The following is a 144,179-nucleotide window of genomic DNA, read 5'->3' on the forward strand; positions in this document are numbered from 1 at the left end:
CACTCACTCACTTTGAGTAGCATACACACGCCACGTATTCATCTAAGGTTTTTCCAATAAACCTTGTAAACCGCAGTCCTGCCCTGGTTGTCGCCTCCTTCCCTTCTCTGAGATACAACAGTACGTTCTGGCCAACAACATGTCAGAACCAGGCGACAGCAGCAAGCCCCAGGCCCAGATAGCCATATCTTCCGACCTAGCTATCCTTAGCTCCGTCGTTAGCGAACACCAGGTTCGGTTTACTGCCCTTGAGGATCATCTTGAGAGAGCTTTTACCAGACTGTATTCCAAGCTGGACAACATGTGCCCCGGGGCCAGTTCTGGACCGGTGGTACCTCCACGTGCTTCTCCAGTTCTTGGACCCGAACACAGCATTTTGGAACGAGAGCCCAGGATTGCCAGCCCTAAACCCTTTGAAGGGGACTTTGAACTTTGTAGAGGGTTCCTGGTACAATGTGACCTCATTTTTCGGCACCAGCCCTCCCGTTATTCCTCAGACGGCGCCAAGATTGCATTTATTTTTTCCTTACTTTCCGGCCCGGCTCTCAAATGGGCTACAGCTGCAGTTGACAGGACCATTGGGCTCAACTCCGACTATTCTGCATTCCGTGCAGAATTTCGGGCTGTCTTTGATCACCCCAAGGATGGGGGGGACGCGGCCGGACGTCTGCACTCCATCTCGCAGGGTTCACGTTCCGTGGCAGCCTACACCTTAGAGTTCCGGACTTTGGCGGCAGACAGCGGTTGGGATGACCGGGCGCTCCAAAGCGCATTCCGTCGCGGCCTTTCCGATGAAATTAAGGACGGTCTACTGAGGGACAGACCCACGTCCTGCAAATACCTCATTGAACTGGCCCTCCAATTTGACATTCGACTTTGTGAACGAGCAGCAGAGCGAGGTCAGAGAGGTGCCTCTAGGAACCAGACTTGGCCTACCTTCAAGACAGAGGTGGACCCATACCGGCCTACAACTACTACAATGGCAGCCCCGGAGCCCATGCAGTTGGGTAGGACACGGTTACCCATTGAGGAAAGGGAGAGGAGGTACAGGCAGCGTCTCTGCCTCTACTGCGGTCTAGCAGGACACGTCCGATATAATTGTCCAGCGAGACCAAAAGATCAGGCTCACCAGCAGAGGGGATCCTGGTGAGCCATACTTTATTTCCCCGTAAAGAGGAAAACCCTGACATTCTGCTACCCGCTACTTTGGCCTGGGACAAGAGGAGCATTCAAGTGAAGGCATTTGTGGACTCGGGAGCTGATGAGAGTTTGTTGGACTACACGTTCGCCCGGGAGATGGGCATTCCCCTGATATCCTTGGACAAGACGCTGCCTGCACAGGCTCTAGATGGACGACCATTGGGCCCCATCAAGTACCGCACGGAGCCCCTTTCCATGACCATTTCTGGAAATCACAGAGAAACCATTAGTTTATGGGTGCTAGAAGCTCCGGTAGCCCCACTGGTACTTGGAAGATCTTGGCTTCGTCACCACAACCCCCATATATCTTGGTCTTCTGGCAGAATTCTGGCTTGGAGTACACCCTGCATGGCCAACTGTCTTGGGTCAGCATCTCATCCGGTCTACCACTCCACTACCATGACTCCCCATGCCGATCTATCTCTGGTTCCAGCTTGCTACCATGACTTAGCCGAGGTCTTCAGCAAGGTACGTGCCCTGGGATTACCCCCTCATAGACCTTATGATTGTGCCATCGAGTTACTCCCTAACGCTACCTTGCCGTCTAGTCGCCTATACAACTTGTCTCTTCCAGAGAAGGAAGCTATGAGGAACTACATCACCGAGGGCCTTGCCTCGGGCATCATAACACCATCCAAGTCTCCGCTGGCGGCGGGATTCTTTTTCGTGGCCAAGAAGGACGGATCCCTTCGTCCCTGCATTGACTACCGTCACCTTAACAACGTCACCATTAAGAATAAGTACCCTCTTCCTCTACTCAACTCATCTTTTGAACCTTTGGCACCTGCTACCATATTTACCAAACTGGATCTCCGTAACGCCTATCACTTGGTCCGGATCAAAGAGGGAGACGAGTGGAAGACTGCTTTCAACACTCATATGGGGCATTATGAGTACCGAGTGATGCCTTTTTGACTCACCAACGCACCTGCAGTTTTCCAAACTCTTGTCAACGACATTCTTCGGGACATGCTGGACCAATTTGTGGTAGTATACCTAGATGATATTCTCATTTTCTCCCGTAACCTCTCTGATCACCAAAGACATGTTCGACTTGTCCTGCAACGGCTTTTGGAAAACTGTCTATTTGTTAAGGCAGAAAAGTGCTGTTTCCACTCCTCTTCGGTGGAGTTCCTCGGTTTCGTGGTGGAAAGGGGTCACATAAGGCCAGACCCGAAGAAGGTGGAGGCCGTGGTGAAGTGGCCGCAACCTACTACTAGGACGGAACTTCGGAGGTTCCTCGGCTTCGCTGGCTTCTACCGTCGCTTCATTCAAGACTTCAGTAGAGTTGCGGCACCACTACATTCGCTTACGTCTACTAACGTTCCTTTTGTGTGGACTCTTTTGGCGAGGAAGGCCTTCGAGGAGTTAAAGGAGCGTTTTGTTTCTTCCCCCATTCTAGTCCATCCCGACTTAGGAACTGCTTTTTTGGTGGAGGTTGACGCCTCAGACTCTGGGATTGGGGCTATTCTCTCTCAACGGTCCAAAAGTGACAATTTGGTTCACCCTGTTGCTTTTTTCTCCAGGCGCCTCACCCCGGCCGAACAGAATTATGATGCTGGGAATAGAGAATTACTGGCAGTCCATGAGGCCCTGGTGGAATGGAGACACTGGTTGGAAGGAGCTAGACACCAGTTTCAGATCCTAACCGACCACAGTAACCTTCTACACATCCGTGCTGCCAAGAGGATCAACAACCGCCAGGCAAGGTGGCAGCAGTTTTTCTCTCGCTTCAATTACGTGCTTTCTTTCAGACCTGGGTCCAAGAACACTAAGGCTGACGCACTGTCCCGGTTATTTCTGAAAAAACCTACCGGTCCGGCAGTGGCAGAACCCATCCTTCCTTCCACTCGTATCATTGGGATGGTCACTTGGAAAGTGGAGGACCTAGTTAAGGCTGCACTGCGTTCCAATCCAGGACCGGGAGGTGGACCTCCCAACAAACTGTTCGTCCATCGGGAGTTACGACCCAGGGTCCTGGATTGGGGGCACTCTAGCCTGTTCTCATGCCATCCTGGCTTTCAACGAACCCTATCACTGCTGCGAAGACGTTTTTGGTGGCCATCAATGGCCAAGGACACTCGTGAGTTCATCGCTGCTTGTTTAACTTGTGCCCGTAGTAAGATGTCACACAGGCCTCCTGCTGGTCTTCTTCACCCTCTCTCCATTCCTGCCCGTCCTTGGTCACACATCGCCCTGGATTTTGTCACAGGATTTCCAGCCTCCAGAGGTAACACCACTGACCTTACTATTGTAGACCGTTTCTCCAAAGCAGCCCATTTTGTTCCACTGCGAAAGTTACCTTCTGCCTCAGAGACTTCTGACCTCCTCACACTTCACGTCGTCAAACAACATGGTATTCCGATGGATATCGTTTCTGACCGAGGCCCTCAGTTTACATCGCAAGTATGGAGAGCCTTCTGCAAGGGTATCGGGGCCTCGGTCAGCCTCACATCGGGATACCATCCCCAGAGCAACGGGCAGGCTGAAAGAACTAATCAAAGCTTGGAGACCATGCTCCGATGTGTCGCCAGTCATCAACCCACGTCCTGGAGCAAGTTTTTGCCATGGGTGGAGTTTTCTTATAACTCCTTGAAGAGCTCCGCTACCGGTATGTCCCCATTTGAGTGCTCATTAGGTTATCAACCCCCTTTATTTCCCCAACAGGAACTGGAAATCGCTGTTCCCTCTACTAGAGCTCATATTAGACGGTGTCAGAGGGTGTGGAGAGCCGCTCATGCAGCTTTGGAAAGAGCATCTGAGAAAATGTGTCGCAACGCCAACCGTCATCGTATTCCAGCCCCGTCCTATAAACCAGGACAACAAGTGATGCTTCTCACTAAGGATGTCAGTCTCCAGGTACCATCTAGAAAATTGGCTCCCCGTTATGTTGGTCCGTTCTCCATCATTTCTATCATAAACCCTGTATCTGTTAAATTGGCTCTCCCACCCTCGGTCAAGCGGCATCCTGTTGTCCATGTTTCCCAGATTAAACCGGTAGCGGAGAGTGCTCTGTCCCCTCCTGTCCCTGCCCCCCCACCCTCTAGGTTTTTGCCTAATGGAGATCAGGTTTGGACGGTCAAGGAGATCCTCAGGGTCCGTCGACAAGGTAGGGGGCTTGTTTATCTGGTCGACTGGGAGGGATATGGACCTGAAGACAGATCATGGGTGCCAGCCTCCTACCTTGCCGATCCCTCACTTCTAGGGGACTTCTACCGTGCCAATCCTGATGCTCCTCAGCGCTCGTCGGGGGCCTCGCATAAGGGGGGGGGGGGGGGGGGGGGGGGGTACTGTCATGACGCGGAGTCGATCCCAGGTTTCCACTGCACCTGGAGCTGCAGGCACCTCTGCTAACCCCTCTGCTGGCAGGACGCTCAAACACACCTCTGCTCACACTGAGCACAACACGCCCACACAGCAACAAGTCTGCAAGCAATCACTGATCAGCACACCTGGACTTGACGAGGGGGAGCGGCATAAAGACCAGCGGACCCAAGGAACCTTTGCCAGAACGTCGCTAACCTTCCAGTAAGCATCACGTCTGGCATTCCTTTTCCCAGTGATTTCCTCGTCCTTGTTTTGCTCTATTTCTCCGTGTTTCCCCCTGGTTCATGCCCTTTTGTATTTCCACAGTGACTCTCCTGACCTCCGTGATCGTGCCTTGTCACTCAACACCCATCCGGATTCCTAACTGCCCACCTCGATCCACGACCTCCCTGCTCGGACCCAGACCACGCTGCCCTGCTCTTGTCCACGACCACTTGCCTGTCCATGAACTGCCTCTTCGCCTTTGCCCCCTTGGATACGACGAAAGATACAACCAACATTTACAGACAACAACCCTTGGTAACATTTACATTATAATTTTACACATAGTCAACACTCACTCACTTTGAGTAGCATACACACGCCATGTATTCATTTAAGGTTTTTCCAATAAACCTTGTAAACCGCAGTCCTGCCCTGGTTGTCGCCTCCTTCCCTTCTCTGAGATACAACATATGGTATTTCTTTTAATACTTTCGAGATACTTCATGACAAACACTGTCCATTGAAACAACTTAGTAAGAAGCAAAAGAAAAATAATCAACCATGGATGACAAAAGGACTGAAAAATGCTTGCAAAAAGACGAATACATTATGTAGAACATTTATAACACAGAAATCTACAGAAGCAGAAAATAAGTACAAAACGTGTAAGAACAAGCTAACTGGCATACTACTAAAGTGTAGAAAAGAATATTACAGTCAATTATTGGACCAGAACAAAAACAATATGAGCGCAACATGAGGGCATCCTAAATAGTATTATTAAAAACGGTGCTAAAAAGGACTATCCTAAATACTTCTTAGATGGAAGTGTAAAAAATGACAATATGAACAAAGTAGTTGAAAGCTTCAATAAGTACTTTGTGAAGATTGGACCAAAGATTCCAGATCTCGAGTCAGTTGAGGACTTCAATGACACCATAGATAGAAACCCCAACTCTATGTTCCTAGGAGGAGTGACAAAAGAGGAAATAATCAATATTGTGGAAAAAAAGTAAATCCAAGACCTCAACTGAAATTGATATGAAAACGATAAAAAAGGTTGTTAATGAGATTTCAGAACGTTAAACATATATCAGCAACCTATCATTTCAAACAGGCAGATAATTTTAAAAATGGCAAAAGTCGTACCAATTTATAACAGCAGTTTACAAACTACAGACATGTTTTTCTACTTCCACAATTTTCTAAAATTACTGAAAAACTGTTAAATTCTTAAATAAAAACGAAACACTCACAGACAACCAATACCTGTCAATACCTGCAGAGCTACTTAGCTCTCTGTGATCACGGCGCTGATAAAATAGTTTGTCTTTTAATAACAATATCCCTAACACTTGGTTAATATTCAGGTCAGGAAATGTTAAACAGTACTGTATATCAAACAAACATACCAAGGGGTGATGGATCAACTTTTTATGTAATAACAAAGACTAAACAAAAACAACTAAACTGACGTCCCTCTTTTGCAGCCGCCGTGCTGACACACCTACACACTGTCACTAGCGCTGTGGTGCATTCACAGTTTGAAATCACAAAACTCCCTAACTTTGACAGCCAGGTCATTACAACAATTTGGCATTAAAAAAAAAAAAAGAAAACACCGTACCTTGTTGGTTAATGTTCTTGGCGTGCAGAGGTAGAGAGGCGTCAACAATGCTGTGGATATGTTTCAAACCACACATAGCTTGTCCATTGCGGTCTGTGGGTTCATATTACTCTAACAAATCTGGGAAAATGATGTAAAGAAATTAACAACTAACACAGTAGCTATTAACATCACTGCTGTGCTCACTAAATGAGCACTGTAGATCGATCTGCTGCTGGGCACAAAATGGGTGGATGAAACATTGGTACACTGAGACAAGGTGAGTGGTGAACTGGTGAAAAATAAGTATTTCCTAAGAACGCCAGGCATCGCAAACACTAGCACAAACAATGGAACCGGTGCTACGGGCGAACCATGACATTCAACTTTCAGTGAGAAGATGGAACTAGTTCAGTGGTTCTTAACCTTGTTGGAGGTACCGAACCCCACCAGTTTCATATGCGCATTCACCGAACCCTTCTTTAGTGAAAAACAAAAATGTTGTTTTTTTTCAAATTCAAGACAAAGTTATATGTTTTGGTAACACTTTAGTATGAGGAACATATTGTAAGTAACAAAAACTTAATTTAGAGTTATTTGGTTAGGGTTAGGGTTAAGGTTAGAGGGTTATTCCGGTTCCGGTGACCATGGATGAGGTGCTGGCTGTCCAGAGTTGGGACCCGGGGTGGACCGCTCGCCTGTGTATCGGTTGGGGACGTCTCTGCACTACTGACCTGTCTCCGCTCGGGATGGTCTCCTGCTGGCCCCACTATGGACTGGACTCTCACTGTTATGTGGATCCACTAGGGACTGTACTTAGAGGGGGGGTTACCCACATATGCGGTCCTCTCCAAGGTTTCTCATAGTCATTCACATCGACGTCCCTTGTGTGGGCTCTGTGCCGAGGATGTCGTTGTGGCTTGTGCAGCCCTTTGAGGCTTTTGTGATTTAGGGCTATATAAATAAACATTGATTGATTGATTGATTGATATAATAAGGCCATGCCGAATAAGGCATTAATAAGTACTTAATAATGACTAGTTAAGAGCCAATATGTTACTAATTTGCATGTTAATAAGCAACTAATTAATGGTGAATATGTTCCCCATACTAAAGTGTTACCATGTTTTTTTACTGGTGCACAAAATGAACCGTACATGAACATCACCTTGTTCAAACAACAAAACCAACACAGTGCATAAACACACAACAAATTACACACCTGCAAATCAGTCTGACTTCTGCTGTTGCCGTATCTGTAATACGCCAATAGGGAGAAGTTTTTATTTACACAATGAGTCGGGTGTGTCTTGACCTCCGCCGAACCCCTGAGCCCGACTCACCGAACCCCTAGGGTTCGATCGAACCCAGGTTAAGAACTACTGAACTAGATGATGATGAAGATAAAGGAAAGATGACTGAAAGTCACACTCACTATAATCATGTTTTTACCATTTAGCTCACAATTGAGACATTCTTTAGAACCCATCCAAAGCGATTCTGTCCGATGTTTACAGCGATAGTGCAGTTCACATGTGACATGAAGTAAAAGCACAGTGAAATGATGAAAGACACATTCAAATAGAAATGGGTGTATTCATGCCCACTGCATACTTTGGTGTGATTAGAAACAATTCCATTCATTGTCAAACGCGGAAGTGCAGCGTCGATGTGTTTGAGTGTCTAATTGTCTCAACACACCTTGCACGCTCACATGTTTGGAGCTAACCTTTGAAAAAAAATATATGCAAATTTATTGGCATTTTTTGTGAAAGTGTAGTCTGCACTGAGAGGCAGAGATGTGGGTGTGGCTTTGTGGCTGAGAGGCGTTTGATTGGTGGAATATTGACATCCTACAAATATTCATCTTTACACTTGGCAAGAGATTTAGCCCTCACAATTAGATTTCCATTTAAGATTTAGGTTTAGATTTAACATTTAGCGCACACATTTAGATTTAAGATTTAGATTTAACATTTAGGTTTGGATTTAACATTTAGGTTTCGATTTAAGATTTAGGTTTGGATTTAACATTTAGGTTTAGATTTAACATTTCTTCTTCCTTTCTTTCTTTAGTTTATTTCGAACATGAACACACTTACATCTTAATACATCACACAATTTCATATCATTTCATTTTACATCATGCCCGAAAAGGAGTAGGAAGAAGCAAAGCTTATTTAATCCTACCCCTTTCCCACTTCAAAGCGTTTACAATGATATAGAATCATTTACTGACCTTTTTATATAATAAAATAACATCTATGAATTAGTATATACAACAGTTTTATAATATGTAATTAATTAATTCAGTCATTATTAACATACTGAGATGAAGAATATCTTATTTTTAATAAGGTTAGAAGTATTTCTCATAATTCTTCTTCTTTGTACTTTGTAAGCACTATTATTTTGAACAACCTCTTAAACTGGATCATATCAGTACAATTTTTAACTTCTTTACTTAATCCATTCCAGAATTTGATTCCACATACTGATATGCTAAAAGTTTTAAGTGTTGTACGTGCATATAAATGTTTTAAATTATTTTTTCCTCTAAGGTTATATTTCTCCTCTTTAGTTGAGAAGAATTGTTGTACATTCTTGGGTAGCAGGTTATAGATTGCTTTGTACATCATTTTAGCTGTTTGCAATTTTACCAAATCACCAAACTTTAATATTTTTGACTTAATAAATAAACGGTTTGTATGTTCTCTATATCCAACATTATGTATTATTCTAACTGATCTTTTTTGTAACACGGTTAGCGAATGTAGCGCACATTTGTAGTTATTTCCCCATATTTCTGCTCAGATATGGTAACACTAGCGAGCAGTAGAGAATATGAAGTGATTTTTGGCCCAGGACGTGTTTTGTTTTATTCATTATTGAAATGTTTTTTGCCACCTTATGTTGTATGTTTTGTATATGAGATTTCCAGTTCATTTGATCATCTATTAATACTCCCAAAAATCTGGTTTCTTTCATTTAACGCTCACATTAAAATAAACATTTTAAGATTTAGGTTTAGATTTAAGATTTAGGTTCTAGATTTAACATATAGCGCTTTCATTTAGATATAGATATAAAATTTAGGTTTAGACTTAACATTTAGGTTTGGATTTAATATTTAGGTTTGGATTTAACATTTAGGTTTAGATTGAACATTTTGCACTCACATTAAGATTGAAATTTTAAGATTTAGGTTTAGTTTTAAGATTTAGGTTCTAGATTTAACATATAGCGCTTTCATTTAGACATAGATATAAAATTTAGGTTTAGATTCAACATTTAAGTTTGGATTTAATATTTAGGTTTGGATTTAACATTTAGGTTTAGATGTATTATTTAGGTTTAGATTTAATATGGATGGCTGTGGATATGTTTCAAACCACACATAGCTTGTCCATTGCTGTCTGTGGGCTCACAGTAGCTATTAACACAGACCTGGGCAAATTAAGGCCCTGGGGCCACATGTGGCCCGTTGAGTTTTTCAATCTGGCCCGCCAGACATTCCCAAATACTTTTTTTAGATCTTTAAGATGGAAAGTGTAGCTGTAGCTATTATGATGTGCAGTGATGTTTTCAAATGACCGAAAGTCTTGAACTATACAAAGTATTTCAATGGTTGGAATATGCGCTTTTACATGATATACTAGTTACTATGGTAATCTAATTAGTTACTATGGTCATCTAATTAGTTACTATGGTAATATAAGTCACAGCAGCTCAGACAAGGCACCAAGCAGTGTGGGTGGGGAGCATTTCCACAGAATGTCAGCCTGACGTGGAAGGAGATTTTTACAACAAAGTTCTAAAGCTTAGTGATATATCACATATATAACATTGTAGGTGGGTTTTTTTTTACCCTTCACGTTCATATTTCGCTGTTTGTTGCATTTTTGTTGCGTTTCGCTTGATTGTAAAATATGTGGATGGAGAGGGTGTGTGACGTTCATATGTTGTCAATATTCAGTGTTTTATCGTTCATAGTTAATATTGTAAATCCCACATTCTTTATATTCTTTTTTATGTATTTATTTATTTTTTTCTTCATGTACATTCTGGGTGTCTCATTCAGTAAAAATTTTTTAATTCCATTCCGGTTTTTTTAGGCGGTCTGTCATAACGATTTTAGCATTCAATCAGACATTATTGTGAGGTTTTGTATTAGTGTTCCCAAAAATAGATATACTGGCTCCCAGACACATTTTTTTCTCTAAATTTGGCCCCCGAGTCAAAATACTTGCCCAGGCCTGTACTAACATCACTGCTGTGCTCACTAAATGAGCACTGGAGATCGATCTGCTGCTGGGCACCAAATGGGTGGATGAAACATTGGTACACTGAGACAAGGTTTATACAAAAAAAGCCCCCTTTTACTTGGCTTGTGGTTTGTAAACCGAAAAGTTCACTGTAATGATTCCTACTAGGTGCAAAAATAACTTACCTCAGTCAATCCTCGAACCCATTAGCAGCCATTAATGAAGGTTGATTGATTGATTGACTGAGACTTTTATTAGTAGATTGCATAGTACAGTACATATTCCGTACAATTGACCACTAAATGGTAACACCCGAATAAGTTTTTCATCTTGTTTAAGTCGGGGTCCACGTTAATCAATTCATGGTGTGTGGTGCTGTTACATTGTGTGTTCCATATGTCATCAATCAATCAATCAATGTTTACTTATATAGCAATAAATCACGAGTGTCTCAAAGGGCTGCACAAGCCACAACGACATCCTCGGCTCAGATCCCACATCAGGGCAAGAAAAAACTCAACCCAATGGGATAACAATGAGAAACCTTGTGGTACTTCTTGTGTTTTGGTTGCATTATGACTGGATTGATGTTTGTGTTGCAAGAGTGGAGTCAGGCAGTAACTGTCAAGATTCCTACCGTACTATAGAGCACGCCCTCAAACAGGTAAAAGTATGCCTCAAACTGTTTTGTGGTTGATTCAAATCAATCAAACAGGTGAAGTGATGTGTAACGTAGCTTCGTCTAATCTAATAATTACAGGCACATTTACTGAAAATGTGTTTGGAGGAGGCGGAGTGAATCTGTGTAGGCGACGGCGTGGGTGTTTTCATCAGAGGAGCGCGGCGAGTTGCGAATTTCATGTCATGTGATTTAATCAAAGTAACAATGCGAGAGAGGTGGATGGACTTGAAGAGGACGCAAATGACATCTCTGCTAAAATCCAAACTTCTGTAAATATTCTGACAAATAGGGAGGGCACTTATTGTATTCATAGGCGCCTTGTCCCGTGGGTGCTTCGGGGCCCGAGCACCCACAGACAATGCCGGGCACCCACGTGGGATTGATGGCAACTTTCAATATTTTAAATAACTTTTAATAAATCAATCTTGTTATTGTTAATTTTGTGGCGGGTTTGATCCGTTTTACAGAATAAAAAAGTCACAAATCATTCAGTCTATAATTAACAAAGCCTAACCGTGATTTCATTGTGCCCGAATAAGAACTAATAATGCGATCATCTTGACTATGAACACACGACACACAAGCAAATGAAGCGCATACTTACTCAACAGCCATACATGTCACACTAAGGGTGGCAGTATGAACAATGCTAACACTGTCATAAACATGTGCCATATAATGAAACCACACTAAACAACAACGACAAACACATTTTGGAAGAACATTTGCACCGCAACACAACATAAACACTACAGAACAAATTCCCAGAATTCCCATCAGCACCAACTCTTCCGGGACGCTACAATATAAACAAACGCCATTGGTGGATCTACACCTAACATCCACTGTAATGATACCACGTACAATAGCGTATCTAGTCGATACTACTATGATTACATCAATATATTTTTTAACATCACAAAATCTTCTTTCGTTTAAAAAAAAAATTATATTATGTTTATAAACTCAGTAAATATGTCCCTGGACACATGAGGACTTTGAATATGACCAATGTATGATCCTGTAACGATTTGGTATCGGATTGATACCCAAATTTGTGGTATCATCCAAAACTGATGTAAAGTATTAAACAACAGAAGAATAAGTGCTCATTACATTTTAACAGAAGTGTAGATAGAACATGTTGAAACAGAAAATAACCAGATATTAATAGTAAATGAAAAAGTAGATTAATAATTCATTTTCTACTACTTGTCCTTAATGATTTTGACAAAATAATAGAACGATAAATGAAACAATATGTTACTGCATACGTCAGCAGCTAAATTAGGAGCCTTTGTTTGTTTACTTACTACTAAAAGACAAGTTGTCTTGTATGTTCACTATTTTATTAAAGGACAAAATTGCAATAAGAAACATATATTTAAAGGCCTACTGAAATGAATTTTTTTTATTTAAATGGGGATAGCAGATCCATTCTATGTGTCATACTTGATCATTTCACGATATTGCCATATTTTTGCTGAAAGGATTTAGTAGAGAACAACGACGATAAAGTTCGCAACTTTTGGTCGCTGATAAAAAAAAGCCCTGCCTATACCGGAAGTAGCGTGACGTCACAGGAGGAAGGTCTCCTCACATTTTCCCATTGTTTACACCAGCAGCGAGAGAGATTCGGACCGAGAAAGCGACGATTACCCCATTAATTTGAGCGAGGATGAAAGATTTGTGGATGAGGAAAGTGAGAGTGAAGGACTACAGTGCAGTGCAGGACGTATCTTTTTTCGCTCTGACCGTAACTTAGGTACAAGGGTTCATTGGATTCCACACTTTCTCCTTTTTCTATTGTGGATCACGGATTTGTATTTTAAACCACCTCGGATACTATATCCTCTTGAAAATGAGAGTCGAGAACGCGAAATGGACATTCACAGTGACTTTTATCTCCACGACAATACATCGGCGAAGCTCTTTAGCTACTGAGCTAACGTGATAGCATCGGGCTCAAATGCAGATAGAAACAAAATAAATAAACCCCTGACTGGAAGGATAGACAGAAGATCAACAATACTATTAAACCATGGACATATAAATACACGGTTAATAATTTCCAGCTTGGCGAAGCTTAACAATGCTGTTGCTAACGACGCCATTGAAGCTAACTTAGCTACGGGACGGTGGCGGTGGCGGGCGTTGTAGCTTTCGACGACACCCCGGCCGCCATCAGAGTCGGCAAGAAACATATATTTCCCCAAAGTTACGTATGTGACATGCACATAGCGACACGCATGTACGGGCAAGCGATCAAATGTTTGGAAGCCAAAGCTGTACTTACGGTAGCGCGTCTGCTATCCAACTCAAAGTCCTCCTGGTTGTGTTGCTGTAGTTTGCCGCTAATAGACCGATCGCACCTACAACTTTCTTCTTTGCAGTCTCCATTGTTCATTAAACAAATTGCAAAAGATTCACCAACACAGATGTCCAGAATACTGTGGAATGTTGGGATGAAAACAGAGCGTTTTGTATTGGATTCAATGGGTCTGAATACTTCCGTACCAACCATTGACGTCACGCGCATACGTCATACATAAACGTTTTCAACCGGAAGTGTGGCGGGAAATTTAAAATTGCACTTTATAAGTTAACCCGGCCGTATTGGCATGTCATGTGTTGCAATGTTAAGATTTCATCATTGATATATAAACTATCAGACTGCGTGGTCGGTAGTAGTGGGTTTCAGTAGGCCTTTAATGTACCGTAAGATGTTTTTGTTAAAATAAAGCCAATAATGAAATTTTTTGCTGTCCCCTTTATTTAGAAAAGTATCGAAATACTTTTGGTACCGGTACCAAAATATTAGTATCGGGACAACACTAATACACACACACCGAGCACCCACTGGCAGAAATGTAGATCGGCTTCTATGATTGTATTCACCTAAACTGGAACACTTCTTCATACTTTCCTTAACATTGAGGTAGACATGACTTGAGTCAGCTTGAAACACGTCTCAACCATACGATTCGTGAAGGATTCCAGAACCTTGAAATTGTCAGGTTTGTCACTGACACTGGTTATGTTTGGGTTTATTTCCTGTCAGCGCTCTTGTTTTTGGTTCCATTTCCTGCTTGTCTCCTTGAGCGCCGTTTCTCCTCACCTGCTGCTGAATGGCAGCCTGGCCACACCTGGTGTCAATCAGCTGGCTGCTATTTATTCCTGCCTCGCCCGCCAGTTAGTGCTCGAGGATTGTTTGCTTGTTTCTTGGTTCCTGGTTTCCCTGCATTTCCTTTTGACATTAAAGTCATGTTTTCCTGCAACACACCTGCCATCTCCTCATCTTGGGATTTGTCAACAGCAGTTCCTGACAGAAATGCACATAATATTTCAAGGTTCCTCATGAGGAAACCTCATACTGTATTAAATCCATAAGTAACACGCTCTTGTAATGTTAGGCTATACATATTTTTTTTTAAATTATTAATTTAACGGCAGTCTGTGATGAAAAAGAAACTCCCTTATTTTTATCCATTTTCCTGGGAGAATTCCCATATTTTGAAATGCAAATGTCGACATTCACATTCCAAAAATACAAACCCCGTTTCCATATGAGTTGGGAAATTGTGTTAAATGTAAATATAAACGGAATACAATGATTTGCAAATCCTTTTCAACCCATATTCAAATAAATGCACTACAAAGACAAGATATTTGATGTTCAAACTCATAAACTTTATTTTTTTTTGGCAAATAATAATTAACTTAGAATTTCATGGCTGCAACACGTGCCAAAGTAGTTGGGAAAGGGCATGTTCACCACTGTGTTACATGACCTTTCCTTTTAACAACACTCAGTAAACGTTTGGGAACTGAGGAGACACATTTTTTAAGCTTCTCAGGTGGAATTCTTTCCCATTCTTGCTTGATGTACAGCTTAAGTTGTTCAACAGTCCGGGGGTCTCCGTTGTGGTATTTTAGGCTTCATAATGCGCCACACATTTTCAATGGGAGACAGGTCTGGACTACAGGCAGGCCAGTCTAGTACCCGCACTCTTTTACTATGAAGCCACGTTGATGTAACACGTGGCTTGGCATTGTCTTGCTGAAATAAGCAGGGGCGTCCATGGTAACGTTGCTTGGATGGCAACATATGTTGCTCCAAAACCTGTATGTACCTTTCAGCATTAAGGGCGCCTTCACAGATGTGTAAGTTACCCATGTCTTGGGCACTAATACACCCCCATACCATCACAGATGCTGGCTTTTCAACTTTGCGCATATAACAATCCGGATGGTTCTTTTCCTCTTTGGTCCGGAGGACACGACGTCCAGTTTCCAAAAACAATTTGAAATGTGGACTCGTCAGACCACAGAACACTTTTCCACTTTGTATCAGTCCATCTTAGATGAGCTCAGGCCCAGCGAAGCCGACGGCGTTTCTGGGTGTTGTTGATAAACGGTTTTCGCCTTGCATAGGAGAGTTTTAACTTGCACTTACAGATGTAGCGACCAACTGTAGTTACTGACAGTGGGTTTCTGAAGTGTTCCTGAGTCCATGTGGTGATGTCCTTTACACACTGATGTCGCTTGTTGATGCAGTACAGCCTGAGGGATCGAAGGTCACGGGCTTAGCTGCTTACGTGCAGTGATTTCTCCAGATTCTCTGAACCCTTTGATGATATTACGGAGCGTAGATGGTGAAATCCCTAAATTCCTTGCAATAGCTGGTAGAGAAAGGTTTTTCTTAAACTGTTCAACAATTTGCTCACACATTTGTTGACAAAGTGGTGACCCTCGCCTCATCCTTGTTTGTGAATGACTGAGCATTTAATGGAATCTACTTTTATACCCAATCATGGCACCCACCTGTTCCCAATTTGCCTGTTCACCTGTGGGATGTTCCAAATAAGTGTTTGATGAGCATTCCTCAACTTTATCAGTATTTATTGCCACCTTTCCCAACTTCTTTGTCACGTGTTGCTGGCATCAAATTCTAAAGTTAATCATTATTTGCAAAAAAAATGTTTATCAGTTTGAACATCAAATATATTGTCTTTTTAGCATATTCAACTGAATATGGGTTGAAAATGATTTGCAAATCATTGTATTCTGTTTATATTTACATCTAACAGAATTTCCTAACTCATATGGAAACGGGGTTTGTATTAAGGTGCACAATTTCTATTGTGTTCTTCTTGCGTTTCTTGTGGTTTTCACGGTGGAAGAATAGAATATGATTTATTATAAGTAGTAGATCAGTCATAAAATACTGAGGAAAGCACAATTTCCACAAATCAAGGGTGTTCTTAAAAATGTATTTGGTAATTTTTTTAATTAATTTTAAAAATTGTTGTTGTTTTGTACATTATAATTAAATATATGTAGGTAAACTAATTTAATTTATTTAAACATATTATTTGTAACATATTTTTATGATATATATTTTTTTATTTTTAATCTTTTAACTTGGTAATTTTATATTCTTTTTTAATAATAATTCTGGAAGAAAAAAATTATTAATCAATTTAAACGTTCTGGAATGCCTTTTATGTATTTATTAAAACATTTGTCACGGCAGTCATTCATATTGTGGCTCACAGAGTGGATAATATTGCGTCTAGTAATGAATAGTGTAATGTAACAGTCAACTTAAGTACGGCCAACTCAATCTTTCCTCTTTTCTGGCTCACAGGTGAATGCACTTTGCTTAAATGTTTCCCGTATGTATACATCCACCTATAACCACATGACTGGCGACCACATTCCAACCCTACAGACGCAGCCACACATGCTACTCAAAACCTCAATTCTGTCTCCTACACCTCACGTTAAAAAAGACAGCTGCCATTATTTTTTATAACCTGTTTTCGTGCCACTTGTTGTGTCTCCTTTACAGTGAAGCAAACGAAGCGTGGTACCTCGCCTACATGTCATGCCCAGGAGGAAAGTGCTGGGAAATACGAGCAACAGTTTGTAGGCAGCACCTTGCCAGAAAGGATTATTGAGCAATAACTTTGTTGGCTGTAAAATCAGACGATCAAGAGTGGGTTGCACTGGAAAATGATTCAAAAAACGTTTTGGGCCGCACAAGAAATTTAAAAAAAAAAAAATATATATATATATATATATATATATATATATATATATATATTTTTGTATTAAATCAAAATAAAAAACACAATATATACATATTGTGTATGTGTATGTCAATATAGATCAATACAGTCTGCAGGGATACAGTCCGTAAGCACACATGATTGTATTTCTTTATGAAAAAATAAAACAAACCCCCCCCCCGCCCCCGGTCCGTGGGACAAATTTTCAAGCGTTGACCGGTCCCCAGCTACAAAAAGGTTGGGGACCACTGCTTTATTCAACAGCATTAAAGAATTGAAAAAGAATACATTGAAAACAGTTTAACAATTAAGGACTACACTGTAGCCACAATAATACACCTGTATGGTTGTGTATAAGAGTGTTTCAGTAGTGTGTGTGAGAGAAAAACATTTCAGTTGTTTATGTGAGAGCATTTCAGTAGTGTATGTAAGAGGTAATTCTGAAAAATGTCCCTAACGGCCCCTCATAAACCTGTGCTTATGTTTGCAGGTGACAAAACTGCCTGCACTGATAAAGAACGTTCTGGCAATCATCAGCTGAGCGCCGTTTTCATCGAAAGCAAAAGTTTACATGCAGACATTGGTCACCTTCCCACTGTAGTCATGAGGTTTTCAGATGTTTTTTTAAATGTTGTCTCTCCTTCTGTTACTGTGGTCGTCTGGCACATGCTGGGTTCCAACTAGGCTTCACAAATCCACACTGACTGAAAGTCATTTAAAGGCCCACTGAAACCCACTACTACCGACCACGCAGTCTGATAGTTTATATATCAATGATGAAATCTTAACATTGCAACACATGCCAATACGGCCGGGTTAACTTATAAAGTGCAATTTTAAATTTTCCGCTAAACTTCCGGTTGAAAACGTCTTTGGATGATGACATATGCGCGTGACGTAACCAGTGAAACAGAAGTATTGGTACCCCATTGAAAACAATACAAAATAGCTCTGTTTTCATCTCATAATTCCACAGTATTCTGGACATCTGTGTTGGTGAATCTTTTGCAATTTGTTTAATGAACAATGGAGACTGCAAAGAAGAAAGTTGTAGGTGGGATCGGTGTATTAGCGGCGGACTACAGCAACACAGCCAGGAGGACTGAGAGATGGATAGCAGACACGCTAGCCGGCGAACTCACTAACTTCCTCCGTCTGCGGGCCGCCAACCGCATCTGTGATCTGGTGAAGTCCTTCGTCGCACCGTCGATCGCTGGAACGCAGGTGAGCAAGGGTGTTGATGAGCAGATGAGGGCTGGCTGGCGTAGGTGGAGAGCTAATGTTTTTAGCATAGCTCTGTGAGGTCCGGTTGCTAAGTTAGCTTCAATGGCGTCGTTAGCAACAGCATTGTTAACCTTCGCCAGGCTGGAAAGCATTAACCGTGTAGTTACCTGTCCACGGTTTAATAGTATTGTTGATTTTCTATCTATCCTTCCAGTCAGGGATTTATTTATTTTGTTTCTATCTGCAGTTAAGCCCGATGCTATCACGTTAGCTCGTAGCTAAAGTGTTTCGCCGATGTATTGTCGTGGAGATAAAAGTCACTGTGAATGTCCATTTCGTGTTCTCGACTCTCATTTTCAAGAGGATATAGTATCCGAGGTGGTTTAAAATACAAATCCGTGATCCACAATAGAAAAAGGAGAGAGTGTGGAATCCAATGAGCCCGCTTGTACCTAAGTTACGGTCAGAGCGAAAAAAGATATGTCTTGCACTGCATTCTAATCCTTCACTCTAACGTTCCTCATTCACGAATCTTTCATCCTCGCTCAAATTAATGGGGTAATCGTCGCTTTTTCGGTCCGAATCTCTCTCGCTCCATTGTAAACAATGGGGAATTGTGAGAAGTCCTTCCTTCGGTGACGTCACGCTACTTCCGGTACAGGCAAGGCTTTTTTTTATCAGCGAGCAAAAGTTGCAACTTTATCGTCGTTGTTCTCTACTAAATCCTTTCAGCAAAAATATGGCAATATCGCGAAATGATCAAGTATGACACATAGAATGGATCTGCTATTCCCGTTTGAATAAAAAAAATTCATTTCAGTAGGCCTTTAAAGTAGTGGTAGTCCATGAGCTATAAGCCACAGGCTGTCAACTCATTGTCTAGCAGCGATCCGAAGGCGCTGAGAAGTGAGGTTTACGCAACGTACTGTCACAAGGCCACACTTGCTGGCATCTGTTACACTCACTCTCGTCACGGCACCATTGTAACGCCTGTCTAGCCCTAAAGAAATCTTCACCGGTTGAAAGCCAAGCAGTGCTAGCCAAGGAGCTGGTATCCATTACACTTCCACAACGCTATAGGTGGCGATGTGTTCCTTTTTTGATTATCAAAACAAAATTCCCGCGGTAGCAAGTATCGTTCTAACACCTTGCCTCTGTCCTGAATCAGAATCAGAATCAGAATCAGAATCAGAGGTACATTATTAATCCCAGAGGGGAAATTAAGATTTTCAGATCAATCCCATTCAAGAGCAGACAAACATTACAGGGAGACAGAACAGAATCGCTAAAGGGTCTGCCAACTTCTGGCGCCCCTTACAAAAAAGGTGAGAAACAGGTAAACGCTTGGGGGCGGGGGGTGAAAAAAAAAAAAAAATTCAGTCTAAGCCTGGGCCCCTGGAGAGAGGGTCCAGACTGAGGCCAAGAAAAAAAATCCTCATAGCCATAGCACACATAAACGTGTGTAAGAGGGAAACATCAAACATCAAAGAACTCAAATGACATTAAAGACATTAAAAGAGCAGAGCTGATGCAACCAGCCATTACTACATACAGCTACAAATGTCATGACACACGCACAGTCCGTTCCTCCCTCGTCTGCGGGAGCACTCAGCAGCTCCACTCTGAGTACGTCCAGACACGTCCCCACACGCGCTGCGCAGACCGCACCCACACGTGCTGTGCAGACCGCACCCACATGCCGCCGCAGCTGGAGACAATCATCAATCAAGACACCTGGCAGTGATTACGGACGACAGGATAAAGAGCCTCGCCGCTGACTACTCCTCGTCGGAACGTTGCTTTGCTTGCAGTAAGCTCATGTCTCTGACTTCCCACCATGGCCAGAGACAGGAGCAGACCCAACAAAGCAACCAAGAGAGCCGACTCCAACCTTGGCTGCCCACTAACTCTCGGCCAGTGTCCAGTCTGCATGGATGAGCAAGAGGAATACTTCCAACAGTACACTTCAATATTTACGATACTGTGTACTGTGTACACTGTACATTTTTATCGTTGCGCATTTACCCACAATGACGATCGTAAAAAACACACTACCAGTACTTCTGGCTGGCATTGTATTAATTGACTTAATTACCTGTCTCCATACAGATTGTGGAGCCACTCCTATAAGTTAATAATAGTCATTACCTCCATTACGGCAAACAAATTTCTTAGTATCTTAATTATCATTCTCAAGTGTCATCATCACTTTAGGATCAAGCTAAACATGTGCAGGGCTGCCAAGTTTCAGAAAATGACAAGAGTGAAACTTAAAGGGCATGATGCGTTCGAGTAAGTGTTAAAAGGAGATTTTAATCATACATAAAATGCATTTATAGCACAGTTTAATGGACAAATATTCATATTTATTTTATGGTTTTATTCAGGGTTTTCCCCCCATCATTTTAACTTTCTTATTAACACCGATTTGGCCTGTTTTGACATCGATTTATACCTTAAGACAGATGTACTCACCTCCAGCAGCTCTCACTGCACTGTGGCCTCCGAAAGTCTATTTATGCAGAAATTAGAAATGAAAATCATTTCCACAGTTTTCTCTGCTGGCTCTTCTGTCTCATCCTCTGCATCTGTGTTCTCAATTTGCATCTATTCTACAACTCAGTCCTCAATCTCTTCTGATCTATCTTCATCTTCCAGTGTTGCCAATTCCTCAGTAAGGAAAGTTGCTATTGGCTGTCATAGAAATTGCTAGAAGTTGCGAGAAGACATCACCGCCTCATTTGCACAATTGCTTACAATTATTATTATTTTTATTTAGCCTCTATTTAACCAGGTAAAATCCCATTGAGATCAAAGATCTCTTTTCCAAGGGAGACCTGGCCAAGAGGGCAGCAGCAAGGTTACATTAAAAACAGTAAACAACACATAAAACATCAGATTTACAACATTAAAACTTGCTCACATAACACATGTGCATACAGACAAGGTAGACTGCAATCCTTTCACAGAAGCTTTAAACTCATTTAATGTAACAAGGGTTTGAAGTTGAAGGTTCGATTGTAGGTTATTCCAAGCCTTCGGTGCTGAAAACCTAAATGCTTTCTTGCTCAGTTCAGTTCTTACTTTGGGGACGACAAATTGCAGAACATTCATTGAACGAAGATTGTGTCTTCCTTGTTTCTTTGTTAAAAGACAAGATGGATAAGATGGAGTGAAACCCAGAATGGTTTTGTAGATGAACACATACCAATGATTGAGGCGTCGAGCACATAAAGATGTCCGATTGTGACTTCCTTGTTACTTTGTTAAAAGACAAGATAGATAAGATGGAGTGAAACCCAGAATGGTTTTGTAGATGAACACATACCAATGATTGAGGCGTCGAGCACATAAAGATGTCCAGTTAACCATTGAGTATAACACACAATGGTGAGTAAGGGGAACGCAGTTGGTGATGAATCTCAGTGCTCCGTGGTACACACTATCCAGTTTGTGGAGACAACCAGCAGTAGCATTCATGTACAACACATCTCCATAGACCAGGGGTCGGCAACCCGCGGCTCCGGAGCCGCATGCGGCTCCTTGACCACTCTGATACGGCTCAGCTACATACGTGCCGACTCCCCCGGTTTTCCCAGGAGAATTATGGATCTCAGTGTCTCTCATAGATTACTCCCAGGGAAACAATAATCCTGTTTACACTCTAATTACTAAATAAAGGGCGTGCTGTAATTGCACTGCAGTAATTGTCCTCTATAGCATTTACATACAGCGTGCCAGTCCAGCCACATTTTGCATGTTGTTATTACTTGCACACACAGGAGACAGCAAAGCATACTTACTCATCAGCCACACAGCTTACACTGACGCTAGCCATATCAAACAACTTTAACATTGTTACGTTACAAATATGCGCCACACTGTGAACCCACACCAAAAAAGAATGAAAAACATATTTCTGGAGAACATCCCACCGTAACACAACATAAACACAACACAACCATTACCCAGAATCCCATGCAGCCCTAACTCTTCCGGTCTACATTATACACCCCTGCTACCACCAAATCCCCCCACACATCAACCCCCCCCCCCTCTCTGTGCGTTGGTTGAGCGGAAGAGTTAGGACTGCATGGGATTCTGGGTATTGGTACCGTCAGTGTAAGATGTGTGGCTGCTGAGGTAGTAGCCTTGCTGTCACTTACGTCAGCAAGCTGAAATTGCATTCTACGTGTGGTCGAGCAGGTACACTGTTAGGGCAGACTGTAGAGGGCGCCAAATGCAGTGTCATCACGCTCTGATATTCGGAAGTCTCCCGGGTAAAATGAGAGGGTTGGCAAGTATGACGCTATCAAGCGCCATTCATTCAAAACTCGCGGGCTGCATTAACATAAAATTTCCACATTAAAGTGCGTGCCGGTACGTGTGTCGGAGACCCCTGGTTAACATAGCACAAAGCATTAAAGCTTTGTATGCGGTGTTTTTCATTTTAAGTTTTTTTTGTGGCTCCCATTACTTTCTTTAATTTGTGAAACTTGCCAAAATGGCTCTTTGAGTGGTAAAGGTTGCCGACCCCTGCCATAGACAATAACAGGTAAAAAGGTTGTTTCCACCAATTTCTGTTTCACAGTAAAAGAAAATCAAGACTTGTTTCCATAATAAAATCCCAGTAAAAGTTTCAGTTTTTTTACAACATACTGAATGTGCTCCTTAAAACTCAAGTGGTCATCAATTAAAAATCCTAAATATTTAAAAGAAGATACTAACACAATGTGTTGCCCATTTCTTGTTAAAATGTTCTCACACAGTGCTGATCTTACAGTTTTTGATGTGGTAAAGAACATACACTTTGTTTTCTCTGCATTTAAAACCAGTTGAAGATAGCAAAGTTGTTTTTGTACTCTGTCAAATGCATGTTGTAGATATTTAAAGGCCTCAGCAGGAGTGGGTGCTGTGCAGTATATGACAGTATCATCAGCGTAGAAATGGAAAGTTGAGTTCGGAATATTCTGTCCAAGATTATTTATGTAACAATTAATGCGGTTGTAGAGAGGAATAACGTAGTGAGAGACATAAAAGGGTGAGGTAGCAGAGGTTGAAGGTCAAATCCCAACATCAAGACTGTGTTTACCAGAGGTGTGGACTCGAGTCACATGACTTGGACTCGAGTCAGACTCGAGTCATGAATTTGATGACTTTGGACTCGACTTGACAAAATGTAAAGAGACTTGCAACTCGACTTAGACTTTAACATCAATGACTTGTGACTTCACTTGGACTTGAGCCTTTTGGCTTGACATGACTTGCTACTTTCCCCAAAACCCAAAGATTAAAAAGTTATTTGGGAGCGCGCCGCTCCGTATTTTTCCTTTTCTTCGTCTGTGTCTATCAGCGTGTTGTTCCTGTCAGCTGGTGTGCTCTCAGTACAACAGCCAATCAAATTAGATCTACGCTGTTTTCATCCCACAGCTCTCATCCAATCAAATTGCAGGACAACCAATGAAGAAGAATTGTCAAACAATGCGGCAGTGAGAAACAATTATGCCAAAGTTAATTTCGTTCGGGTATTAAAACTACGACTCGGTCAACAAAAAACGAATAGCCCTATGCAAATCATGCAGTTCGAATATTATAGACGGAGACGTAACAACTTCCAACTTCGTTCGACATTTGAAGATGCACAAAGAAGGGTAAGTTTTGAATGTAAGCTAACGTTTATTGGCTAAGTAACGTGACTTTTATTTGCTGTGTAGTTAAATCAGTGAGGCTGTAAACTCACTGCTAACGTTATAACCATAGACATCTTATAAGGGTACGCAGCATCGCACGCTACTGCCTACTGGCACAGACGAGACGCGGGGCCGCCATCTTGGAGTGGTGATCCGCTCCACTAGTGCAATTCATTTGGCAGGAGCAATGAACTGTCAGCGCATTTAATTCATTTTACCTCACTGAATACCACTGATTTTCACGCGCTTTTTTGTTATATGTGTAGCTATGATAAAGGACACATGTTTTGGCGTGTTTTATTATTCATAGTTTGCTTAACAGTAATATAATATTCTTATACGCTATAAGTGACCAGACGTCCGAGATCAAAACTGGGAATATAATCCCAGAGAAAGGGGAAAAAAACGGTCAGCTATTTTTAAATTGAAGAAATAATATGATTAGGTTATATATACATGCGTATATCCTACATAAACAATGTATGAATACATTAGATATCTATATATCTTATAGGCTGTATCTCTGTTGCTGCAGCAGCAGAGAGTTTATTCTGTCTTGACACTTTGTATTGATATTTTGTATTACATTCTTCCCTTAAATGATCATGTTTACAGTCATTGTTTTATATGTATTTTTTATGTATGTCGCTTTGGATAAAAGCGTCTGCCAAATACGTCAACATAAACATATATAAACACCTGTAAGTCTTTATATCAGCTAAAACCACCAATCTGTTTCACTGGATTCAGAATAAAACCAAATTCTGTCTTACCCAACAATGTTAGTATTTGAATATTGTTACTTGAAGACTTATTCCTGGTTACAATTATACTGTTAAGAAAGTAATGTCTTATATTTTGCCTAAAATGAGAATGCATCACAATCAGTGGCGGCTGGTGAATTTTGTTTTAGGTGGGGCTGAAAGTTTGTAAACCAAACCCATGTAGGGGGGTCATCCTCCCCCAGAAGATTTCTTTGTGATTTTCACATACAAATAAGTGGTAATATTATTTTCATAAAATACAACCAATAGTACATTAATGTTAAATCTTACTTGTGAAAAGTAATCACCCGATTTCTATTTTCAACAGTCCGCTCATTTGAGTTGGGAAACGCTGAACACCATCTTTGTTTTCTACCTGTCAACTGTCAGTTTAGGCTGCTCGCCGGCTCCTCATCACCACTTCAAGATGGCGGCCAAATTGCTCGTGTCACAGCAGCCAATGCTGCGTCTACTTATAAGATGTCTATGGTTATAACGTCATTGCAAACACGGCAATATGTTGCGTCCACTGCAGTTCGCTACCTTATTCATACTTTTTGTCAAGTGATTTTTTTTAAGCAGGGTTGCATGAGGTACCTATACATAACGTTACGTTAGTTAATGTATCACACAGTAACGTAACGTTAGACGGCCATCAGCAGCACCGCGTATTTTAGCCACCTACAAAAACACAAACATAGTCAAATAAAGGTCAGTTAAAATGTATACTATATTAAGAATATGTGAACATATTGCATAGGGCCCTGACATCTAAAAAGTACAACTCTGTTCATTGTTTTGTTCATGTTTTTGTTATGTTTTTCATATGTACGCACACATCAACACACATACAGTATGAGATGAGATCAATGAGATAAGGTAAGAACAGGATAGAAACTGCTGTGGAACTACCGGTAGTTACAATGCAATGTGCCAAGGAAATACAATGTTAACACTTTTGTGCAAATAAGTACAGTTGCACTTGTTTTTTCAAATGTGTTTATTCTGTAAAGGAATGAGTTAAATGTTTAAAATGACTGGATAATAGTGCTATTATGAAGTGCAATGTCAGCACTATTTTTTTTCCTGCAATTTCAAATGCACTTGTTTTAATAAATAAATACAGCGTTTTAAAAGCATACACAATCTGTGTAAATATATTAGTCTGTGGTTAAAAGGACTTGAAAGGACTCGAAATTCAAAATGCAGGACTTGGGACTTGACTTGAGACTTTCCAGTCTTGACTTTGGACTTGACTCAGGACTTGCCTGTCTTGACTCGGGACTTGACTCGAGACTTGAGGGCAAAGACTTGAGACTTACTTGTGACTTGCAAAGCAATGACTTGGTCCCACCTCTGGTGTTTACTTCCTGGGTCGCTAAAAGTAGAAACAAACCTGACTGACTGGCTGCTGTCAAAGCACTGATATGCTGATAAGCTGACTGGTTTACAGAGAGTTGAGCTGCGGGTCACGGGGTGTGGGGATGGGCGGCGTCCTGGCCGTAGTTCCTGTTTGTCGCCTGCATGGACTGGGGGTGCGGGGGGTATGTCCGGGCCCTCTGCTCCTCCTACTTATAGCACACACACACACACACACACACACACACACACACACACACACACACACACACACACACACACACACACACACACACACACACACACACACACACACACACAGAGGTGGGTAGTAACGTGTTACATTTACTCCGTTACATCTACTTGAGTAACTTTTGGGATAAATTGTACTTCTAAGAGTAGTTTTAATGCAACATACTTTTACTTTTACTTGAGTATATTTATAGAGAAGAAACGCTACTTTTACTGCGCTACTTTTATCTACATTCAGCTCGCTACTCGCTACTGATTTTTATCGATCTGTTAATGCACGCTTTGTTTGTTTTGGTCTGTCAGACAGACCTTCAAAGGAGGATCTATCGCATGCCTGCGTTTCTACAAATACAGTCACTGGTGACGTTTCACTCCGTTCCACCAATCAAATGCAGTCACTGGTGATGTTGGACCAATCAAACAGAGCCAGGCGGTCACATGACCTGACTTAAACAAGTTGAAAAACTTATTCGGGTGTTACCATTTAGTGGTCAATTGCACGGAATATGTACTGTGCTGTGCAATCTACTATTAAAAGTTTCAATCAATCAATCAAAAGTGTGAAGGAAAAAAAACACTTTTTTATTTCAACCGTACTTTCCGTCAAAAGCCTAAAGACTGACCGCACAGTTCCTGTCTTCACAATAAAAGTGCTGCTCCATCGCGCCTGCGCTTACAAAATAAGAGTCTCCAAAAGCCAGCGCAAACAAGCTAGCAAGCTACGGAGTTTGCCGCCAATGTATTTCTTGTAAAGTGTATAAAAACGAATATGGAAGCTGGACAAATAAGATGCCAAAAACCAACCACTTTCATGTGGTATTAGACAGAAAGGAGGAACTTTTCTTCTCTTCCATTTGAAAACGTGGACGTTATCAGCACTGCTGTCTGATTCCTATCAATGCAAGTCATCAGAATCAGGTAATACACCAACTTATATTCTTGTCTTCATGAAAGAAAGGAATCTATGTTAAACATGCATGTATATTCATTAAAACACCTTTAACATGTAAACAAAAACGGCAAAATAAATAAATATAAATTATATACTGTATATATCAATGTATGTGTATATATATATATATATGATATGTGCGTGTTTTTACTTTTACTCAAGTAAATATTTGGGTGACTACTCCTTACTTTTACTTGAGTAATAAATCTTTAAAGTAACAGTACTCTTACTTGAGTACAATTTCTGGCTACTCTACCCACCTCTGCACACACACACACACACTTACTTGCTTATGGTTGTCCATCGATGCGATGATGACCATCTTCTTTTATTTGTGAGTCTGCTGATGTTTGAACAGTCCGATCCTGGATCCACAGATGCGGTTACAGACTGGGCATGTGAAGGAGGTGCTGGGGGGAGCAGGGGTGGCTTGGCGAGCATGCCTCTTCGCACGCTTTGCTGCACGGTGTTGTGTGCGCTGTTCCTCTATATAATCCACTCCCTGTGAGGAGTGGGAGCGCCAGAGGTCTCGGCAGGAAGCAAGTTCCTCCAGTGAAGAGGGGTTGATCTGGCATCTCTTCAGTGTGGTCTTCATTTGGTCTTTGAACCGCTTCTTCTGCCCACCAGCACTGCGTTGGCCAAGGTGTAACTGACCATAGAGGATTCTGCGTGGGAGTCTATGGCTGGGCATTCGGATGACATGCCCCAACCACCTGAGTTGATGTTGGGTCATGATGGACTCCACGCTGCAGCTGCCTGCCCTCTCCAGCACTTCTGTGTGCGGCACTCTGTCCTTCCATGTGATGCCAAAGATCTTCTGCAGACATCTTACATGGAAGGTCTCCAGGCTTCTCAGATGGCGGCTGTAGATAGTCCATGCCTCACATCCGTACAGTAATGCAGTGATGCATACTGCTCTGTAGACCAGCACATTGGTGTGGAGTTTGAGGTTGCTATTCTGAAAAACCCTTCTCCTTAGACGACCAAAAGATGCTGATGCTTGCTTGAGGCGGTTCTGGATCTCGTCATCCATTGAGCAGGTGTCAGACATTATGCTCCCCAGGTATTTGAAGGTGGGCACCGTGAGCAGCTGTTGCCCTGCTGCTGTGAGGGTTATTGTGGGGTATTGTGGGAGGTCAGCACTGGACTGACAGAGTGCCTCTGTCTTCTGGGTGTTGATCGTCAGTCCCATTCTGGTATATGCAGTTACAGCTGCCGAGAGGATGTTTTGCAGAGCCTGTGGTGTATGGGCAACCAGGGCACAGTCATCGGCGTATTGCAGTTCAATGATGGTTTCGGAGGTCAGCTTGGTAGTTGCCTGTAGCCTCCTGATGTTAAACAGGTTACCATCAAGCCTGAAGTCTATGGTAACTCCAGCCTGCTCCTCCATCTCCCTACGTAGCAGTGTTGTGACACAGACGAGGAAGATGTTGAAGAGAACTGGAGCCAGCACACAGCCCTGCTTCACTCCAGTTTTCACACCAAAGGGCTCTGAGCTGTGTCTTCCAACTACCACTCGGGCCATCATCCCAGAATGGAACTGTGCAAGGATGGTGAGAAACTTGGGTGGACACCCAAATCTCTTCAGGACTTGCCACAGTAGGTCCCTGTTCACTGTGTCAAATGCCTTTGAAAGGTCGACAAAGGCAATGAACAAGTCCTTGTGCTGCTCCCGGCATTTCTCTTGGAGCTGACGTGTCACAAAGATCATGTCAGCTGTCCCCCTGTCCTTCCGAAAACCACACTGCGACTCTGGGGTGACCCGTTCTGATATTGCGGGGATGAGTCTGCGGAGCATGACCTTGGTAAGGACCTTTCCAGCAATGGCCAACAGAGAGATACCCCTACTATTGGAGCAGATGGATTTGTCTCCTTTGTTCTTGTAGATGGTCACAATGTTGGCATCTTTCCACTGTTGCGGGACACACTCTCGTCTCCACACCTCTGAAATGTAGAGATACAGTGTCCGTGTACAGAGGTAGCCTCCTTCCTTGAGAAGTTCAGCCGGGATGCTGTCAGGTCCAGGGGATTTATTGTTTTTCAGGGTTTTGACTGCATGCAGGATTTCTTTGAAGGTTGGGGGGAGGTCGAGATCTGGCAAGCTAGGATGTTCAGGGAGCTCTGCAAGGACAGTTGGGTCCACTGTGGTGGGCTGGTTGAGCACGGTGTTAAAATGCTCAGCCCACCGCTCCACTATCATAGCCTGATCCTTGATTAAAGATGTTCCATCAGCAGATCTAACAGGTGCCAGGGAGCAGTTTCTGGGGCCGTAGATGGTTTTCACTGCATCATAGAAACTGTGCATATCGTTTCTATCAGCGTGAGACTGGATTTCATTGGCCTTTGAGATCCACCACTCATCTTGCAGTTTTCTGAGAGTTGTTTGGGCCTCAGAACGAAGGGCTTGCTATTGCTTTTTATGGAATTGGGATTTTGGGTTGTTCAGGGTGGCTCTGTGTGCCTTGTGCATTCTGTACAGGAGGGTGGAGATCTCTCCAGCATTCTGGTCAAACCAGTCCTGGTGTTTCTTGGTTTTAAAACCAATGGCTTGGGCTGCAGTGTCAAAGAGGATGGTGGATAGAGAGGTCCACTTCTCATCCATCCCAGACTCTGAGGTGATCAGCGGCTCAATGTCTGCCAGCTTCTCAGCTAGGGAGAGACGGAAGTTGTCACGGGTGTCGCTGCTGGAGAGTCTGGCACAGTTGAGTGTTTTCCTCTTTGGTGCACCGTGACGTGTTAGGGGCCGAACGTGCATTCTGACCTTTGTCAGAATCATGCGGTGGTCGGTCCAGCAGTCTGCCCCTCGCATAGCTCTTGTAATGAGTACGTCCTTGAGGTCAGCCCTCCTCACGATCGCATAGTCGATCAGGTGCCAGTGTTTGGACCTGGGATGCATCCAGGATGCCTTATATTTGTTCTTTTGTTGGAAGATGGTGTTTGTGATGGTAAGATCGTGTTCCGCACAGAGACTAAGGAGTCTCATGCCATTGGGGTTGACTTTTCCAATGCCGTGGGCGCCGATCACACCATTCCAGTTTTGCGTGTTCTTTCCGACTCTTGCATTGAAATCACCAAGCAACATGATTTTGTCACTCCTCGGGATGTGACTGAGGATGTCATCGAGTGCCTGGTAGAAGCAGTCCTTCTCTTCATCATTGGATGGCAGAGTTGGTGCATAGGCACTTACCAAAGTGACATGTCTGCATTTTGCAAGGGGGATGCGAAGAGTCATGAGCCTTTCACTGACACCCACTGGTGATTGTGTGAGCTTGAGCAGAAGGCTGTTCTTGATTGCAAAACCAACTCCGTGAAGGTGTGGTCCGCCCATGGGGTATCCTTTCCAAAAGAACGTATAACCCTCTCCTACTTCATTGAGTGAGCCTTCCTCGAGGAATCGGGTCTCACTGAGTGCTGCCACATCCACATTGTAGCGCTTTAGCTCGCTGGCAACAAGTGCTGTTCTGCGCTGTGGTCTGTCCGGACTGGCATCCAGGAGTGTCCTTATGTTCCATGCTGCAATTCTAAATGGTAAAATCTTTGTACTTCGACCGCGTATTGGAATGTCCCGACAGGTGCGGTTTCCTGCCCGGGTACTGTGTTGAGTGGGCAATCTTTAGGCCACCTTTTCTAGGCCTTTCCCCAATTGGGGTGAGCAGTGCGGTCCCTAAATAGGGGCTGCTCAGACGCACAGGAGTCTGCCGGAAACAGCTGCCACTCAATCCCAGCTGCTAACGACCGTTGTCCTGTGCCGCTGACGTGCAGAGTTCCAGCTAAGAGCTTCCAGCTCATTCAAACCTGCCCCCGTTACTGGACGCTCCATCGCCGTCAGACTTTTGAGGTCGGAGACTCAGGTAAAGAAGATACCTGCGCAATGATGGTTTTTAGAGTGGCATGAGGGGTGCGCTTTTCCCAACGCCACTACCTTGATTGTAAGAAGATCGTTCCAGTGGCAAGGGAGACCCTAGACGACCGGCATCTTCTTACAACTGCAGGAAGCTGCCGGAATCCAGGTTTTTGGGAAACCGCCTCAAAGCTTGCCGCCACCAGCTTGCTTTTCTGTCAGGGTGTGCTCCCTTAGCCTTCGTCCACTTTTACAGCCATTGTGGTGCTTCTCACTGCTACCATCTTCTGCCTGTTCTACCGTTGAGGTCTTCGGGATCACTCTTAGTCTGGACTCTACCCTTCGACCTGTTCGGCATGGGTAACCCTGCCAGGAGTACAAGACTCCAGCCGACATAGCTCTAGGGGTCATGGAGACGCGCAAAGTGCCCCGCCACGATAAGGTGGTGATCCCGTCGGGGCACACACACACACACACACACACACACACACACACACACACACACACACACACACACACACACACACACACACACACACACACACACACACACACACACACACACACACACACACACACACGTATAAGACTTTGGGGGATTGTCCTGCGGGGAGGCATGGCGGGGGATGAAGATGCCTCCTATGGGGCTCCAGTCCTCCTGTCTTGTCCCCTGCTCGTCCATTCCTCAATCTTAGCTGCATATTAGACACTTAGGATTTGGGGGGCTCGGCTTGGTTGGGACCCAGCATGACCTTGAAGTCCCCAATTTTGATCGGATTATTAGTCCCCACAAGCATACCTATCTCACTCACGCTACAGTACACACATCAATAGGGACTGGAGGTCGGCTGTAACGGCTGACCTCCTAATTTTAACTACACAGTAGACACTCTGGGGGCCTTGTACACATGCATGGGGGGATTGGGGTTCGGGAGTACGGCGCACCCCTCATTGCCTCTTCGGCCGGTGCGGGTTGCGGGGACTGCGGTCTGGTGGCCTGCCATTCCCAGGCAGAGACCTCGCTGAGGGTGTGAGGCTTTTATTCATTTATTATTTTTAATTTGTATTTTTATTTATTTATTTATTATTATTTTGTTTTTAAATGATTTTTTAAATGTATTTATTTATTTTTGTGTGGCGTCGTGCGGGTTTCGCTTCCTGTTGGGTGGGGTCCGTGCCCGTGTGGCCCGGCCTTGTGCTGTGGGGTCTGTGCTGTGCTGACTTGACACGGTGGCGGCGCAGTCCCCTTGTCTGGTCTAGATGCTGTGTCTCGGCTGTTTGGGTGGTGATGTGTTTGTGCGGGTTTGGGTGGGGGGGGCGGTGTCTTTTGGTGGGGGAGGTGTTATTGTCTCTTGTTTGCATGTTGGCGTTTGGGCTGACTGGCGGGCTGGCGCTGGCTGGTCTCCGTGATCCTGTTGGCGTGTGGTTGCCGGTCGCAGTTTTTTCGATCGCTTTGATTTGATCGAGTGGAGCTGGTTGTCTGGGGACATTTTAGCTGCTGTTTCTGCTGCCGTTTGTTTGTGGTGAAAGCGCCCGTGGCTGCTGGGTACGGTGCAGGGGGTGGCTGATATTGTGACTTGTGGTGGTTGTCGGGGCTGGCGAACTTGCCGGCTTCATATTCGTTTATTGTCGTGTCGGGTGTGGGCCTGGGCTGCCCTTGCGCCCTGCTGCGCCGCCCTTCACGCCGCCCTTCACGCCGCCCTTCACACCGCCCTTCACGCCGCCCTTCACGCCGCCCTTCACGCCGCCCTTCACGCCGCCCTTCACACCGCCCTTCACGCCGCCCTTCACGCCGCCCTTCACGCCGCCCTTCACGCCCGGTGTCATGATGTCGTCTGGGGCGGGCTTGTTGGGGGTTGTCCCTGGGTGGCGGAGGTGCGCGGCCGGACCTGTGGGGGTTGGGGGAGGAAATCGGCTGGTTCTCAGTGGGCAGTGGGTGCCGGGGCTTGATCGCTGTCCCACCGGCCTGTGTATGGATTTGTTGTTGTATATATATATGTGTGTGTGTGTGTGTGTGTGTGTGTGTGTGTGTGTGTGTGTGTGTGTGTGTGTGTGTGTGTGTGTGTGTGCGTGCGGGCGTGCGTGCGTGCGTGCGTGCGTGCGTGCGTGTGTGGATGGATGGATGGATGTAGGTATGTAAATGTGTGTATGTGTAACAGGGTCAATTATGTCTTGTAAGTAATGTATTTTATAATGCTTTATTATTGTTATAATTACACAAAATGTGTAAGTTACATGTAAATACCTGGATATTGTTCAACGTTTTGTCAATGTGTAACCATTGTCTCGTTGTCCCTCCTACTGCAATAATTACTGTGACACCTGTCTTTTTATATGCGTTGGACACGCCTTCCAACTTCCCTTTTGTCCACGATAACGGGAGAGGTAGGCGTGCATGCGACGACAGAAATATTGTCATGTTAAGAATTTAAGTTCACTATCTTTTTCATTATGTAGGGGCTCGACAATGGGAAAAAAGTTATTGACGACAAGTGTGTATTCTGTGTATTGTCAGTAAAGTGCAGCTGAGCAATCCATGGTGTTGGTCGTGTTCCATTAAAGCCACACAACGCAGAGGAAAAGAACACCGGTTACACTTGGTGCCGTACGACCCGTTGCATCGCCGACCAGTATGGCGTCACATTAGTACCAAAAATCCAAGCGCGTAAAAACTGTTATCGCGCGCTGATTCTCCACTTCGTACGCGCACGCAACACCCTTTTGCGCGTGCGTGATGCCTTTGTGCGCGCACGCGCACCTTCTTGCGTGTGCGCGGTGCCTTTCTGCGCACACGCTGTCTCGGTCTGTGCGCTGTCATGTTTCATTTTGGTACTTTTTGACCGCCCCTTCTTTCTGATTGGCTTTGAAAAAAAAAATGAAAAAAAAGAAAAAGAAAAATACAACTTCAAGTAGGTTGTAAAAAAAAGGCAGATAAAGTGAAACTATAGCAATGCTTTTCTTTCCACTCTCTCATGCACACCACACAGATACTCATGTTATGAGAAGTATATTGTTTCAAAAATATTAACATTAATTGTTGATATTTTAAACATCTTTCAGATTACATTGCTCGAATTCAAAAACCACTTTACTACACAAATATTAGGCCCAATGTGCAGGATTATTCTATTAGTATTAGTTATTTTTATGTTTTATCATATCTTAGCTTATTTTTATGTTTTATCATATCTTAGCCTATTTTTATATGGTCTTATTATATTTATATTTCAGTTTTTATTGTATTTTATAGTTTTTCATATTGTAGTTTATTTTTATGTTTGATTATATCTTATTTTATTTCATATTATTTTTGGACTTTTACCTGATGTGTATTTTAATTATTTTTAATCCATTTATTTGATCATCTAGTGCAGGGGTCGGCAACCCGCGGCTCCGGAGCTGCATGCGGCTCTTTGACCACTCTGATGCGGCTCAGCTGCATACTTGCCGACCCCCCCGATTATCCCAGGAGATTTATGGATCTCAGTGCCTCTCCTAGATAACTCCCAGGGAAAATATAATCCTATTTTCACTCTAATTACTAAATTAAGGGCGTGCCCTAATTGAACTGCAGTAATTGTCCTCTATGGCATTTACAAACAGCGTGCCAGCCCGGCCACATGTTGTATGTAGCTTTTACTTGCGCACGTAGGAGACAGCAAAGCATAATTACTCATCAGCCACACAGCTTACACTGACGGTAGCCGTAGCGTATAAAACAACTTTAACACTGTTACGTTACAAATATGCGCCACACTGTGAACCCACACCAAAAAAGAATGAAAAACAAATTTCTGGAGAACATCCCACCGTAACACAACATAACACAACACAACCAATACCCAGAATCCCATGCAGCCCTAACTCTTCCGGTCTAGATTATACACCCCCGCTACCACCAAACCCCCCCACACATCAACCCCCCCCCGGCCGTGCGTCGGTTGAGCGGAAGAGTTAGTGCTGCATGGGATTCTGGGTATTTGTTGTGTTGTGTTTATGTTGTGTTACAGTGCAGATGTTCTCCAGAAATGTGTTTGTCATTCTTTTTGGTGTGGGTTCAAAGTGTGGCGCATATTTGTAACGTAACAGTGTTAAAGTTGTTTTTGTACGGCTACTGTCAGTGTAAGCTGTGTGGCTGCTGAGCTAGTACGCCTTGCTGTCACTTACGTGAGCAAGCTGAAGCTACATTCTACATGTGGTCGAGCAGGTACACTGTTAGGGCAGACTGTAGAGGGTGCCAAAAGCAGTGCCATCACGCTCTGATGTTCTGGAGTCTCCCGGAAATAGTGAGAGAGTTGGCAAGTATGACGCTATCAAGCGCCATTCATTCAAAACTTGCGGGCCGCAATAACATAAAATTTCCATGTTATAGTGCGTGCCGGTGCGTGTGTCAGAGACCCCTGGTTAACATAGCAAAAAGCAATTTAAGCTTTGTATGCAGTGTTTTTCATTTTAAAATAAAAACATTTTTTTGTGGCTCCCATTATTTTCTTTAATTTGTGAAACTTGCCAAAATGGCTCTTTGAGTGGTAAAGGTTGCCGACCCCTGATCTAGTGTTTCCTCAAAGAGCCCTCTGGATCTCCACATCCAGAGGGTTCCTGTGATTGGCTATTGTCATTGTGTTGTTATTATTATTGTTGTTGTTGTTGTTTGTTTATTTTTATGTACATGTTTGACTGTCTTCATGGGGTGTGGGTGTTATTTATCATTTTGTTTTTAACTATGTAAAGCACTTTGAGCTGCATTTTAAATGTATGAAAAGTGCTTTATAAATAAAAATGTATTATTATTAGTTTTAGTAATAGTACCCTTACAATCACTCCAAACCAGTTCAATAACTTACCTCTTTTTCAGCCAACATTTTTTTATCCAGTTCTTCCAATGATCCGCCCTGCTATACTTCTGTCCTTGTGCAATGCATCTTTGGCTAACAATCAAAGACCAGGGGGCCAAAGGTCAGGCACCCGTCAGACTGGTCAACCCAGAAACCATCAAAGTTCTGTGGCAGTCACGTGTCGAGTATGTACTTCCAGTGAACATTCAACTCATGCACACTGTAAGCTCTACAGATTGTGCCTCAACTGTTTGAGACCTGGTCACATGAAGCGTGAGTGCCCACAGGCCTCACATTCCCCGGCTATACCGCCATCTTTTCCACCCAATGCTGATTTAAACTAACCCGCCTGTGTAGTGAGAGGGGTAGCATGGGCGAAGCTAGTAGCACCCTCAGTGAAAATGAAGATGTGCAATTGACCTATGTCAGGGGTCGGCAACCCGCGGCTCCGGAGCCGCATGCGGCTCCTTGACCACTCTGATACGGCTCAGCTACATACGTGCCGACTCCCCCGGTTTTCCCAGGAGAATTATGGATCTCAGTGTCTCTCATAGATTACTCCCAGGGAAACAATAATCCTGTTTACACTCTAATTACTAAATAAAGGGCGTGCTGTAATTGCACTGCAGTGATTGTCCTCTATAGCATTTACATACAGCATGCCAGTCCAGCCGCATGTTGCATGTTGTTATTACTTGCACACACAGGAGACAGCAAAGCATACTTACTCATCAGCCACACAGCTTACACTGACGGTAGCCATATCAAACAACTTTAACATTGTTACGTTACAAATATGCGCCACACTGTGAACCCACACCAAAAAAGAATGAAAAACACATTTCTGGAGAACATCCCACCGTAACACAACATAAACACAACACAACCATTACCCAGAATCCCATGCAGCCCTAACTCTTCCGGTCTACATTATACACCTCTGCTACCACCAAATCCCCCCACACATCAACCCCCCCCCCCTCTCCGTGCGTTGGTTGAGCGGAAGAGTTAGGACTGCATGGGATTCTGGGTATTGGTACCGTCAGTGTAAGATGTGTGGCTGCTGAGGTAGTAGCCTTGCTGTCACTTACGTCAGCAAGCTGAAATTGCATTCTTCGTATGGTCGAGCAGGTACACTGTTAGGGCAGACTGTAGAGGGCGCCAAATGCAGTGTCATCACGCTCTGATATTCGGAAGTCTCCCGGGTAAAATGAGAGGGTTGGCAAGTATGACGCTATCAAGCGCCATTCATTCAAAACTCGCGGGCTGCACTAACATAAAATTTCCACATTAAAGTGCGTGCCGTTACGTGTGTCGGAGACCCCTGGTTAACATAGCACAAAGCATTAAAGCTTTGTATGCGGTGTTTTTCATTTTAAATTTTTTTTGTGGCTCCCATTACTTTCTTTAATTTGTGAAACTTGCCAAAATGGCTCTTTGAGTGGTAAAGGTTGCCGACCCCTGACCTATGTGAACTGTTGTAGTAGCCTTTCTGACGACAAAACAGTGATTGTTGTGGGTTCCCATAGAGTGGAAGGAGCTAGTGAGTTGTTTTATGCTCCAGTGTCTGTGGGGGGCCAGTCTGTTTTAAGAGGGATGCTTGATTCAGGTAGCATGTCATGCACGCTAAATGTGGAGGCGGAGTCAAAGCTTAGAGCTGTTGGGCTACTCCCTAGTCCTCGGCCTGTGCCGGAGAAGGTGGTCCTTGTTGGCTGTGGTGGCCTTATGACACAACCCAGGTGCATTTATGACCTTGAAATTGAAGTTTATGGGTCTAAGTTCATTGTGCCAACTTTACTTGTTCCAGGGCAGAAAGATGAGATGATCATTGGGACCAATGTCATAAGACCCATTATACAGGCAATGGAGTCTGATAATAAGTACTGGCAGCTGGTCTGCTCCAATACTTCTGACCCCAATTGCGAACAGTTTCTTGGACTACTCAGCTGCATTACACGCTGGTTTGGTCCCGAAATGCCGGAAAAAGTTGGTACAGTCAAGCTAAGACAATCTGTCACTCTTGCACCTCAGGGAGAGTCTCTAGTTTGGGGGAAGCTGCCCAGCAGTGCTCCTGTGTCACCTGGGAGCACTGTCATTGTGGAGCCCACCTCTTCCCGTTCAACCCCTAGAGACATCATTGTTGGCCGGGTCGTGACACCCATGTGGGGTGATCGTTGGGTCCCAATGAAGATCCTGAACCCAACAAAGAGACCTGTGACACTGCGCCGTAACGCTAAGGTAGCAGATGTTTTTCCTTGTATTGCAATGGAAGACCTTCCTTTGTCACAGAGTGTGTGTATGCAGCAGACCTGTGAGGGAAGTGACCCAGCCTCCAAGTCAGGTACCACCTCTAATCCCCTTCAGCAGCTTAAAGACTGTGGCTTGGTGGATGTTGATCTTGAAGGCTGTGAAGTATCAGAGGAATGGAAACAGCGACTTGCTGAACTGGTCCTCACCTACGAAGATGTATTTTCTAAAGACAAGCTGGACTGTGGCGAGGCAAAGGATTTTGTCCACCGAATCCACCTCACTGATGATCGCCCTTTTAGACTCCCCTATCGCCGTGTCCCTCCAGCTCACTATCATAAGCTGAGAGAGGTGCTGTCTGAGATGGAGTTTAAAGGAATCATCAGCAAGCCAGTCAGTGAGTATGCCTCACCCCTTGTTCTAGTCTGGAAGAAGTCAGGGGAGTTGAGGATCTGCACGGACTTCCGCTGGCTTAACGCCAAAACCGTGAAGGATGCACACCTGCTACCCCACCAGGCTGACTGTCTTGCCGCCCTTGGTGGAAATGCCTTTTTCAGTACCATGGATCTCACATCAGGGTTTTACAACGTCCCCCTCCATGAGTCTGACAGGCGGTATACGGCCTTCACAACACCCTTAGGCCTATACGAGTACAACAGACTTCCCCAGGGCTTGTGCAACAGCCCCGCATCCTTTATGCAGATGATGATCAGCATATTTGGGGACTTGAACTTTTCCAGCCTCCTCTGCTATTTGGATGACCTGCTTGTGTTTGCTCCATCCGAAGAGGAAGCCCTGGAGTGGCTGGAGAGTGTCTTCCTGCGTCTCAGAGCCAACAACCTGAAACTGGCGCAGAGGAAGTGCTACTTCTTGCGTAGGACCGTGAAGTTTCTGGGTCATGTAGTGAACAGCGGCGGTGTTGCAGTCGACCAGGAGAAAGTCAAAGTCATCTCCGCTTTTAAAAAAAAAGATCTTATGGAGGATGACGGCTGCACCCCATCACAGCGGAAAGTCAAGTCCTTCCTGGGCATGGTGCTGTACTATCAGCATTTCATCCCTGGCTGTTCTTCTCTTGCAAAGCCACTTTACACATTGACTGCAGGACAGAAGAGGAGTGCCAAGAGCTCTTTTGGGCGGAGAAGAGCAGGCACCTTCAGAAAACTGACTCCTCAGGACTGGACTTCTGCTTGTGAGAAGGCGTTTGAGGATCTGAAGAGTGCACTTCTTAATAGTGTGGTGCTGGCACACCCAGACTTTGAAAGGCCCTTCATCCTCTGCACCGATGCATACCTTGATGGTCTGGGTGCAGTCCTGTCCCAGGTCCCTGATGGCGAAGAACGAGCGAGACCCATTGCTTTTGCAAGCAAAACTCTCAGCCGCAGCCAAGTCAACTACCCTGCTCACAGACTGGAGTTCTTAGCCCTTAAATGGGCAGTTTGTGATAAATTCAGCCACTGGCTCAAGGGTCACAGGTTTACTGTCTGGTCGGATAACAACCCCCTCACTCACATCCTGACTAAGCCAAAACTAGATGCCTGTGAGCAGCGGTGGGTCTCCAAGTTGGCTCCATATAATTTTGAGATTAAGCACATCCCTGGCAGGCAGAATGTGGTGGCAGATGCACTCAGCAGAGACCCATTTGTGACTCCTTTGAGGGAGCGGCTGCTGGGTGAGCCCTATGCTAAGCTGCTGAATCGGGTCTGTGATGTCAGTGATGGATGTGTGCAGGATGCGTTCCGCTTCACTTGCCAGCCACAATCACTGAGGTGTCATCTTCACATTGACATCATTGAAAGTTCAATGTCTGAAGAAGATGTCTCTTCAATCCTTTCTTCTTTGGATGAATGGGACAGTGCTCCTCGCCATCGTGCTACCTCACTAGCTGACCACCTCACAACATTGGAACCTCCTGGCCAAGACACTTTGCCTTCCCTATCACTTGCTGACCTTCAGTCTCACCAACAAAGAGACCCAGTCATCTTAAGAGCTACTTATTATGTTGATAGAAAACGCAGGCCCTCCAGACGCGAACGTTGTAATGAAAATCAGACAACTCTGAGAGTCTTGAAACAGTGGGATAGGCTGATACTTCTGGATGGCATCCTCTATAGAGTCACAAAGGACCCTTTGACCAAGAAAAAGAGGTACCAGTTTGTTGTGCCAGAGTCCTTGGAGGCAGACGCACTGTCTGGCGTTCATGACCAAGCTGGTCATCAAGGTCAGCCCCGCACTCTTGCTTTAGCTCGCCACCGCTTTTTCTGGTATGACATGGAGAAAGATGTCCGCAGTTACGTGAAACAGTGCCGCAGGTGTGTCCTTAGCAAGACCCCCGAGCCTTCAGCAAGGGCCTCGCTACAAAGCATCAAGACCTCTGCTCCCCTAGAGCTTGTGTGTGTTGACTTTTGGACAGCTGAAGACAGCCACAACAAATCTGTGGATGTTCTTGTAGTCACTGATCACTTTACGAAATTGGCACATGCTTTTCCTTGTCAGGACCAGACTGCAAAGAGGGTTGCTAGGAAATTATGGGACAGCTTCTTCTGCATTTACGGCTTCCACCAGCGCCTTCATTCAGACCAGGGTGCAAATTTTGAAAGTGAACTGATTGCTGAACTCTTGATGTTGTCAGGAGTTGACATGTCTCACACTTCCCCCTACCATCCTATGGGAAACGGTGGGACGGAGCGGTTTAACCGCACCTTGGGCAACATGTTGAGATCATTGCCCCCTCGCTCCAAGCAGAAATGGCCCCAAATGATCCAGACAATGACTTTTGTGTATAATTGCACTGTGCATGAGACGACTGGGTTTGCGCCTTTTTATTTGATGTTTGGGAGAACCCCGAGATTGCCGGTAGATCTCCTCTTTAAGAATGTGTTTCGGGATGAGACTGTGTGTGACTATAACATATATGTAAAGTCCCTTTTAGAGGACCTGCATTGTGCTATGACGCTTGCCCAGAAAAACTGCTCTGCTGAGCAGAAGCATCAGAGCAACCAGTACAACAGAAAGGTCAAAGGTCAGCCTCTTTCACTTGGCGACCAGGTGCTGTTGGCAAACAAAGGTGTCAAAGGGAAGCGTAAACTTTCTGACAAGTGGTTGCCTGTTATACACACTGTGGTGGCCTCAAAACCCGACCTGCACATCTACCGGATCAAGGATCCAGAGGGGAATGAACGGGTTGTTCACCGTAACCTGTTGCTCCAGGTTAACTTCCTGCCGTTAGACGTAGATTTGGAGGATGATGCTGGACCAGTGGTCATGCCTGCCACAGCAGTATTTGATGGGTGTGAGTCAGAGGTGTCTGATACCGCAGCTGCAACGGTTGGGACATCCCATGCTGGTTCTCTCTTGAATGCTGATGCTTGTGATGATGGCCGTACTGCCTCATGGGTCCATGAGCAGTCTTCCTTTGATGAGCCTCAGTGTTCAGAGTCCGCTGAAGTAGTCTCCCCTACAGACAGTGGCCATATTGCTGCTCTGGATCCCCCGATAGCTCTCCCTGCTCCCTCACTGCAATTAGTCCCAGTTGGTCCACCTCAAGCATCTGGTGCTGAGAACCAATTTGCCTCGCGGTTTGGTAGAGTCATTAAACCTGTTTACCGTTTAATAGAGTCCATGGTTCAACTTGAGTCCATACTAGGGGTCGAGCCAGGCTCCCATACTGTTATTAATGTGTGAGATATGACCAGAAAGCTGTTTTATGCTGCTCTTTGTGTGGACTCAATGTTCTGAAAAACTAATTGTTCCCTACTCACCCACAAAGTTTGGCCTGTGTATGTGTGGTGTATAAGGCACCTCACCTTGTCTATAGAGTACTATGAGTTCTTGCTAGGCGCCAAGCAAGTCTCTTGTTATCTTATCCTTTAAATAGGAAGCGTATATTGCTGTTTAATGCAAATTTGTGATTTTCATGGCCATTGTGTTTACATATGTGTACTGTTCTTGCAAACCAGACTTTTGTGTAATTCTTGGGGGGTGAGTGTAACAGGGTCAATTATGTCTTGTAAATAATGTATTTTATAATGCTTTATTATTGTTATAATTACACAAAATGTGTAAGTTACATGTAAATACCTGGATATTGTTCAATGTTTTGTCAATGTGGAACCATTGTCTCGTTGTCCCTCCTACTGCAATAATTACTGTGACACCTGTCTTTTTATATGCATTGGACACGCCTTCCAACTTCCCTTTTGTCCACGATAACGGGAGAGGTAGGCGTGCATGCGACGACAGAAATATTGTCATGTTAAGAATTTAAGTTCACTATCTTTTTCATTATTATATTTGTGTAGGGGCTCGACAATGGGAAAAAAGTTATTGACGACAAGTGTGTATTCTGTGTATTGTCAGGTATGTTTATTTCACTGTTGTACGCCCTTTTGTCCACGATAACGGGAGAGGGGCTCGACAATGGGAAAAAAGTTATTGACGACAAGTGTGTATTCTGTGTATTTTTAGTAAAGTGCAGCTGAGCAATCCATGGTGTTGGTCGTGTTCCATTAAAGCCACACAACGCAGAGGAAAATAACACCGGTTACATATGTATGTATATATGTGTGCATGTATGTACAGGGGGTATATATATATATATATATATATATATATATATATATATATATATATATATATATATATATATATATATATATATTTTTTTTTTTTTTTTTTAATTAGTTTTTTATTTTTTATTATATTTTTTTTATTGGTATTTGTATTGCTCCATTTGTAATAATGCTCATTGTCATTTCTGTATTATTATTTCTTTCACTAACTGCTTCTTTGCTATCACTTTTACCATCATATTTGTGCATATCATATTTGCTGATGTTGCTCTATTGTTGTTGTTGTTGTTGTTATTGTTATTGTTGTGTTTGCTGTTGTTGTTGTCGTCTCTCTGTCTTATCCCCCTCTAGTCCCCACAATTTCCCCCTCTGTCTTCCTTTTTTTCTCTTTCTATCCCCTCCTGCTCCGGCCCGGCTGCACCAAATGATAATATAAATACATTTAATAAAATCAAATACAAATAAGGCAACAAGAGAAGTATCCCACACTTCTCTTTCGTAAAGTAAATGTGTACAGCCGCTTTGGGCATCTACATCAACTATATGATTTGCCTGAGAAGCTGGACAGGACCAAAAAAAAAAAAAAAAACAAGAGGGTTGAGCTTGACAGGTATTTCAAGACTGCGTCCTCTAGTAGTGAATGCACCATTGTGCTTCATTGAGACCAAGCAGAGTAAAGATGACTTCAGTAGGCAACCACTCTGGTAAGTCTTTTTACTTTTTTTTTATGTCCATGCTTCTTTCATTTATACAGTCTTTGTCCCACCTATGATGCTACAGTTTCTGTGTTTGTTAACATCTTATAGTTTTATTCTAGTGGCGTAACCTTTGGAGTTTTTCAACTTTATAAAGGACCTATGATGTTTAGAATCTATATTTAACACACTTCCTTCCAGATTAGGGGTCTTCAACAGGGGGTCCACAACCCCTAGGTATTGCAGGGGGGGTCGTGACATTTTTTGTTTTTTCAAATTCCGCCTGTAATTATTTCACAAATGTAAATGTCTTTAAATACACATGAACATTGATCTAACACATTGTGGTGTGGTTTAGAAATGGCACCATACTCATTGCACCTTGCAGGTTTAAAATGAAAACATAAATATATATTTATATTGTTGCGTTTGTAAAGCGAAATTGAAAGCAAGAAACCTGGACCTTTGACACACAAACATTGGCGGTGTTTATCAAGACATGTAGTTGTAAAAATGCGATCAAAAGTCAGCTTAGAATGGAGGCTATGGGAGTCGCTCTACTCTTCCTATAAAGACCTAAAAAAAAAACTCCAAACACCTCCATTAAGGTTTTATATACATCCTGTAAGTATATATGTAATGTAGTAAGAGACATGTAATATATGCCTATCTTAATTAATTTAAGCATACGCGACACATCCATCCATCCATCCATTTCCTACCGCTTGTCCCTTTTGGGGTCGCGGGGGGTGCCGGAGCCTATCTCAGCTGCATTCGGGCATTAGTTTAAAAAATGCGTCACAACTTTTGCTTATTTATTCAACAACGTCACTGATTATTACTCACTGCAGACTTCATGAGAGCCAAAAAACATAATAAAGCATCACTTACTGTACAAAGTCGGCTGTCATTAGGATGCTGACTGATAGATTTTAGTTATATTCCGGTTTTAGATTAACCTGACTCTCGCCAGATTCTTGTAGTTCGCTGAGCTCCACACAAGGATCGGGGAGTTCTCAATAGGAGATGTATTTCAGAAAGTGGGGCCTTGTAAAAAAAATAATTGTATTTGATTGGATAAACCACTTGTCCGTTATCTTGAATGACGTGATACTTCAACCACTCACATCGAAATCAGCCCGTGACGCTGATGAGAGCGACGCTGCGAAATCCAAAACAGAACAGCCGACATAATGGATAATGACAGAGCGAAAAGTTGTCTGTTCATCTTTTAAATAATTAATATTCGATAGATTCGACAAAATAGTTGCAATAGCAGCGAGGGCTGCGTGCCGCCATTGTTGTTTGAATCAAACAGTCGCTCCGGCGCTACGTCACATCTATGAAACCCCTGATTGGTTCATTATTTTTTGCTATCTGGAAGGAGTTTGGAATGCCTTTGAACCCAGATCCTTGTGTGGAGCTCAGCAAACTACAAGGATCTGGCGAGAATCAGGTTAGTTTTAGATGAAGAATGACTAAAAATCCTTGCAAAGAAAAGGTGGATGGAGCCTAGAGCTGCAGCTATCGAATATTTTAGTAATCGAGTATTCTATCGAATATCCCGATCGATTAATCGAGTAATCGAATAAATCATATTTTTACAACAAAAAAAATAAAAACTTTTTTTTTTTTTTTTTGGTCCTGTCCAGCTTCTCAGGCAAATCATATAGTTGATGTATATGCCCATATCGGCTGTACACATTTACTTTATAAAAGAGAAGTGTGGGATACGTCTCTTGTTGCCTTATTTGTATTTTGACTTTATTAAATGGAATAATATTATTATTTGGTGCAGCCAGGCCGGAGCAATATTTTTGCTTAATTAATGTTTAATTAAACATGTTAAGGTGTGCCCTCAATTATTGCGTTTGGCCTAATTGTCTTTTATTTCTTAACGCCTGTTTTCATTATTGAAGTCTGATACGCACAGCTGAAATGCGTCCGTGGTTGATTGTGCCAATTTGTGTGTGTTAATAAAACCAGGTGTGCTGACAGCCTTATGTGCTGTGTGGTGTGACCGCATAAACGAAGTTCTTGTCTCTCGTGCGTTTTTGATTATTATTATATGGTGCCGTTTAATCCGCTGAGCTGTTTTCAACCTGCCAACAATACATAAACAATATAGAAAGACAAACCACTTAATAATGACGACAACAGTTTTAAATTTTAAGAATGCAATACAGTTCATTGCAACACCTAAACAGTCCGTGCGGAACGTGAGCTGCCATGTCCACACAAACACAGACATTTTCAAAAACACATATCCGGGGTTAAAACAATCTCCATTCACACACGTGTAGTTTCAAAACTGTCTATATCTACACACAAACACATACACCTGCTGTCATGCACACTTTGTCCAATCAGAAGCCTGAAAAAAAGCAGCAATATCTGTCTTGGTGGCATTACACTTCCTGTTATGTTTATTTTGATCGACTTAAGACGTACAATGCCATGTACATTATCTTTAAAACGAGCCTGCACGTACACAGAGCCCTGGGAACATTGATAAAGAGCGAAACCTGTGCTGATGAAACCCAACACTCATAGAATGATAACGTGTTCAGCAACATTGTGATGTACAAGCCCCGTTTCCATATGAGTTGGGAAAATGTGTTAGATGTAAATATAAACGGAATACAATGATTTGCAAATCCTTTTCAACCCATATTCAATTGAATGCACTACAAAGACAAGATATTTGATGTTCAAACTCATAAACTTTATTTTTTTTTGCAAATAATAATTAACTTAGAATTTCATGGCTGCAACACGTGCCAAAGTAGTAGGGGAAGGGCATGTTCACCACTTTTTAGTTGCTTGGTCGCTTTTTACGCGCGAGCACGGTCGCGCCCGGCTCTCATCTACAAAAATGGAAGCAAGGCACGAAAATTAACTTCATGATTTGTCGTTAAACAAGGACTAAAAACATAAAATAATGTTGCATCTTTCCTATGACATAGAGCAAAAAGTTTTGCTGGTCAAAGTTGTTCCATCAGGTGGAGGTTCCACAGCGATCATATCCAAAACAGCTGACTGTCATTAGCACCGGTGGGAGTTTCGCAAAACCCATTTTGATGTGTCTTTTTTATTCATGTTGAGTGAAAATAGCAGCATGTTTACCTTCAAACATACATTATAGGTTGTGAGTTCAAACCCCGGCCGAGTCATACCAAAGACTATAAAAATGGGAGCCATTACCTCCCTGCTTGGCACTCAGCATCAAGGGTTGGAATTGGGGGTTAAATCACCAAAAAATATTACTGGGCGCGGCACCACTGCTGCCCACTGCTCTCCTCACCTCCCAGGGGGTGAACAAGGGGATGGGTCAAATGCAGAGGACAAATTTCACCACACCTAGTGTGTGTGCGACTATCAGTGGTACTTTAACTTTAACTTTAACATTAAGTCCTCTTATAATGTGTTTAAAGGCAGCAAGGCAGTGTTGTTGAACTTAGAAGTGACAGCGTACAACGTGACGTCAACACAAGTCGCCGCTGAGCGGAGAGTTTTGGAACTCTACACTTTGGCCAGCGTTTGTAAAAGTTTGCGTCTTTAAAGACAAAAGTATGCTTCTGCATTTGGTCAAGAGGTCTAAACGCAGAGATAAGTATGCGTTTATTAAGTATTTGTGTTCGTGTGGACATGGCCTTAACGGGGCAAAATGCCGTAAACAATGTTTTACAGATGCCTCGAAGCAGCGATTTTTCCTCTAATATATTTTGTAATCGAATTACTCGAGTTACTCAAGTAATCGTTTCAGCTCTAGTGAAGCCAAGTGTATTTTCGTGTCGTTCTCTGCACTTCCGGGTCTAAATTGGCGTTCAAAGTGTACCAACTTGTCGGATTACATTCTCATCCTTCTACTGTCAAGGTGAAAGGCATTATTAATGATCTAGATTAAACTTTCACGAGCACCAAGGAAAAGGAGCAGCTCATCACCCGGTGATGTCAACAAAGCCACACAAACTCGTGATCACGGCACTGCTATAGATCATCTGCGTTAGCACTTATAATAACAATATCACTAATACTTGGTTAATACTCAAGTCGCAAAATGTAAATGGAGTATTGTGGGCGGTTTTGGATGTTTTTTTTATTGGGTTTTATGGGCGGAATTGAAGCTGGAGGTTGAGGTCCTACAATGCCAAAGCACTGCACAATGCAAACCAAAAAAAGAAGTAGAACCAAAATAAGAGCAAGTTGGGAAGAAATACTAAACACAGGAAAAACAACACAAAACAAAAACTGTCAAGAAGATCGTGACACAGTTGTTCATTGTTCCATTTCGGACATTTCCAGAAAGTTTCATGAAAATACGATCATAACATTTTTAGTTATGTTACTAACTAAATAACTAACAGACAAACTAACAGTACTGATCACATTGTGGAGGTATAAACACAAACATAATACAATTATTTAAAAAACAAAAAATGCATAACATTTTTTTTTATGTACATATGTGTATATGTATTTTTTTTTGTTTGTTACATAAATTCATTATTCTATATATTTTTATAGAATGTTTTTAAATTGTATTTATTGTATTATTTATGCATTTATTCATACTTTTTTAAAACAACTCATTTGTATATTGTGTTTTTTTGTTTTGTTTTGTATGTCAGTGACAATGCAGCACACAATATTACACATATTTATCACAGCCAATGCCATGATAATATGTGTTGCATATAAAGTTTGTAGCTTATATACAGTATATTGTATATATATATATATATCCTTTTTCTGTCTTTTGTCAGTCCTCCAGGAGGTGGACCTCCATAGTAAGACCAATAATGAGGAGCACCACACCAGTGAACTCCTTGGAGATCAACTGATCGTGCGGAGAGGACAGTCCTTTAAGATGACCGTGAAAGTGACGAAGCCTTTTAAGCCCGACCTTCATTCCCTCTTACTCACTGCCACAACTGGTGGGGCCCAGGGTAGGTAATCATTAGCTCTCCAACAAGCAGTTTGTTTTTTTATGCTGTGGTTATCATCATCATCCTGGCCTTGCTTCTGTGGTGGCTTTGCACAAAATAACCCAATAAAAGGGGGAATCTGTCATGTATAGGTTTTGCACCAAATATACTGTACGACTTCAGGGGTGTTGACATTGATAGAATTCATTGTGAAATCAGACAAATGTTACCTCACCAGGAGAGTACTCCTCTGAGGACCAGGGCACCTTGTCACGCTTCGGTATCCCAGACTACCCCGATCGTTCACCGACAGCAAAGGCCATTTGGACAGTCCAACTTCATTACAGCTCCTCGCTGACGTCCCTGATCCTGCTCATCACGCCCCCGACGGACACCCCCATCGGAAAGTACACCTTGACAGGAAGTCTCTGGGATGAGGAAATACAGCTGGCCACGCTCGTGGTGCTCTTTAACCCCTGGTTCTCAGGTAGGCTCGTCTACTCTCTGTCCAGCTGCAGACACACAAGTATAATTCATTCACCTACTCAGTCGTTCATTCATTTCCTCTGCAGGAGACTCTGTCTTCATGTCTGATACATTGGAGAGACAAGAATATGTGATGAATGAACAAGGAGTGATTTACAGAGGAAGTACCGATTACATCTCTGGAATGAACTGGGACTTTGGCCACGTATGTAAACATTGGGTTTAATGCTAACATTTTGCTATGGTATTCTATTATAATAAACTCCATAAACGCTTGTCTTGTATTCCCGCCCAGTTTGAAGACGACATGGTGGACATTTGCCTCATGATTTTGGACAAGAACCTCAACTACACAAACAACCCAAGCAAAGACCTCGCCTCTCGCGGCAGCCCCATCTACATCGGCCGCGTGGTCAGCGCCATGGTACGGCTTGTTTCCATGGTGACTGGATGCAGTGGCTGTTGCTTGATGACTTGTTGACGTTTGTGATGATGTCGTATGCGTAGATCAACAATATCGATGACCCTGGCGTCCTGCAGGGCAACTGGTCAGACTCGTTTGAGGGCGGAGTCTCCCCTTCCCACTGGAGCGGCAGCCATGATATTCTTTCTAAATGGATAAAAAATGACTGCCACCCTGTTAAGTTTGGTCAGTGCTGGGTGTTCGCTGGCGTGATGTGTTCAGGTAAACTCTGGACTTTTGTACTTATAATCTCGTGCTCTTATTGCATTTGACTACTCCTATATGAATGTCCTCTTTGTCAAATTATTAAAGCTCAACTGCTTCCATATTCCTCAACTAATATAAACTATATTCGACTTCAAAATGTTCCACTCATTCAGGACACAATGGCTTCAAATAGACATTCCCTCCAAAAAATGCCCAAATTTTTTTTCCACGATGTTGCGATAGCTCCAATTGACGCAAATTCAACCAAACCCCATAAATTATGCAGAGCTGTGCAACTTTGTCAAATCTCCGTTATTTCCCCACATATTTTGGTCAATTATCAACATTTTCTCCAATCGAATTTGTCCCACATAAATTATAAATACCCCAAATCAAAAGGGGATGTAATGTTGATGAATAAAGTAAGCCTTAAAGGCCTACTGAAATGAAATTTTCTTATTTAAACAAGGATAGCAGATCCATTCTATGTGTCATACTTGATCATTTTGCAATATTGCCATATTTTTGCTGAAAGGATTTAGTAGAGAACATCGACGATAAAGTTCGCAACTTTTGGTTGCTGATAAAAAAGCCTTGCCTGTACCGGAAGTAGCGTGACGTCACAGGTTGAAAGGCTCCTCACATTTCCCCGTTGTTTACACCAGCAGCGAGAGGGATTCGGACCGAGAAAGCGATGATTACCCCATTAATTCGAGCGAGGATGAAAGATTCGTGGATGAGGAACGTGAGAGTGAAGGATTACAGTGCAGTGCAGGACGTATCTTTTTTCGCTCTGACCGTAACTTAGGTACAAGGGCTCATTGGATTCCACACTCTCTCCTTTTTCTATTGTGGATCACGGATTTGTATTTTAAACCACCTCGGATACTATATCCTCTTCAAAATGAGAGTCGAGAACGCGAAATGGACTTTCACAGTGACTTTTATCTCCACGACAATACATCGGCGAAGCACTTTAGCTACGGAGCTAACGTGATAGCATCGTGCTTAACTGCATATAGAAACAGACGAAATAAGCCCCTGACTGGAAGGATAGACAGAAGATCAACAATACTACCAAACTCTGGACCTGTAACCACACGGTTAATGCTGTACCGCCTGGCGAAGCCAAGCAATGCTGTTGCTAACGACGCCATTGAAGCTAACTTAGCTACGAGACCTCGACAGAGCTATGCTAAAAACATTAGCTCTCCACCTACACCAGCTCTCATCTGCTCATCAACACCCGTGCTCACCTGCGTTCCAGCGATCGACGGCGCGACGAAGGACTTCGCGTCTGCTATCGGATAGCGCGTCTGCTATCCAAGTCAAAGTCCTCCTGGTTGTGTTGCTGCAGCCAGCCGCTAATACACCGATCCCACCTACAGCTTTCTTCTTTGCTGTCTCCATTGTTCATTAAACAAATTGCAAAAGATTCACCAACACAGATGTCCAGAATACTTTGGAATTTTGCGATGAAAACAGAGCTGTTTGTATTGGGATACAATGGTGTACCAATACTTCCGCTTCAACCATTGACGTCATGCGCAAACGTCATCATACCTAGACGTTTTCAGCCGGAAGTTTCCCCGGCAAATTTAAAATTGCACTTTATAAGTTAAACCGGCCATATTGGCATGTGTTGCAATGTTAAGATTTCATCATTGATATATAAACTATCAGACTGCGTGGTCGGTAGTAGTGGGTTTCAGTAGGCCTTTAAAACATTGCAACTTTTGCCTATAACCTTTAAAAAACGCTGCTGCAAAATCGAGCATTTAAAGGCAATCTTTCAACAACCACAAAAAGCCCGGAAATCCTGGTGGTATTGCACAATCTGCGACAATTTTCCCATTAAAAATCAACTTCCACATATCTTAACCAACTTAAACCATTCCAACATTACAATATTCAATTAAATTCAATCAAGTTTTCCAAACACAACTTACCTTTTGTTCTGAATAATTCTTCTTATTTACACATTTCTCAATCAATTCCAACATTCAGTTCATTCAAATCATCAGGGGCCGTACTTATCAAGCTTCTTAGAGTGCCATTTTACACTTAAGTCCTGAGAATTTGCGAAATTTAGTCCTACTCTCAAACTTAAGAATAAAAGCTTTTTATCAACGTTCTTAAGTCTAAGAATCACTCCTACTCTCCACGATATTTAAGAGACCTTCAGAGGTGTCTTAAGTGGTTAGGAGTTACCAGCAGGGGATGGCACTGAGGCGAGAGAGACGTGCGCGAACGTTCAGGGAACGGAACAATGTTTTGTTTTTTTTGATGACAAGCAGCTGATCAAACGGTATCGTTTAGACAGAGCGGATATTATTTTTGTCACAGATTTAATACTTTTCCATTCCTTGTTGATTTCTGCATGTGTCTGCAGTGGGCTAGTATATATAGAGCCACCCACACCAGTTTCAAATTAGTTGCCTAATTAATGAATTGGAAAGAAAATGTTATGACAGTAGCGTATGTGTGTGGCCGTGAGGTGAGTGACATCAGTGAGTGTGTGGGCGATAGAAGAGAGGGAGCGGTAGCGTGAGTGCCGGCGGGGACTAGTTTGTTTTGTATTGTTTTGTAGTTTATTGTCAAAATATACACTCCCATTGTCCACTTAAATATTTCCAAGATATTTCTTTATTCTTAGACAACGGATTCCCTTCCGTGATTGGTCATTTCTATGGACACAGAAATTACGTCACCTAAAATTCCGTTTACGGCACATAGTAATGTCGTAATTCAGCTCTGAGTGTGACACTTACGATTCAGTCCTACACTTCGCTGAAAGTGTGAGTAAGACGCTTGATAACTAACTTTTAAGTGCAGCTTTCAGCGAAGAATTTATTTACTCTTAAGTCAACTCTTAGCAGACTTCTTAGGAGTAATTCTAAGAAGCTTGATAAGTACGGCCCCTGAGATTTTACATTTTCCGGCATTGACATTTAAACAAATAGCATTTTTCAACATTTCTTAACCTATTTAAACTGCATCAAAGAATATTGAAGCTCACAATTTGCCAAATTATTTTTGGCAAATTCACATTTACACAGATTACCTTTGATTTTAAAGGGGAACTGCACTTTTTTATTTGTATTTTGCCTATCATTCACAATCCCTATGTAAGACAATAACACAAATGTTTTTGTTCTAGTTTTTTATGTATTCTAATTTTTAATATATGGTAAGCACGAGGTGGCTAACAATGAAGCTAATGGGAGTTGTCTATTGTGCTCATGAAGCCCTCTAAAATAACATCAAAATATTTGAAGCTCATTCATAATTTGTCCCCAAATAGTTATTGTTGGCTCTCATGAAGTCTTCCATTTTTTGATATTTGTTGATTATGTTCAAGAAAATAGCAAATGTTGCAAAACATCTGTCAAATTAATACGTATGTCGTGTGCCGTTTTAAAATGATCAAAATATGTAAATATTCCATTTTATTATAAATGTGCCTGTTACTGCATTACATACATACTTACATCATGTATATACAACGTTGATAGAGGTTTGTGAATGTTTTTAGAGCCCTTTATAGGCGTAATAGACGGAACCCTATTACCTCCACTGTTAGCTGCCATTTGCTAGTGTTTATTTACGAGTTGGAATGCATAAAAAAAGAAAAAATATTTGTTCTTGTCTCACAAAAGGTTTATCAATGATGGGCAAAAATCCCCCCCAAATTTTTTTATTACTTTAAAATTTCTAAACCAATTCAAACCATTCCAACAGTAAAACATTCAGCACATTCAAAATATCCACGCATTCTATTTTCAACATTCCAAAAATTCCCGCTTTTCTTCAAATTCCACTTTTTCCGGCCCAAAAATTCCCATTTAAATGAATACACATTTCTCATTTCACATTTTTTTCAAATGTATACTTTGAATTGTACCAAACAATGACATCTGAAAATATTTAAAACAGTTAAATTTATTAAGTAACCTTATTACCATTTTTTGCTATTATGACAAATATGTCAGGTCAGGCAAGCAATTTTAAAACTAAAAGCCCGATAGCAATAGCAATAGCAACAGTGGTATTTGCCTAACTTGTTTTGTATAGATTCATTCAACAAATATTGAAAGAATCGGTAAATTATATAATATTCAACAGATTATTAAAGCATGAGTTGGTAAAATATTTAAAATGACCTTTATTGGAAAGAATTAAGATTTTAGAAAAAAGCTAGCTTACCTGACATGTTGATAGTCACATGACAATTGCTCCAAATTGTTTCTTTTACATCACTTTGGAACTTGAATGTTAGCACAAAGCTATATAGGGCCCATTTCAGGACATTAATACCTCCGTCAGTAGGTTTTGTACTGCAGTGGTCCCCAACCACCAGGCCGCGGCCCGGTACCGGTCTGTGGATCGATTGGTACCGCACAAGAAATTAAAAAATTAAAAATATAATATAATATAATTTTTTTTTTTTTTTTTAAATTAAATCAACATAAAAAACACAAGATATTATATATCAATATAGATCAATACAGTCTGCAAGGATACAGTCCGTAAGCACACATGATTGTATTTTTTTATGCCAAAAAAACCCAACATTAAAATAAAAAAAAATTACCTCAGCATTCACATGCAATTTCTGCACACATTGCCTTTTATAGTTATTATAATTATTATCAGTAATATTATTAGTACAGTGATACCTTGGTTTTCGTACACTCCACTTTTTGTAAAATTCTGTTTTCAATCAACATTTTTCTAAATCCCATGTTCTCTCTTTACCATATTCCTTTGATCTTTGTTTGTCTCTTGGTACTATTGAGGCCTGACCTTTGAACTTTGACGACAAACCAATGCATTTTTCCTCCAGTCATGCGGCTGCTGGGCATCCCCACCCGTGTGATCAGCAACTTCCAGTCAGCCCACGACACTGATGCCAACCTGACCATCGACGTGTACCACCCGTTAGAAGGTGCCGAGCACATCGAGTCAAACGACAGCATCTGGTGAGCGTCAGGCCCGTCATGTCATTGTGTCCATGACTGTATTCATCAATATTCATCATTTCTCTGTAGATTCGATCCAACAGGAAATTAAAGATAATTAACGTTGTATTTTGCCCTCTGCTGTAGGAACTTCCATGTGTGGGTGGAGTCATGGATGACGCGTCCCGACCTGAATACAGACGGCAAATACGACGGCTGGCAAGTGTTGGATCCGACACCACAGGAAGTCAGCGATGGTACGTATTAATAATAATAATAATAATAATTAGATTTATTGTCTCAGAGGACAAATTTGTCTTGGACATCAAGACACAGCGTTTTACATACATACATACATACATACTGTACATACATACATACATACAGTTCATCCGAAAATACAGTGACAACAGTGAGCAGTGCGCAGGTATATCAGTTATGAGATCACACATTACACTCCCCCATCATACATTGCACACCTCCCGTATTGCACTATCCCAATATAGCACTCCTTATTCTGCATCCGGTTATTACAGTAGTTTTCCGTTGTTAAGTGCTATGATTGCCAGTGGGACAAAGGAAAATCTATACCTGTTGAGTTTGTATGTTGCTGTTCTGTACCGTTTACCATTTGGCATCAACACAATTTCACTACGAAGTATGTAGTGTGTGTCACGGGTGATTTTAAGACCCTGCGTCCTCACGGTCTTGTCGAATATTTCTTGAAGGGAACAAGGGGGCTGCATGCCAATTATTTTACCAGCCCTTTTGATAAGGTTTTATAGTTGAGTTTTGAGTTTGACAGACAGATTTACATATATATATTAGGGCTGTGAATCTTTGGGTGTCCCACGATTCGATTCAAAATTGATTTTTTTTTCAATTCAACACGATTCTCGATTCAAAAACGATTTTTTCCCGATTCAAAACGATTCTCTATTCATTCAATACATAGGATTTCAGCAGGATCTACCCCAGTCTGCTGACATGCAAGCAGATTAGTAGAATTTTGTAAAAAGCTTTTATAATTGTAAAGGACAATGTTTTATCAACTGATTGCAATAATGTAAATTTGTTTTAACTATTAAATGAACCAAAAATATGACTTATTTTATCTTTGTGAAAATTTTGGACATTGTAACTAATATTCATGCTGTTGTTGATAATATTCATTTTTGTTTCACTACTTTTTGTAACGACTTGGTCGCATCGTGGTGCGAGGTTGTTCTCCCAGGAATGCAGACGGCTTCGGACACAGCGTGCAGGTAGGAAAATGATTTATTTAAGCAAATAAATCAGACAGAAAAAACAAAAACGTGCTCATAGCACGGAAGACAAAAAAAAAAAACAAAGGGACTAGCGTGGGAGCTAGCAAGCAAAATAGCATAGCATGAAAACTAGCAGGAATCAAAGTAGTCGTTAGCTGTTGCATAAGAGCAAATTAGCAAGCCAGGCCGAGTGAGGCCCGGGCAAAGACTAAATAGCCCTCTGATAACAGGTGCGCGTCCCGAACGCTAACCAGAGGCAGGTGAGCACAATCTGCCGTCATGGCAACAGAAACAAAAACAAGGTGCTGAAAACACACGTGACACTAAAAAGTAAACAAACTGTGATCCGAGCAGCGGATCCTAACAGTACCCCCCCCCCCTAAAAGGACAGATTCCAGATGTCCCTTGAAAACAAAAAAACAACTGGAACCCAAAAAAAAACAGCAATAGTTCACGAGTCAAGGGCGGGCGGAGGGAGGACTTGGTGGTGGGTCGCCAGGCCCCGTGTCCCCGAATCCACCGGGGAAGGGTCAGGTGGCGAGGCGGGCGACCACGGAAAGGCCACATTCGTGGCCGCCGAGAAAGTGGGCGTGAGTGGCGCCAGAAGTTCAGCAGCCTCTGAGTCCTGCAACAAAGTATTGGATGTCGCTGCTGTTTGCGCCACTGGCGTCCCTTCACTGACCTCGAGGGCTGCATGCGGGGACCTGCTTTCCGCTTGCGCAGCCGGACCACTCGAGGTCGCAGAGACGACAAGGGCGAGGAAGGTGGCGGCGCCCTGGGAAGGCCCACCGGAGACGAGGAGAGAGCAGATGTCGCCGTGGCAGCAGGAAGAGTCGGCCTCGCCGTGGAAGCAGGAGGCGTCGTCGTCGTCGTTGCTGTGGCAGCCGGAGCAGGAGGTGGCGTCGTCGTCGCGGCAGCAGGAGTCGCTGTCGTGGCAGCAGGAGTCGCTGTCGTGGCAGCAGGAGTCGCTGTCGTGGCAGTCGGTGCTGGCGCGTGAACCAGACTTGGAGTTTGTGCTGGTGCAAGAACCAGTCGTGGTGCAGGTACTGGTGTGGGAACCAGCCGAGGTGCAGGTACTGGTGTGGGAACCAGCCGAGGTGCAGGTACTGGAACCTGTGGTGGAGCTGGTGCTAGCCTTAGCCTTGGCGCTAGCTTAGGTGCAGGTGGCCTAGCTGGTGGTTGCGGCTTAGCAGGCCGAAAAACCGGTGGTGGCGGCCGGGCAGGTGGTTGCGGTTTAGCACGCAGACGGACTGGTGGCGGTGGCCGAGCAGGAGGTTGCGGCTTAGCACGCCGAAAAACTGGTGGCGGTGGCCGGGCAGGAGGTTGCGGCTTAGCCCACCGAAGAACTGGTGGCGGTGGCCGGGCAGGAGGTTGCGGTTTAGCAGAGCGTCGTTGTGCCACCCCACTAGCACAGCTCCCAGCACTAGCCCCCCCTCAAGAAGCGGATACCAGACGCGCTCCTTGTGGTTTGGAACCGTCTTCAAGGGTGGGTGGAGGGAGGTCAGGAGGGGGGTATACTCCTCCCCTTTAAAATGTCCAAAATGTTTATTCTCACCCCCCACTTGAGATTGGGTGGGAGCACAAGGGGGAAAAATCTGTGCTGTGGGCGGAGTAAAAGTCACTGGGGGTGGAGATTGAGTCCTGGAGGACATTGACAAACCTGGTGAGCGGGTTTGTAAAAAAATGTCCTGATAATGTTTTATTTTAGAATTAAAGTCCTTAGGAAGCGGCTGACAAAAAGGAGTAGACGATGGAAAAAAATTATCTTGAATTTTGACGTCATCTGAAGTGGGCGGAGTTACCTCATCAGGGGGCGCAAATGGAATGACTCATTGTTGCCGCTGTCCATGTGACTGACAGCCCAGTCGGAAAAAATTTTGGCGAAGTGATCAATTGGGTTGCCCAACATCTGAGGAGGGGTAGCTTGGGCTGCATGTAGCTTGCTGTGTACCGGTGGAGGAGTCTGAGGGAGTGGCGCGTCTTGGCAGCGAAGTGAAGACCTCTTGGGCGGCTTCCGTCTTCGCTGACGCGTCCGGTACTGCGGGGGTGTGCCGATGTCCTCGGGCCAAACGGAGTTGAATGGGACCAACCTTCCGTTAGGACCCCATATCAGGTCCTGGCGCTCCGAAGGGGAATAGCGAAGCGTCTCCGCCTCCATCGCTCGCAACACCTCCCACGCACCTTCGTCCATCTCCTCCATCATGCTCGCTGCGAGAGAACTTTTTCTTGCTGGCTTGCTACTGTAACGACTTGGTCGCATCGTGGTGCGAGGTTGTTCTCCCAGGAATGCAGACGGCTTCGGACACAGCGTGCAGGTAGGAAGATTATTTATTTAAGCAAATAAATCCGACAGAAAAAACAAAAACGTGCTCATAGCACGGAAGACAAAACAACAAAGGGACTAGCGTGGGAGCTAGCAAGCAAAATAGCATAGCATGAAAACTAGCAGGAATCAAAGTAGTCGTTAGCTGTTGCGTAAGAGCAAATTAGCAAGCCAGGCCGAGTGAGGCCCGGGCAAAGACTAAATAGCCCTCCGATAACAGGTGCGCGTCCCGAACGCTAACCAGAGGCAGGTGAGCACAATCTGCCGTCATGGCAACAGAAACAAAAACAAGGTGCTGAAAACACACGTGACACTAAAAAGTAAACAAACTGTGATCCGAGCAGCGGATCCTAACACTTTTGGTTTGTTCTGTGTCGTGTTTGTGTCTCCTCTCAATTGCTCTGTTCATTGCAGTTGTGAGTGTTGCTGGGTCGGGTTTGGTTTTGGAATTGGATTGCATTGTTATGGTATTGCTGTTTATTGTTTTGTTGGATCGATTAATAAAAAATAAAAAAAAATTAAAATAAAATCGATTTTTTTAAAATGAGAACCGATTCTGAATCGCAAAACGTGAGAATCGCGATTCGAATTCGAATTGATTTTTTCCCACACCCCTAATATATATATACACATACATACATACATACATACATACACATACACACATATATACATACATATACACACATATGCATATATACATATACACATACATATACACATCTATAAACACACACATACCTATACCCATACATGCGCTCACATATACATACACATGCATACATACATTTACATACCTACATCCATCCATCCATCCACACACACACACACACACACACACGCACGCACGCACGCATGCACACACGCACGCACACACATATAAATACAACAACAAATCCATACACAGGCCGGCGGGACAGCGATCAAGTCCCGGCACCCACTGCCCACTGAGAACCAGCCGATCTCCTCCCCCGTCACCCAGGGACAACTCCCGACAAGCCCTCCCCAGACGACGGCTTGACACCGGGCGCGAAGGGCGGCAGTGCGCAAGGGCACCCCAGGCCCACACCCGACAAGCCAACCAACAAGACAATAAACGAGTATGAAGCCGGCAAGTTCGTCAGCCCCGACAACCACCACGCGCGCGCTGCCACCAGTCACAACACCAGCCACCCCCCTGCACCGGACCCAGCAGCCACGGGTGCCCACATAGCAAACAAACGGCATCAGAAACAGCAGCTGCAATACCCCCAGACAGCCAGCACCACTCGATCAAATCAAAGCGATCGAAAAAACTGCGACCAGCAACCACACGCCAACAGGATCACGGAGACCAGCCAGCGCCAGCCCGCCAGTCAGCCCAAACGCCAACATGCAAACAAGAGACATTAACTCCTCCCCCACCAAAAGACCCCACCACCCCAACCCAAACCCGCACAAACACACCACCGCCCAAACAACCGAGACACAGCATCTAGACCAGACAAGGGAGCCGCGCCGCCACCGCATCAAGTCACCAACACAGACCCCACAGCGCAAGGTCGGGCCACACAGGCACGGACCCCACCCAACAGGAAGCGATAGCCGCGCGACGCCACGCAAATAAATAATACAATTTTTAAAAATAATTTTAAAAAATAATAAAAATAAAAATAATAAATATATAAAAATAATAATAAATGAATAAAAGCCTCACACCCTCAGCGAGGTCTCTGCCCGGGAATGGCAGGCTACCAGACCGCAGTCCCCGCAACCCGCGCCGGCCGAGGAGGCAATGAGGGGTGCACCGTACTCCCGAACCCCAAGCCCCCCATGCATGTGTACAAGGCCCCCAGAGTGTCTACTGTGTAGTTAAAATTAGGAGGTCAGCCGTTACAGCCGACCTCCAGTCCCTATTGATGTGTGTACTGTAGCGTGAGTGAGATAGGTATGCTTGTTGGGACTAATAATGCGATTAAAATTGGGGGACATCTAGGTCATGGTGGGTTCCAACCAAGCCGAGCCCCCCAAATCCTAAGTGTCTAATATGCAGCTAAGATTGAGGAATGGACGAGCAGGGGACAAGCATGGAGGACTGGAGCCCCATAGGAGGCATCCTCACCCCCCCGCCATACCTCCCCGCAGGACAATCCCCCAAAGTCTCATATATGTGTGAGTGTGTGTGCTATAAGTAGGAGGAGTAGAGCAGGTTTTAAGTTTCATGTGGGTCGAAGAGGAGGAGCCACAGTCCCCCTTTACTGTGTCCCTCTTGCTTGGCCCCGGTATAAACCGTTTGCTTGCCTAACAGAATTGCTATTGTGACATCCAATGGACACATTTAGAACAGCAGTTTCTTTCGTTCAAAAAGAAAAGCAGCTCATTTTTATACTTGGCAAACTCATCACGCGGATTGGATAAAACCTGTTCGCGGGTCCGATTTGGCCCGCGGGCCATACGTTTGACACCCCTGACTTAAACAGTTTCCTCTCTTGTAGGCATTTACCAGTGCGGCCCCGCCTCAGTCCTCGCCATCCATGACGGTGAAATAAATCTCCCATACGACATCCCATTTGTTTTCGCCGAGGTCAACGCCGACTGCGTGGACTGGATGGTGAGTACGCAGATCTAAGTCACATGATCTCAGAGCTAATAACGCAGATTTATTGTACTAAAGGGTACTAAAGGAGAGGGCGTAAAGTGAGAATAGCACAATTTAAATCAAATAAAACCTGTGCCTGCGCGTGTTTGTGTGTCAGGTTAAATCGGACGGGACCAAGTTTTCCATGTTTTCTGACACCAAGCGAGTTGGCAAGAAAATCTCCACCAAGGCGGTGGGTTCCAAAGAGAGAGTGAACATCACCCACCTCTACAAGCATGAAGAAGGTGAGTATTGAGATGACACCCAACCCCCGTCCCCCAACCATCCCAGCACCTCACACCTTTACGTGCGTTCACGCACCGCATCCTCCTCCCAGGCTCCGAGGAGGAAAGGGCCGTCTTCAAGTATGCCCTCGACAATGACGAAGAGAGCGACGAGGAGGAGGAAGCGTCCGGGGAGACCAATGAGGGTGATGCCGTTCCACCGCCACTGCTGGTCATGCACTTTGAGGAGGTGCGTCACACAAACAACATTACGATCGTTTCCAGAATAACACCAGCAGCTTGACTTGGACTCAGTTGCTAATTGGACGAAAAGATCTATGGCTGAAGATTTGGATGTAGTGTACTAGTTAACTGTTGTTTATTCCAGTCTTGCGCAGGTCTACAATCAAATAGCTTTTGGGTTTTGAGACTGTTTTGAGACTGGTGCCTCTTATCCTCTTACAGAGTGAGAGGTACTTTCTTAAAGGCCTACTGAAATGAATTTTTATTATTTAAACGGGGATAGCAGATCCATTCTATGTGTCATACTTGATCATTTTGCGATATTGCCATATTTTTGCTGAAAGGATTTAGTAGAGAACATTGACGATAAAGTTTGCAACTTTTGGTCGCTGATAAAAAAAAAGCCCTGCCTGTACCGGAAGTAGCGTGACGTCACAGGTTGAAAGGCTCCTCACATTTCCCCATTGTTTACACCAGCAGCGAGAGCGATTCGGACCAAGAAAGCGACGATTACCCCATTAATTTGAGCCAGGATGAAAGATTCGTGGATGAGGAACGTGAGAGTGAAGGACTAGAGTGCAGTGCAGGACGCATCTTTTTTCGCTCTGACCGTAACTTAGGTACAAGGGCTCATTGGATTCCACACTCTCTCCTTTTTCTATTGTGGATCACGGATTTGTATTTTAAACCACCTCGGATACTATATCCTTTTGAAAATGAGAGTCGAGAACGCGAAATGGACATTCACAGTGACTTTTATCTCCACGACAATACATCGGCGAAGCACTTTAGCTATGGAGCTAACGTGATAGCATCGGGCTTAACTGCAGATAGAAACAAAAGAAGTAAACCCCTGACTGGAAGGATAGACAGAAAATCAACAATACTATTAAACCATGGAGATGTAAATACACGGTTAATGCTTTCCAGCCTGGCGAAGCTTATCAATGCTGTTGCTAACGACGCCATTGAAGCTAACTTAGCAACGGGACCTCACAGAGCTATGTTAAAAACATTAGCTATCCACCTACGCCAGCCAGCCCTCATCTGCTCATCAACACGTTCCAGTGATCGACGGAGTGACGAAGGACTTCACCCGATCATAGATGCGGTTGGTGGCTAGCGTCGGATATCGCGTCTGCTATCCAAGTCAAAGTCCTCCTGCTTGTGTTGCTGTTGCCAGCCGCTAATACACCGATCCCACCTAAAGCTTTCTTCTTTGCAGTCTCCATTGTTCATTAAACAAATTGCAAAAGATTCACCAATACAGATGTCCAGAATACTGTGGAATTTTGAGATGAAAACAGAGCTTTTTGTATTGGATTCAATGGTGTCCGAATACTTCCGCTTCAACGATTGACGTCACGCGCATACGTCATCATATCTAGACGTTTTCAACCGGAAGTTTAGCGGGAAATTTAAAATTGCACTTTATAAGTTAACCCGGCCGTATTGGCATGTGTTGCAATGTTAAGATTTCATCATTGATGTATAAACTATCAGACTGCGTGGTCGGTAGTAGTGGGTTTCAGTAGGCCTTTAAAAACTGACTTTGAAACAACGTTGCAAAATAGTTGTATTTGTAAACTGAGACGACGTTGATGTCTAACGTTGGATCCACGTTGTTGGTTGGAAAATTGGCAAATTTCAATGGTCAAATCAACACCATAACCTGACATTGAATAAACGTTGTTGTAAAATATTGTTTGGAAAATGACCAAAACTCAATGGTCAAAGCAATGCCAGAACCCAACATTGATTAAACGTTGTCAAAGAGCATGTTGTTCCAACGTTAGGTTTGAGTTGCTCAACGTCAGGACCTAATTCGACAAGTTCTTAACCTTGTTTTTATGTCTTGTGCCAGCTTGGAAGTTATTTCTGTCAGTAGAATCTATATGGAAGCGCTATAAACTACAATATGGTTAACGGGGAGATTACGCAGTTGAAGTAGGCTTGGACTGGAGGAGGGCTTACGCCCATAAATAAGACCGCCAACAAAACGGCTCATTCTGAAGAGACAATCAGAAAGCGACTTTAAAACATAATCTATGCAACATTTTGACCAAAGAACCCCCATTACATGTTATGTCGATCCTAAGGAAGTGTTTTAAATGTAGAAAAAAAATCATAATATGACCCCTTTAAATGAACTTGACTCCACTCATTTGTGTTGAGTCCACAAACTAACAAAGTAGAGGCCATCTTTCTCATAGTTTTTGTTGTGCTTGGGATATAAAACGCGACTCGTGTCTCCGCAGGTGTCCAAGCCGCAGTACGGTGAGGATGTGCAGCTGAAGCTGGTGCTGAGCAGCGACAGCAGAGTGGACAGGCAGATGTCCGTTCAAATCAGCGTGGAGGGAATGAAATACAACGGCACCTTGGTCCTCGTCATTCTCACTGAGACCAAGGAGGAGACACTAAGGCCTGGCAAAGGTAACTCTTAATTTTAGGACACTGAAAACAGCTGTTTTAAGCTTTGTATGTGCCAGTTCAGGGGTGTCCAAATGTTTTATCTGTGTTGGCCCTGCGATGAGGTGGCGACTTGTCCAGGGTGTACACCGCCTTCCGCCCGATTGTAGCTGAGATGGGCTCCAGCGCCCCCCGCGACCCCGAAGGGAATAAGCGGTAGGAAATGGATGGATGGATGGATATATATATATACATATATATATATATATATATATATATATATATATATATATATATATATATATATATATATATATATATATATATATATATATATATATATATAATTCAATGTTGACCTGATTTGTTCGCGATGCCCACTAGATGGTGGCAAAGTTGTAGCAATTAGACTGGCAGATATATTTAAAATTAAGCTACTCCTTAAATAACTTTCTCCCTAAAAACTCTTACATTGTCCTTATGTTTAGTGGTTATAGCGCCACCTCTTTCCTTGGCATGTGTTTTGGAAGCCTATGGATTAGAATATTTTAGTAATCGAGGATTCTATTGAATATCTCGATCGATTAATCGAGTAATCTAATAAATCATATTTTTGCTTGATTAAGGTTTAATTATACATGTTAAGATGTGCCCTCAATTGTTGCGTTTAGCCTAATTGTCTTTTCTTTCCTAAATGCCTCTTTTTGATTTTTATTATTGGAGGCTGACTAGCACAGTTGAAATGCGTCCGTGTTTGATTGTGCTAATAAAAACAGGTGTGCTCACAGCCCTTTGTGCTGTGTTGGTGTGACCACATAAACGAAGTTCTTGTCTCTCGTGCGTTTTAGATGATTATTAGACAGTGCTGTTGAAATGTTGGTTTCTCTACGCAAATCCACTGAGCTGTTTTCAACCTGCCAACAATACATAAACAATATAAAAAGACGAACCACTTAATGGCAACATTTCCTCGCTGGATGTGGGTTTTATTTGATTGATTGATTGATGATGTACAAACCCCGTTTCCATATGAGTTGGGAAATTGTGTTAGATGTAAATATAAATGGAATACAATGATTTGCAAATCCTTTTCAACCCATATTCAATTGAATGCACTACAAAGACAAGATATTTGATGTTCAAACTCATAAACTTTTTTTTTTTTTGCAAATAATAATTAACTTAGAATTTCATGGCTGCAACACGTGCCAAAGTAGTTGGGAAAGGGCATGTTCACCACTGTGTTACATGGCCTTTCCTTTTAACAACACTCAGTAAATGTTTGGGAACTGAGGAGACACATTTTTTAAGCTTCTCAGGTGGAATTCTTTCCCATTCTTGCTTGATGTACAGCTTAAGTTGTTCAACAGTCCGGGGGTCTCCGTTGTGGTATTTTAGGCTTCATAATGCGCCACACATTTTTAATGGGAGACAGGTCTGGACTACAGGCAGGCCAGTCTAGTACCCGCACTCTTTTACTATGAAGCCACGTTGATGTAACACATGGCTTGGCATTGTCTTGCTGAAATAAGCAGGGGCGTCCATGGTAACGTTGCTTGGATGGCAACATATGTTGCTCCAAAACCTGTATGTACCTTTCAGCATTAATGGCGCCTTCACAGATGTGTAAGTTACCCATGTCTTGGGCACTAAGACACCCCCATACCATCACAGATGCTGGCTTTTCAACGTTGCGCCTATAACAATCCGGATGGTTCTTTTCCTCTTTGGTCCGGAGGACACGACGTCCACAGTTTCCAAAAACAATTTGAAATGTGGACTCGTCAGACCAAAGAACACTTTTCCACTTTGTATCAGTCCATCTTAGATGAGCTCAGGCCCAGCGAAGCTGACGGTGTTTCTGGGTGTTGTTGATGAACGGTTTTCGCCTTGCATAGGAGAGTTTTAACTTGCACTTACAGATGTAGCGACCAACTGTAGTTACTGACAGTGGGTTTCTGAAGTGTTCCTGAGCCCATGTGGTGATATCCTTTACACACTGATGTCGCTTGTTGATGCAGTACAGCCTGAGGGATCGAAGGTCACGGGCTTATCTGCTTATGTGCAGTGATTTCTCCAGATTCTCTGAACCCTTTGATGATATTAAGGACCGTAGATGGTGAAATCCCTAAATTCCTTGCAATAGCTGGTTGACAAAGGTTTTTCTTAAACTGTTCAACAATTTGCTCACGCATTTGTTGACAAAGTGGTGACCCTCGCCCCATCCTTGTTTGTGAATGACTGAGCATTTCATGGAATCTACTTTTATACCCAAGCATGGCACCCACCTGTTCCCAATTTGCCTGTTCACCTGTGGAATGTTCCAAATAAGTGTTTGATGAGCATCCCTCAACTTTATCAGTATTTATTGCCACCTTTCCCAACTTCTTTGTCACGTGTTGCTGGCATCAAATTCTAAAGTTAATGATTATTTGCACAAAAAAAAAAGTTTATCAGTTTGAACATCAAATATGTTGTCTTTGTAGCATATTCAACTGAATATGGGTTGAAAATGATTTGCAAATCATTGTATTCCGTTTATATTTACATCTAACACAATTTCCCAACTCATATGGAAACGGGGTTTGTAATTATTGCGACCGCCATTTTGAGTAGGTGCGCCGCAAAAGTAATGAATTTGCGACAGCAGTCCACTGTCCAAATGTGTGCCGCATACGTAATAAAGTGTACTGGTGGAAGTATAAAGTGTCCAGCACAGCACATTGACCGTTTTTACAGTATCGATATTGCACTGATTTTTCCATACACACTTCCAGAATGCAATCAGAAGTGTAAGTAAGGAAGTGCGCTTACTGAGATACAGCACCAGATTTAGTTTTGTTCTGCCCATGTGGACATGGACTGTTAACTAAAGACTGACGTGTCCTCTTCCTTTTCCTGCAGAGCTGTCCATCCCCATCCTGATCCCCTTCCAGACCTACTACAAGCACATGCACGTGTGTGACAGCTGGAAGGTGTCGGCCATGGTCACAGACATGCGACATCCCGATAAACCCTCCCATGCGGAGGACAACGTGTTGCTGCAGGACCTCCCCGTCCACGTGTCGGTTGGTAGACCCAAGAATACCCTCCCAAATTACAGCATAAGAGCAGAAACAACGATGACTTTGTGAGAAGAAATGCTCCCATAAAGGTTGACGGTCTGTATTCCAGGTTACCGGCTATGTCAGACAGTACCAAGAGGCGTCCGCAACAGTGTCTTTCATGAACACCACCCCTGTGGCCATGACGGGCATGACGCTGGCTCTGTCTGGAAGTGGCCTCATGAAGGAGGAGATGAACCTGAGGTCTGAACCTTTCGTCTCCCAACTTTTTTGATACAATTTGTATGTTACAAAAACTGTTTTTGGTCTATTTCTTTTGTCAGAAGTTAGACATTCAGAAAAAGCTCTTTTGGTTAATCTGATCAGAAATGTTAATCGTTTGACAATATTAGGGCTGCATCTAACAACTAATTTGATAATCGATGAATCTGACGATTATTACTTCGATTAATCGATTAATAATTGGATAAAAGAGACAAACTACATTTCTATCCTTTCCAATATTTTATTGAAAAAAAAACAGCATACTGGCACCGTACTTATTTTGATTATTGTTTCTCAGCTGTTTGTAAATGTTGAAGTTTATAAATAAAGGTTTATAAAAAAAGTAAATAAATAAAATAAATAGATAAAATAAAAAATATAAAAGTAGCCTCTGTGCATGCGCATAGCATAGATCCAACGAATCGATGACTAAATTAATCGCCAACTATTTTTATAATCGATTTTAATCAATTTAATCGATTAGTTGTTGCAGCCCTAGACAATAATGAATACATTTGACATTTTTACAGTATTTGGACAACATTGATTTAGCGCCATAACTTTATGATTGTCCCTGAGTATCATTCATAGTGAAGATATGAAGCATGGAATTATCAGCTAGAATCTTTAAATCATTACTCTCCCCCTCAGGCTTCCAGATTTGTCTCCCAACCACCGCATCCGCGTCACAGTCATCTTTGTCCCCTACCGGGCTGGAGAGAAGACGCTGGTGGCCGACATTCACTCTTCCATTTTTAAAGATTTCAAGGGCAACTGCACTTTCAAAGTTAATCGCTTTTAGATGCTTTTGTGTGTGTGTTTTTTTTGCTTTGTCTCCAAGAGAGACTTTGGACCTCATTGAGAGTTGCGTGGCTTTCCTACTAAAATAGACACAGCAGGCACAAGACATTGATACAACATTGATTATACCAGTGGTGTCCAAAGTGCGGCCCGGGGGCCATTTGCGGCCCGCAGGTAATTTTTTAACGGCCCCACGGCACATTCTAAAAATACGATTAAAAAAAAATGTAAAACATAAAAAGTGTTATAAAAGAGCAAACAGGTGAAATGTAACAAGAAAATGTTGCATTATTTACCCTAATAACACAAAGCTGCCATGCAGGCAGTTTATTTCTTTAAAAAATAATAATGAATCAAAATCAATGTCATTAGGAATTATTGACCTATTCAAAGCTCCATTTACTTCACATTAAATATTCCACTTTGAGATATTTTGGGGGGAAAATGTTGCATATTTTTTGGTTGCCATTTAAATAAAGTTTTTTAAAGAAGGGCCTAAAACGGACAAACAAAAAACATAAACAACAATAAAACTTATAATTGACGGATAGATCTGAAGTTGATCTTCAGACTATTGTGGTAAAAGTTAAAACAAATGTTGGATGTATTTTTTTAAACTTTACTGAGCAGTACCCTTTTGGATCCCCAATAATTTTAGTGGGACTTTTTTTTTTTAAGTGTCATTGCTCAAAAAAATAATGAATTAAAATCAATGTTGTTATGAGTTCTTGACCTTTTTAAGACTCCAATTATTATATAATCTCAAATATTCCACTTTAAAATTTTATTGGAGGAAAATATTGCATTTTTTTTTTTTTTCCATAAAAAAACATGGTTTTCCTTGACAAAAATGGCATACAACTTAAATCTTTAAAAGCGCTATATTGACAGATAGACCTAATGTTGATCTAGAGATTCAAACCTTGAACAATACTAATAATAATAATAATAATACTAAATAATGACACATTTTTTATATTTTTTTTGACCAAAACCCTTTGGATCAAGCCTGAGTGGAGGCCTAAATGTATCTTTTTTATACATATATTGTATTGGTTTTTAAAATAAAAAATATCAAAATGGCCCCCGCTTGCTTTGATTTTTCAGTGTGCGGCCCTCAGTGGAAAACGTTAGGACACCCCTGGATTATACATACATGTCCTCAAAAACTGAGTTAGAAACAACGTTGAAAAATAGTTGTAGTTGTAAATTGAGCCAATTTTAATGTCTAACGTTGGATTCACGTTGATTGGGAAATGACCAAATTTCAATGGTCAAATCAACGTCAGAACCCAACATTGATTAAATGTCGTCAAAAAGCATGTTGTTTCAACGTTGTATGTGTTGTAAAATATTACTTGGGAAATAACCAAATTTCAATGGTCAAATCAACGTCAGAACCCGGCATTGATTAAATGTGGTCAAAAAGCATGTTGTTTCAACATTAGGTTTGAGTTGCTCAACGTCAGGACCTAATTCAGCAAGTTTTCATCATTGTTTTAATGTCTTGTGCCAGGTGGGGACGTACGCTCAAATCCTGTAAACTACGTACACAAGTAAAAATGTGGATGTGTGCGCACATTTATATTTTACTTCTCATCCATCCATCCATTTCTACCGCTTGTCCCTTTCGGGGTCGCGGGGGGTGCTGGAGCCTATCTCAGCTGCATTCGGGCGGAAGGCGGTTTACACCCTGGACAAGTCGCCAGCTCATCGCAGGGCCAACACAGATAGACAGACAACATTCCCACTCACATTCACACACTCTGGCCAATTTAGTGTTGCCAATCAACCTATCCTCAATCAACTTGAAATTGGTCTCAGATGTCGGCGTGGCTTAGCATGCCCAGACTAAAGTTAAAGTTAAAGTTAAAGTACCACTGATAGTCACATACACACTCGGTGTGGTAAAGTCACCCTCTGCATTTGACCCATCCCCTTGTTCCACCCCCTGGGAGGTGAGGGGAGGAGTGAGCAACAGCTTTGGCCGTGCTCGGGAATCATTTTTGGTTATTTAACCCCCAATTCCAACCCTTGATGCTGAGTGCCAAGCAGGGAGGTAATGGGTTCCATTTTTATAGTCTTTGGTATGACTTGGCCGGGGTTGGAAATCACAACCTACCAATGTCAGGGCGGACACTCTAACCCCAAGGCCACTGAGACATACACAAATCATATTGGAAAGTCAGGGGCAGCCCGGTGGGATCTTTCTGTGTGGAGTTTGCATGTTCTCCCCGTGACTGCGTGGGTTCCCTTCGGGTACTCCGGCTTCCGCCCACCTCCAAAAACATGCACTTGGGGATAGGTTGATTGGCAACACTAAATATGCCCTAGTGTGTGAATGTGAGTGTGAATGTTTTCTGTCTATCTGTGTTGGCCCTGCGATGAGGTGGCGACTTGTCCAGGGTGTGCAACAACACATCATCAGTAGGGTAAAACGAACCTGTCTCACGATGGTCTAAACCAGGGGTCACCAACCTTTTTGAAACCAAGAGCTACTTCTTGGGTACTGATTAATGCGAAGGTCTACCAGTTAGATACACACTTAAATAAATTGCCAGAAATAGCCAATTTGCTCAATCTACCTTTAACTCTATGTTATTATTAATAATTAATGATATTTATCCTTGTGGAAACACTGATCATCTTAATGATTTCTCACAATAAATATATATAGAAACAGATAAATATCAATATGCAACCCTTTATTTTTATATTTTCTCTAAGTGCACATTTTTCAAATTGAACATTTTCGAATGATCACTTCTAAGACAGTCTTGTGAAATCACAATATCCCATTTTAACTAGCTAGCCACTAACATTTTTTAACAAATCATGAATTACTTTGCACCATGTTTGTACAAATAATAACTCATGTAAAATACAAAAGTCAACTCTGAAATGTTTAAATAAATCATGTCACACTTTGAACTGGACACCAAATCTGTTATCTGTTTCTTTGTCAGTTAGTGAAGTCCAGGGGCCGTACTTATCAAGCTTCTTAGAATTACTCCTAAGAAATCTGCTAAGAGTTGACTTAAGAGTAAATAAATTCTTCGCTGAAAGCTGCACTTAAAAGTTAGTTATCAAGCGTCTTACTCACACTTTCAGCGAAGTGTAGGACTGAATCGTAAGTGTCACACTCAGAGCTGAATTACGACATTACTATGTGCCGTAAACGGAATTTTAGGTGACGTCATTTCTGTGTCCATAGAAATGACCAATCACGGAAGGGAATCCGTTGTCTAAGAATAAAGAAATATCTTGGAAATATTTAAGTGGACAATGGGAGTGTATATTTTGACAATAAACTGCAAAATAATACAAAACAAACTAGTCCCCGCCGGCACTCACGCTACCGCTCCCTCTCTTCTATCGCCCACACACTCACTGACGTCACTCACCTCACGGCCACACACATACGCTACTGTCATAACATTTTCTTTCCAATTCATTAATTAGGCAACTAATTTGAAACTGGTGTGGGTGGCTCTATATATACTAGCCCACTGCAGACACATGCAGAAATCAACAAGGAATGGAAAAGTATTAAATCTGTGACAAAAATAATATCCGCTCTGTCTAAACGATACCGTTTGATCAGCTGCTCGTCATCAAAAAAAAAAAAACATTGTTCCGTTCCCTGAACGTTCGCACACGTCTCTCTCGCCTCAGTGCCGTCCCCTGCTGGCAACTCCTAACCACTTAAGACACCTCTGAAGGTCTCTTAAATATCGTGGAGAGTAGGAGTGATTCTTAGACTTAAGAACGTTGATAAAAAGCTTTTATTCTTAAGTTTGAGAGTAGGACTAAATTTCGCAAATTCTCAGGACTTAAGTGTAAAATGGCACTCTAAAAAGCTTGATAAGTACGACCCCAAGTCTTTAAAATATTTTCTTGGATTTTCAAATTCTATTTGAGTTTTGTCTCTCTTAGAATTAAAAATGTTGAGCAAAGCAAGACCAGCTTGCTAGTAAATAAATACAATTTAAAAAATAGAGGCAGCTCACTGGTAAGTGCTGCTATTTGAGCTATTTTTAGAACAGGCCAGCGGGCTACTCATCTGGTCCTTACGGGCTACCTGGTGCCCGCGGGCACCGCGTTGGTGACCCCTGGTCTAAACCCAGCTCACGTTCCTTATTAGTGGTTGAACAATCCAATGCTTAGTGAATTTGGAGTTCATAGTGACGTCGCTTTTTGATCCTCCGATGGCTCTTCCTATCAAGTGTAACTGGTATAGGGAACAGCACCCCCACAACCCCGAAAGAGACAAGCGGTAGAAAAAGGATGGATGGATATTGAAAGTCAGTCAGTCAGTCTTGATACATCCCATTTTTGCCGTGAAAAAGGGCATTGGCCAGGTTTTTTAGCGTCCGCCTGACATGGCCAAGGAGTCACAGGAACACGTTTTGACAGCAATAGGTAGTAGCCATGTGCGATCTCTTGTTTGATTACAAAATGTACTAATACAACACAGAAGAGCCCCTGGGACCCCCGGGGCCTCATGTAACAAGCTTGCTTATGCACACAGACCTGGCGTTTGCCCTTTTTCATAGCAAAAATGAGATGTGCTGTGGATACCAGTGGCGGGCCGTGCATTTCCCACCTAGGCTCTCAAAATACCATAATTGATGTCACCACATGACCATTGGGGGAGAAATACTATACAGAAACACATTTACGCACTACTGAGCATTGAAACACCTCAACAGTGTACAAAACGGGTTATTTTCTGGCGCATTAAATTAAAACGCATCAGCAATTAAAACATGTCTTATGTGGTACTGTTAAAATTAAAATTGCAAAAAACATATTAAAAGTGAAACAATTAAATAGTTGAACTCACAATTTTTAGCACCCATTCGACGCCATATAAGCCAGTGGTACCCTTCGTCGTCGGCTTATTCAAGTGGAAATGGTGAGCATTTCCCCATTTCATCACCGGAACAGCTGAGTTAGCTTCCGGAGTTGGCCGACATCGTCTCACAAGATGTGGTTGCTCTTTAAATATCCTTCTTGAAAATGGCCTTGCAAATATATATCTGCCACCTAACCAACGTTTTGTTGTCCTTTTCTGCTATGGCGCAACACTTCCTGATTCCTGCTAAATTGTAACTTGTGGTTGGATACTCACTTTGGAATGACAAGTAAGTATCCAATCACAGTCTTGTTAACATCCAGCTACCTAGATAGGCTACTGTCAACAACTTAGGATCTCATTGGCTATCGCAACTGTCTCTCAACTCTTATGTGTTCTCAAATTAATCCGCTATCGGTCCCAGTGAGTATCCAAGGCCATCTAGAAGGCCTTGCTGACAACAACTCGTGATCTGATTGGCTATCGCAACTGTCTATCAACTGTATGTGCCCGTTCACTTACAGTGCACGGACGCCCGCATTGTTGATTCTGAAGGCCCCGGGCAGATTTTGTAAACCATGGCAACATAAGCTAGCTGAATTCTGGTTGGATACAAACTAAAACTAAACAACAACAGCACTGGAAGGGGCATAATATGACATGAAGAGAATATGAATACTTTTAGATATTTAGGGAAAGTAAATAAAAACATGATTTTATCTTTAATTATTATCATGATTTCTGGTTATGTTAGGCCAGCAGAGAAGGCCTTGCTGGCCCTGACGGCACACTACTGGTGGATACTTTGGCGACATGTAAAGGTGGTCGTTCGGGTTTTGCCAACATTTCAGTTTAACAATGTTAAAAACATCGAGGCACAGGCACAAAATAAACTTTCTCGCCAATGCATTTAATGCTTCATATTTATAATAATATTTGTGATATTTTACCTAAGCAATTATTTTGACACCTATAGTCAAAACATGTTCCTGTAACTCCTTGGCCATATGAGGCGGACAGCACAATGGCACGTAGACGGCTGCTACAGCAAGAACCGTCCCTGCGTTCTAATTAAAAACGGAGTAATCAAGCAAGAACCAAAGTCTTTTTTGTATCCTTTATGATATGCTGGCATGTTTACATCTAAAAGATTGTGAGATTACATAATTTCGTCTGCTGGCAACCGAGCGCTTTTGTGGATTTGAACGTACGTCTGTTACTCGTAGGCACGTCACGCAACTACTTGCATGAGGCCCCTGGTTGCCTTAAACGTTTAAGCAACTGTTCATTTTTTTTTGTTGACACCTGCATACGCAGAGAGGCTTGCACTAATAAAATATTTGCTACAAGTCTGTTTGTTGTTTCAACACTTATTCATGCAGCCACTGTTTGTCCTCATCCGGGTCATGGATGAGCTGGAGCCTATACCAGCTGACTTAAAGGGGAACTGCACTTTTTGTGAGTGACTGCTCGCTGTTGCGAAAAAGCTAAGTATCGTTCTATCTGTGTGCTTCTAATTGTTTCACAGCTTTCTTTACTACTTCCCAAACATACTTAGTAGTCTTATTTAACTTGCAAATCACCCGATCTCTGTCTCACCACCCCTCTCTCAGCTAGCTAGCTAGCTGCTAAGCTAACGAAGCTAGCGCGGAGAAGGCGACATCGGTCTGAAGGAATCTGCTCCCACACGTCGCGACCACTTCCCTGAAGACAGCAAGAACTTGACTCGGTGAAAGAAATACCGTGAGTATGGCTCCCTGCTCTTCGTTCTCATGGATAGGTTGCGCTCTGCTATAGGGCCGTGTCCGCCAGTTAGAGCAGATTAATCTTGTAACTTTAGACGTTGCGGACACATCTGCTAGCGTTAGCTGTAGCGAGCTAACTAGCCCAGCTTATGGAAGCCCTAAGCGGCCTATAAGCAACGGTGAATCGGTTGAGACGAATAATAGATTTAGCCCTTTAGCTAGTCCTACACCCCAGTCTACTGGGCACCACACTTTAGTCATAGGGGACTCCATCACCCGAAACATAAAGCTTAGCAAACCAGCCACAATTAAATGTATTCCCGGGGCCAGAGCACCTGACATTGAAGCTAATCTTAGGAAGCTAACTCGCAACAGGCCTAGTAAACACGTACGACAGGCTAATCGCACCACTAGCTATGCGAACATAGTTGTACACGTTGGCTCCAATGACACTAAAATGAGACAGCCAGAGATTACAAAGAGGAACATAGCTAGGACTTGTAATCTCGCTAGAAAGATGTCCAGGCATCAGGCCCGGCCCTAACCAATCTGGCGCCCTAGGCAAGATTTTAGGTGGCGCCCCCCCACATCGGCAGTGAAGTGTATATACTCACAAGAAACCGAATAGCTTTGTCTTTGACCTTTTTTTTTACTTAAAGAAAGCAAATTAACAATCAGAATAGTCAACAAGATTAAAAAAAATATGAATAAATAAATGAATATAAAAAATGAATATCTAACAATTTATTGTCATCATTACAGTGAAATGCTGATTAGCAGAATGCAAAGTAACAGTATAATATATTATATGAGAATGTTATGTTATGATTATCTTTAACCGAATCACAGCAGTGCTCAAATTAAAAAACAGCATTCCCTCTCATGTGATATTGCTTAATTAACATTAATGATGTGCACTTTAACAACTAGGCTTACAACTATACCTAATATATAAAGGGGTGGAAAAGTGACTATTACCTGCAGGGCAAACATTAGCTAACCAGAAGGCAATAACAATGTAAACAAAAAACACCTGCTTAAAAGATCTAATACAAATGTCTCTGAGGAATGTAAGGTGGGACCGTGGGAGTACTGTAATTACCTAACGTTACATTATTATTTTCCATAACAATTCACCCCCCTCCACAATATTAACCCTATTTATTGATTAGCAATTGCCGAATCATGTAACATTAGCTTAATGCTAAAAAGCCAGGTTACTATCACCAGTGTTGGGTTAATTACTGAAAACCAGTAACTAGTTACAGTTACTAGTTACTTCATTTTAAAAGTAAGTCAGTTACTAACTCAGTTACTTACACCAAAAAGTAATGCGTTACTGTGAAAAGTAACTATTTAGTTACTTCTTTTTTTTTTTTAAAGCTCCCATTAATGCCCTTTTAGCCTTCATTTCGGTACTGTTATTGCACTGGAGAATAATACAATCTGTTGATCAACTTGACATGCATTTGCATCACTGAACTCTGCTAGGCAATGTGCTCTACATACAACACACAAAGACAAAGATATGTTTCAAAGGGCCAATTTGTTTTTGGCCGGAACAAATTGACAAAACTATTTTAAATAGCTGCAACATAACATACATAAGTAACAAACAGCATAATAACAGCTTAGCTGTAAAGCAAGAAAGGCACACACTACATACACAAAGCCTAACCATGCATTTTTTCCTCAAGGAATTCTGACACAAAATCATGTCTGAAGCCCAGAACACTCTACACATTTCCCCAGTTTTAGTTTACAGATAAGGAAAGATTGGCCTGGCCCTCTAGCATCCCTCTTTATGTTTGTGAACTTTATAGTCTATACATTTAGAGTGATGTGATAATCAAACACTCTAGAAGTCTAGAATGAAAGAGTATATAAGAGAATTGACAGCAATGTTCCCTCTAAGGTGCGCGGCTGTGCAATTGCGCACTGCTCAAGCGTCCTCTGCGCACGGCAAATCTATGCCACGCACAAAATCAAATAAAAAAATAAGTGCATAACAATTTTCGACACACGGACACGACAGAGAAAACAGTTTTCGTCATCATTGTTCAAATATTGTAACGTCTGTCGAGACGCTTTGAGGACTTGAATTCCATCCATCACTTTACTGAGCAAAACTCTTTATTGTCGGCCATAAACACATCACCAAAACATTAGTAAAAAAATGATATCTAGCAAAAGTGGTCATTTTCTGCAGTACAAACCAGACCAAAAGCAACTTTGTTATATCAAAAGCAGCCGCTCGCTCTTTCTCACTTGCGCCAACACATGCACATATGGCACTTAGCCAGTGATGCGTTTACAGCCACACAAAAAGTCGGACAACTCCAACACCACACATAAAGTGTCATTCCAGGTCGTTACACTATGATTTACCAATCAAATGTGTGCTTATTCTAGTGTCATTTATTAGGAATCTTAATTTATAATTATTAATCATTAAATGCTGTTAGTATATTAAATAAATACTAATAAAAATATATTAAGTTGCAGGAATGTACACATGATCCCCTGCTTGCATCTCATTGTGCAACATGTGAATGTTTTAATGGGAACTAAATGCAATGTCTGAAAGGGGTACAAATTATTTCCAAAGCAGGACCTCCACCCAGACAAACAATACAAGTACACAGTTCATGAAAAACAATATTTGTTGTTATTGTCATTGTAAGTGGGCCTAAACACTTATATTAGAAATGGAAATGACTGCTGTAATTTGATTATAATAATAAGAGAATGTTGTCTGTCTATCTGTGTTGGCCCTGCGATGGGTGGGGACTTGTCCAGGGTGTACCCCGCCTTCCGCCTGAATGCAGCTGAGATAGGCTCCAGCGACCCCGAAAGGGACAAGCGGTAAAAAATGGATGGATGGATGGAGATTAAAGTTTTTATTTAGTCAGGTTTGGGACAGGTGTGCTGCTGGTGTAGCCACAGTGTGCACGTCTGATGTTGCTCACATGGGCTCCACTGAATGCTCAGGAACTTTTTGCGTTTGCTCACACATGAACACTTACAGGGAACATTGATTGACAGAGTGTGTACCTTCAGTGCTGCATGATGAGCAGAGGCAGAGTTAATCCTTAAGTGGTGGTGGTGGAGGGAAAGTAGCATTGGAGTCTCTGTCTCTCTTTACTAGCTTCGTCGAAGCATGTTGCTTATGTAGCTTGTTTCAGCACATTTGAATTGCTGTTTTGGGCAGTAGATGGGATCTTTGATCCAAAGCACAATTTACATTTAACTAAAATGTTATTTTCTTTGCGCTCGACAAAAGAAAAGTAGTGAAAATATCTCCAACAAACTCGACTGCAGCTCCGCCATGATCAGACACGCCCCCCTCCCTCCTCTCTCTCTTCCCTCCCCACACTCACACTCACACACACGCACACAAAGAGCGCACGTCTCTCTGGGTGGGGGGGGGCGTAATGTTGTAACAAATAATATTTCTATTAAATAGGCTTTACTTTGCATTTTAATTAACGTGGGATTATTTTTTGTATTTAAAAATAATAGTACCAACTTTCTTTTTTTTTTTTCTCCAACATTTGTGGCACTGGCGTGGCGCCCCCTGATGGACGGCGCCCTTAGCATTTGCCTATACGGCCTATGCCACGGGCCGGCCCTGCCAGGCATCAAGTACTTGTCTCTGGCCCCCTACCTGCGAGAGGCAATGATGAGAGGTATAGCAGATTAGTCTCGCTTAACAAGTGGCTGACTAGTTTTTGTAGACAACAGGGACTAATGTTTATTGATAATTGGCCCTCTTTCTGGGGCAAACCAGGCTTGTTGATGAGGGATGGCCTTCACCCTTACCAGGAAGGCGCCATCATCCTGCCTAGGAACATAGATTATTGTTTGAGTCACACTTGACTAACTACACTAGAGCAAGCCTGGTCACAGGCAATTACAGGGTCTGTTAGTCCGGGTGAGGAGTCAGTTAAGCTAGAACTAACCAACGCCAGGCTGGAAAATCCCTGCACACATAGCATTTCTCCTAGAATAATACACAACTCACTTAATGTTTTTTTCTGCAGTGACTGTGCCAGAGGTGGACATGCATTCTACTGAGGTGGCAAATTATGACGCGTTCAGTGTATCGCAGCCCCAAGCAAACAATCTGAAGATTCCCGTCATATCAATTCCAAGATATGGTCGACATTTTTTAAAATAAACGCAACATTATTAATAGTACTACTACGGATAACTTTAACAAAAATTACTCAAAACAGCCAACTACCTATAATATGGGCTTTTTAAACATAAGATCATTGTCTCCCAAAACGTTATTAGTTAATGAGGTCATTAGAGACAACAACCTTAACGTCATTGGTCTCAGCGAAACCTGGCTCGAACCAGACAATTTTTTTGCGCTGAACGAGGCATCTCCTCCTAACTATACGAATGCGCATATTGCCCGTCCCCTTAAAATGGGTGGGGTGCTCACACTAATATACAATGAAAACCTTAACCTTACCCCTAACCTAAGTAATAAATATAAATCATTTGAGGTGCTTACTATGAGGTCTGTCGCACCGTTGCCTCGTTACCTGGCTGTTATCTACCGCCCCCCTGAGCCCTATTCAGACTTTATCAGTGAATTCTCAGAGTTTGTCGCTGATTTAGTGACGCACGCCAACAATATAATTATAATGAGGAACTTTAATATCCATACTAATACCCCATCAGACCCTCCGTGCGTGACGCTCCAGACTATAATTGAAAGCTGTGGTCTTACACAAATAATAAATGAACTTACGCATCACAACGGTAATACGATAGATCTAGTGCTTGTCAGGGGTGTCACCACCTCCAAGGTTATGATATTCCCGTATACTAAAGTAATGTCCGATCATTACCTTATGAAATTCGAAGTTCTGACTCATTGTCAACAAGCTAATAATAACTGGTTATGCAGCCGCAACATTAATGCTGTCACAACGATGATTCTTGCTGGCCTACTGCCTTCGGTAATGGCGCCATTCCCAAATTATGTGGGCTCTATTGATAACCTCACTAACAACTTTAACGACGCCCTGCGCGACACCATTGATAGTATAGCACCGCTAAAGCTAAAAAAGGCCCCTAAAAGGCGTACATTATGGTTTATAGAAGAAACTAGAGCTCTTAAACTATGATGTAGAAAGCTGGAACGCAAATGGCGCGCGACTAAACTTGAGGTTTTCCATCAAGCATGGAGTGATAGTTTAATAACTTATAAATGCATGCTTACCTTAGCTTAAAGCTAATTACTACTCAAATCTCATCCAAATCAACAAAAATGATCCTAAATATTTGTTCAGTACAGTAGCATCGCTAACCCAACAAGGGACTCCTCCCAGTAGCTCCACCCACTCGACAGATGACTTTATGAATTTATTTAATAGAAAAATTTAACTCATTAGAAAGGAGATTAAAGACAACGCATCACAGCTACAACTGGGTTTTATTAACACAGACACAAATGTATATAAGACGGATATTGCCCTCCAAAATAGTCTCTCTCTTTTTGATGATATAACATTAGAGGAACTCCTACGGCGTGTAAATGGGATAAAACAAACAACATGTTTACTTGACCCACTTCCTGGGAAACTTATCAACGAACTGTTTGTAATATTAGGACCATTAGTGCTAAATATTACAAACTTATCACTTTCGTCTGGCACTGTTCCCCTAGCATTCAAAAAAGCGGTTATTCATCCTCTGCTCAAAACACCTAACCTCGATCCTGACCTCATGGTAAACTACCAGCCGGTGTCCCACCTTCCGTTTATTTCAAAAATCCTTGAAAAAAATTGTTGCACAGCAGCTAAATGAACACTTAGCTCTCTGTGAACCCTTTCAAGCCGGTTTCAGGGCAAATCACTCTACAGAGACAGCCCTCAAAAAAAAAGACTAATGATCTATTGCTAACGATGGATGCTGATGCGTCATTCATGTTGCTGCTTCTTGATCTTAGCGCTGCTTTCGATACCGTCGATCATAATATTTTATTAGAGCGTATCAAAACACGTGTTGGTATGTCAGACTTAGCCTTGTCTTGGTTTAACTCTTATCTTACTGACAGGATGCAGTGCGTCTCCCATAACAATGTGACCTCGGAGTATGTTAAGGTAACGTGTGGAGTTCCACAGGGTTCCGTTCTTGGCTCTGCACTCTTTAGTATCTACATGCTGCCGCTAGGTGACATCATACGCAAATACGGTGTTAGCTTTCACTGTTATGCTGATGACACCCAACTCTACATGCCCCTAAAGCTGACCAACACGCCGGATTGTGGTCAGCTGGAGGCGTGTCTTAATGAAATTAAACAATGGTTGTCCGCTAACTTTTTGCAACTCAACGCTAAGAAAACGGAAATGCTGATTATCGGTCCTGCTAGACACCAACATCTATTTAATAATACCACCTTAACATTTGACAACCAAACAATTACACAAGGCTACTCTGTAAAGAATCTGGGTATCATCTTCGACCCAACTCTCTCGTTTGAGTCACACATTAAGAGTGTTACTAAAACGGCCTTCTTTCATCTCCGGAATATCGCTAAAATTTGCTCCATTTTGTCCACTAGCGACGCTGAGATCATTATTCATGCGTTCATTACGTCTCGTCTCAATTACTGTAACGTATTATTTTCGGGTCTCCCTATGTCTAGCATTAAAAGATTACAGTTGGTACAAAATGCGGCTGCTAGACTTTTGACAAGAACAAGAAAGTTTGATCATTTTCGCCTATACTGGCTCACCTGCACGCAGGCCTGGCCCTAACCAACCTGGCGCCATAAGCAAGATTTTAGGTGGCGCCCCCCCACATCGGCTAGTGAAGTGTATATACTCACAAGAAACCGAATAACTTTGTCTTTGACCTTTTTTTTTACTTAAAGAAAGCAAATCAACATATTATATGAGAATGTTATGTTATGATTGTCTTTAACCGAATCACAGCAGTGCTCAAATTAAAAAACAGCATTCCCTCTCATGTGATATTGCTTAATTAACATCAATGATGTGCACTTAATGTTGTAACAAATAATATTTCTATTAAATAGGCTTTACTTTGCATTTTCATTAACGTGGGATTATTTTTTGTATTTAGAAATAATAGTACCAACTTTTTTTTTTTTTTTTTTTTTTTTTTTCTCCAACATTTGTGGCTCTGGCGTGGCGCCCCCTGATGGACGGCGCCCTTAGCATTTGCCTATATGGCCTATGCCACGGGCCGGCCCTGCCTGCACGTGTCCTAGTAAAGCCAACAGAGGAGCCAAGAAGCTAACCACAAACACATTAACAAACATGCTGAAGTAAAAAATATAGCTGATAAAGCAGGCCAAGTTGCTGGAGACAACTGTTTTTTTTTCCGGAAGAACCTGAACGCAACATGCCTGGTGACTAGCCTCTTCCGGTATGTTCTTAATTTACGAAACAAAACGCAACCAGCGGTGGGAAAGCTACTCGGAAAATGTAGTAAACTAAACTATTAGTTACTATGGATTAAATGTAGCTAAAATGCAGAAGAAGCTATCCCCAGAGAACTAGCAAACTACACGACAAAAGGAGCTTGCTATATCTCCAAAAAGGAATGCACTGCACAGGAATTATTTTGTGGTTGTTTACTCAATGTCTTGTAGCACACACCTGCAAAGCTTGGTACACTTCTTCTTCTAATGCCATGTGACATTGATTGATTGATTGATTGATTGATTGATTGATTGATTGATTGATTGATTGATTGATTGATTGATTGATTGATTGAGACTTTTATTAGTAGATTGCACAGTACAGTACATATTCGTACAATTGACCACTAAATGGTAACACCCGAATAAGTTTTTCAACTTGTTTAAGTCGGGGTCCACGTTAATCAATTCATGGTAAATATATAGACAGGAGCCAACCTTACAACGAGTGCGCCGTCTAGTGGCCTATCTAATACAAGTGTTATTATCTCTCAAGGGAGCCAACATAACTGTATACATACATAAGTAGGTTAATAAAAGATTATCTACGATACCACATAAAGTAACTTAGTTCCACGCATCCCCATTTGATAAGATACGCCTGGGGCCCCATAAGAGAAGAGTTACAGGTATTACCGCTCTCGCAGATTATAATCACTCATTTTGATTTCGGGGACCCCCTGTTTGACATGCATTAAGATACAGACTAGGGCTGCACGATTTTGAGAAAAAACATAATTGCAAATTTTCTCTCCAAAAATGCGATTGCGATTCGATTTTGCGATTTTAGTATTTTATACAGAAATGTTTTATGGTGGATCAAGGTAATGGGTGAGATGCAACTGCATTGCTGCAGTCGTGCAATATTGCCCCCTTGTGGTGGAAAACTATAACAGCCATAACTTCCTTCTGCATGCTCCGATCATACTAGCCAACCCCTCTGAATTTTCCGGGAGAATCCCGAATTTCAGAGCCTCTCCCGAAAACCTCCCGGGACAAATATTCTCCCGAAAATCTCCCGATTTCCAGCCGGAGCTGGAGGCCACGCCCCCTCCAGCTCCATGCGGACCTGAGTGACGAGTTGACAGCCTGTTTTTACGTCCGCTTTCCCACGATATAAACAGCGTGCCTGCCCAATCACGTTATAACATCTACGGCTTTTAGAGAGTGCACAACTGCGCACACAACAAGAAGACGAAGCAGAAGAACGAGGAAGATACAGCTTGTAAGTTCCAAAACGAATGGAAACAAGAATTTCAGTTTATCCAGGACAGTTCGAAGGGGAAGGGGTATGCTGCCTGTAAATTTTGTAGAACAGACTTCTCCATTGAACACGGTGGCCGCAGCGCAGCACCGGTCACAGCCCAGTATTATGGGCCACCTCGCTAAATGGAGACCCGAGGGTGTAACTTATGCCGAGACAAAGATGGCTACGCTGATAGCTGGAAGCAACATCCCGTTCTCATTTGCGGATGTCTTCAACAAATCCGTGAAGGATATGTTCCCGTATTCCGAGATCGTTCGCCAGCACGCAAATGGCAGAACAAAGGCTACTCAAATAGTGAAAGGTAAGTGTTGTTTGTTTTTTTAGTAAGCAGCAAGCTGTGCTTCTGGCTGCAAAGCATTGCACTTTCAAGTACAACAATGAGTAGATGAGTGTTGTGTGTGTATGTGTAAATAAATGAACACTGAAATTCAAGTATTTCTTTTATTTATATATATATATATATATATATATGTATATATATAATAAAATAAATATATATACTGTATATAGCTAGAATTAACTGAAAGTCAAGTATTTCTTATATAGATATATATGTATATGTATATATATGAAATACTTGACTTTTGGTGAATTCTAGCTGTAAATATACTCCTCCCCTCTTAACCACGCCCCCAGCCACGCTACCCGCCCCCAGGGACCCCCCCATCTCCCGAATTCGGAGGTCTCAAGGTTTGCAAGTATGGCTCCGATCTTCCTGAAATTGTTGATGGTGGATCGGAGTACTGAGTGGGATGCAACAGCATTACTGTACTGGTACCATTATGGTGGACATTTCAGATTTTCCTGAGATTCTTGATAGTGGGTCGGAGTGTTGGGTGGGACGTAACTGAATGACTACTTTGGCGCCATTATCAAATCTTGTGGTGGGAAATGATTAAGTTAGATACACACGCTTCGATCTTCCCAAATTTTTGACTGTTAGTCAGGGCATCGGGAATGACGTGACCGCCGGTGTCATGGGTGCTGGCTGACTGGCGTGAACACCGCATTGCAACAGGTAAGAGGGCACGTTTAGCGCTGCTCGCAGCTTTAATTTTAGTTTGCCTTTTCTTTGCCTCACCCCTATGTTATGTATTTTCTTTGCCTTACTGTAAATAAAAACAGCGATTTTCTATATCTTGCCAAAAAAGTAAAATGACTTGTGTGTTTGGGAACAGTTGATAGATTTATGCGCAGTAAACATTTTCATGAACTCACTTCACCTTAATATGTCTTCTTAAATGTGTGTTGGACGTCTTACAGTAGATGTCGAGAGCAGTTTGGATGTTGGTTTACGGAGTAAACAATTCAAAACAAATGTTTTGGCCGTTTTTCAGGTCATGAATGTGTCTATGGCCAAGATATTGAAGGCTTCCTTGACAATGTCATCACTAGCTGAAAAATGTGCACAAAGAATCCCTCTGTCATTTTCATGTTGTTGTTTTTTTGAGTCGTCAGCTTGAAGCTTTCCTCTGTCTCCGACTCCCTCGTTGTCATGCACTGTGTGCGTGTGTCTGTACAGTGTCGCCAACTCCTCAGTAAGGAAAGTAGCTATAGGCGATCTTAAAAGTTGCTAGAAGTCACAAGGTGGTGTCATCACCTCATTTGCATAATTTATTGCAATAAATACAAAAGTGAGTTGTAAAAAAATGCTAAGTATGATTGGAATACAGTTCTGATCATTAATTAACTTTCTTGAAGATTATTTTTTATATATTAATTTTGTTCTGCATTGTAAATGTCAAAAATAATGGAGGGTTGTGATCTTTATTAACGAACCAAATTTAATACCTGGATCATTAACATGAACAATGGAATTGGGACGTTGCAGTGATTTATAATAGCTTGATTTGACAATGAAGAAATATTTACAAGCTAGCGAGCTAGATGCTCAACTTTTGTCAGAGACACATACGAGTTGAGTACCGTATTTTTCGGACTATAAGTTGCAGTTTTTTTCACAGTTTGGCCGGGGGTGCGAATTATACTCAGGAGCGACTTATGTGTGAAATTATTAACACATTACCGTAAAATATCAAATAATATTATTTAGCTCATTCACGTAAGAGACTAGATGTATAAGATTTCATTGGATTTAGCGATTAGGAGTGACAGATTGTTTGGTAAACGTATAGCATGTTCTATATGTTATAGTTATTTGAATGACTCTTACCATATTATGTTACGTTAACATACCAGGCACGTTCTCAGTTGGTTATTTATGCGTCATATAACGTACACTTATTCAGCCTGTTGTTCACTATTCTTTATTTATTTTAAATTGCCTTTCAAATGTCTATTCTTGCTGTTGGGTTTTATCAAATAAATTTCCCCCAAAATGCGACTTATACTCCAGTGCGACTTATATGTTTTTTTCCTTCCTTATTATGCATTTTCGGCCGGTGCGACTTATACTCCAAAAAAATACGGTAAGAGACTCAAATTCAGTTATTTATTTAGGTGTGACAGTTAAGAAACATTTACATTCAAATTTTCAGTTGAAACTTACGGCTAGGAACTTGGAAAGTCCGACTTTCCAGTATAAATGGAATGCACCATAGAAGTCCTGACTGCAAATGATTTGTGCATCTGGGAAGCCGCTGCGATTCCCGCCATGTGAGGGTCTCCGATCTGCCCAGGCAGCAGACCGCCTGTGAGTGCTTTGAGATCACAGGATCACGGCATCACCCATCGCTGCTCGTTAAGGACAGTAACTGCAGGGTGCTTTCACCACAGTGTCCTAGACACCGGAAAGTCTCTCGATTTGTTGCTAGCTGTTAAAAAAATAGGTCACCAAGAGAATTGGAAAGTTGCCAGATTTAGCGACAAATTAGCAACCTTGCAATGATTTTGCCTTTTTTTCGATGACCCACCCCATCTTGCCTCTGAATGGCCAGTCTGTAATGTTTCACCCTAACCTTAACCAATTGTGACTCATCATTCGTAAACCATCATTCGTAATCTCTTTCTATGCCACATCAATGTGGAATGCGCTCCCAACAGGTATAAAAGAAAGGGCATCTCTATCCTCCTTCAAAACCGCAATAAAAGTTCACCTCCAGGCAGCTACAACCCTAAACTAACACCCTCCCCGGATTGCTAATAATCAAATGTAAACAATCAAATGCAGATACTTTTTCTTATGCCTTCTGATCTCTCTCTCTCTCTCTCTCTCTCTCTCTCTCTCTCTCTCTCTCTCTCTGTCTCTCTCTCTGTCTGTCTCTCTGTCTCTCTCTCTGTCTCTCTCTCTGTCTCTCTCTGTCTCTCTCTCTGTCTGTCTCTCTGTCTGTCTCTCTCTCTGTCTCTCTCTCTGTCTCTCTCTCTCTCTCTCTCTCTCTCTCTCTCTCTCTGTCTCTCTCTCTCTCTGTCTGTGTCTCTATGTCTCTGTGTCTCTGTCTCTCTGTCTCTCTGTCTCTCTGTGTCTCTGTGTCTCTGTCTCTCTGTCTCTCTGTGTCTCTGTGTCTCTCTGTGTCTCTCTGTGTCTCTGTGTCTCTGTGTCTCTGTCTCTCTGTCTCTGTGTCTCTGTGTCTGTGTGTCTGTGTCTGTGTCTCTCTCTCTCTCTCTCTCTCTCTCTCTCTCTCTCTCTCTCTCTCTCTACTTGATGTCCATATCCTACTACGCCCTCTTGTGGTCTGTGCCATTTACACTCCCCCAGTAAACATAACACTTTTCAATTTAAAAAATGACGTATGTGCTTCAGGGTAGGTGATTGTGGTTTGTGCAGCACTTTGATGCACTTTCATAATGATTGTGAACGATAGGCAAAATTTTAAAAAAAATGTGCAGTTCCCCTTTAAGCACATCGTTCACAATCATTTATGAAAGACATGACGAAAGATGTATTTTTTTTCATACATTGTAACTCGTACATAAAATTGTGGGGGTCCATAAAACCCAATAAAAAAAATAAAAAAAACGACAACAATATTACATTTACATTATGTGACTTGAATATTAACCACATATTAGTGATGTTATTATAAGCGCTAATGTAGACACACTTTATAGAGAGCCGCTCATGAATGCAGCACTCCCGCCACCCCGCAGGGGGCAACCGCGAGTCATGAGTCACAATAAAGCAGCAGTGATAGTTTTGATGAAACCATTCAAACAAAGGTTGCTTTTACCATGAATTGATTAACGTGGACCCCGACTTAAACAAGTTGAAAAACTTTTTCTATTTAGTGGTCAATTGTACGGAATACTATTACTATTTAGTGGTCAATTGTACGGAATATGTACTGTACTGTGCAATCTACTAATAAAAGTCAATAAATCAAAAGCTCATGAATATAGTACTCCCGCCACCCCGAAGGGGGCAACAGCGAGACATATGTCCCAATGAAGCAGCAGTTAAAGGCCTACTGAAAGCCACTACTACCGACCACGCAGTCTGATAGTTTATATATCAATGATGACATCTTAACATTGCAACACATGCCAATACGGCCGGGTTAACTTATAAAGTGACATTTTAAAATTCCCGGGAAATATCCGGCTGAAACATCGCGGTATGATGACGTATGCGCGTGACGAAGTCCGAGTAACGGAAGTTATGGTACCCCGTAGAATCCTATACAAAAAGCTCTGTTTTCATTTCATAATTCCACAGTATTCTGGACATCTTTTGCAATTTTTTTAATGAACAATGAAGGCTGCAAAGAAGACAGTTGTAGGTGGGATCAGTGTATTAGCAGCGGACTACAGCAACACAACCAGGAGGACTTTGTTGGAGCGCTAGCCGCGCTAGCCGCCGACCTCACCTTGACTTCCTACGTCTCCGGGCCGCCAAACGCATCAGGTGAAGTCCTTCGTCCTTCTGCCGATCGCTGGAACGCAGGTGAGCACGGGTGTTGATCAGCAAATGAGGGCTGGCTGGTGTAGGTGGAGAGCTAATGTTTTTAGCATAGCTCTGTGCAGTCTGGTTGCTAAGTTAGCTTCAATGGCGTCGTTAGCACAGCATTGTTAACCTTCGCCAGCCTGGAAAGCATTAACCGTGTATTTACATGTCCACGGTTTAATAGTATTGTTGATTTTCTATCTATACTTCCAGTCAGGGGTTTATTTCTTCTGTTTCTATATGCAGTTAAAGCAAGATGCTATCACGTTAGCTCGTAGCTAAAGCATTTCGCCGATGTATTGTCGTGGAGATAAAAGGCACTGAATGTCCATTTCGCGTTCTCGACTCTCATTTTCAAGAGGATATAGTATCCGAGGTGGTTTAAAATACAAATCTGTGATCTACAATAGAAAAAGGAGAGTGTGGAATCCAATGAGCCAGCTTGTACCTAAGTTACGGTCAGAGCGAAAAAAGATACGTCCATCGCTGCCTCTCAAGTCATTCACTGTAACGTTCCTCATCTACGAATCTTTCATCCTCGCTCAAATTAATGGGGTAATCATCACTTTCTCGGTCCGAATCTCTCTCGCTCCATTGTAAACAACGGGGAATTGTGAGGAATCCTAGCTCCTGTGACGTCACGCTACTTCCGGTACAGGCAAGGCTTTTTTTTATCAGCGAGCAAAAGTTGCGAACTTTATCGTCGATTTTCTCTACTAAATCCTTTCAGCAAAAATATGGCAATATCGCGAAATGATCAAGTATGACACATAGAATGGATCTGCTATTCCCGTTTAAATAAAAAAAAATCATTTCAGTAGGCCTTTAAGGTGAGGAGACTACTACTCAAAATCACTATCGACCCTGAAAGAAATCAAAATAAATTGCAATAATCTGACTTTTAACGGTGACTTGACAACAAAGTTTGAATGTTCTGCCCTGAGCCACTGCTCGAGTCATTGTTTTTGTTTTGGACCTTTTAAGCGACGTTCACATTTGATCCAGACAAGCAGCAACAATGGTAGAAATCCACACCTGTAAGCTTCATCACGAAACCTGGTCAGCTCTTTATAAGTAGATATTGTGCATAAAGATATTGAGTTTGTTTTGAATCGACCTTGCTGACTTTGTGATGTCTTTAGTATTCGTGTTTGTGTTATTCGAGCAGAGCTCGTTTAATACATGTAGTGCTAAATTTGACCAATAGAGGGCGATAACGCTACAAAATGTATTTGTGTTGAGCCAGTCGTTGTGTGCAATGTTTAGTTTCTATGTGCGTGAACATTAGGTAGGAATCTTTGGCCACCTCACGATTCGATTATGATTACGATTCGACTAAAATCGAACGACTAAAAATTGATTATTGATGCACCTTTAATTTATGTATATTGATAATTTTACATTTTTCGTTTTACTAAATAAGCGTTTTTCACTAATTTTAAAAACAGTGCACTTGTCGTAAGAAATCCCCATATTTATTATGGAAATGTGTGCAAAACTGTAACATAAGGGCCCTATGATAATAACCTGCTCAGCGGCCTTGTGGTTAGAGTGTCCGCCCTGAGATCGGTAGTTCAAACCCCGGCCGAGTCATACCAAAGACTATAAAAATGGGACCCATTACCTCCCTGCTTGGCACTCAGCATCAAGGGTTGGAATCACCAAGATGATTCCCGAGCGCGGCACCGCTACTGCTCACTGCTCCCCTCACCTCCCAGGGGGGGGGGGGGGGGGGGGGGGACAAGAGGATGGGTCAAATGCAGAAGGTAATTTCACCACACCTAGTGTGTGTGCGACTATCAGTGGTACTTTAATAAAGGATCTCTGTGATTAGGCCCGCTGCAGTCGGTCAAATTGTAAAACTGTCTGAATTACTTTACAATAAATTGATTATGGACTATTGACCTTAACTAATCGATTTTACAATTGTCCATGTCCAAATTGCGATGCATCTAAAAATCGATTTCCATCACCTCTAGTAAAAATCTGTAGTTTATTGTGTTAAATGTAATAACACTAAACCTATTTTAATCTATTTTATTTATGTATAATACATAATGGATTTCATTAAGTAAAATAAAGAATGGACAGTATACGTTTGTAATGTTTATTTTGTTTACATTTTCAGTCTAACAAACCTAAATGAAGGAAGTGTAAAGAAATAAAACTGAAAATAATTTAAAAAGAACATAAATCCGCAACAAAACATCTGGAGCTTCTAATTCTTCATGCTGTTAACGATCTGTCTAGCTGCACACTCTGGAAAGTGGCGAGGGCAGAACCATTAATTTATTGACAGTGCAGTGTGGAAGCCGATGTTTACTTTGTAATTAAATAGTCTCAAAGTAATATAACTGGGATCAGAGCTGAGGATGTTGTTGTGGTTTGTGCAGCCGTTTGAGACATGTGATTAAGAGCTATATAAATCAACTTTGATTGATAACCTGTGCAGACACTTTCTGACAAAACAGCCAGATTTCAATGTCCAGCCCCTGAGCCCTGAGGCTCTTGAAATTGCGGCCCTATTAATTATGTAGTTGAATAGCCCTGTCGTAAATAATGCCTCACCTGGATAGCAGAGGTGTGGACTCGAGTCACATGACTTGGACTCGAGTCAGACTCGAGTCATGAATTTGATGACTTTAGACTCGACTTGACAAAATGTAAAGAGACTTGCAACTCGACTTAGACTTTAACATCAATGACTTGTGACTTCACTTGGACTTGAGCCTTTTGACTTGACATGACTTGCTACTTTCCCCAAAACCTAAAGCTTAAAAAGTTATTTGGGAGCGCTCCGTAGCTTTCATTTTGTACGTGTCTGTCTATCAGCGTGTGTGCTGCGTGTCAGCGTGTGTGCTCTCAGTACAACAGCCAATCAAATTAGATCTACATTGTTTTCATCACACAGCATTGATCCAATCAAATTGCAGGACAACCAATGAACAAGAGTTGTCAAACAACGCGCCAGTGAGAAAGATTTATACCAAAGTTGGTTTCGTTCGGGTATAAAAAGTACGACTTGGTCAACGAATTGCCGTATGCAAATCACGCAGTTGGAATATTACAGACGGAGACGCAACAACTTCCAACTTCGTTCGACATTTGAAGTTGCACAAAGAAGGGTAAGTTTTGAATGTAAGATAACGTTTATTGGCTAAGTAACATGACTTTTATATGCTGTGTAGTTAAATCAGTGAGGCTGTAAACTCACTGCTAACGTCATAACCATAGACATCTTATAAGGGTGCACAGCATCGAGCGCTACTGCCTACTGGCGCAGACGAGACGCGGGGCCGCCATCTTGGAGTGGTGATCCGCTCCACTCAGTGCAATTCATTTGGCAGGAGCAATGAACTGTCAACGCATTTAATTCATTTTACCTCACTGAATACCACTCATTTTCACGCGCTTTTTTGTCATACGTGTAGCTATGATAACGGACACATGTTTTATTATTCAGTTTGCTTAACAGTAATAGAATATTCTTATACGCTATAAATGACCAGACGTCCGAGATTAAAACTGGGAATATAATCCCAGAGAAGGGGAAAAACGGTCAGCTATTTTTAAATTGAAGAAACAATATGATGACGTTATATATACATGCTACATAAACAATGTATGAATACATTAGATATCTATATATCTTATAGACCGTATCTCTGTTGCTGCAGCAGCAGAGTTTATTCTGTCTTGACACTTTGTACTGTTGTATTACATTCTTCCCTTGAATGATAATGTTTACAGTGATTGTTATATATGTATTTTTTATGTATGTCGCTTTGGATAAAAGCGTCTGCCTAATACTTAAACATATATAAACACCTGAAAGTCTTTATATCAGCTAAAACCACCAATCTGTTTCACTGGATTCAGAATAAAACCAAATTCTGTTTTACCCAACAATGTTAGTATTTGAATATTGTAACTTGAAGACTTATTCCTGGTTACAATTATACTGTTAAGAAAGTATTGTCTTATATTTTGCCTAAAATGAGAATGCATTATAATCAATGGCGGCTGGTGAATTTTGTTTTAGGTGGGGCTGAAAGTTTGTAAACCAAACCCCTGTAGGGGCGTCATCCTCCCCCAGAAGATTTATTTGTGATTTTCACATACAAATATTGAAGATCTTTGCTCCTTCTCTTTTCTGTGCTAATGTTATTTTCATAAACTACAACCAATAGTACATTAATGTTAAATCTTACTTGTGAAAAGTAATCCCCCGATTCCTATTTTCAACAGTCCGCTCATTTGAGCAGGAAAACGCTGAACACCATCTTTGTTTTCTACCTGTCAACTGTCAGTTTAGGCTGCTCGCCGGCTCCTCATCACCACTTCAAGATGCAAATTGCTCGCGTCACAGCAACCAATATTGCGTCTACTTATAAGATGTTTATGGTTATAATGTCATTTCAAACACGGCAATATGTTGCGTCCACTGCAGTTTGCTACCTTATTCATACTTTTTGTCAAGTGATTTTTTAAGCAGGGTTGCATGAGGTACCTACACATAACGTTACGTTAGTCAATGTATCACACAGTAACATAACGTTAGACGGCGGTCAGCAGCACCGCGTATTTTAGCCACCTACAAAAAGACAAACATAGTCAAATAAAGGTCAGTTAAAATATATACTATATTAAGAATATGTGTACATATTGCATAGGGCCCTGACATCTAAAAAGTACAACTCTGTTCATTGTTATGTTCATGTATTTGTTATGTTTTTCATGTGTACGCACACATCAACACACATACAGTATGAGATGAGATCAATGAGATAAGGTAAGAACAGGATAGAAACTGCTGTGGAACTAGTTACAATGCAATATGCCATGGAAATACAATGTTAACACTTTTGTACAAATAAGTAGTTGCATTTGTTTTTGCAAATGTGTTTATTCTGTAAAGGAATGAGTTAAATGTTTAAATTTGTTTAAACTATTAAAATGACTGGTTAATAGTGCTATTATGAATTGCAATGTCAGTACTATTTTCTTTCCTGCTATTTCAAATGCACTTGTTTTAATAAATAAATACAGCGTTTTAAAAGCATACACAATCTGTGTAAATATATTAGTCTGTGGTCAAAAGGACTTGAAAGGACTCGAAACTCAAAATGCAGGACTTGTGACTTGACTTGAGACTTTCCAGTCTTGACTTTGGACTTGACTCGGGACTTGCCTGTCTTGACTCGGGACTTGACTCGAGACTTGAGGGCAAAGACTTGAGACTTACTTGTGACTTGCAAAGCAATGACTTGGTCCCACCTCTGCTGGATAGTACAAGCACGAGGATGTAATCCGACAAGTTGGTACACTTTGACAGGCAATTTTGACCTGGGATGGCGAGAGCACGACATGAAGACGCTTGGTTCTACCCCCCTTTTCTTCGCCAGTATTATGAGTCATTCTTCATCTAAATGGGAATCAAAGTTTATTTATTTAGCCCTAAATCACAAGTGTCTCAAAGGGCTACACATGCCACAACGACATCCTCGGCTCAGATCCCCCTCGGCTCAGATCCCACATCAGGGCAAGAAAAAAACTCAACCCAATTGGTTACAATTGTACAATATTCTATATGTACATTCTAGCAGTCAGCATCCTAATGACAGCAGACCTTGTACAGTAAGTTATGTTTTATTATGTTTGTTGGCTCTCGTAAAGTATGCAGTTAGCAATAATCAGTGATTTAGTTTTTTTTTTTTTAAAGCTAACATTGTGATGCATTTTTTAAGCTAATGCGCTGCGTATGCCTAAAATGATCAAAATATGTAAATATTAAATACAAATAAATGTGCCTATTACATTATATACTTATATACGTACCGTATTTTCCGCACTATAAGGCGCACCGGATTATAAGGTGCATCTTCAATGAATGGCATATTTCAAAACTTTGTTCATATATAAGGCGCACCGCTATGCATCCATTAGATGGAGCTGCGCTAAAGGGAATGTCAACAAAACAGTCAGATAGGTCAGTCAAACTTTATTAATAGATTACAAACCAGCGTTCTGACAACTCTGTTCACTCCCAAAATGAATAAACAGCTGTTTTATTGTTTTCCCCGAGGTAAAGTCAGTGACGTGGTGTTTTGTTTATCTTTTAACAACAGCAAGGTATAACATGTAGTGCAACATTTATATCACATAGTGGAGGGGAACTTTTCCGATTCAGTAAACACGTAAAAAACAGTGATACTGCTACGGTAAATCAAACGTTAGTGCAATCACAATATAGTAACACTCGAAATAGTGCAGAGCAGTAACAATATATCAATAACTCAACGTTGCTCAAACGTTAATGTCATACAACACAACACACAAAATAAACATGCAAAGCTCACTTTATGAAGTTATTCCTCATCCACGAATCCCTCAAATTCTTCTTCAGTGTCCGAATTAAACACCATTGATTCGTTTATGTTAAATTCTCTCGCTGCTGCTCTATTCCCGTGTTCTACTGCGTGACTGATCGTCTTAAGTTTAAACTCTGCGTCGTAAGCGTGTCTCTTAATAGGAGCCATTTTTGGGTTAGAAGCGCGTCTTCTACAGGGGAAAAATAAGTTGGCGGCTGCTTACCATAGTTGCGAGACCTAAACTTTATGAAAATGAAGTTTAGGTTTGTTGTGGCTCAATATTGGTCCATATATAAGGTGCACCGGATTATAAGGCGCAGTAAGCTTTTGAAAAAATTTGAGGTTTTTAGGTGCGCCTTATAGTGCGGAAAATACGGTATATAAAATTTTAATGAAGGGGTTTGGATGAGGGCTTTAAAGGCAGAATAGAGCGGCTCCCATAGGCTCCATTGGAAGTGGACTTTTGGACTTGTATTTAATATTTAGAATGAAAATACATCCGTTGTCATGTCTTTCATCATGATTGTGAATAGGTAAAACTCCCCCATAAAGCAAAAAGTGCAGTTCCCCTTTAAGGGCTGTATAAATACACTGAGTGTAAATGTAAATAAGTGTAAATGTAATTGTTTTTTAAAGATATAAGTCTAGTAGTTATTTAAAATATAACATTTTTGATGGTTTTAAATTCTATTTTATTGTGAAAGTCTGATTTTAGCAGCATATGGTACTTTCCAATGGGCAGTTTCCCTGTTTGGCATTTGAATCACATTAAAGATTACAAATTGAAGCCATATTTCAGGCCATCTGGTCAAAGCGTAAGTTTTATTTGGCCTTTCATTGATTTATCCATGAGCACTGGAACTCGCCAAACCATTTCAGTCAGTAAAATAATTAACTGAACTTTAATTTTCAACAAAATGCATCCTTTTCTTCATAAAACAATTGCCAATCATTGGTCCTGTCGGCAAAAGGAAAGTTCATAAACAATAAACAATGTGTTAAAGAGTTTTCAGACAAAATATTTGCTTCTGTGTGCAAATGTTAGCTGTTGTAAGGGAAGGGAAAATAATGGTGGTGTGTGTGCTACAGGTGTAATTTATACAGTGGTTACCCTCATGACCTCGTCATGGTTGGCGTGGTGAAGATTATTAGGCCTTAGCTGGTTGAGGACATAAGAAACAGAATTGCCCAAGTGTTGTTGTACAGAAGTCCTGACTTGCCGAGTCGCCTCCTGTCCGTCGTCTGCGTCTTCATCGCCGCCTTCCACCTTTCTGTTAGTGACGGCGTCAACCAAGTCTTTCTCTTTCTCGTAATTCAGAACTTTCCAGTGATGGTTGATTGTATGCCAGCGCTTTAAGATTCGGAAAACAGACGGTCCTTCATGGATTAGAAGTCCTGTGTATAAAAGGAACAAGAATGAGGATCAACCCCAATATTAGGTCATATAAACACAAATGGAAAAATGCACCCATGACTTTGAAAGTCCTAAAATGGGTACATGTATCTCACTTTCTTGTGGTCGTAAGGTGCTTCAAAGTACCGTATTTTTCGGACTATAAGTCGCAGTTTTTTTCATAGTTTGGCTGGGGGAGCGACTTATACTCAGGAGCGACTTGTGTGAAATTATTAACACATTACCGTAAAATATCCAATAATATCATTTAGCTCATTCACGTAAGAGACTAGGAGTGACAGATTGTTTGGTAAACGTATATAGCATGTTCTATATGTTAGTTATTTGAATGACTCTTACCATAATATGTTACGTTAACATACCAGACACGTTCTCAGTTGGTTATTTATGCGTCATATAACGTACACTTATTCAGCCTGTTGTTCACTATTCTTTATTTATTTTAAATTGCCTTTCAAATGTCTATTCTTGGTGTTGGGTTTTACCAAATAAATTTCCCCCAAAAATGTGACTTATACTCCAGTGCGACTTATGTTTTTTCCCTTCTTTATTAAGCATTTTCGGCCGGTGCGACTTATACTCCAGTGCGACTTATACTCCGAAAAATACGGTATACATGAGGACGAGGGCAATAAGAAATAACACACAAAAATTACAGAATGTCTGAAAATTAGTGTTGTCCCAATCTGATATTGATAATAATCGGTCTGGTATCAGCAAAAGAAACAAGTATAGGATTTTGCTTGTCGGTTTAAAAGCAAAATCTCGACTTTAAGTGATCCGATACAAGGATTATGTTTACTTGGGCAAAGCTGGACAGCCAGTTAACATCTAAATGTTCTCCAAACAGCACACAAAGTTTGTATTTTCTTCTATTTTAGTCAAGTCACTTACAAAAGGTAAACATGGTAGGCTATAGGCTACTAGCTACACAACAGCAAAGCGATAGCACACAAGCTGGACATATGTAAGACATGTGTAAAAATTGTGACAGTGTTTGTGTTGGTGATACCTGTACAAATCAAGTCCATGAAGCCGTACAAGCCATAGCATATCTGAAATACAAAGTCCTGCCGCTGCCATTTTGCTTCGATACTGACAACGGACCATATGAGCCAGGCCATGCTGGTCAGGAGGAACACAGTGCTCAGGACGATGGCTGAGATCTGCACTTTTTCTATCAAGGACAGCGAGACCGCTTGCCACTGCAGAAAAAGATAGTCACATATAAAAACTCTTCCAATTATCATGTTAACGTCATTTTATACACTTATTATTTAAAATGTGTTGCCAGTCAATTGTAGCTTGTAGCTTCTTAAGAAAATTTATTTATATTGAAAAAAAAAACATAAAAAATGGTGGGGGGGACTAAAACCATGCTGCTTTTTGAGAGAGAAAAAAATACAATAAAATAAGATAAATAAAAAATACTTCAAAAAGAGGGGGAGAAAAAATAACAAGCAGCTTCTTTAAGTAAAAAAAATATATATGTATTTTCTAATTACATTAAAAAGGGGGGTGGAAAGAAAAAGCAAAAACCAAGCAGCTTATTGAGTAAAAATAAAAAATATATAAAGCATCTAGTTAGAAAATATTTTAATTACATTAAAAAGAGGGGGAGAAAAAGCAAAAACCAAGCACCTTCTTAAGGAAAAATAGAAATATAAAAGGTTACATTTAAAAAAATGTAATTACATTTTTTTTTTTTTAAAGAAAAAGAAAAAATCCAAGCAGCTTCTCTGCAATATACTCTCGCGTTGCACTGTTTGTGGGAGGCCACACCATCGTTCCCCCTGCCTCCTGCAAAGCTTGCATGCACCGCCAAAGAATCCTTAGGTTTGAACGCAGAGCTGTGGATGGTCAGTTTTTTGCTAAGAGGGTCCCTGAACACAGCCGAGCAGGCTTTGTGCTTAAAATGCCCAAATTATTGAATGAAAAAAAACAATGATTAAACATTTGCATGAAAATTGACATTGTGTACTTAATATCTTGGTGCTATAAAAATGATTACTGAATTCTTATTGTGTTGTTGTTGTGTCCAGGAGAAGTAACACAGTACGACTCTTTTCAACTTTTATTATCTTGTGCTAACAACAGGTTAAATTCCGACACATTCTTTCTTGTGCACACGTCTTTTTTCTCTCTCACATAACACTTCTTATTCTCCATCAATAATCTTTCAGGACGGGAAATTTTTACAAACATTTGTGAACTCTGAACATGACCGTACAGATTAACACAAGCATGTTAATTAACAATTTTATTTACATGATAGCTGTCTCTTGTCCCATGTCCCAATCGGCCAAATAACGGTTCAAATCGGATGAGAAATGTGGGCTATACAGTCGATTGTATAGTTCCCATTCATTGTCGAGAATTACCTGGAATTTGGGAAAGGGAAAACATGTTTTGCGTACGATATATGGGAAGATTAGTGTGGGTGGATGGTTGAAATATCGGAATTGGGTTTAAAAAATGTGAAAAATTTTATAGAGAAAATTTAAATTGTACAAATATGAATATGTACATTCATTTGAATGGGAATTTCCCAGGAAACTTGGGAATTTCGTGAAAACCAGGAATTCTTTTAAAATATTGATGCCAACACAATTGTCCTAGATCATGGGTCGGCAACCCGCGGCTCCGGAGCCGCATGCGGCTCTTTGACCACTCTGATGCGGCTCAGCTGCATACTTGCCGACCCTCACGGTTTTCCCTGGAGTTTTACGGACGTCAGTGCCTCTCCTAGTGATCTCCCGGGGTTAATATTCTCCGATTTTCACCCTAACAATGGAATTAAGAGTGTACCTTAGCGGTACTGCAATAATTGTCCTCTATAGCCTGCACAAATCGCATTACAGACCACCCACATGTTGTATGCAGCTTCTGCTTGCTAACGTAGGAGACAGCAAGGCATACTTAGTCAACAGCCACACAGCTTACACTGACGGTGGCCGTTTAAAACAACTTTAAAACTGTTACGTTACAAATATGCGCCACACTGTGAACCCACACCAAAAAAGAATGACAAAACACATTTCTGGAGAACCTCCGCAAGTAACACAACAAAAACACAACACAGCAAATACCCAGAATCCCATGCAGCCAGTCTACATTATACACCCCCGCTACCACCAAACCCCCCCACACATCAACCCCCCCTCCGTGCGTCGGTTGAGGTGGGCGGTGTGTTTGTCATTCTTTTTTGGTGTGGGTTCACAGTGTGGCGCATATTTGTAACGTAACAGTGTTAAAGTTGTTATATACGACCACCGTCAGTGTAAGCTGTGTGTCTGTTGAACAAGTATGCCTTGCTGTCACTTACGTGTGCACTGAGCATGCTGAAGCTGCATTCAACATGTGGCCGAGCAGGTACGCTGTTGGAGCAGGCTGTAGAGGGCGCTAAAGGCAGTATCATCACGCCCTGGAACTCGGGAATCTCCCGGATAAATTGAGAGGGTTGGCAAGTATGACGCTATCAGGCGTAATCGCGGGTCGCACTATCATTAAATTTTTATATTAAGGTGCGGGCCGGGGCTTGTGTCTGAGACCCCTGGTTAAAACATAGCACAAAGCAAAAAAAGCTTTGTATGCAGTGTTTTCGTTTTAAATTTTCAAGAGTTTTGTGGCTCCCATTGTTTTCTTTAATTTGTGAAACTTGTCAAAATGGCTCTTTAAATGGTAAAGGTTGCCGACCCCTGTCCTAGATGATATAAATGGGTTGGTGTTAGAATTTTTGGAATCCGTTTGAAAAATGTTATTAACAGTTTGAATTGAAGTGGGTATTTCAGAATTCCTGGAATTTCTGGTAAACCGGGAATTTGTACAAAAAAAAAGATTACTTTTGTCGTCCCAACTAATAGGAATTTTGAAGGTGGAATGGTCAAAAACGGTTAAAAAATGTGTACTGTAAACTTTCCAGAAAGAGGTTAAAATTTGGAATTTTTCTCAATTCCTGGAATTTTTTTGAACTTGGAAAATGGTAGTTTAATGGTAGTCCAAGGTGAGATGTGGGGATGGTGGAACGGTTTGAATCGATTGAGAAATGTGGAAGTTGTGCAAGTTCGAAAAATGGCCCATTAATTTTCAATGTGCAAAATGTCCCGGCAAAACGGGAATTCTGGGTAATCTGGGATATTTTATTTTTTTATTTTTTGGGGGGAGCTCACAATTCCCGATAGAGCCAAATGTTTTGATACTTGAGTGGTTCCGGATCGGATGAAAACTGGGCTGTGGAGCGTGCCACTAACAAAGTTTTTGGGCGGAATAACAAAACTTGACAAACACAGCTCATTAGTATTAAAACTTTTAGCATTAATAATCCTTTGGACTCACTAAAAGCACATTTAAATTGTGTAAATTCCAGAGTTAAAAATTGTATATGTTGGCAGCACTTGAGTTACGGTAGTTAGAATTTTGCTAGTTTCAATACATCACATTATTGATTCTTGTAGGAACAACTGAGAGATCCTACATTTTAATTACTATAGTTTGAGTAAAGCAAAATGAAAAAAATAATCAACCATTAATAAAGACAGTTTATAGCAATTAAGGTGAACTGAATCAAGGTGGCCCTGTACTTAATTGTGAGTACTGAATTTCCATTTGTTTAAGCATTCCAGACTCAAGTAAAATAGTATTCAGAAATCCTCTTATTTTGGTCAACATAAAAGTCACACTTTATTTCAAGGCTTTCTTTAGATAAAATAGCTAATTGGATTCAACAACATAGATTTTGGACAATACATTTCCACCAAAATGTCGTGGGACCTTTTTGTTGAAAATGATACAGTTCATTAATTCACAAAAGAAAGCTAATAATTTGGCATTTCCTGTTTTATTGTGTTGCACCACCCTTTGTGTGTGCAGTGTGGCTTTTTAATTCCTGTCCTTTTGTTTGAATGTGCTTCCCAACACACCTGTCACTTGTCTCTTCAGTAGGCCTCATCCGCCGTTTCAATCAGTTCCACTAACCTGGAGCTCATTACTTATCTTAAAGGGGAACTGCAATTTTTTTTGGAATTGTGCCTATCATTCACAATTCGTATGTACAATAAGAACATGTGTTTTTTTTTGTTATGCATATTAACTATAGCAACTAAACGCAAGCAAAAGGCCGCTTACAATGGAGCCTATGAGAGTAGCTCTATTCTGCATATAGAGCGCTTAAAAAAATAGCCGAACAATTTCAACATATTAGATCCACGCTGTAAGTAGAGTATATATGTAATATACATGCTGCAAGTATATGCAATGTAGTAGCAGACACATTCATAACAATATGTAATATATATGTATTTTGCTCATTTTAAGCATACGTCGGCGCATTAATTGAAAAAACGCATCACAACTTTCCCTTTCTACTTCGATAACATCACTGAATATTACTCACTGCAGACATCACGAGGGCCAACATTCATAATAAAACATCACTTACTGTACAATGTCTGCCCTCACTGGGATGCCAACTGTTAGGATGTTGATAGATTCCCGTTTAGAGGAAGAATGACTCATAATACTTACAAAGAAAAAAGGGGCGAAGCGTCTTTCTCGCCATTTCTGGTTTTAGGTTGGCTGTCAAAGTGTGCCAACTTCTCAGTTTATGTCCACATCATTTTACTGTCCAGGTGAGAGACATGACTTATATTCTACAATTAACTTTAACGAGCTCTGAGGCGAGAAGGCAGCTCACCAGCTGATGATGTCAATACAGCAGCATTAAGAAGTTGCCTCTCTGATCAATGCGCCACTAAATGTACATCTTTAACGTTAGCGCTCCTAATACCAATATCGCTCATTCTTATTATTCAGGTAACAAAATGTAAATGCAGAAATGTTGGCGCTTTTTGGATGATTACTTATTGAGTTTTATGGTCGGAATAGACGCAATGATGTCATGTCTCCTTTTAGCTCCATTGTAATCAGACTTGTATTTACGTTTGTTTACAAGTTAGACACACGTGTTCTTTCTCATTAGGATTGTGAATTAAAAGCACAATTACAAGTGCAGTACCCCTTTAACCATAATCAATCATTACTTATTTTAACCATAACCAGTCATTTTAACCATAACCAATCATTATTTTAACCATAACCATCCATTACTTATTTTAACCATAACCCATTATTTTAACCATAACCAATCATTACTTATATTAACCATAACCAATTATTATTTTAACCATAATCTATCATTACTTATCTTAACCTTAACCAATCATTATTATTACCATAACCAATCATTATTATTACCATAACAAATAATTACTTATTTTAATCATAATCAGCACCTCCAAGTCCGAGTCCATGGTTCTCGCCCGAGAAAGGGTGGAGTGCCATCTCCAAGTTGGGTCTTGCCCCATGTGGAGGAGTTCAAGTACCTCGGAGTCTTGTTCACGAGTGAGGGAAGAGTGGATCGTGAGATCGACAGGCGGATCTGTGCGGCGTCTTCAGTAAAGCGGACGCTGTATCGATCCGTTGTGGTGAATTTACCGGTCGATCTACGTTCCCATCTTCACCTATGGTCATGAGTTTTGGGTTATGAACGAAAGGACAAGATCCCAGGTACAAGCGGCCGAAATGAGTTTTCTCCGCCGGGTGGCGGGGCTCTCCCTTAGAGATAGGGTGAGAGGCTCTGTCATCCGGGGGGCGCTGAAAGTAAAGACGCTGCTCCTCCACATCCATAGGAGCCAGATGAGGTGGTTCGGGCATCTGGTCAGGATGCCACCCGAACGCCTAGGGGGGTGTTTAGGGCACGTCTGACCAGTAGGAGGCCACGGGGAAGACCCAGGACACGTTGGGAAGACTATGTCTCCCGGCTGGCCTGGGAGCGCCTCGGTATCCCCCGGGAGGAGCTGGACGAGGTGGCTGGGGAGAGGGAAGTCTGGGCTTCACTGCTTAGGCTGCTGCCCCCGCGACCCGACCTCGGATAAGCGGAAGAAAATGGATGGCAGGAACCATAATCAATCATTACTTATTGTAACCATAACCAATCATTTTTAACCTTAACCATTAGGGCTGTGAATCTTTGGGTGTCCCACGATTCGATTCAATATCGATTCTTGGGGTCACGATTCAATTCAAAATCAATTTTTTTTTTCAATTCAACATGATTCTCGATTCAAAAACGATTTTTTTCCCGATTCAAAAGGATTCTCTATTCATTCAATACATAGGATTTCAGCAGGATCTACCCCAGTCTGCTGACATGCAAGCAGAGTAGTAGATTTTTGTAAAAAAGCTTTTATAATTGTAAAGGACAATGTTTTATCAACTGATTGCAATCATGTACATTTGTTGTAACTATTAAATGAACCAAAAATATGACTTATTTTATCTCTGTGAAAATATTGGACACGGTGTGTTGTCAAGCTTATGAGATGCATTTTTATAATCTAATGATAATGTCAATGAGGGATTTTTAATCACTGCTATGTTGAAATTGTAACTAATATTGATACTGTTGTTGATAATATAAATTTTTGTTTCACTACTTTTGGATTGTTCTGTGTCGTGTTTGTGTCTCCTCTCAATTGCTCTGTTTTTTGCAGTTCTGAGTGTTGCTGGGTCGGGTTTGGTTTTGGAATTGGATTGCCCTGTTATGGTATTGCTGTGTATTGTTTTGTTGGATTGATAAATTAAAAAAGAAAAAAAAAAAGAAAAAATTAGATTTTTTAAAAATGAGAATCGATTCTGAATCGCACAACGTGAGAATTGCGATTCGAATTCGAATCCATTTTTTTTCCACACCCCTAATAACCATCCATCCATCCATTTTCTACCGCTTATTCCCTTCAGGGCCAATCATTCCTAAACTAATCATAATCAATCATTACTTATTTTAATTGTAACCAATCATGTTAACCATAACCAATCATTATTATTTCAACCATAACCAATCATTATTTTAACCATAATCAATCATTATTTTTACCATAACCAAGCATTACTAATTTCAACCATAATTAACCATTACTCATTTTAACAATAACCAATCATTTTTTACAATAACCAATCATTTTTAACCATAAGCAATCATTACTAATTTAATCATAATCAATCATTACTTATTTTAACCATAACCAGTCATTATTTTACCATAATCAATAATTACTTATTTTAACCATAACCAATCATTATTTTAACCATAATCAATCATTATTTTTACCATAACCAAGCATTACTAATTTCAACCATAATTAACCATTACTTATTTTAACAATAACCAATAATTTTTTACAATAACCAATCATTTTTAACCATAAGCAATCATTACTAATTTAATCATAATCAATCATTACTTATTTTAACCATAACCAGTCATTATTTTACCATAATCAATAATTACTTATTTTAACCATAACCAATCATTTTAACCAGTCAATCATTACTTATTTTAACCATAACCAATAATTGTTTACCATAATCAATCATTACTTAGTTTAACCAAAATCTATAATTACTTACTTTCTATAATCAAGTTTTGCTGTATCATGTTGCTTAAGTTGTTATGGCCTTCAATAAGCAGTTAACGTTTTAGGTATGGACCACAAGCAGGGCCGCCTTAATCCACGGGCTTGCCTGGGCTGAACACATGGGCCCCCAACCAATCAGGGGTCCCCGATTTTGATGGCGGAATGCTAGGACTGCTGTTCATGGCTGTCAATCACAGACGGCTCTGCTTCGTGTATAGCGATTGTGTACTGTCTCTCGGCTGTGTTGTTTTTTCCTACTGTTCAGAGTGGGGGTGCGAACCCAGTTTGCCAGTGTGAGAGGCGAGTGTTCTGACTACTGAGCTAAAAGCACAAGCAATCTCCCAGATATTTTAGCAAACGTAAAATGTGGAGACATCTTTGTACCTGCAGAGGGTTCTTGGTGTAAAGAGAACGGACCCTGTACTTGAAGTAGCAGAGCTCACAGTTCCAGGAACCTTTTTCGCTGATCCAGCGGATAAGGCAAGCTTGGTGAGTGAAGCGCACAGAGCCAGCGCAGCGGCAGGGGCTCAGTAGCTCTCCCTGGAGGACACAAAAAGTATGAGTACATGTTCTCACATATTTATTTCCTCTTAACCCCGGTCCCAACATAGACCACCTGGGAATAGTGAAAAAACATCTCCTAGATATTACATTACATACAATCCAGTTTTACACATTAGGAAACAGTGTAGTTAAATTAAGCAACATCATGTCTTGTCATCATCATCTTCCTGCTGGAAAATATGATTTGATTTGTGTCAGTCAAAATGTAATTGGTGATCAGAAATGTTCATCAAATATCCGTACTGTACAGAATAGTCCAATTTCATCTTGTTCTGTTCTACATATGGTTTAGTTTGCAAAGCTGCTATGTGTTGATTTTTAACTCTTCATGCAAGCAACATAGTCGTGGTCAAAAGTTTACATACTTACTTGTGAGGGGCATAATGTCATGGCTGTCTTGAGTTTCCAATAATTTCTACAACTCTTATTTTTTTGTGATAGTGATTGGAGCATTGATTGATTGAGACTTGTATTAGTAGGTTGCACAGTGAAGTACATATTCTGTACAATTGACCACTAAATGGTAACACCTGAATAAGTTTTTCAACTTGTCCACTTAAATTGATTCATGATACAGATATACGTGTATACTATCAGTCATGATGTTTGATTCTTTTATGAATTTATTATGGGTTTACTGAAAATGTGACCAAATCTGCTGGTTCAAAAGTATACATACAGCAATGTTAATATTTGGTTACATGTCCCTTGGCAAGTTTCACTGCAATAAGGCGCTTTTGGTAGCCATCCAAAAGCTTCTGGTTGAATTTTTGACCACTCCTCTTGACAAAATTGGTGCAGTTCAGCTAAATGTGTTGGTTTTCTGACATGCACTTGTTTCTTCAGCATTGTCCACACGTTTAAGTCAGGACTTTGGGAAGGCCATTCTAAAACCTTAATTCTAGCCTGATTTAGCCATTCCTTTACCACTTTTGACGTGTGTTTGGGGTCATTGTCCTGTTGGAACACCCAACTGCGCCCAAGACCCAGCCTCACCTTTTCTCCTCCAAACATATTGCTGGGTATTGTGGCCAAACACTCAATTTTTGTTTCATCTGACATCACATGGACAAAAATAAGATCTTCTGGAGGAAAGTTCTGTGGTCAGATGAAACAAAAATTGAGCTGTTTGGCCACAATACCCAGCAATATGTTTGGAGGAGGAAAGGTGAGGCCTTCAATCCCAGGAACACCAGGCCTACCGTTGTGTGGGCAATGCTGAAGAAACAAGTCCATGTCAGAATACCAACTAATTTAGCTGAACTGCACCAATTTTGTGAAGAGTGGTGGTCAAAAATGGGACATGTAACCAAATATTAACATTGCTGTATGTATACTTTTGACCCAGCAGATTTGGTCACATTTTCAGTAAATCCATAGTAAACTTATAAAAGAACCAAACTTCATGAATGTTTTTTTGTGACAAACAAGTATGTGCTCCAATCACTCTATCACAAAAAAATAAGTTGTAGAAATGATTGGAAACTCAAGACAGCCATGACATGTTTTTTACAAGTGTATGTAAACTTTTGACCACGACGGTAGGTGATGTCATTCATTGGTGCTTCTATTGGCTCCTGTCTGCGCAAATCAGCAGGGGAACAAAAATGCAAAACATAGGGCTTTTGTTTGGTGAACAATATCGGCACAAACAGGACACTAAAGACTGAAGAGGGTTTTCAAGCTCTGGTTCCTCCTTGGCACTATCACAAGCCATCACTCATATTTGTTTACAGAGTTGGACGTCTGGTACCGGGCACACAGTCGCTCACACAGAACCAATGGTTCCATATTGAAAAATCTGATTACGAACACTCTTTTATGTCAAAGAATATCTTGTGAATGTGCTTAAGTGATGTATAAACAAGTCATATTGAATGTATTCTTTTTTAACCTATGATGTGCTGGTCATCTTAAAGGGAAGCCATTCATTGTCTGAGTTTAAGAGAATATTTGGGCTGTGTAGCATTCATATGCAGGTTTCACAACTCTACCATGCACACTATTTTAGTGGATAGTACATCTATACTGCTAAACAAGCTGTACACTGACTACTCTAAAGTCTTTGAATTGGTATTTCGTATTGTCACTGGAGAGAATTTGATTGAGTTTATTTGGAACATGCATGCATACAACATGATACATCACAATTTCCAGTTTCTCTATTCAACATGTTCAAGAAGCAGACCTTATTTGATCCTTATTTGTATGTTCTCTATATCCAACATTATGTATTATTCTAATTAGCCATATGGAATACATCAGTGTAGCTCAGGTATGTCCAAATCTTTTTCAAGAAAAACTGAAGGATGTGGGGGCCACTTAATACATTTTTAAAAGAAAAAACCGATCTAACCAAAACATTTACATCTTAGCTTTATGATATAGGTAACAAAGCAAATTAGTGTAATTTCACCCCTTTAGATATTTAATTTCTTATTATTCTTTACTAATATAATTCTTCTTTCGCAAACTAGACCTCTTTAAGGGCTTTAGCACTTGAAAACTTCCTATAACTTGCAGGAAATGTGTACATATGCAAGGAAATGATCAAAGACTTAGGCGCATTGTGTAATGCAGTGTCCAAACTTTTTCCAGTAAGGGCCACATAGAGAAAAAAATGAAGGATGTGGAGGCCACTTTGATATATTTTGTACATTAAAGATACTGAAACCAATACAAATGTAGGTCAATAAATATATGCTAAATTATCTGAACAAAATATTGACATTTTAGCTTTGTGTTCTAGGTAACAAAGCAAATGAGTGTCACCCCCTTGAGATCATTTATTTTTCTTACTAATATTATCATCAAAGACCATATAAAGCTGGTTTGTCGAGTTTGTTATTTTATTGGCCCGCAACACACAATAAACACATTACGAATTAAAATGTTACACCAAAGCCAAAGACAATAAAGAATGTACAACAATTTTTCTCAACAAGAGGATAAATATAACCTTAGAGGAACATCTCATTTAAAACATTTGTATGCTCGTACAACACTTAAAACCTACAGCATATCTGTATGTGGAATTAAATGATGGAATAAATTAACCAAAGAAACAACCCTTTTGTTATTTTTGTATTAAAGATTAAAACTAGGGATGTCCGATAATGGCTTTTTGCCGATATCCGATATTCCGATATTGTCCAACTCTTTAATTACCGATACCGATAACAACCGATACCAATAACAACCGATACCGATATATACAGTCGTGGAATTAACACATTATTATGCCTAATTTGGACAACCAGGTATGGTGAAGATAAGGTCCTTTTTAAAAAATAAAATAAAAAAAATAATCTAATAATAATAATAATAAATTAAAAACATCTTGTTGAATAAAAAAAGAAAGTAAAACAATATAAAAACAGTTACATAGAAACTAGTAATTAATGAAAATTAGTCAAATGAACTGTTAAAGGTTAGTACTATTAGTGGACCAGCAGCACGCACAATCATGTGTGCTTACGGACTGTATCCCTTGCAGACTGTATTGATATATATTGATATATAATGTAGGAACCAGAATATTAATAACAGAAAGAAACAACCCTTTTGTGTGAATGAGTGTGAATGATTGTAAATGGGGGAGGGAGGTTTTTTGGGTTGGTGCACTAATTGTAAGTGTATCTTGTGTTTTTTATGTTGATTTAATTAAAAAAAAACAAAAAAACGATACCGATAATAAAAAAAAACGATACTGATCATTTCCGATATTACATTTTAAAGCATTTATCGGCAGGCCGATATTATCGGTCATCTCTAATTAAAACCTCTCCATTGTACAGTATGTCAAAATATGGTAAGCTGCTAATTATTTCAACAATTATTGTTAGTAGAGATGTCCGATAATATCGGGCTGCCGATATTATCGGCCGATATATGCTTTAAAATGTAATATCTGAAATTACCGGTATCGGTTTCAAAAAGTAAAATGTATGACTTTTTAAAACACCGCTGTACGGAGTGGTACACAGACGTAGGGAGAAGTACAGAGAGCCAATAAACCTTAAAGGCACTGCCTTTGCGTGCCGGCCCAATCACATAATATCTACGGCTTTTCACCCACACAAGTGAATGCAAGCATACTTGGTCAACAGCCATACAGGTCACACTGAGGGTAGCCGTATAAACAACTTTAACACTGTTACAAATATGCGCCACACTGTGAATCCACACCAAACAAGAATGACAAACACATTTCGGGAGAACATCCGCACCGTAACACAACATAAACACAACAGAACAAATACCCAGAATCCCTTGCAGCACTAACTCTTCCAAGACTACAATATACACCTCCGCTACCCCATAACCCCCCCCCCCCTCAACCCCGCCCACCTCAACCTCCTCATGCTCTCTATGAGAGCATGTCCCAAAGTCCTAGCTGCTGTTTTGAGGCATGTTAACAAAAATAATACTTTGTGACTTCAATAATAAATATGGCAGTGCCATGTTGGCATTTTTTTCCATAACTTGAGTTGATTTATTTAGGAAAACCTTGCTACATTGTTTAATGCATCCAGCAGGGCATCACAACAAAATTAGGCATAATAATGTGTTAATTCCACGACTGTATATATCGGTATCGGTTGGTATCGGAATCGGTAATTAAGATTTGGACAATAACGGAATATCGGATATCGGCAAAAAAACCTTTATCGGACATGTCTAATTGTTAGTTGTTCAATATAATAACGTTCTCTTTTCAACATGGCCCTTATCCTTAAAGGCCTACTGAAATGATTTTTTTTTATTTAAACGGGGATAGCAGATCTATTCTGTGTCATACTTGATCATTTCGCGATATTGCCATATTTTTGCTGAAAGGATTTAGTATAGAACAACGACGATAAAGATTGCAACTTTTGGTATCTGATAAAAAAAAAGGCTTTCCCCTACCGGAAGTAGCGTGACGTAGTCAGTTGAACATATACGCAAAGTTCCCTATTGTTTACAATGATGGCCGCATGAAGTGAGAGAGATTCGGACCGAGAAAGCGACAATTTCCCCATTAATTTGAGCGAGGATGAAAGATTTGTGGATGAGTAAAGTGCAAGTGAAGGACTAGTGGGGAGTTGAAGCTATTCAGATAGGGAAGATGCTGTGAGAGCCGGGGGTGACCTGATATTCAGCTGGGAATGACTACAACAGTAAATAAACACAAGACATATATATACTCTATTAGCCACAACACAACCAGGCTTATATTTAACATGCCACAAATTAATCCTGCATAAAAACACCTGTGTGTTTGTTATGCTAGCTCCTAGCTCCTCTGCTAGCTCCTAGCTCCATAGAACACGCCAATACAATTCAAACACCTGATCAACACACACAATCACTCAGCCCAAAAGACCGTTCACCTAACCCAAGGTTCATAAAGCTTATATATTTTTAAAAAGTTACGTACGTGACGCGCACATACGGTCAAGTTATCAAATGTTTAGCAGCCAAGGCTGCATACTCACGGTACCTGATATTCAGCTGGGAATGACTACAACAGTAAATAAACACAAGACATATATATACTCTATTAGCCACAACACAACCAGGCTTATATTTAATATGCCACAAATTAATCCTGCATAATAACACCTGCGTGTTTGTTATGCTAGCTCCTAGCTCCTCTGCTAGCTCCTAGCTCCATAGAACACGCCAATGCAATTCAAACACCTGATCAACACACACAATCACTCAGCCCAAAAGACCGTTCACCTAACCCAAGGTTCATAAAGCTTATATATTTTTAAAAAGTTACGTACGTGACGCGCACGTACGGTACGGTACGTGTTATGCTAGCTCCTAGCTCCTATGCTAGCTCCTAGCTCCATAGAACACGCCAATACAATTCAAACACCTGATCAACACACACAATCACTCAGCCCAAAAGACCGTTCACCTAACCCAAGGTTCATAAAGCTTATATATTTTAAAAAAGTTACGTACGTGACGCGCACGTACGGTACGGTACGTGTTATGCTAGCTCCTAGCTCCTATGCTAGCTCCTAGCTCCATAGAACACGCCAATACAATTCAAACACCTGATCAACACACACAATCACTCAGCCCAAAAGACCGTTCACCTAACCCAAGGTTCATAAAGCTTATATATTTTAAAAAAGTTACGTACATACGCAAAAAAAAGTTGCGCACATACGGTCAAGCGATCAAATGTTTAGAAGCCAAAGCTGCATACTCACAGTAGCACGTCTGCGTCTTTGTCATCCAAATCAAAGTAATCCTGGTAAGAGTCTGTGTTGTCCCAGTTCTCTACAGGCGTCTGTGTATCGAAGTCAAAAGTCCTCCTGGTTAGAGTCTCTGTTATCCGAGTTCTTCCATCTTGACTGCATCTTTCGGGAATGTAAACAAAGAAGCGCCGGCTGTGTACTGTTGTGGCTGACTACGTTCGAAAAATACGTCCATTTCGCACCGACAACTTTCTTCTTTGCTTGCTCAGCTTCCTTCTCCATAATGCAATGAACATGATTGAAACAGATTCACGAACACAGATGTCCAGAATACTGTGGAATTATGAAATGAAAACAGAGCTTTTTCGTATTGGCTTCAATGTGGAAGGCATACCCGTGTTCGCCGGTCTACGTCACGCGCATACGTCATCCTCAGAGGCGTTTCGAACCGGAAGTTTAGCGGCAAATTTAAAATGTCACTTTATAAGTTAACCCGGCCGTATTGGCATGTGTTATAATGTTAAGATTTCATCATTGATATATAAACTATCAGACTGCGTGGTCGGTAGTAGTGGGTTTCAGTAGGCCTTTAATGTTTCATAATATGTCACAAAAAGCCCCCGGGCCGCACTTTAGACACCTGCGACGTTTTGAATGTACCTTCTCGGATCCCTGGAAGCAGATTCGGCATTGCGGGCTGCGTAGTCCATTGTCTGAAAGACTCTGTAGGGAGTCGAGGCAAAGTCCATCCTGTTTGCCTTCTCTGTCGATAGACGCCAAGCTGCGTGGTGGTGGAGCTCCGTCGTTAACCTCTTCCTCCCCCTGATGAGACCAGGTGACACAGCTGCTGACGAGTCCCCCCATTCTAGTTTTGGTTCAATGCTTTAAAGAAAATGCCCTTTTATTAGCAAAGCATGACAAGAGGCTGCTTGGGTTTCTCAAAAGCGTCAACTTTGGTCAGTCACCCACCAGCTTAGCCGTGGTACTGATGTGGAGATGATGATGGAGGCGCCACAACATCGTGACAAAGAGAATGTGAGCGTTCATCATCTCTTATGATGGTGTTGCAAGAGCTTTGAAGCCAGGGGTGCCCAAACTTTTTCCACCAAAGGCCACGTGGTAGGACTTAGGGCCAGGCTCATCGGCCCAGATAACAGTATCACGCCACAGGGTCGGGATCAAATCGATACATATTCTATTTCGTATTCTCAACATTTCAAAATAAAGTGAATTGTCCAGAGAATAAAATAAATCCCTAGTATTATATTGTTGTATAAACAACATATATTCTGGTTCTATTCATTATCAACAAATTATAACCGCATTCAAAAAGTATCAGAATTGGATTATTAGTATACTAAGCAGCCGCCTATAAGGACAACCACCGCTCCTGAAAGGTCAAAGCACGCAGAGGCCATTTTGATATTTAAAAAAATATATTGTAAAGACAACATTTTGTGTCTGTTTTGTATTATAGCAGAACTGGCTTGAGGGGTCTTGTCCCAAATCTTATCTGACTGGGATTTTATACTGGTTATCCTTTTTATGGGGAACTTTGAGCACATGTACTATGTTGTGATCTTGGCAATGTTTGTGATGCTTGTTGTGGTCATATCTAAATATGTTACTTTCTCTCTATGTCCTGATCTTGCTGGCTGCAAAAACAAGTTTGCCTTTGGGTACTAATTAAGTAACTTAACCTAATTTATACTAGTATCAACATTTCATCTTTTCTTCCCCCATTGCCTTACACCTTATTGCAGGATTTTTTCTCTTTCTGATGAAAACTATTTTTTGTTTGTATGTTTATTTCTGAAAATGTGTAGCTGGCTGCTGAAATAAATAAGCTTTGGACACCCCCGTTTTAAGGCATAACTCATCAGGATGTTTTGCTTTCTTCAAATGCATTAGTTTGCTTCCAGTATATTCAATCCAATCCACTTTATTTATATATCACATTTAAACAACAAAAATGTTTCCAAAGTGCTGCAAAAAAATATTAATGACAAGATTCAAATACTATCCTTAGCTCCACCAATGACTGAATAAAAAATAAAAAATAAATAGAAAAACAATATAGTGGTAATGGTATGAAAAGTACATATCAAAAGCTGTCTCTGAAAACGATTTGGCGTTCATACTAAGTGCATTCCTTATATAATAGAAAACATGTACTTTAAATTGAATAATTATATGGATTCAAGATAATTACAATAATAAAACTTAGTGTGTGGATTCTTACCTTTTTTCTTTCCTCAAATAATCCTGGAAACCGCTTAGAAGACAGCGTGGCATCATTGCCACTAGAGGGCGTGCTGACGTCGTTACTGTGCCCGACGTCGACTCACTTTGCTGCCCAGCATATCGGTGCCATTTCTTTGCGGCGTCATCTGTCTATTAAAGAACGTCGACACACACACGTGATTTAATGAAGCGGTGACCCTGCATCTTTATGACTTTATGACATCCGTGTTTTTTTTAGTCATTTGAAAAAATACAAGATTACACAGTTGTCACTCATATACATTAATTATAGTGAGCAATAATGCATTGTTACATGAACAGCAGAGGTGGGTAGAGTGGCCAAATATTGTACTCAAGTAAGAGTACCTTTACTTTGGAGTAATGCCATTATCTCTCTTTATTTACAAAAAAAAATAAAAGTCAATGCACTTAACAACTGTACATGATTTGTAAGTGCTTTGTAAAAGGGAAACTCCCAGGAAGCTGTAATAGCTTATAGGTGGGGGCCCCAATACAGTACATGTGAGATAATAAGGTACGACATTAAAATGACTCTAGTAAAAGTAAAAACTAGACATGCAAAAAATTACTTAAGTATTCAGTGAAAAAAAATATGCAAGTACGAGTTTATTTTGTAGCTCTTTTTTAATTGATTGATTGACTTTCACAATGTTATGTCAGACCCACTCGACATCCGTTGCTTTCGGTCTCCCCTAGAGGGGGGGGGGTTACCCACATATGCGGTCCTCTCCAAGGTTTCTCATAGTCACTCACCGACGTCCCACTGGGGTGAGTTTTTCCTTGCCCGTATGTGGGCTCTGTACCGAGGATGTCGTTGTGGCTTGTACAGCCCTTTGAGACACTTGTGATTTAGGGCTATATAAATAAACATTGATTGATTGATTGATTGATTGATTGATTGATTGATTGATTGATTGATTGATTGAGACTTTTATTAGTAGGTTGCACAGTGAAGTACATATTCCGTACAATTGACCACTAAATGGTAACACCCGAATAAGTTTTTCAACTTGTTTAAGTCGGGGTCCACTTAAATTGATTCATGATACAGATATATACTATCAGAATCAGAATCAGAATCAGAATAGTTTTATTGCCATTGTTTGAGAACGGGTTCACAAACTAGGAATTTTTCTTGGTGCAATCGTGCAACATAAAACACATATAACACATATTTGGTAATAAAAAGAGCTGTAACTGAGCTATCAGATCTTGTTATAGACTTAGAAGGAATTCGAGGAGCTACTGTTAGGAGTTATTGTTCATGTGCCTGATGGCCGAGGGGAAACAACTGTTCAGGTGGCGGGAGGTGTGGGTCTGGATGGAGCGTAGTCTCCTTCCTGAGGGGAAAGGGGAGAATAGTTTGTGTCCAGGGTGAGAAGAGTCAGCTGTGATCTGACCCACACGCCTCCTAGTCCTGGAGGAGAACAAGTCCTGGAGGGATGGGAGCTTGCAGCCAATCACCTTCTCAGCAGCACGTACGATGCGCTGCAGTCTATGCTTATCCTGGACTGTGGCGCCGGGGAACCACACTGTGATGGAGGAGGTCAGGATGGACTCGATGATGGCTGAGTAAAACTGCACCAGCATCTCGGTCGGCACCTTAAGTTTCCTCAGCTGCCGCAGGAAGTACATCCTCTGCTGGGCCTTCTTGATGAGGGAGCTGATGGTCGGCTCCCACTTGAGGTCTTGGGTGATGGTGGTGCCCAAGAAACGGAAGGAGTCCACAATGGGGACGGGGGTGGGAGAGTCAATCAGGGTGAGGGGGGATGGTGGGGCTGTGACTTTCCTGAAGTCCATGATCATCTCCACTGTTTTCTGGGCGTTCAGCTCCAGGTTGTTGTGGCTGCACCAGGACGCCAGCCGGTCCACCTCTCTCCAGTGTAGGCAGACTCATCGCCATCCGAGATGAGCCCGATGAGGGTGGTGTCATCCGCAAACTTGAGCAGTTTTACGAATTGGTGACTGGAGGTGCAGCAGTTTGTATACAGGGAGAAGAGCCAGGGGGAAATCAGATATATACTATCATCATAATACAGTCATCACACAAGATAATCACATTGAATTGGTACCGGTACTTGCACCACAACTGTTGAGTTGAGTTTTGAGTTTATTTGGAACATGCAAGCATACAACATGATACATCACAATTTCCAGTTTCTCTATTCAACATGTTCGAAAAGGAGTAGGAAGAAGCACAGCTTATTTAATCCTACCCCTTTTCCTTTACATCCATCCATCCATTTAGTAGCATTAAACAGGCCTGAGTGAGCACAATGTGTCCATCATGTCCTCATGTATCATGTCTTTTTATTTTTTCGGACTATAATGTGCAATAATGTTAAATGTGTATATGTATATATATGCATATGTATGATATACAGTATGCATGTGTGTGGATATATATATATATATATATATATATATATATATATATATATATATATATATATATATATATATATATATATATATATATATATATATATATATATATATATATATATATATATATATATATATATATATATATATATATTCCCTCCTGGAGCCTATCTCAGCTGCATTCGGGCGGAAGGCGGGGTACACCCTGGACAAGTCGCCACCTCATCACAGGGCCAACACAGATAGACAACATTCACACTCACATTCACACACTAGGGCCAATTTAGTGTTGCCAATCAACCTATCCCAGGTGCATGTCTTTGGAGGTGGGAGGAAGCCGGAGTACCCGGAGGGAACCCACGCAGTCACGGGGAGAACATGCAAACTCCACACAGAAAGATCCAGAGGCCGGGATTGAACTCACGACTACTCAGGACCTTCGTATTGTGAGGCAGACGCACTAACCCCTCTGCCACCGTGCTGCCCCACATATCTTCTTTTTTATCTTTTTTTTTTACTATTTATATTACTAAATTATTGTGTATGCACCTTAGGGGATCTGCTCCAAAATCGTCGTTCTTTGAACCTGTTCACTGTAATAATGACAAATAAAACTCTATTCTATTCTATTCTATTTTCTACCGCTTGTCCATTTCATGGTGGCGGGGGGTGCTGGAGCCTATCTCAGCTGCATTCAGGCGGGAAGGCGGGGTACACCCTGGAAAAATCGCCCTACATAGCAGTTGCTAAAACTTTTGTTCACTTACCGTTCTCAAGTTATTCACAATATGCTCCATAACTAATAACATTAAAAATAAATAATGAGTGAAGTAAGACATATATCATATGGTGAGATAAATAAGATTATCCAGAAAATGAATGGATGGATGAAATACATTCAGAATGTTTATCATGGTTCTTCTTTGTAATTTGTAAACACTTTAAGTTTGAAGAGTTTCTTGAAGTGGATCATATTATTAGTACATTGTTTGATTTCTTTGCTTAACCCATTCCGTAATTTAATTCCACATTCTGATATCCTAAAGGTCTTAAGTGTTGTACGTGCGTACAAATGTTTTAAATTTAATTTTTCGTTTCCATATCAATTCCATTACAATCGATTGAAGTCTTAGATTTGCATTTTTTCACGATTTTAAGTATTTCCTCCAGTGTCACATTAGTGAGGAACATTGAGTTGGGATTTCTATCATAGTCCTCAGTTGAAACTGGGTCTGGAATCCTTTCTTCCAATTTTGGTCCAATATTTACAAAGTAATTATTGAAGCTTTCAATTACTTCTTTCATCCTGTCATTATTTGTCATTATTTGTGTGCTATTTTTAATAATGCTATTGAGGATGCCCCATGTTGGTCTCATATTGTTTTTGTTCCTGTCTAATAATTGACTAATATTATTTTCTACATGTTCGTAGTATGTTAGTTAGCTCGTTCTTATACTTGTACTTATTTTCTGCCTCTGTAGTTCTTTGTGTTATAAATGTTCTATATAATGTATTCTTTTTACAAGCATTTTTTAAAATCTTTTTGTCATCCATGGTTGATTTTTCTTTCTCTGACTCACCAACTACACCAACGCAAAACATTACGGACTGGCCAATCAGAGGCAAGATAAAGGGGGGGTTATCAAAACTAGGGAGCAAAATTATAACAGAAACACACTCATGTCACATGACGACGAGGGAGTCAGAGAAAGAGGGGCGCTTCAAGCTGACGACACAAAAAAAAGGGGCTCTCTCCTGCAGTTTGGATTTTTCCTTTAGTGATGAAGACGACGCGCAGGAAACCCACAATAATGCGTGTCCTCAGCCATTTGTAGATAATTGTATGTGTTTAAAAAAAAAAAAAGCCCTTAACCTTAGTTTTAGTTATTTACTCTGTAAACCAAAGTCATAACTGCTCCTAATCTAAGACGTCCAACACAAATTTAGGAACACACATTAAGGTGAGTTGATTTCATGAAATGTTTTACTGCACATAACTATTATCAACTGTTCCCAAACAACACACAAGTCATTGTTTTATTTTGTCATGATAGAGTAGATGCTGTTTTTTTCCTACTGTAGGCAAAGAAAATAAATAACATTATATTAGTGGGCCAAAGAAAAAGCAAACTAAAATAAATACCGTCAGCGGGGTGCAGGGACACCTAGAGGTAGTTGTAGGGTGTCCCTACCTAAATGACAGATAAGTATTAGTAATAGACCCTTATTGGACCCCCAGTATGTCATACTGGGGGTCATTTATATATATATATATATATATATATATATATATATATATATATATATATATATATATATATATATATATATATATATATATATATATATATATATATCTGCCCCTCCATGTTCAAATTGCTTCCACAGTGGAGTGTTTTAAGTCTCGTCTTAAGACCCACTTTTATTCTTTGGCTTTTAACACTACGTGAGTTGTGTGGTCTTCTGTCCTCTGTTGTCCTGTGTGTTTTTTTTTTTAATCAATTTTGATATCTATTTTACTGTTTTAATTGGTTTTACCCTTTAAAAATCGCTTTTAATCATATTTATTTTTTATATTGTCTCTGTATTGGTTTTCTATTCATTTATTCTTTGTTTTTATTCAGTAATTGGTGTAGCATAATATTGTTTTTAATATTGTTTTTAACATGGCTGTGCAGCACTTTGGAAACATTCTTGTTGTGTAAATGTGCTATATAAATAAAGTGGATTGGATTGATATTGATATATATATATATATATATATATATATATATATATATATATATATATATATATATATATATATATATATATATATATATATATATATATATATATATATATATATATATATATATATATATATATATATATATATGGGACGGCGTGGCGAAGTTGGTAGAGTGGCTGTGCCAGCAATCGGAGTGTTGCTGGTTACTGGGGGTACTGGGGTTCAATTCCCACCTTCTACCTTCCTATTCACGTCCGTTGTGTCTTTGGGCAAGACACTTCACCCTTTGCCTCTGATGGCTGCTGGTTAGCGCCTTGCATGGCAGCTCCCGCCATCAGTGTGTGAATGTGTGTGTGAATGGGTAAATGTGGAAATACTGTCAAAGCGCTTTGAGTACCTTGAAGGTAGAAAAGCGCTATACAAGTACAACCCATTTATCATTTATATATATATATATATACTTTATATATATATATATATACTGTATATATAATTTTCTACCGATTGTTCCTCTCGGGGTCGCGGGGGTGCTGGAGCCCATCTCAGCTGCATTTGGCCGGAAGGCGGGGTACACCCTGGACAAGTCGCCACCTCATCACAGGGCCAACACAGATAGACAGACAACATTCACGCTCACATTCACACACTAGGGGCCAATTTAAGTTAAAGTTAAAGTTAAAGTACCAATGATTGTCACACACACACTAGGTGTGGTGAAATTTGTCTTCTGCATTTGACCCATCCCCTTGTTCACCCCCTGGGAGGTGAGGGGAGCAGTGGGCATTTTAGTTGCCCATCACTGGCTAAAGTTAAAGTTAAAGTACCAATGATTGTCACACACACGTTAGGCATGGTGAAATTATCCTCTGCATTTGACCCATCCCTTGTTCACTCCCTGGGAGGTGAGGGGAGCAGTGAGCAGCAGCGGTGGCCGCACCCGGGAATAATCTTTTTGGTGATTTAACCCCCAATTCCAACCTTGATGCTGAGTGCCAAGCAGGGAGGTAATAGGTCCCATTTTTTTAGTCTTTGGTATGACTCGGCCGGGGTTTGAACTCACGACCTATCAATCTCAGTTAGTACTACTCACCTCCGGTAGTAACTATGCATTTACAGTATGTCAGGGCTATTCAACTGGCGGCCCGGTAATGATGCCACGCCGGCCCCCAAGTTCAGTCCAAAACTTCGGAGACAAACATTATCACAGAGCTCCTGTTGTATAGAGGAACTTAGACCATTGTAAACACATTGACAGATCCTTGCATTGACATTTTAACCTTGCTCGCAAACATAGAACTACGGGGCCCAAACTTGTGATTTGCAAAACTGAGGCGTTCCTCAAAGCACCCTTTTAAGTCCTCTCTTTTTTGGCAGTTACATAGTTATTTCAGATGCAGTCGGTAGTAGTTTGTTCAACTTCTTTATCATCAAATCTAGCAAAAGGACACCAAAATTCACAATAAAGAAATATATCATAAGTTCAATCTTGACGGAGAAACCGTTAACACTGAAAGAGTAGTATGGTAAAGTTTGCAAAATACAAAGACAGGGAGCTGGTATGGAAAACACGAAAAGCGCTGAGAAACATGGCTCAAGGAGTGTACATTCAAGAAGACTTTTCTGAGACTGTAAGGCAAAAAAGAAGAGAGTTGATACCTAAAATGAAAGAAGCTCATGAAAGAGGGCAAATAGTCCCCCATCCTCCCAGGGAATGAAGAGAGCAAAATTGGAATAGTGTACCAGCATTGTCTACCCCAAAAAGTTCAACCACAGAGTAGCATAATTGAGTGTGACCTTGTTTTTTAAATTAGTATTTTACAATAAGTATAACAAATTATCAATTGATCAAAAATATACGGAATTAAAAACATTTTGCAACATGAACTTGAGACTTAGACTTAGACAAACTTTATTGATCCACAAGGGAAATTGTTCCACACAGTAGCTCAGTTACAAAGGATGGAAAGTGTAAGGGTGGAAAGGTTAATGCAGGTACAAAGTTGACTAAAAATGTACCGTAGTAGCAATATAAAATATAACATATGTAATATTTACATATTATAGATACAGTATATAATATATAATGAAAATTTATATTATTACATTATATTATATTTTTATATAATATATACAATATATAGCAAATCTCAATTACCATGTACAATATTACAGTATATGTAACAGCTGCAGCAAGAAAAAAGGGGCAGCATAAAATAAGGAGTAGATCCAGCAGAAAATATACATTATAAACAAAGAGAGGTAGAACATAAACCATAGGATTGGAGGATGATATAGATGCTGATACATGTTTTCCCCACATAAAGAATGATTGTATTGTGTGAATGTGAGTGTGAATGTCGTCTGTCTATCTGTGTCTACCCCGCCTTCTGCCCGATTGTAGCTGATATAGGCTCCAGCACCCCCCGCGACCCTGAAAGGGATAAGCGGTAGAGAATGGATGGATGGATGGATTATACAGAGGTTCGATATAATTACAACATCAAAGCAGACAAATTGTCAATTGTTCATTTAAACAGCAAGAGTTTGTATGCAAATTATAACAGCATGAGGATTTTTTTTTGGAACTATTCAAGGAACCTTTGATTGCTATAAATATGTCATGAAAAAAGCTAAAAATGTGTTGATCAGTTGTATATATAGAACACCTGAGTCAAGTCTTGAGGTGTTTGAGGATTGGATTAAAGCACCTTTCACTGATACTAGTCAAAAAGTGGTTTCTATGTGGGGATTTGTACAGTGACCTCTTGAACCCTAATAAGCAAAAGACGATTGATGCCTTTATAGACACAATGTATACATGAGTTTATCTCCTAAACTCATAAGGCCAAGCAGAATTACAGTACACTGTGCCACGCTTGAGGGTTGATCAATAGGGTTATCCTTCCAGGCACTGGTGATTAAGGGCTTTATGAATAAACCTGGATTGATTAATTGATTATAAAACATCAAAATGCTTAATCAATCATGATGGTTGTGTAGAATGTTTGTAGAATTAATTGATGTTCAATACAGTCAAAAAATACTAGAAACCTTTGCTGTCAATATCATTGCAGTCCACTAAGTCTAATACTGTCAATATCATTGCAGTCCATCCATCCATCCATCCATCTTCCGCTTATGTGAGGTCGGGTCACGGGGGCAGCAGCCTAAGCAGGGAAGCCCAGACTTTACTCTCCCCAGCCACTTCGTCCAGCTCTTCCCGGGGGATCCCGAGGCGTTCCCAGGCCAGCCGGGAGACATAGTCTTCCTAACGTGTCCCGCCTGTCGATCTCACGATCCACTCTTCCCTCACTCGTGAACAAGACTCCGAGGTAATTGAACTCTTCCACTTGGGGCAGGGTCTCCTCCCCAACCCGGAGATTGCAACTCCCATTGCAGTCCACTAAGTCTAATACTGTCAATGATATCATTGCAGTCCACTAAGTCTAATACTGTCAATGATATCGTTGTACTCCACTAAGTCTAATACTGTCAATGATATCATTACAGTCCAATAGGTCTAATACCGTCAATTATATCGTTGTAGTCCACTAAGTCTAATACTGTCAATAATATCATTGCAGTCCAATAGATCTAATACTGTCAATGATATCGTTGTAGTCCACTAAGTCTAATACTGTCAATTATATCACTGCAGTCCAACAGGTCTAATACAATTCTGTCAATGATGTTGTTGTAGTCCACTAAGTCTAATATTGTCAATGATATGCAGCACCCCCGCGACTCCGAACAGGACAAGCAGTAGAAAATGGATGGATGGATATAATTGCAGTCCAATAGGTCTAATACTGTCAATGATATTGTTGTAGTCCACTAAGTCTATCCATCTGTCATGTCTGTGTTCATGTTTTTGTTTGGCCATGTGCTGTTTTGTTTTTTGGACACTTCCTTAGTTCCTGGTTTCACTTCCTGGTTTTGTTTTGTTTCCATGGTTACTCATTAGTTTCACCTGTTCCACGTTTAGACCCACACATTCATGCCATGTTCACAGTTTCTTGTCACGTAAGTTTTTGTTTAATGTTCATAGTCTAGTTTTCTACTTCCGCCTTTGTGCGCGCCTTTTGTTTTGTCATAGCCAAGTTTGTTACCTCCTCTGTGAGCGCCTTTTGTTTGTACCTTTTGTTTGAGTTTATAGTAATAATTAAACTATGTCTTTACCTGCACGCCACGTCCGTTCCAATTCTTTTGCACCACGGGAGAGCAAACCACGCCAAAGACCTAGTTATGACAGATGTCGCCAGCACGAGAGCTCTCCCGCAAAAAAATTGGACAATTTTGACGAGGCAACGTGGGAGGTCCTCCGCGCGTTGGAGGAAGAGACGCTGCGTTATTCCTCCGGTAAGCGCAGAGACCTGATGTGGGGGCCAGATGGAAATCTGGTGCCATTGAGCTCCAGTTGGTCCGAGGATGGCGCTGCGTCACCGCAGTCCTGGAAGCGCCGCTCCAGACCAAAGACATCAGGGAAGGCGAGCGGACAGCATGCGGCGCTGCCGCAGGCTCTTCCTACTCCGGGCGGAAGCAGGTTGCTGCCAGCTCCACAGCTCCAAAATGACATCACAGACCAGGATTTTTTTTTTCTGAACTCTTTTTCTTTTGATCATCCGCCTCCAGCCAAAGACTCTAAAAACATGATAAGACATTACCAGGACATGTTTTTAGAAATCAGATCCTGTCAATCCAAGCCACCCAAATTCCATGCCCCGCCCCCCAGGACTCAAGCCACGCCCAAGTCACACTTTTTTTTTTTCACCCACAAGATCCCAGGTACAAGAAGAAAGACATTTTGGACAATTTAGAGGGGAGGATTCTGCCCTCCTCCTGAACCCCCTCCGCCCACCCCAAAAGACGGTTCCAGACCGCGGGGAGCGCGTCTGGGATCCGCTCCTTGAGGGGGGGGCTAGGGCTGGGAATTGTTCAGGTGGGGTGGGTCAGCATCGCCATGCCAAGCCACAGCCTCCAGCTCGGCCACCACCACCACCTGTCTTTCGTCACGCCAAGCCACAGCCTCCAGCACGACCCCCACCACCTGTCTTTCGACCTGCCAAGCCACAGCCACCAGCACGGCCGCCACCCCCAGTTTTTCGACCATGCCAAGATCCACCTGCTCCACGCCCAGCTCCACGCCAAGCGCCACCAGTACCTGCTCCACGCCAAGCGCCACCAGTACCTGCTCCACGCCAAGCGCCACCAGTACCTGCTCCACGCCAAGCGCCACCAATACCTGCTCCACGCCAAGCGCCACCAGTACCTGCTCCACGCCAAGCGCCACCAGTACCTGCTCCACGCCAAGCGCCGCCAGTACCTGCTCCACGCCAAGCGCCGCCAGTACCTGCTCCACGCCAAGCGCCGCCAGTACCTGCTCCACGCCAAGCGCCGCCAAGTACCTGCTCCACGCCAAGCACCGCCAGTCGCAGCTTCACGACGCCAAGCGCCGCCAGTCGCAGCTTCACGACGCCAAGCGCCGCCAGTCGCAGCTTCACGACGCCAAGCGCCGCCAGTCGCAGCTTCACGACGCCAAGCGCCGCCAGTCGCAGCTTCACGACGCCAAGCGCCGCCAGTCGCAGCTTCACGACGCCAAGCGCCGCCAGTCGCAGCTTCACGACGCCAAGCGCCGCCAGTCGCAGCTTCACGACGCCAAGCGCCGCCAGTCGCAGCTTCACGACGCCAAGCGCCGCCAGTCGCAGCTTCACGACGCCAAGTGCCGCCAGTCGCAGCTTCACGACGCCAAGTGCCGCCAGTCGCAGCTTCACCACGCCGCCAAGTGCCGCCAGTCGCAGCTTCACCACGCCGCCAAGTGCCGCCCGTGGCTGCCCCACGCCGCCAAGTGCCGCCCGTGGCTGCCCCACGCCGCCAAGTGCCGCCCGTGGCTGCCCCACGCCGCCAAGTGCCGCCCGTCGCAGCCCCACGCCGCCAAGTGCCGCCCGTCGCAGCCCCACGCCAAGACCAAAGCCAAGACCAAGACCCGCCAAGTGACCAAGAACCGCCAAGTGACCAAGACCAAGACCCGCCAAGTGACCAAGACCTAGAACCGCCAAGTGACCAAGACCAAGAACCGCCAAGTGACCAAGACCAAGAACCGCCAAGTGACCAAGAACCGCCAAGTGACCAAGACCAAGACCCGCCAAGTGACCAAGACCAAGACCAAGTCCAAGCACCGCCACGCCAAGACCAACCACACCAACACCATGACCCACGCTGCCAAGACCAAGACCGCCAAGGCCAAGACCACCCACGCCAAGACAAAGACCCCCCACGCCAAGCTTCGCCGCCTGACGCACCACGCCAAGCTTCGCCGCCTGCCACGACAACGCGCCCACCTCCTCGTCGGCCAAGGATGTGGCCATTCCATGGGCGTCTGCCACGCCAGGTGCGCCGACCTCCTCGTCTGCCACGAATGTGGCCATTCCCAGGTCGCCCACCTCGTCAGGTTCAGCGGCGGTCTACCCGCCGTCGCCACCTGACTCTGCCCCGGTGGATTCGGGGACACCTGGTCTGGCGACCCACCGCCATGTCCCCCTCCCCCCCTCCCATGACTCTTGATCCTGTTTTTTGTTTTTGGCCATCTGGGATCTGTCCGTAAGGGGGGGGTTCTGTCATGTCTGTGTTCATGTTTTTGTTTGGCCATGTGCTGTTTTGTTTTTTGGACACTTCCTTAGTTCCTGGTTTCACTTCCTGGTTTTGTTTTGTTTCCATGGTTACTCATTAGTTTCACCTGTTCCACGTTTAGACTCACACATTCATGCCATGTTCACAGTTTCTTGTCACGTAAGTTTTTGTTTAATGTTCATAGTCTAGTTTTCTACTTCCGCCTTTGTGCGCGCCTTTTGTTTTGTCATAGCCAAGTTTGTTACCTCCTCTGTGAGCGCCTTTTGTTTGTACCTTTTGTTTGAGTTTATAGTAATAATTAAACTATGTCTTTACCTGCACGCCACGTCCGTTCCAATTCTTTTGCACCACGGGAGAGCAAACCACGCCAAAGACCTAGTTATGACACCATCCATCAATTCTCTACTCCTTGTCCCTTTTTTGGGGACTGTCAATTATATTATTGCAGTCCAACATGTCTAATACTGTCAATGATATTGTTGTAGTCCACTAAGTCTATTATTGTCAATGATATCATTGCAGTCCAATAGGTCTGATACTGTCAATGATATCGTTGTAGTCCACTAAGTCTAATACTGTCAATGATATAATTGCAGTCCAACAAGTCTAATACTGTCAATTATATTCTTGTAGTCCACTAAGTCTAATATTGTCAATTATATCATTGCAGTCCAATAGGTCTAATACTGTCAATGATATTGTTGTAGTCCACTAAGTCTATTATTGTCAATATCATTGCAGTCCAATAGGTCTGATACTGTCAATGATATTGTTGTAGTCCACTAAGTCTATTATTGTCAATGATATCATTGCAGTCCAATAGGTCTGATACTGTCAATGATATCGGTGTAGTCCACTAAGTCTATTATTGTCAATGATATCATTGCAGTCCAATAGGTCTGATACTGCCAATGATATCGTTGTAGTCTACTAAGTCTAATACTGTCAATGATATCATTGCAGTCCAACAAGTCTAATACTGTCAATGATATTGTTGTAGTCCACTAAGTCAAATTTTGTCAATGATATAATTGCAGTCCAATAGGTCTAATACTGTCAATGATATCGTTGTAGTCCACTATCATAGTATATATGATAGCATATATCTGTATCATGAATCAATTTAAGTGGACCCCGACTTAAACAAGTTGAAAAACTTATTCGGGTGTTACCATTTAGTGGTCAATTGTACGGAATATGTACTTCACTGTGCAACCTACTAATAAAAGTCTCAATCAATCAATCAATCACTAAGTCTAATAGTATCAATGATATAATTGCAGTCCAATAGGTCTAATACTGTCAATGATATTGTTGTAGTCCACTAAGTCTAATACTATCAATGATATTATTGCAGTCCAATAGGTCTAATACTGTCAATGATATTGTTGTAGTCCACTAAGTCTAATACTGCCAATTATATTATTGCAGTCTAATAGGTCTAATACTGTCAATGATATTGTTGTAGTCCACTAAGTCTAATACGGTCAATGATATAATTGCAGACCAATAGGTCTAATACTGTCAATGATATCATTGCAGTCCAATAGGTCTAATATTGTCAATGGGAGTTTGCATGTTCTCCCCATGACGGCGTAGGTTCTTTCCGGGTACTCCGGCGTCCTCCCATCTCCAAAGACATGCACGTGGGGATAGACTAATTGTCCAAAAGCCATAAATCCAATCACTAGTGCTTAGTGGCCTACCATAAATGTATTTTGAATTTAACCAAATAACATATATTAATATATAATATATATTATAATTTAAAATCAGTGAAATGTATTAAGCAGTTATTAGCATTTTTGCTGTCCATAGCAATTGTATGGCTAAAAGCCAGATAGCATATTTTCCTAGCTTGTTTTATATGAATTAATCCAAGTCACATAGTACTAACAGTCGAATTGTAACATTTGACACCCTATTAAGCCATTACAAATGTTGCATGTGTTTAAAAATGACCATAAATAACAAAAAATAAGCTTTTAGAAATGAGCAAGTTACACTGCCATTTTGGGGATAGTCGACCAACTGTAACGACTTCCAAATGTTTCCCCTTTAGGACATAATGGAACTTCAATTCAAGGCCAATTTTAGGGAAAATAACATTTTGATTAGTGAGCACAATGCAAATAAGGGCTTTGTGAAGCCCCGCCCCCGACTTGAGCAACAGGAAGTGACAACCCCCTCCTCTAAAGAGTGCAAAGCCTGAAAAGAAAAGAAAAAAGAAACCCAAGAGAGTGGGTGGAGGTCCAAATCGTTTCGATCGGTTATCTTTTCTTGATCCAAGTCCGTGGGCAGGCTGCACAAGTTGGGGTGTCCGCCTCTGAGGCTCGTTTGTCGGCCCTAATGCGCGTTAACGTGGCACCGCATGGAAGCAAGTCCGCTTCGTAAAGTTCCAACGGAGGCGGATACTTAGTTGTGGAGAGAAGGAACACACACGGAGGTAAGATATAGTTGGGTGTTCGCATGATGTGTTCTTTTTTTTTGCAACCATGTGAATGACACGTTGACTGCAAGACATGAGGCGTTTACGTAACCGCATGTGTGTGGCGTTCACTGTCCACGTCAGTGAAGGTGAGGATGGTAAAGGTGTACTTATATGTTGTTTTTTACTCTGTGTCCGTTTTTTGAGTCACAAAAGACCCGAGTTGCACCATAGGCGTATCAATATGCACACTTCCGTCAGTACACTTCAATAAGTGTGTACTTAGTTCTCCATGGCGCGAAATTTAGTTGTGAAGTACTTCCCCCTGTGTAATCGATTCCTGTCGTCGCGCACTTACCGGAAATGACGTTTGCAGATTTCGCGGCTTCCTCCCTTTTTAACTGGCTGTTATAAATCGCCACAAGTAAGGCAAAATGCAGATCCCAAGTACCATACCTGTCAACATAAGCATTTTAAAATATGGCAAATTTTCTTGGGGGAAAAAAAGGGATTTTCATCATTTGTGATATGCTTTTTAATTTGAAAGCCTGACTTTTCACAGACTGAGGATGTGTGTTACATTAGAGCAGGGGTCCCCAAACCGCATTGGGTTAAAAAATCTGGCCTGACTTTTATATATATATACATATACATACAGTATATATATATATATTAGTGCTGCAACTAACAACTAATTTGATCATCGATTAATCTGTCGATTATGACTTCGATTAATCGATTAATAATCGGATAAAAGAGACAAATTACATTTCTATCCTTTCCAGTATTTTATTGGGAAAAAACAGCATACTGGCACCATACTTATTTTGATTATTGTTTCTCAGCTGTTTGTAAATGTTGCAGTTTATAAATAAAGGTTTATAAAAATAAAATAAAAAAGTAACCTCTGGGCATGCGCATAGCATAGATCCAACGAATCGATGACTATAATAATCGCCAACTATTTTTATAATCGATTTTAATCGATTAGTTGTTGCAGCCCTTATCTATATATATATATATATATATATATATATATATATATATATATATATATATATTTATATATATATATATATTTATATATATATATATATATATATTAAAATCCCCTGACAAGCATATATAGCCTCTGTGTTTTTTCCTGACAAAACGTATATTCTGCTCTGATAATGTATAAACCACAGAAACCTTGACTAATATATATATATTCAGGGTTTAGATTTTAGATTTAGATTTATTGGTCCCCTTGGGGAAATTCATTGTCACTGCCGTACATTTGAACAATAGACATTACACATCACAAAAAATAACAAAAAGACATCCTACATGACCAACACACATTTATAGGCTTGTCAGACAGGTCGGCCGGGCCTGCTGTTAAGGGCGGCTATAGCTGCAGGGATAAGGCTTTTCCTGAGGCGGGCCCTCCGGAATTTGATAGTTCTGTACCTGCGCCCTGATGGTAGTGGGATGATGTATTGGTGTAGTGGGTGAGTGATATCCTGGACTGTTGTTTCCTGTAGCGCTTTCCCGCAGCGCTTTGTTGCTAAGGCGGCCGCCTTAGCAACAAAGAGCCACCGCCTAAACTAAGGTCTTAACAAGATCTCCAGCCACACGTGCGCATTTAAAAAACGATATCTGTCCCCAAGCAAACGCATACACTGAGTGTCATACGCATGCTAAAATACTTGGGGCGCTGTAGCCTAGGACTTAAGACCATTTTAGCCAATCAGAAACATCCAAAACGTCATTACCGGAGGCGGCATATAGCAAAAAACAATATGAAAAACTTGCATTGTGACACAGTTTTCAGCCATATCGCCAAGCCCTACTGGTACTCAACAGTTCAATTTACGGTACTTGTGTTGTCCATCCATTTTCTACCGGTTGTCCCTATCGGGGTCGTGGGGGGTGCTGGAGCCTATCTCAGCTGCATTCGGGCGGAAAGCGGGGTACACCCTGGATAGGTCGCCACCTCATCACAGAGCCAACACAGATAGACGGACAACATTCACACTCACATTTACACCCTAGGGCCAATTTTTTAGTGTTGCCAATCAACCTATCCCCAGGCGCATGTTTTGGTGTTGTGCGTAATAAAATCTAATATTTTTACCCAACATTTAACAGTGATTTGATAACGACAACTATGCTGTCCAATTGTTCTATTCCAATTTCTTTCACTTCAGAGTCTCATTTGCAGGTATTGTATAGTAGACTTTGCGTGCAGGGGCAATTCTAAGACGTTAGATGGCAGTAGTGTCGGCTACTTTGTGTTCCATTTGAGGTGAATTGATACCCAGTAGTTCCAACAGACTTCGGTACCCAGCTCTATGCATAATATAGAGTACATGCCATTAAAAATAAATAACTACCTGACCACTTCTATGTTTGCTACCTCTCTTTGTTTATAATGTATATTTTCTGCTGGATCTACTCTATTTTATGCTGCCCTTTTTTGCTGCAGCTGTTACATATACTGTAATATAGTACATGGTAATTGGGATTTGTTATATATTGTATATATTATATAAAAATATAATATAATATATCAGTATGTATTATATACTGTATATAATATGTAAATATTACATATGTTATATTTTATATTGCTACTATAGTAAATTTTTAGTCTTATACCAATGTTTTCGCCCTCTCTTTGTGCCCTTTTGTGCATTATCCTTTCCATCCTTACCCTTTCCATCCTTTGTAACTGAGCTACTGTGTGGAACAATTTCCCTTGTGGATCAATAAAGTTTGTCTAAGTCTAAGTTTTGCATGTTAAAAGTCAAAGGAAGCAACCTCAAAAATAAAAATCCTTCAGCCAATAGTGTTCCACAGGCCACGTTAACTGGTCTTTGGAATGGGCGGGAGGTCGAAAAGTTCAAAGTGAATTTTAAAATCTAGGACTTGGCAAGCCTGCGCTAGTAGATGCAAGAGGCAAAGCTGTTTAAAACAGCATGCATTATACGCTAGATATTTACCTTTGTATGTTAATGAGATAACATCCGAGTGGCATGCTGATGAATGACAGCAGTGTTGGCTTCTCAGGCAATGAGTCGTCCTATAGGGGGTGAAAATGTGCTGTGTTGAACATGATTGAGGAATTATCGCTTCCTCTCGTTAACTGCGTTTGACCTATGTTGATGCCTTGACGACTGTGGTTTGGCACCAAAACTGAATATTCCGAGCCAACATTCTTTATTACCGCATCCACATGTGATCGTAATTTATAGCTGTACACCTGTTGCTTGTAAATCCAGCATGGCTCCTGGCGAGGCTCCTTAATGATCCTAAAGGTTGTTAAAAATGTGGTCGCACTATTCACGATCGGCCTGAAATTACATTTAGGATTTCCGCTCCCTGGCTTATGAAGCAACCTCACAGGCTGAAGGTACATTCCGACACGCTGTTAAACAAGCCAGGAAAGACGGCCTTTTAGGGGTTTTAGAATTCGGGACGCAACAAGAAGCGCTCAAAATAATAAAACAAAAATGTTGAAAGTGTTTGGCGCTGCACTTCAATCACACTACCCTGCAGAAACAATTCAAGCGGCCCCCCCTTTAACAAGCTCGGACCCAGCAGGGCTTGGAAGCACAATGAAAGTCGCATGCACCTCTCTGCAGCAGGTAACAGTTGCTCTACGGAACGGCAAAAATTGATCATTTGGCAATTAAGCTGAATTTCCTGCGTTGACAGTTACCGGTAGTTGTCATTTTCTTGATTCCAAATAAACCCAGGAGTATGAAGGTTGCGCCACAAAACGTGTATTCTTTACTGCATGCTTCCAGGATAATGGAAACCTGTCGTCATTTATCGTCTTTACCACAGAGCCAGCAACCGCATGCTTGTCTCTTTGTTGAAACCTAACCGGCATCAATTGAAATATGCGCCTGGTTTACTCATGGAATGATGCATAAGTCAACAACCCACAGATATATCTTCCCTTCGCTTTGCAGCGTATTCAGTCTTTTTAGTCTCCGACTATGACACTGCAGTCTTTGCATTGTGTCACTTTTAGTTTATAAAATTATACAGAGTGTATACAATCATTTTCTTTTTAATCACATGATCATATATGAGCTAGGATCTTATACCTTGAGGCCAGAGGTGACAAATGTTAAACCCTAATTAGATGTCTGTGCTTTTTGGGTGCTCTTGATCCTTAGGGTACGATTTTGCAGCTATACATACTTTTGTGTTTACTGTATATTTCATCTTATAAGCTGTTTATCTGGCTTCGGTTTTGTTTCCTAGCTGACATACACAGGATGCACAGACAGGGAGAGCCTTGCTAATCGCTAGTGAGAAGCCCTGCAAAGTAACAAAAAATTAGGATTAAAAATATGACCACAAAGCCAAATTAGCAGGGTGGGAACATTTCAGCTTCAAAACGAGTGAGCTACATGAGCCCATCAACACGGACGAACAAGCTAGTATGCCCGATTTATTAGAAAGTGTTAGCAACAAAACAAACCACCCGACTCAGTTTTTCAAAGGGAGAAAAACTGCACTGAAGATGCTCAATATTTATTGAAATGCAATTTTGGCTAACAGAGATTAAGTCCATTTTATTTTTGTTTACTTATTTTGGATAAATAAGTTATTGTCCTTCCAATTACAATGGCTAACAAAATAATGAGAAGTCAAAGTTTATAGCGTTTGAAAGGAATGCTTGCTGCATTATTATTAATATTATTATATTATGAATACATTTGTGCGAATTTGGTCTCAAAATAATGCTGACAATATCGTTTATTGGCAATAATTTGTGGACAATATAATGTTCAACAAAATATATTATTGGTTAAATGTTGGTGTTGTTTGCTTGAGACATATTGCTATCATAGTGCTGTCTACACGTATATCTTATGTTTGACTGCCATCTACGGGTCACACCATGTACCAAATAAAATAGCTTCGAGGTGAGAAAGCTCAACCAAACTTATTCCTTACATTAGGCGCACCGGGTTATAAGGCGCACTGTCGAGTTTTGAGGAAAAAAAAGGATTTTAAGTGCCCCTTATAGTCCGGAAAATACGGTAGTCCTCTTTGCTTGGTTGTGAGTTCAAACCTCGGCCGAGTCATACCAAAGACTATAAAAATGGGACCCATTACCTCCCTGCTTGGCACTCAGGGTTGGAATTGGGGGGTTAAATCACCAAAATGATTCCCGGGCGTGGCCACCGCTGCTGCTCACTGCTCCCCTCACCTGCCAGGGGGTGAACAAGGGTGATGGGTCAAATGCAGAGGACAAATTTCACCACACCTAGTGTGTGTGTGACAATCAGTGGTACTTTAACTTTATTGTTTTTATTGTTAGTTAGCTCTTGCCTAAAGATGTCTCAAGCTGAATTTAAAAGATGATGGCTAGAGCCACGTATGTTTCATAATCTGATTAGTCAACTAATCCTTAATATAGTCAAGTTGACAGCAAAATGAATATTGTCAAAATAGTTCTAATATGTAGTGAAATACTATATTTACCTTTTGAAAGTTACTATGTATACAACAAATAATGTGTCTTATTTCTAGGTTTTGTCTACTTCAAGAAACATGTCAGTTGGCCACTAAACGGCATTGCTGGCTCACCGTGCACCTTCAGCAACACTTCCTTAACTGCTTCTACTGATTCATGTCAAACTGTTTTTCACCAATAGTAAGGGGGAGTCATGTTTCTTTGCTTGCTTACTTGAGCTTTTCAGAGCACCAAAGCGAATACAAATGAGAAATAATGTGACGACACAGTGACAAAACCATGGCAAAAACAAGTGATCAATACTCTGGTTTTACTTGACCAATTTACACCATTTTTTAGAGTTTTTTCATGGACACAAGTTGAAACCGTGTTTTTGTGGTTGCGTCATCATATTGGGCCTGCATACAGCTGCGGCTCCGTGGTCACGGATTTTACAGAGTTCGGATAATACAATGTGATCACTGTGTTTACTCTCTCAGTCTGTTCGCCATGGCTCACGGCACTACCACCATCCAGTATGAGCGACTGGCGGAGATTGGCGGCGGCGCTTACGGGACCGTTTATAAGGCCCGTGACACAGAGAGCGGTCAGTTCGTGGCTCTCAAAAGCGTGCGAGTCCAGACGGACAATAACGGCCTCCCCACTTCCACGGTCCGGGAGGTGGCTCTGTTGAAACGACTGGAACAGTTTGACCACCCCAACGTGGTCAGGTAAGACAGTTCAGCCTCAATTTTGTGCAGGTGTTTGTCAATCCTCTCTCAAGCAAGTCATTGTCTTCTCCTGACTATGCCAGGCTCATGGACGTCTGTGCCACCCAGAGGTCCGAGCAAGAGACAAAAGTCACTTTAGTTTTTGAACATGTGGACCAAGATCTCAAGACATATTTGGAGAAAGCCCCAGCTCCGGGGTTAGAGCCTGGACGCATCAAGGTCAATGTCAATTTAGAATGAACATACAATAATTAGTCAGCTTGGTAAATTTGTGCTACGGTTCGTTTTTTGTTTTTTTGCAGGACCTGATGAAACAGGTGCTGTGCGGTTTGGCATTCCTGCACTCAAACCGTGTGATGCACAGAGACCTGAAACCAGAGAATATTCTGGTAACCAGCCAGGGCCAGGTGAAGTTAGCAGACTTTGGACTGGCCCGTATGTACAGCTGCCACATGGCCCTCACTCCCGTGGTAAGAACTAGTAGTCTTAAAGGGTCCCTATTATGCAAAACCTACTTTTCTTACCTATTGGTACCTGCTGTTGCGTATTTGGGATAATTTGAAATTAAACCGGCACTGCGGAAATATTCTTGAAACAATCTTGCCTTCCTGCATGCTACTGCTAAACGATCCGTTTGGAATTGGCCCAATTAGTGAAGTTTTTCCAATTGGTGACGTCAGCATATTATCCATATATGGTGAAGTTTTTCCCGAAGAGCTTTGTGCCATTCAGCAATTGTAGTCAATAAGCTCCTTATTTTTATCTATCATGTGGGGCAGACTGGCTCGTACATTCACATGCATCCTCAGCTGTGGCCATTTCTAGTACAAAGTAGCGTATAGTTCTTACTTGTATCTGTCAGTAGACTCCATATTAAAGCGCTTAAAACTACAACATGGCTGACAGGGAGAAGACTCAGCCGAAGAGAAGTCACGTAAATAAAACCGCTCACAAAACTGCACATCCTGAAGAGGCGGTCAGAAAACAGTTTGAAAACGGTCTGTAAAACATAATCTTTGCTAAATTGTGTTCAAACAACCACCATCACATGTTATGTAGACAACAAAAAAAGTGTTTTAAATGCAGGGGAAAAAATTCTAATATGACCCCTTTAGGTGTTTTTGCTAATAATTGCACAGTAAACCCTCTGCGTAGGGATGTAACAATATGAAAAAATTCATATCACAGATAAAATTATTACTGTTATCATTATTATTATTACGGTATTGTTTAATGTGCTCAAATAGTACTTACACAATCAAATCGTTTAAACAAGCTTTATGTATACAAATATAATAAATAAACAACAGAAACACAGTATATGTATTCATATTTACCCCGGGCAGCACGGTGGAACAGGGGTTAGTGCATGTGCCTCACAATACGAAGGTCCTGAGTTCAATACCGGGCTCGGGATCTTTCTGTGTGGAGTTTGTATGTTCTCCCAGAGACTGCGTGGGTTCCTTCCGGGTACTCCGGCTTCCTCCCACCTCCAAAGACATGCACCTGGAGATAGGTTGATTGGCAACACTAAAGTGGCCCTAGTGTGTGAATGTGAGTGTGAATGTTGTCTGTCTATCTGTGTTGGCCCTGCGATGAGTTGGCGACTTGTCCAGGGTGTACACCGCCTTCCGCCCGAATGCAGCTGAGATAGGCTCCAGCACCCCCCGCGACCCCGAAAGGGACTAGCGGTAGAAAATGGATGGATGGATATTTACCCCTTTGATGTGCACAATTGAATAACTTAGTTTATACAAGTTTAAATTAAGTAATGATGTTAATGTGTATTGTTTTCATGTTAGCATTTAAGCGAGCTGTCGATTAGCGGCGCGAGTTGCTAGCTAGCAGTCAGAGTGCTAGCTTTCTTTTACAGGAAATGGGCAGAATCAACAGTCCATGAGTTTATCAAATTTCAGTTATCAATTACGGTTTTACTGTAATTGGATTAATTGTATGTTATAAACGGTAATAATAACCATTGGGAGTTTTACTTCGGGTAACCGTTACATCCTTCCCTCCGCGTTACGTTCCAACACCCCTTGCGAATTGAGGAAAAACATGAATAATGGATGCAACCATAAAATGCCCTAAAATATTTTTGATAGTAGTCAAAACCCTATAGTCTGCAGGCATAATCTGTATACAGTGGGACCTCGATTTGCAAACTTAATTGGTTCTTGAGCAGGGTTAGTAAATAGAAATGTTTGTATATTGAAGGAAATTCTCCATAAGAAACAATGTAAACATGAATAATGGTTTCCAGCCTTGAAAAAAATCTTTGTACACTTTGAACACAATATAAAGCGCTACACAGTATTGTATATCAAACAAAGATAACAAGGGAGTGATGGGCCTACTTTCTATTTATTAACAAAGTTAAAGCAACTCAACTGAACTGTCCTCATTTTCAGCTGACCTGCCGACGAGCACACACACTGTCAGTAGCCCTGTGGTGCACTCAGTTTTAAATCACAAAGTTATTTAACTTTAAGAGCTGGGTCGCTACAATGATTAGAAATAAAACATAAAATCCAGTTTATCTTGTAGGTAAATCTTCTTGGCGTGCAGCCGGAAATAAATGGGAGGGTAGGCAGTGTCGACAATGCTGTGGATACTTCATGAATGTTCCTAACCACACATTGCTTGGCCGTTGCTTTCTTTGATCACATATTAAGCTATCCATCCATTTTCTACCGCTTGTCCCTTAGCTAGCAAAACTATAAAAATGCTGAAAGAAGGCTAAAAACACTTAAAAAAAACACACAAAGTAGCAATTAGCACGGTAGCCAAAGACAACACTGCTCTGCTGACCGACTGAGCGCCAGAGCTTGAATAGCCCACCCACAATGGCTGTGCTGCTAGGCACAAAATGACTGCACTGCAGGAACACAATGGGTGGATAAAACATTCGTACACCGAGACAAGGTTCGTACAACAAGTCTGTGGTTCGTATGATAAGAGGTTCGTAAATCGAGGTTCCACTGTTTAGAAATGTACTTGCAAAACGCATAGTTACATCTAGAGATGTCCGATAATGGCTTTTTTGCCGATATCCGATATTCCGATATTGTCCAACTCTTAATTACCGATACCGATATCAGCCGATACCGATATATACAGTTGTGGAATTAACACATTATTGTAGCGTCCCGGAAGAGTTAGTGCTGCAAGGGTTTCTGGGTATTTGTTCTGTTGTGTTTATGTTGTGTTACGGTGCGGACGTTCTCCCGAAATGTGTTTGTCATTCTTGTTTGGTGTGGGTTCACAGTGTGGCGCATATTTGTAACAGTGTTAAAGTTGTTTATACGGTCCACCCTCAGTGTGACATGTATGGCTGTTGATCAAGTATGCTTGCATTCACTTATGAGTGTGTCAAAAGCCGTAGGTCTTATGTGATTGGGCCGGCACGCAAAGGCAGTGCCTTCGAGGTTTATTGGCGCTCTGTACTTCTTCCTACATCCGTGTACACGGCGGCGTTTTAAAAAGTCATAAATTTTACTTTTTGAAACCGATACCGATAATTTTGAAACCGATAATTTCCGATATTACATTTTAAAGCATTTATCGGGCGATAATATCGGCAGTCCAATATTATCGGACATCCCTAGTTACATCACATGGTGTCAAAATATCTTTCAGTGCTAGAAAATGTAAATTGACTTCAAAACAGTTCGATCCTGCGCTCGGGATCTTTCTGTGTGGAGTTTGCATGTTCTCCCCGTGACTGCATGGATTCCCTTCGGGTACTCCGGCTTCCTCCCACCTCCAAAGACATGCACCTGGGGATAGGTTGATTGGCAACACTAAAATTGGCCCTAGTGTGTGAATGTGAGTGTGAATGTTGTCTGTCTATCTGTGTTGGCCCTGCGATGAGGTGGCGACTTGTCCAGGGTGTACCCCGCCTTCCGCCCGATTGTAGCTGAGATAGGCTCCAGCACCCTCCGCGACCCCGAAAGGGATAAGCGGTAGAAATTGGATGGATGGACTTGCAAAACAGCGCCCTCTGCTGGATTCACAGTTGCAGCGCTCTCTTTTCCCCTACAGATAGCGTAAAAAATATTTACAATTTGAAAAAGAAAATAGAAATCCATCCATTGTCCATTAATCCTGCCGTCTTAGTTAATTCATACATTTTAATGTCAAAAAACTGCATTAGTGGGTTGCCTCCAGCCAAAACTGTTAATGCTAATGTTTTTTGAGGAGACACTAATTCAGTGGTGTCAAACGTAAGGCCAGAGGGCCGGATCAGGCCCGCGAACAGGTTTTATCTGGCCCGCGGGATGAGTCTGCTAATTATAAAAATTAACCTAAAATTTTTGAATGAAAAAACTGCTGTTCTAAGTGTGTCCACTGGATGTCGCAATAGCAATTCTTTGTATCGTTGTAGATGATTCTACATATATACAAAATAAACCACGGCGTGGCGAAGTTGGTAGAGTGGCCGTGCCAGCAATCGGACGGTTGCTGGTTACTGGGGTTCAATCCCCACCTTCTACCATCCTAGTCACGTCCGTTGTGTCCTTGGGCAAGACACTTCACCCTTGCTCCTGATGGCTGCTGGTTAGCGCCTTGCATGGCAGCTCCCGCCATCAGTGTGTGAATGTGTGTGTGAATGGGTGAATGTGGAAATACTGTCAAAGCGCTTTGAGTACCTTGAAGGTAGAAAAGCGCTATACAAGTATAACCAATTTATCATTTATTTACATTATGTTAGTGCACCAGTCGTTGAAAATGAGCAAACTGCATAAATAACATCCTGTAATTTGATTTTGATATTTTATTATCTTGATAGATTGAACATTAACACCAAAATATAAATAACGACAAATAAAGGTAGAATACTATTAACTGCAACATGTAAGTGTAAAAAAAAAACCAACATCATGATTTGTACATTTTCAGAATGTGCTTGTTCTATTTTTAAACAAAGAAAACAATCTGAAGTTGTCTTTTTTTTTAAGTTATCGTGCTGTGATTTTACCAGTAGAGTTTTCTCCATGTGGCCCCCGATCGAAAATGATTTTGACACCCCTGCACTAATTAAAGATCTCAACCCTTGTTTGCTTTTGCAGACCATGCCGACGATAGAAGATTTAGTTCTTACTGGCTTGTTGTGTATTTTTCTTCATGCTTGTTTCTTTTCAGGTGGTGACACTATGGTATCGGCCTCCCGAGGTTTTGCTGCAGTCGAGCTACGCCACACCTGTGGACATCTGGAGCTGCGGCTGCATCTTTGCGGAGATGTTCAAACGCAAGTGAGTCAGCACGATGCTAATCGGATTAAAAGACGCAGGTGGATGTTTGTGTGCGGTGACGACAATACGACATCCGTTCCTGCATCAGTGGGGAAAGCCATATTTTTATCCGGATGTACACACAGTAGAGTTATTAGTTTTATGAGATTCAGTTAAAAGCATACAATAAAAATTGAGTTGCTGGCCCAAATCGTCCCCCGGCTGCAATTTGGACACCCCTGCTCTACCCTATTTAACATATTGTTAAATTTACTGTTCATCAATCAATAATAATTATCTTTCCAGGCAGAGTTTATGGCATAGTGATTGTATTGGATCTCATTAGAGATTTAATGTTAGTGTACTTGATGAGGGGACTTGGTGGAGCTACAAATTCTGACTTTTACTATGTTCCTATTTTCACATTCACTTTATTGAGAAGGATAGTTAGTTTACTTCTTATGTTTTAATATATGGCAATTTTGTAATAGAGACATCTTATAGTGATTAAGGGGTGTCAAACGTAAGGCCTGTGGGCCGGAACAGGCCCGCAAATAGGTTTTATCCGACCCGCGGGATGAGTTTGCTAAGTATAAAAATGAGCCGAAATTGAAATTAAAGAAACTGCTGTTCTAAATGTGTCCACTAGATGTTGCAATAGCAATTCTTTGTATCTTTGTAGATTATGCTACATATGTAAAAAAAAACAAAAAAACATATGATGTTAGTGCACCAGTCGAGGAAAATGAGCAAACTACATAAATAACATCCTGTAATTTGATTTTGATATTTTTTTATCTTGATAGATTGAAAATTAACACCAATGAGCTGACTGATGAACATTATCACATAATTAATTCAGAAAATATAAATAACGACAAATAAAGATAGAATACTATTAACCGCAACATGTAAGTGTAAAAAAAAAACAACAACGTTATGATTTGTACATTTCCAGAATGTGCTTTTTCTATTGTTAAACAAAGAAAACAATCTGAAGTTGTCTTTATTGTTAAGTTATCGTGCCGTGATTTTACCAGTCCGGCCCACTTGGGAGTAGATATAAAATGAGTTTGACACCCCTGTACTACTAGATCAGGGGTCGGCAACCTTTACCACTCAAAGAGCCATTTTGGCAAGTTTCACAAATTAAAGAAAATAATGGGAGCCACAAAACAAATTTTAAAATTTAAAATGAAAAACACCGCATACAAAGCTTAAATGCTTTGTGCTATGTTAACCAGGGGTCTCAGACACACGCACCGGCACGCACCTTAATGTGGAAATTTGATGTTAGTGCGGCCCGCGAGTTTTGAATGAATGGCCCTTGATCGCGTCATACTTGCCAACCCTCTCATTTTTTCCGGGAGACTCCCGAATATCAGGGCGTGATGGCACTGCTTTTGGCGCCCTCTACAGCCTGCCCAAACAGTGTACCTGCTCGACCACATGTAGAATGCAGCTTCAGCTTGCTCACGTAAGTGACAGCAAGGCGTACTAGGTCAGCAGCCACACAGCTTACACTGACGGTATAGCCGTATAAAACAACTTTAACACTGTTATGTTACAAATATGCGCCACACTTTGAACCCACACCAAAAAAGAATGACAAACACATTTCTGGAGAACATCTGCACTGTAACACAACATAAACACAACACAACCAATACCCAGAATCCCATGCAGCCCTAACTCTTCCGCTCAACCAACGCACGGAAGGGGGGGGGGTGATGTGTGGGGGGATTTGGTGGTAGCGGGGGTGTATAATCTAGACCGGAAGAGTTAGGGCTGCATGGGATTCTGGGTATTGGTTGTGTTGTGTTTATGTTGTGTTACGGTGGGATGTTCTCCAGAAATGTGTTTTTCATTCTTTTTTGGTGTGGGTTCACAGTGTGGCGCATATTTGTAACGTAACAGTGTTAAAGTTGTTTGATACGGCTACCGTCAGTGTAAGCTGTGTGGCTGATGACTAAGTATGCTTTGCTGTCTCCTATGTGTGCAAGTAAAAGATACATACAACATGTGGCCGGGCTGGCACGCTGTTTGTAAATGCTATAGAGAACAATTACTACAGTGCAATCAGGGCACTCCCTTAATTTAGTAATTAGAGTGAAAATAGGATTATATTTTCCCTGGGAGTTATCTAGGAGAGGCACTGAGATCCATAAGTCTCCTGGGAAAATCGGGGGGGTCGGTAAGTATGCAGCTGAGCCGCATCAGAGTGGTCAAAGAGCCGCATGCGGCTCCGGAGCCGCGGGTTGCCGACCCCTGTACTAGATAGATGGCTAATGCAGTAATTAAGGGGGAAATATATATATATATATATATAGGAATAAAATGGGGAAAAACATTGCATAATGTATAAATAAATGCCTGATAAGGACTAAGCAATAATTCATTGATTTATGATGGATTAATAAAATTAGTCAGTGACTCTTTGCATTATTTTTCCATGTATCTTGTAACCACCATATGCTTTCTAGTTCTTTACTCAATCCGTTATATGCTTAATGTTTTTAGCAATGTGAACAATCTAGGAACCTAAAAGCAGTGTAAACCTTGCTTTACTCAATGTAGTGCTAAAAATGTGCCACATCGTTGCACTGGCAACATGCCATAATTCAATGTCACACTTCAAATTCCAAACTGCTAATCTTTGCCTGCGGGGTATCTTGTTGCCGTCTGCCTTCCTACACAAATAACACCTTCAGAGATGAAGCCCAAATTCATCATCATGTTGTTCTCTTTAACGCCGCTTCTGTTACTCTTCTCAGGCCCTTGTTCTGTGGAGAATCTGAAGTGGACCAACTCGGGAAAATCTTTGAGTGAGTCATGCATTCATGCAGCGTTAGCTCAGCGTGACATGTGCTCACATTTGGACGGAAAATGGCATGTCATTGCAGAGTTATTGGTCTGCCACCAGAGGAGGAGTGGCCAACTGACGTGACACTTTCAAGGAAACACTTCCCCCCTTGCTCGGCCCGTCCAGTTACTGACTTTGTTCCAGAGATAAATGAGCAGGGGGCACAACTGCTGCTGGTAAGATGTGGCTATGAGTTGGAATGTTGGCATGTTGACAGAAAAACTACCTCAGAGGAAACCTGATAAATGTCAGGATGGCACCATGGTGGTAAAATTTTACGGTTTGCTTTTTAATTCTTTAACAGTTTATCATTTATCGCTGTTAATTGGTTCCAGGCCTGACTGTGGTAAATTAATAAAATATTGATTTGATATTGCGATGGCTAGAGCATAAATTAATGTTTACAACTTTTTAAGTAGGGTTTTCAACATTATTAGAGCCCTCTAGACATACGCTATATTGCCAAAAGTATTTGGCCACCTGCCTTGACTCACATGAAATTGAAGTGCCATCCCATTCCTAAACCATAGGGTTCAATATGATGTTGGTCCACCTTTTGCAGCTATTACAGCTTCAACTCTTCTGGGAAGGCTGTCCACAAGGTTGCGGAGTGTGTTTATAGGAATTTTTGACCATTCTTCCAAAAGCGCATTGGTGAGGTCACACACTGATGTTGGTCGAGAAGGCCTGGCTCGCAGTCTACATTGTAATTCATCCCAAAGGTGTTCTATCGGGTTTAGGTCAGGACTCTGTGCAGGCCAGTCAAGTTCATCCACACTGGACTCTGTCTTCCATGTCTTTATGGACCTTGCTTTATGCACTGGTGCACAGTCATGTTGGAAGTAGAGATGATTTTGGGAGAACATCCGCATCGTAACACAACGTAAACACAACAGAATAAATACCCAGAACCCCTTGCAGCACTAACTCTTCCGGGACGCTACAATATATACACCCCCCCCCCCCCCCCCACACACACACACACCTCAACCCTGCCCTCCCCCACCCATCCCCGCCCACCTCCTCATGCTCTCTCAGGGAGAGCATGTCCCAAATTCCAAGCTGCTGTTTTGAGGCATGTTAAAAAAAACAATGCACTTGGTGACTTCAATAATAAATATGGCAGTGCCATGTTGGCATTTTTTTCCATAACTTGAGTTGATTTATTTTGGAAAACCTTGTTACATTGTTTAATGCATCCAGCGGGGCATCACAACAAAATTAAGCATAATAATGTGTTAATTCCACGACTGTATGTATCGGTATCGTTGTTAAGAGTTGGACAATATCGGAATATTGGATATCGGCAAAAAAGCCATTATCGGACATTTCTAGTTGGAAGAGTAAAAGGCCCTCTCCAAACTGTTCCCACAAGGTTGGGAGCATGGAATTGTCCAAAATGTTTCGGTATCCAGGAGCATTCAAAGTTCCTTTCACTGGAACTAAGGGCCCAAGCCCAACGCCTGAAAAACCATAATACCTCCTCCACCAAATTTCTCACACTGCACAATGCAATGCACCGTTCTCCTGGCAACCTCCGAACCCAAACTCGTCCATCAGATTGCCAGATGAAAAAGTGTAATTCATCACTCCAGAGAACGCGTCTCCACTGCTCTAGAGTCCAGTGGCGACGTGCTTTACACCACTGCATCCGACGCTTTGCATTGGACTTGGTGATGTATGGCTTAGATGCAGCTGCACGGCCATGGAAACCCGTTCCATGAAGCTCTCTGCGTACTGTACGTGGGCTAATTGGAAGGCCACTTGAAGTTTGGAGCTCTGTAGCAACTGACTGTGCAGAAAGTCGGCGACCTCTTTGCACTATGCGCTTCAGCATCCGCTAACCCCTCTCTGTCAGTTTATGTGGCCTACTACTTCGTGGCTGAGTTGCTGTTGTTCCCAAACTCTTCCATTTTCTTCAAATAAAGCCGACAGTTGACTTTGGAATATTTAGGAGCGAGGAAATGTCACAACTGTATTTGTTGCACAGGTGGCATCCTATGACTGTTCCACGCTGGAAATCACTGAGCTCCTGAGGGCGGCACATTCTTTCACAAATGTTTGTAGAAACAGTCGCCATGCCTAAGTGCTTGATTTTAGGCACTTGTGGCCGGGCCAAGTGATTAGGACACCTGATTCTGATCATTTGGATGGGTGGCCATATACTTTTGGCAATATAGTGTATGCTACTTGAGGCTGAGCAAATCA

The 144,179-nt window shown here is 41.6% G+C and overlaps 3 protein-coding genes across 4 annotated transcripts in view; 2 read left to right on the top strand and 1 right to left on the bottom strand.

Moving 5' to 3' along the window:
- Nucleotides 1–43,722: 43,722 nt before the first annotated feature.
- On the top strand, nucleotides 43,723–71,401 carry LOC133650483 (protein-glutamine gamma-glutamyltransferase E-like). Its single transcript, XM_062047772.1, has 15 exons — nucleotides 43,723–43,794; nucleotides 48,552–48,734; nucleotides 48,952–49,200; nucleotides 49,286–49,404; nucleotides 49,495–49,623; nucleotides 49,707–49,884; nucleotides 54,716–54,851; nucleotides 54,978–55,087; nucleotides 60,896–61,011; nucleotides 61,157–61,283; nucleotides 61,376–61,512; nucleotides 63,764–63,938; nucleotides 66,819–66,982; nucleotides 67,089–67,222; nucleotides 67,895–71,401. The coding sequence occupies exons 1-15, from the start codon at nucleotides 43,731–43,733 to the stop codon at nucleotides 68,043–68,045; spliced, it is 2,172 nt and encodes a 723-aa protein (XP_061903756.1). The 5' UTR covers nucleotides 43,723–43,730; the 3' UTR covers nucleotides 68,046–71,401.
- Nucleotides 71,402–94,306: 22,905 nt separating this feature from the next.
- Nucleotides 94,307–113,623, bottom strand: LOC133650508 (E3 ubiquitin-protein ligase MARCHF9-like). Of its 2 annotated transcripts, XM_062047838.1 has the most exons (5): nucleotides 113,488–113,623; nucleotides 111,906–112,127; nucleotides 104,866–105,021; nucleotides 97,020–97,212; nucleotides 94,307–95,988 (listed from the first exon to the last, which is right to left on the bottom strand). In XM_062047838.1, the coding sequence occupies exons 2-5, from the start codon at nucleotides 112,107–112,109 to the stop codon at nucleotides 95,690–95,692; spliced, it is 852 nt and encodes a 283-aa protein (XP_061903822.1). In that variant the 5' UTR covers nucleotides 112,110–112,127; nucleotides 113,488–113,623; the 3' UTR covers nucleotides 94,307–95,689. The 2 variants fall into 2 exon arrangements, with proteins under 2 accessions (XP_061903822.1, XP_061903813.1); XM_062047829.1 differs by lacking the exon at nucleotides 113,488–113,623 and having other exon boundaries at nucleotides 111,906–112,219.
- A 13,806-nt stretch (nucleotides 113,624–127,429) lies between these two features.
- cdk4 (cyclin dependent kinase 4) overlaps nucleotides 127,430–144,179 on the top strand; it is a 28,894-nt gene continuing 12,144 nt past the window's right edge. Inside the window, exons 1-7 of the mRNA XM_062047818.1 lie at nucleotides 127,430–127,700; nucleotides 133,644–133,874; nucleotides 133,958–134,093; nucleotides 134,177–134,344; nucleotides 139,020–139,129; nucleotides 141,883–141,933; nucleotides 142,012–142,147. Of these exons, the coding sequence (XP_061903802.1) occupies nucleotides 133,654–133,874; nucleotides 133,958–134,093; nucleotides 134,177–134,344; nucleotides 139,020–139,129; nucleotides 141,883–141,933; nucleotides 142,012–142,147 (822 nt within the window). The 5' untranslated portion in view covers nucleotides 127,430–127,700; nucleotides 133,644–133,653. The remainder of the gene's footprint in view (nucleotides 127,701–133,643; nucleotides 133,875–133,957; nucleotides 134,094–134,176; nucleotides 134,345–139,019; nucleotides 139,130–141,882; nucleotides 141,934–142,011; nucleotides 142,148–144,179) is intronic.

This window comes from Entelurus aequoreus, linkage group LG01 (genome assembly GCF_033978785.1).
Source record: "Entelurus aequoreus isolate RoL-2023_Sb linkage group LG01, RoL_Eaeq_v1.1, whole genome shotgun sequence".
NCBI classification, from domain to species: domain Eukaryota; kingdom Metazoa; phylum Chordata; class Actinopteri; order Syngnathiformes; family Syngnathidae; genus Entelurus; species Entelurus aequoreus.

Bases quoted from the DNA above. Each gene is read 5' to 3' on its own strand.
- LOC133650508 (XM_062047838.1), bottom strand. From the start codon at position 112,109: ATGGGGGGACTCGTCAGCAGCTGTGTCACCTGGTCTCATCAGGGGGAG. The intron at 97,213-104,865 runs GTACAAAGATGT...CTTTTTCTGCAG, and splicing joins ACACCAAGAACCCTCTGCAG to TGGCAAGCGGTCTCGCTGTC. The intron at 95,989-97,019 runs GTATCACCAACA...TTTTATACACAG, and splicing joins CATGGACTTGATTTGTACAG to GACTTCTAATCCATGAAGGA.
- LOC133650483 (XM_062047772.1), top strand. From the start codon at position 43,731: ATGCACCATTGTGCTTCATTGAGACCAAGCAGAGTAAAGATGACTTCA. The intron at 49,885-54,715 runs GTAAACTCTGGA...TTTTTCCTCCAG, and splicing joins CGCTGGCGTGATGTGTTCAG to TCATGCGGCTGCTGGGCATC. The intron at 66,983-67,088 runs GTTGGTAGACCC...TCTGTATTCCAG, and splicing joins ACCTCCCCGTCCACGTGTCG to GTTACCGGCTATGTCAGACA.